A 144179-nucleotide genomic window follows, 5' to 3' on the forward strand; every position below is an offset into this window, starting at 1 on the left:
TGCACGGCGACCTAGAAAGATTTTGTTTTCCAATGCTGTTCACGGAGCAAAAAGTCAATGATGCATTTTGGACATACAGTGCACCTCAATCAGCAACAAGGTAGCTTCTAGTGGCCCAAAGAATGAGAAAAGAAGGTGTGGAAAATTCATAGCGGGGTGCACCAAAGAAATTCTCACATCTTCCTTTGAAGGCTACCGCAAGCATCCATATGACAAATGATATGGTGTTTCATGATTGTGTGATTCTTGCTAGAGCTGTTGGGTTTTTGGGGCGGGGTGGCAGAAGGGGGGGGGGGGGGGGTTGTAACATAGGGGCAATAAGCAAGATTGTAAAGCCAATGGGAAATGTGGCAACACACCTTTAACCAAAATGTGGACCCCCACAACGGGAGAGGGAAGCAACGTGTGTTTGCAATGGCATTCAAGTGAATTATCACTCATCAATCTCTAAGGAGGTTGCGGATAAAGGCGCGTCAAATAAAAGTAAGAATCACGAAGGAGGTGGTGTCAAAAGTGGAGAATTTCATGTGGTTTTCAAACAATATTTAAACAATGATAGACAAAAAAGCCACGTACAATGTAGGGATGAAATGAAAAGATATCCTTCTTGCATTTTCCTTGACTTTGTAAAGAGTAATGAGCAAGAAAAGACTTATCTTGCTTGTAAACACTTGTATTTTGTATTTTTTTTTAATGTGCTAGGCTTGACCAGAATGAGCACATGTTCATTCACCAACCCATTTGACGAGCTAAGGAGATTCACTATGCCCTCGACCGATTAAGGATCTTCCCTAGTAATGTAGGCTTGTTGCATACAATTATGTAATATTTGTATTGTTGGCTAGCGAATGACATTGACTTGGGCGAAAAGCTTTATTTCTTTTCTGAAATTAAAACCTACAAAGAGGGCTCTTTGAATTGATAGTATCTTGCATTGTGCACTTTTTGCCACTTCTAAAGTAGTCTTAAATGTTAAAAATAAAAATATTTTGTCTTGATTTATTTTTTTTGAAAACACGCTTGCTCGAAAATGCTCAGCTAATCACAATCTCCCTAAGAGATCAAGTGTCACATGCATGCCTCGTTTAGCTAACTGTGAGGTGCACTTCATAGTCCTCTCTATTTCCCTCTCACATGACCAGCCTCACAGTTAACATATGCCTCAAGATGCCATAGGCTGAGAGTTTTTTACATGGCTATGGCTCTCTAGCTTGTTAAACTGTTTTCAACATCGTCCTCATCACATTTTTCTTAAATGGGATGGAAAGGTCATCGTCATGGACGTTGATCGGCTCATTCTGCAACCAATCAACATAATTTTTTCCGCATGTTGACGTGTAAGGAGGGTAGAAGATTAACATTCTGGATGTTGAGTTGTCAACTTCCCATTGCCCAACGACCATGACGGTCCGAAATGGCCACTAGTCGACCCATTCTACAGGCTCTGGACTGCCGTCGATCGCTTGACCGACGGCCTCATAATGCCCATTCCCTACACCATCCCTACATTGCTACTACTCCTTGGGATGTAGTGTTGGCATCAACGACAACCTATTGATTAATGAGTTTGACTTGTAAGAATTGGAAGCTATGATTTTTGCACATGTTTCAGGGGCGTTTACAGACTGCCGCCATGCCTGCCCGTCATTTTTGGGGGTGGGCAGACACGTGTTACACACTGAGTGCTCTTCATTTCAAAAACGCGATGTCGGTGTCAGCTCCACCCCTTACGCTATTGGGCCTCGCTGAGTTGGCAACAGTTCGATGCCCGCCCATCCTTGGACAGGGGGTCGAGGATGTCTCAAACTTTGTCCTGCGTCACTTTTTCGGAACCAATAGTTTTCTGCCAGTTGGGCTCCACATTTGCGTGCCCAATTTTGGGCAGCCAGTGTGTAAACAGCCTCAGAATGCAAAAGGGGCTCTAAGTTTCAACCTAAAGACAAGTTCTAAGTCCTAAGGGAATGTTCTCATATGTGCGCGCGTGCGCGCGCGTGTGTGTGTGTAATGGGATGCCTCTCTCCGTACCCGTGAGGCCGTCGTACATAGGGTGTGTGCATGTGTTTCAAAGTTTTTGTACTCTCTAAAAAAAAAATAAAAAATGTGATGCTCATTTTGAAGGGACTGTTTGGTGCAGCACAAGTAGCCCTAATTTCCATGGCATGGGAAGGAAGAGGGGTAGGCCCTTGTGAAATCCTCACAAGTTGCTCGCAAAAAGCATGAGACTCGGTTCTCCTGAAAAGCACCCTAGCTAGCGACAACGTTTTCCTTTATACAACACCATCACCCACCCCTCTACCCTCTACACACTGCTCAGCCTGGTGTTATCACGTGGGTTTGTGGGGTGCTTGTAGTTTTCAGCTCTTGCTCGATTCTCCGGCATTCATGTATATATATGTATGTAGATGTCTATGTATGTGCATGTAGAGATGTGTATGTATATGGATGGGTCTTGTGTATGCAGGGTACCTCTAGATGTGTGTGTATATCAGCTTTGCAGAGGCACCCCCTGCGGCCTGCCACGCCACACGAGGGATCATCGACAGCCTGCATTTATTGGACAATGTGTGTTGTGCAAGCTTTTGGTACGCTTCTATCCACTCACAAGAAGATTTAAACATTTTCTCATGTAGGAAAACTGAGTCTTTTTCATTGTTTTTCATACAATACATAACATCATGAGCTTCTGCCCAAGAGGCACCTATCCACTCACAAGAAGATTTAAACATATTCTCATGTAGTTAAACTGAGTCTTTTTCATTGTTTTTCATACAATACATAACATCATGAGCTTCTGCCCTAGAGGCACCGCATACCTAGCTAGGTACGATTGGGGTCAAGGGACCACCGGGCCGGGGATCCCCTGCCCCCAATCGTATCTAGCTAGGTATCCAGTGAAGCTAATGATGTTGAGGTAAGTCACAATGTGGGAATTATTGTGAGAATTTGTCCAAAACTTCTTGTGACGTACTGTGTGTGTGTGCCATTTTTCAATCAACATCTCTAGGAAACATAGTAGTTTTGCTCGGTGGATGGATGCCTAATGTGTGAGGGTTTTCTCATATCCCACCACCTTTGGCCCTAAACACATAAAATGGAATCATGAATGCATAGCTGTATTATTCCTGTGTTTCTCTGTTTGTCTATGTGTATATGTCATTAGATGTATCCATGTGTGTGAATCGGCGGCCGGAGAACGCATGAACCAGCTGGCCGGGTGACAACGGCCAAAAGGCGAGAACAACCATCTAATCTGAATGCATCCAAAAAGCAGGGGTGTGTGTGTGTGTGTGTGATTCCATTATCAAATCTGCACCATTTATTTATTCTTTATAAGAACAAGAGGGTACTGTCCTGGAAAAGCAGGCCATTTCAAGGCAAAATGTGAGGAAAATGTGCTCATTTTTCTACATTTTCTTGTCTGTTATCAATACAAGGTTGTGTACTATGTGTTCAATTGATTATTCTTGTGAAATCAAACAGCATCAAGTCATGTGTAACTCCCATATCCCATAAATTTGGGTCATTGTATGCCACTCTGCAACCCCACTTTAGTTTAAATAGTTTCTCAACCTCTGCAATTTTGCAGCTCATTAATGACAACCTCAGTAATCAGCTACTCTCTCATCATGGCCTGCCATCAATGAGAGATTTTAAAAACTACATTTCCAAATGGGCTCGCAACTCTGCAGGCGAGCTGTTAACTGCAGGGTGCCAATGGAGACCTCAGTTCAATTCCCAGCATCGACGGATCACTTGCATCGCTTGCGATGAGCATTTATGTATGCACGGATGATGATTTCAACAGAGAACAGAAGAGCTTAATTTCTGTAAGAATGCCAAGGAGATAGTGGTGAAGAATTAGATTGTTTGTATTTCAGTAGTTTCGCGGCCAGCGCGCACACATACGTGCAACATCCCATGTACATTTAACCATACATGATGAGGTGGGCACTAGCTTTATATTCAGTTATGGTAGTTATGGTGGGCAATGCAGAAATGGAGCAAGTGCTGGGAGAGGAGTATACAGTAGGTGGGGCTGCTGGCATGTGGGATATCCCATCCCTCTCCAATATCAACTATTCCATGTGGGCTCTCTGGAACACGTTCTTCGTTGGCGATTCGCTCTGTAAGACTCTCTCTCTCTCTCTCTCTCTCTCTTTTGCACACATACACACACACACACACACTTATTACACATACGTCTCTAGAATCCTTGGAGAACACACACACACACACACACACACACACACACACACACACACACAGGCTTTTTCCATATCATCATAAGACAGCTTCCCATCCTCAGCTAATGGTGCAAGATCACATGGATCAACCAGGCTTCTAGTGGAAGCCTCTAGACGATCTTCTTGAAGAAAAGCAAGAATGGTTAGAGTGGAGTGACAAGGGCAGCTAAAGAGGTAGATGATGGCACTGCCTTTCAGCTGGAGAGAGAGTTTTTTTTTTTGTGTGTGTGTGTGTGTGTGTGTGTGTGTGTGTGTGAGAGAGAGAGAGAGAGAGAGAGAGAGAGAGAGAGAGAAAAGCACATGCCTTGCTATTTTTTAAGTCCATTGTACACGGGCTCAAAAAACCTCAGCATAATCCTTACCTTTCTCTTAAAAGGCAGTGCCAGTACTCTGTTGATAGTGTCTTATCTCTGCAAATGCTTCGGTAAAGCAATGCCTAGGAGGCACAAGAAGTTTTGGACAAATTCTCACAATATTTCCCACATTGTGACTTACCTCAACATCATGAGCTTCTGTGAGGGAGGCGCCACATACCTAGCTAGGTATGCGGTGCCTCTCGAGCAGAAGCTCATGATGTTATGCATTGTATGAAAAACAATGAGAAAGACTCCGTTTTCCTACATGAGAGAATTTCTAAATCTTCTTGTGAGGGGTTGCAGCACTTTGTGCCCCCTTTGGTACTAATGAAACTGATTGAGATACTCTTGAGATATCAACTTGTTGACTATTTAACAGTGTTCCGGTACCAAGACGGCGAGCATTCGGTGCTGGAGGTGATGTTTAAGGACTATGAGAGCTGCAGGAATGCAAGGCCCATTGCAATGTATGAAGGGGGCAACACACGCGTGTTATTGGACAAGTATGGACCCTATTATTTCATATGTGGCACACCAGAGCATTGCTATCTAGGCCAAAAATTCAAGATAGATGTATCTGATTATGAAAGAGCCTACCCTCCCCCTTCACCAAGCCCCTCCTCTCACCCCATCGCAATGGCCCCCTCCCGCGCCCCCGCCCCTCAATATGGTCCCTCTTTTGATCCTCATTCCTTGTTGTCGTCGTCAACAAGCGTACCTTCATATTCCTACACTCTCTTGGTTCTTCTCTTTACCCTTCCTGTTTGGACACCATTCTAAGCCTCACAACAAGCATTTCAAACTTGTCCTTCCCCTATCCACCCATCAACATTATCCCTATCCCTATCCTCTATTATGTTTGAAGATAGTGTTGATGTACAACAAACAGGTCAGTGAGTTGGTTAGTTGTAGGATGAGTGATGGATTCCAATTTTGTCTTAAGTTATATCTGTCCAATGTTTGAAACATATTCGAGTCATAGGTCCCAACTAACGAGGAAGGAAGAAGAGGAAGAGAGTTTTAACGACGTAGGAAACTATCCCTTAAAGATCCATCCGACGAGGACAGGTGTTGAACTATCTGGAGCAATTGTGGACCCTAGGATAAGGCTTGTTAGATCTTCCTTTTGAGGAGGGGCAATAACGAGGCATGATCACTTGCAGGCCATTGCAACCAAGCAATTGATGCTCATTTCTCGCAAACATGTGCGCGATATTTTGGTCTCCTAGACTCACATTGTCGACGAAGGCATTTTGGTATTTACAAATTCTAGTTTGAATTAATCCAAACCTGTGTGTGTGTAGCATCCTCCTAAGACCAATACACAAGAAGATTTAAACATTTTCTCATGTAGCAAAACTGAGTCTTTTTCATTGTTTTTCATACAATACATAACATCATGAGCTTCTGCTCGAGAGGCACCGCATACCTAGCTAGGTACGATTGGGGTCGGGGGACCGGCGGCCCCCCCATTGGGCGGGCCGTCCCCTACCCCTAATCGTAACTAGCTAGGTATGCAGTGCCTCCCTCACAGAAGCTAATGATGTTGAGGTAAGTGACAATGTGGGAATTATTGTGAATATTTGTACAAAACTTCTTGTGATAAGTGTCCGAGTTTTGTTTTACTTTAGCTACAAACAATCGTATCAGTTTCACTATGCTTGTAACTAGGCCTTCTGAAGACGTTAATAGCCCATTTGATCTCTCTCTCTCTCTCTCTCTCTCTCTCTCTCTCTCTCTCTCTCACACACACACACACACACACGTTACTTGATCAACTTAATAAACTGTCCACAAGAAAACTGCAAAGGCTTGCCAAGAGGAAAATAGAAAAAACAAGCAACTCAATGGGACAAACCTCTGAAAGATTGTGTCATCAAAACCCTTCAAGAAAAGAGACTCAGAATTGCAAGCTACGATGTCTTATCGCATCTTGATCGATCGTGCGTTGGTAACTCTCTTACATCTACATGATAGTCAACACCTCATGCATACAAATTTGTTGAGGCATTGTTGTGATAGACTTCCATTAGGAAGCTCAATCAGATAAAGCCCAAGATTAGCCTATATTTGTGTTTCCATTTAGTGCATAACGTACATCTTTCGATATGCTATTATGGACATTGTAGCAGGCTTAGGGTAAAGGGGCCAGTCATGGAATGGGTTTCACTTAAAAAGTTATCACACCCCAATTCTAGCACCAGTGGGTGTGGCTTTGATGGTTAAGCCAACTGATGTGGAGTCACGCCATTCGTCGGGTTCAAATCTGGTCTACGACCAAGTTTAAATTGGCCCTTGGTTGTACTAAATCGTTTTTTACACCTTTTTCTCGTCGGCATCAACGAGCACCTATCGCGTTTTCTGTACGCAGCACTGCAACTACTGAGATTTGTTTTCCAACTTCCGCCCATTGCCAGGTATCTGTGGCGCTTTTCAGAACTGAATTGGCTGCTCGCACACTAAAGATTGGCGAGCGCGAGCTTAAAGGTTCTAATACTGGCCCCTTTACCCTACACAAAGAAGAAACCTAGCGAAATTCATGAGAAACAAAAGATCGAGAGAGAGAGAGAGAGAGAGAGAGAGAGAGAGAGAGAGAGAGAGAGAGAGAGAGAGAGAGAGAGAGAGAGAGAGAGAGAGGAGGGGGGGGGGGGGGGGGGGGGGGGATTCACCATCGTAGGAACTACAAATTATGTATGGATGTTCATATATGTGTGCTTTTTGAACGTGGAGCAAAAAACAGTTGTAGGACTCCCTCGTTTATACATGACACGAGGTGAGAGACAAGGGGCGACACAAATGATTTGGACCGTTGGATCCACACAGCAAGAGGGACAGGGTTTTATACACCTAGGCTCACCATATGAGCAACGACGCTCGTTAGCGCAGGTGAATAGGGCACAGGCCTATGGAGTGGGGATCGCGGGTTCGAGGGCCTGAGGCCCCTTTTTTTTTTTCCATTGAAATGGATCAACGGCCGACTAGACCCGAGCCAATGATCCCTTCTCCCCCCGTGACACTTACAGACGAGGATAGGACTCCAACAAAATTTCAATGATTAAGAAAGAAGGTGAAAGTTCACTATGGCCTACATAAGGCTATTGAGAGGAATTTAATGGTAAGAGACTTCTTGGTGAGAGAAAACAAGAAAGTGACGCTAATATTTTATAACATTTGTTATCCCAAAAGATATTATGTTTTTTGAAAATAAATGTGACAATGGACTATTTACATTACAATATATCCCAAAAGCATAGAACATAATGACTAGAAAAACACTTGGAAGTATCATAACAAATTGAGTAGAAAAGAAGGTGAAGTCAAGAAGGCCTACTAAAGATAAGACCCATCATCAAGGGGGATGAGAGTTATAGGGAGCGGGTATGAATGAGTGCTTACAATCACGTCTTTTTTTTAATACCATTATACACACATAAACACAAATGGCTTATATGTTACGGAGGCTCCACTTAACAAGAAGTTGAAAGGCTCACATTGGCATTTTGAACTAGTCTTGCTTAATGGCTGTTGCTATAGAACCTAGCAAGACATACGTAGCTCGACATCAAGCATCTAGCATTGAAGTAAACGAAGTACAAAGCACATTAACAAATTTTCAAAAAAGAATTACGTATATGATGACTAATTACCTCTACAGTTGTCTGTAAAATGGACCAATTTCACCGCATTGACGAACTTTTAAAAAGGAAATACATGTGTATTTATTTGCCAACTGAAGCATAGACAATTCTCTTATTTCTCACAGAATATGAGAGAGAGAGAGAGAGAGAGAGAGAGAGAGGGAGAGAGAGAGAGTTATGTGATGTCGCAATCAGAGGGAGCAAGGAATTTTGGGTGTCAAACACACAAATTAGTGGAAAACATATTTGAGGAGGAAAATGCTAGGACAAAGTGTTATCCTCGTACTACAAAACCGGAGAACATTGGGATGCAATATAGAAGATGTATTGCCAAAGGACGTATGCAATTTCACATCAACCACCTAGGAGTAAAGTAATGTACAGTATGCATTGAGTACTGTGATACATAACTTTAATTATCAAACTGTGAGAAAAGAAGTGCCTATCTATTTGATATATAGATTCAATGATCGAAATTGAGCATGCATTAGTGAGGAAAACATGTGGCTAGACTAAAGTTAAGGAAGCATTAACAAACTCAAAAAATAAAAAAAGCATCAACATACTACAAGTTGAAATGCACTATCGACCTGGTAATCGTGTACGGCACAAAAAGCATGGGGCATGGCACCAGGATTAGTGGGGAGGGTTTGGGAAGAAACGCGTTTAAGAGGAGGATGCAAGAGGGTAATCTAAGTGGAGGTTCATGATCAGTATCCTCATTCTCATCCTCATCCCGATCATCATTATCGCCATCATTAGCAATAGCAGTAGTGCCTCCTCCTATGTGGAAGATGGGAGTTGCCACAAGTACAATTACAATGAAAGGGGACCCAGCACTTGGACAGAGAATAGTTGGTACTTGGACAGAGAATAGTTGGTTGTGAAGAGGAGTGGATAGAGACATGGCTAGCAATAGATATGGCCGCACGTCGAGAGGATGACGGGAGTTGAAGCTTGTGGCTTGCTGTAGCACTGACATGAGAAGTTGGGTGAAAGCGATGCTATTGCTTCAAGCTTCGTGGCTGACATCAATGCCTCGAGACGCCACACAGAACAAGGGGAAGCAAATGATCCGCTCGGCAGCAAACAACTGGCCAGAGCTTCTTGGCCCTATCCCTATTCGTCATATCCCACAATAAATGCACTCCAAGGGACAACGCTCTGGATAGGAATCTCCTGAAGGAAGCTTTGTGCTTTCTTAAATACACCACATTTGGCACACATGTCAACCAAGGAAGTGTCAAGCAACATTTTCAAACAACCCATGACTAGCAATATCATGAATATTTGGTCCACATTAGAGTCTTGCATAGTGTGACATGCCTTCGAAGCACACAATATTTGGCATACATTTCGAATGAGCCAATGCCAAGCACTATTTTCTTTTTTCACTAGCCCTTCTTGACCAACAATATCATCGTGAATTTTGTTGCTTACATCAACGTCGAAAACTAGGGGCGAGCAAGTAAGAAGGATATAGAAGCACTTGCAACCAGGAAAACACCTTGCTGCTTAAATTTAGTTTGCAAGTTTGAGCTTTCACGAAAGTCGGGGCTAGTGCCATATGTTTTCTGCGTGATATCAATTACCTTGCCGACATATCCTGCAAATAGTGCGTTCTCTCTCTCTCTCTCTCTCTCTCTCTCTCTCTCAATGTAGATCCCGCACCTCATACAATTCTCCTTAAGCTCAACCTTTGAGACATCGGCACGTCTTCGAGGAAGCACATCTACGACAAATTGTATGCGAGCAAGCAAGCGATTGGTCATAAACTTGTGTGTGCGGACATTACAGTTCTTGAGGTCTGTCATGGCGAGCTTGATCATTGGATTCTCTCTCTCTCTCTCTCTCTCTCTCTCTGGAAGAGACAAACCTGTAGAGAAAATTGTCAACTTGCTTCTAGAACCGGCAAACTGCCTCTGCAAAGCCGCGATCTGGATCTACAAACCTGGTTTTTTTTTTTCATTACATGCTGAGCTTTTCACGGCGGCGTGGGCTTTTCACAAGGACGTTTTTTTTTAAATTGCTTTTCACATCCACACGTTTGCTTGTGCATCGAGATAGTGCAAAAAGAGCAATAAACAAATAAAATGAAAAGAAAGTAAAAATAAATAAAGGGATACATTGCTAAACTAAAAAAAAAACTGTTTTCATAGGAAAAAGTAGATCTAATAGACATAAGATATAATTGAATTTGAAAATTTTGGTAATTCTCACATTTTGAAAAAAAAAGTAATAAAAACAATAAAATAAAAAGACAAGTTAAACACTTTAACAAAAGAAATGAAAATTTTGAAGTCCTTAAATAAAATGACCTTTTATCAATTCTTCACATCATGGGATCAAACTCTTGCGAATGTATTGTTTAATCCTTTGTTCTCTAAAGCCTTCTTCAAGCATGCCCAAAAAGTGAATGTAGGCATTAAAAAATAGCATTTAAAAGGTTATGACTTATTTCTATTCGCAAGATTTTTAAGGGTCCCTTAGCGACACTTGTCTAACAAAGAAAATTGAGCGACCTTCACGCTCCGGATACTAAGGCCTTTGCAGGCCAAAAAGGGTGAAAGAAGATAAGCAAGATAGTGTGTGATCCAATACTCAATGCTCCTCTTTAAAGAAAGAGGTACACAAATGTCAACACCCTACAAGAAATAGCAAAAAGAAAGTTTGTTGCTATGTGGCACCAAAACTGCAACCTTGTACTAAGGCAAGCAAACCTTTTTCATGTTATACAATCTAGCTATCACCTATATCTTGTCTCAACTCCAAATCAGTTTCCGATTCATTTCCTGGGTGTTTTAGTGCAGTTCTTCGTAATTTCCGTACTTAGACCTGATATCAAATTCCCCACTGGCAATTTTTTGGTCTCATAGGTCATTTTGGCCTTTCAAAGACGCTAATATAACATTTCATTTCATTTCTCTCTCTCTCTCTCTCTCTCTCTCTCTCTCTCTCTCTCTCTCTCTCAGGCAGATCACAGATTTCTTCGGATCGAGAGAAGTAGGAGTGGACGGAGAAACAAGAGGCCAACAGCCAGCACAAAGGAGTACCAACATTCATACCAAAGGCACCCTAATTGACAGAGCGATTGAGCTTAGGAAATCGAGACGACCACAACCAAGATGCAGAAGCACACTCCATCGGAGGAGACTACAACAAAGGATTAGAAGCATTCTAGCCAAACACCTAGAATGCTCCTAAGAAGTCTATTTACTACTTTGTATTTAGTTTTTCACATTTATTTTCACTCTTTCACACTTTTCACACTTAGTACTTTAGTACTAAGGTACCCAGACATTGTAACAGATTCACCACTTTTGTATCAGTTTGGTCTCATAGGTCATTCTGGCCTTTTGAAGACGTTTAATATAACATTTCATTTGTTTTAGATTGTAGTAGTAGTAGTAGTATTTTGTTCCACTTCTAGTTCTTTTCTAGTTCTTTTGTACCCAGACATGGTATTAGATTCACTATTTTGTAACTGATTGGTCTCATAGGTCATTTTGGCCTTTTGAAGACGTTAATATAACATTTCATTTCATTTCATTTCTCTCTCTCTCTCTCTCTCTCTCTCTCTCTCTCTCTCTCTCTAATGGAGCTATAAACTATGTACAAGAGACCTCTGGGAAAGCTCAAGGGGCCTATCTCCCAAAGGAAGTACAAACTGGATGAGTGCAACATGAGTCCTAGCTATACATCACGGTGGCATACAGGAAGAAAGCAATATGAATTACCAACGAGGTGCGTAATGCCATGTAATGTGGATCCTTAATCCAGACTGAAAAATACGGAAGCCCACGCCCATACCTGAAAAAAAGAGTATCTACACCGCTCCGCTGATGTACCCCACTGGCTGGAAAGAGTATGCAACAACTTTGACCAGGTAGATGTTGGGGAAAGCTGTGAGCCCAAGATGTGCGCACAATGAGTCTTCCACATAATCCATAATGTAATGCAGCAAATTGTGGTAATAACTATATCCCACACATGGAGTCAAACTCATGCACGGTGGGTGGAAGCAAATCAAGAGTGTCTCATCTACAGCTCAAAGATGTGAACAAGAAGACTGGATCTGTAGGAGAACCTTCAAACAGAGTGTGTGACCCCGGAAGCCATGAACCCACCAACATACCGCCCGCCAAACCGGCTCTGCATTAGGCGTTCCAAAAGCAATGGCAGAGGGACGACTCCTACTGTGTAGCTGACATGTCCGATTGTGCCAATACATGCAGCCCAACTGCCAACAAGGAATCCTGCACGGGCAATCATCCACATGAAGTAACATATTCGGTGGCTGACTCTCAAGGCTCCAAATGCATGAGCAAAATTGTGACTGAAAAGCAAAAGAGATAGTTGCCAAGACCAGTGCCCTGACTGGCACGGACAGCGCGGAGGTGCTGCTTCCTTATAAGAATCCGCAGCCCAATGCGAACAGTGTACTCAAAGAAGGAGACTGGCTTCCCATCAGTCTACTCCAAAGGCCTCACCAAGATCCTAGACCAACTCCATCAAGGGGACTCAATCCTAAATCCATACTCTCCAACAAGTGCACACGCGCGTGCACACACACACACACACAATGCACATGCATGTTATATACATTGGCATGTACACACCTGCCTTGCACAAGCGTGAGCTTAAAGGACACATTAGCTTACACGTGTATATGCATGTGCACACACATTATATTCTACATAGATTAGAGTCCACGCACAGAATCAACAACAAAGTACAAACTTATATTTCTATGCCAATGTAAATTTTTACAAAAAGGGGCCCTGATGAAATTGATCATACAAGGGCTCATCCAAAATTGCCTAGAAGCTGGTAGCAAACTAGAATTACTGTACAAATGTAACAGCTTCAGCATAGCTGTTCATCCTTGTGAAGTGCACCTTGCTGTTTTGCAGAGGTACAATTGGATGTGCTAAACGTGTCGAACTTCCAAGATGCCTCTCGTCAATCAGTTAAAAGCTCTGCCTCCTAAACCCTACAAGAGCCAGCTGTGAGATTAGTGCATTAAATTGCTCAAGTTTAATGAGAAAGGAATGCTTATGCACACACAATGCAGACAAGCACACGCATGCGCATACACACACACACACACACACACACACACACACACACACACACACAGTTTGAAACATACCAATTCCAAGCTCTTTTGGCGATCTCAGCAAAGCCGCCTGTGAAATATGTACTCAAAACAAAATGGACTGTCGATATTTTGTACAAAACACAATATATTCATTTGTTAATCTCATTTGTGAGCCCCAATTTAGCTATCTTCCTTGGTACTGGATGACTTCAAAGCCTCGCAATCGGCTTCACCGCAATTTACAAGGTTCCTGATGGTAGACATTTTGAAGCCTGCACTATTCCAATATAATAGCACCCACTTCCCTCTGCTGACAATTCCAACTTCCCGTCTTGGGCATGGAAGGATATAACCTAAAAAAATGTCCATGTTCATACAACACAAATTTACATCAACAATCATGTCGAAATCCCTGCCACTCGTTGCCTCATCATCTCCATCACAGCCTTCCGGCGCCGCAACTCTTGCTGCTGCTGAAGTCGTCGCAGATGCTCTTTCAAATCTCTGCCATGTATGTCAACATTTCGAAGATGTTAACCACATTAACCTTCGTAACTATTTCATGCAAAGATGCACTTGATAAAAAAATCGTAAGGAGTGTTTTGGTCAACTGGCTGCTGTTCTTTTCACAAAGGTGCTAACCTGTAAAAGAGAAACAACCAAGTCTACCAGAAGTTCCTTGTGATGCAAAGGATGCTTACTTGCACCGTGGCACTCGACATTCGGCCTCCTTGCATGCACGTGCGTGTAGCTGTAGTAAATACCACATTCTTTTGCATAACTGACAACCTCCAGATGCTCTGGTCCTACACGCAAGGCCATGCCGGAAAAGAGCCTTGACTCGCAGACAGTTAGGGTACTGACACTGTGTCGTATATCCACATTGAGAAGCATGCACAAGTAACTCCAGCATTTTGCGAAGCTGTTCAAATGAGCAGTCAATATCCCTCCCTCCATGCAGTCTCTCTCTCACACTTTAAGATTAACGGAAAACAGGTATGCTTTAGGTGAGGCGATTAGACGTTTTCAATTGTGTGAATTCATGAAGTCCATGTTGTTAATTAAAGAAATCCAACATTGTCATTTCAGTTCTTCATTCTTCTTTATGCATCCTCAGTTGGTGCTCCTCCCCCCCCCCCCCCCGGGCCTAGGTGTATATATAGACACACACACATATATATACATATATAACATTGACCAGAACAAAGCCACTAAGCAAAGCAGAATATGCCATCTCACTAACCTGCACAACTCTAAGTTGACGAGCCTCTTTGCTTTGAGTTTCACGATCCGCAGCAGATGGATGAGGTACAAGCTTGTGTGGATGCTTAATTGAATCGTCTTTGGTGTAACATTGATGGCAAATATCAAAATCAGGACATGACTCACAACGCCACCCTTGACCTGTCTCAATGTCGCGGTGACATGCATTGCAGGTGGTTACATAGGCAGGAGCTGTGGGGTTATGCAGATGATAAAGAACCATCATGGAGGAGTTTTTGGCTCTCCGCAGGGTATCGTATTGATAGTGATTCCCTTGACAAAGGCTTAAAAAGGCCTGTCGAGTATCAAAAAACTCACTTTCCATCACCTCATCCTTGTCTTTAGTGTCAGCTAGAGTCTCAACAGGTTTCTGCCACAAACCGAGACAAAAAATAAAGTCAAAAGCAAAACTTAATAATATGTTCCTAGCATACTCTCAAACAACTGGCCACAGCCTCTTACAGGGGCCAACTGATGTGCCTCTTTACTGTTCATAGGATGCATAGCCCATTCATCAAGATTCTGCTCTGCAGCATAGCACCTGGAATCAAGAAACTTACATGATTGAAGTCCCGTAGATGAGATTATAATCAAATCATGCCCTTGCATATTCCAACAACATCTCAAGACCATCCCAAAACCTATAAACCCTTTGCAATGACCTTGATTCAAATTATCAGTACAAAGTTCCATTAACCTTAAAAGGACCACCTTCATCCAGGATAAGTGCAGACATTTTGGCATGCTGCATTTATAATGTCAGGTACCATACACAAGAAGGTCACTTCTTGCATAAAAAGAATCACCCATCTGTTTTCATGGCTGATCTATGATTTAGACTTATTCCACACCCCCACATTGTCCTCCTTTCATTCTTAAAGAGGTTTATGCCAGGTTACATGTTCATCCTCTTTGAGGGTCTACCTTGCTGCTTTTACAGGTCCAACCAATAACTCCCTCCTTTATCACGCTTTTGTTTTTTCAGATGGACTGACAAAAGGTTCCTATCTCCCTACTTCCCACACATGTGCCGTTTTATTTATGTTAAAAATAAAATTTATGCCAGCCAGGTTGGGAGGTATCAGTTCCTCCTCTTAACTGTGTCAATTCCTCCTATAAACAACCATCAAAGAGGCAAGATTCCTAAAAGCTCTATTAGTGTCGCTTCCTGTTCCCCCAGTACATGAGAACACCTTCAAAAGCTTTGAGATGGTTACCGCTCACAAAGTTGGAAGTTCTTGCATTGTCTGCATGTCCATCGACAACCTGATAGAATGAAGCTGCAGCAATGGGTGCATGCATGCTGCAAGTGAACCATGATAAAGTCCTCTTTCATTGGATGAATCGATTCTCCTAGCTGAAAAATCAGCACAACATTATGCTTGCATCATACAGGCATAGCCCTTTAAAAAAGATCTAATGTGCTCTACCTTATGCATAAGCTGCAAGTCTTTTGATGAGTTGCTTGCAAGCTCAGCCTGGGCAGAAGCCTTTGTGGCTCTTTTAACTGCACCTTTGGCCTTGCCTTTCTTACTTTGTCTGGGTCCGCCTTCCCCTTTCTGTAAGAGCATAATCATATCCTCAGCCGCTCCAGGCCAGTAATCACCATCAAAATAAGGCAATCGTGCAGCAGTGACTTTCGCCTTTGCCTCACCAGTGCAAACGAAAAAATGGTCATACATATTGGCAACCTCTGCAACAATACCCTCATTCGCTGCTTTAGAAAGCATAGAAAGATACCTGCAAAATAATAAAGCATATGATACTCTCTACACTAACTCAATGTCTTTTGCTCGAAGACATTTCAAAGCTGGGTTTTTTTTTATAAAAATAACTTTTTTGCAAAAGACTTACTTTAACTAAAACTACCCCTGAGGATGCTAACAATGAGCCTGTCCCCACGGCAGAACAATGTTTTGATACAATGGGCCCGTAGCCCAGGAGCTTGCCTGCAGGCTAAAACCAATATACTGTATAAACTGATACACTGAAGCCATAAGGGCTGAAAAAGGCCCCGGGGAAAAAACCCTTGCACACAGTAAAATGCTACAGCTACAAGAAAAAGTTTTCAATTATGCAGCGTCAAAGAATGTAAGAGCTACTTGAAAGATGCATCGTTAATATGAGACTAAAGTGCAAGAGATATAGATCGAACCAAAAGCAAGGGAAGGCATTATACCACTAGCAGATTAGGCTGGACAAGACAACAACGAAGTAAGCACATCACTCAGCAAATTTTCTTACAGAAGTTTTGACAGATTTTCATGAAAAGTGAAGGCCAAGAATGTAGAGAAAGACATTTGCATAGGAGGTCTCCGCAAAAGTTGGAGGAAACCTGGACAGGATGAAGAAACTGATGAGTACATTGTAGCTACAGATGCAATGAAGAACAGATTTTCCAGTCGTCCCCTATGTGGACCTCAGGGATTGGAATTTTTTTATTTATTCCCCCCCCCCCCCCCCCCGAGAAAAAGATCCTTCTACTAGTTAATGAAACTGCCCATAGGGCTACAACCTCCTCTACAAGAGAGGACTACAACAATCATGATGGGAAGACTCCCAATGAAAAAACAACATATGTACAATGAGGCTATATCAGGGGATGGGAGGAGGGAAGAGCCACACAAGTGGACGGTAGTGCCATCTAAGCACACCCTGATCCATGGTGAAAAATGGCCCAGGACGCCAAAGTCGAAGGAAAGCCTCTCTGCGCTCCCTCATGCGGTCGGAACTGCCCTGGAGTCTCTCGAACTGTCCTCTGAGAGTATGGACCAGCTCGAGCCAAAGGTCCCGAACAGTCTCTGCTGGTGGTACAGGGCGAGCCTCGAAGATGCGGAAGCAACGGGCCCGCCAAATGAACCAGAGTGTCACGCCACTGATGAGCTCCTAACACACCTCTCTCTTACTGCATCACTCCTGTGGAGTAAGCTCTGTGGCAGGCTGGAGTGTAGGTCGCCCCCCTTGCATCACTATCATCCTGCTGGTGGATGATAGCTCAAACTAAAGTGCCGGGCCCGTGAGAGTGGACCAAGCAGCTGCCCCCCAAGTGTACTACCGAGCCGTGGAAAGAGCGGGCATCAGCCGAAGAACACGCAGCCACACCTGCTGTGCCAAGGAACACTCCCAAAGACAGTGACGCTGACTCTCCACAAGATGGTCACAAGTTGTGCATGCGGACGAGAGACCACTATGCACAAGCGAGTTCCCAACTGCTGTAGCTCTGTGTGCGACCAGCCACTGAAACAAAGTGACTCGCCTCGGCAGTCCGGAGTCCCACAACCTCTCCCAAAACGCTACCAAGAACTCAGCTGTGAGACCCTCCTCCTGCCAATGAGGTGCTGCAGCAGGGCGAGCCTCTCTCTGTGCTGCTAGTATGTGACATCCCAGTCGAACAGTGTACTGAAAGAAAGGGACACCTGGGTGGCCTGCAAAAGAGACGGGGTCCCTCCAAAGCCACTCTCCAGGATCCCACTGTACTCGTGCCAGTGGACAACACTCCCAAGCCCACAATCTCCAATGTCCAGTCTCAAGAGCAGCTGGTCGAGATCGATGACACAAGTCTTCCCACAGATGCCCACCTTGTGTTGGGTCTATGATCCCTAGCCCTCCCTCTGAACAAGGAAGAGTGATGACTTGCCAAGCCACTTTGGCCCGGGCTGTCAGTGTGTCTCGCCCTGACCAAAGGAAATTCCTGATCAGCCCGTGCGGAGCTCCAATGTAGCAACTTCCTCCTGCTAGACAAGAGGAGGGGACCAATCTGCTGCTCGGGAGACAAGTCCAAACCAACCTGACAACCACTGTCTTTCTCCACCTGAAACCCTCACCTGGCATCCAATCGGGCATAGGAGCACTACCAACCAAGAAAGCCACTGTCTTTCTCCAGTTGATCATTGCCCCAGATGCACAACAGAAGGTCTCAAGAGCCTGCTCACACCTGTAAAGGTTGGCCTCTTGGCCATCCAAGTACAAGGCTGAGTCGTCAGCAAACTCAACGTCCAGTAGCTCATCCCCCCGAATAGGGAGTGCTAAGCCTTGTAAACCAACCTACTGCGACACCAAAAACTTGCTCATCGCCTCAACATAGAATAGAAAGAGGAAGAGGGCAAGAGGGCAGCCCTGTCTGACCAAACGTGTGAGCATGAAACGATCACCTCTACCTCCTGACTAAAGTACCTGACTGTGTGCCCGTCTGTACAAAGCTTACACCACTCTAATCCAAGCATCTGAGAAGCCCAACCTGCGTAGAGTGCCCTCCAGAAAGTCCAAGTCAACTCTGTCGTAGGCCTTCTCAAAATCGAGAAGAAGAATCACCAGATCCTCACCACGGAGCCGCGCTAAGGCAGAAGCCTCCCAAAAAGTAAAGACGTTGTCAAGGATATTGCGCTCCTTGACAAAACCTATCTGAGTCCCATGTATAAGGCTCTCTAGAAGTGGCTGGATCCTCAAAATCAAAGCCTTGGCAAGAATTTTGTAGGTTGAGTTGAGGATGGTGATGGGGCGCCACTGTCGAATCTCATCCAAGGAGCCATCCTCCTTGGGAATGAGGTAGATCAGACCCTCACTCAAGCTGTCAGGATCTCTCCTGTGTGCAAGATGTACTGGAAAGCACTACAAGATATGGGCCAAGCAAGTCCCATTACTCCAAGAAAAAACTGGGAGTCAAGCCATCCTCACCTCGACAACTACCACGGGGGAGTGCACTAAGAGCCGTGTGTAACTCCTCAAGCTGAAGTGGCAGCTCAAGCCTCTAACGCATCTCCTCAGTCACAAGGCAAGGCATCTGTGCCCACACCTGCTCCCTGCATGCATCCTGACGCTTTGACTGAGGCTCTGCTGACAGTAACTCACGGTAAAAGTTTGTAGCAACTACATGCATGTCCTCTGGCTCAAAAGCAACTGACCCATCGGGCCTCCTCAACTGACTGACCTTGGCATGTGCATGCCGAGGTCTCACTGCCTCAAAGAAAGCACCAGTCACTCTGTCACCCACCTGAGTCCACTGAGATGCCTGTCGATGGAAGGCAAACTCATATCGCCGCTCCTCTGTGCTAACAAGCTCCTAGCGAGCCTGCTGTAGCTGCTCCTCCAACCAAGGATTGTCTGGATGCTACTCCTGCATCCTCTGCAACGAAGCAATGCCCTGTCTGAGGCGCTCCTCCTCCTCTCTTGCTGCAGCCAGGCGAGCCAAAGACTCCTGGAGAAAGAACAGACTAATCTGAGCTAGTCCTCAGGCCACTCTGTCAGCAGGAGAATCCTACATGTCCAAGCTCTCTGTCCATAGAGCCTCAACTCTCTCTCTCAATGCAGAGTCCAACAAGACCCTCTCTGGGATGCGAAGCAACGTGCTCCCCCTCCTCTGCCTGTCTGCCACTGTGAGGATCACTGGTGCATGGTCCGAGAAGGAAGTCCCTGCCAGAATGCCAACTGTCCCACCCTAGTCACTGAAATGGTCACTAGTGTAGAAGTGATCTATCCGCGATAGATTCACTCCTCCCACTCTACGGTCCGAACGAGAGAAGGCTAGGCTGTATGGGGCCTCACAAAACTAGAGTGTTGCCACGCATCCGAGACCCTCAGAGTCATACAAAACCTCTCCCAAGCTGCCAGCTCAAATCCATGCACAGTAGCATGGCTACCACCAATCCTGTCAGAAGGGTCCTCCAACATGTTGAAGTCCCCCCCATGCACAAATGTTCTGCATGTGGCAGAGACTCAACTATCTGTGACCAAAACTCTGCTCGTGCACTCGCCACATTGGGGGCATAGATGTTCAGGAAGCCCACAAGGCAACCTTGAATCTGCATAGTGATCCACTGAGCCATGCCTGGCACAATAACCCCTCTGCCCAGAATGGCCTGCTGCAAAGAATCCGCAATAGTCATACATACCCCACCCTGGATGCCTCCAGGTCCAAAAGCAGCTGACCAAAAGGTATCATAACGTCCACGCAAGAGCTGACCACAACGTCTAATGCGGCTCTCACACAAATGGTGCTCCTGTAGCATATGGACGCCATCTCGGAGGTCTCAAACTCGATCTGATAGTAACCTCGTCTGAGTATTTGTACGTCCAAGATCTTGCTCACCTCTGCGAGAAGGCGGGCCCGGAGAAGGTCACGCAGCTCTTCTCTGCTGGGTCGGGTACCGAGAATCTTGCAGATGACAGAAGTCGCCTGCAAGCGCTCTACCTCTGCGTCTAGGCTTGCTTGCTCTGTCGGTGAAAGAGCAAGTCGAATGGTGGGCTAAGTGGGGTCGGGCGAGGGGGCTTCGGACAAGCCTCTCTGTGGCGGAGCTAGAGCCTCCATTTGTGTCTAATGCTGTGGTGGAGAAGCAGTTTCCCTGCAACAAAACGCGCCGACCACTGTCCCAAAAATTAGCATTGCCAGAGCCAGTTGCAGGGAACCTTCGGAAAAAAAGGCGGAAAGCGAAGAGAGCAGCGGGGGGAGGGGGACAGCAATGGCGACAGAGGGTGGGGGTGCTAGCAGCAGTAACGAGCGCGCGGATTGCGAATGGAAAGATTTCTCTTCTCAAATATTGTTCAAGAAAAATTACCAAAATACCCCTATAATTTGTGAAAATGTTCAAAATACCCTTCAAATTTCAAAAAAAATCAATATGCCCCTCATATTTGTCCAAGAATTCCCAAAATACCCTTCAAGTTTGCCAAAATTCCCAAAATAGCCCTAATTAACATCACAAACATCTCTAAAAATATGTTTTTTGCAACTCTCTATAGGAAGATTGGTTCTCCTCAATAGAAGAATGATACCACTAGGATTTTAGATGGTATCGACGCCTCTCCAAACGCACATGCCTCTATTTGTGAGCTCATTGGTAAATAATCTATTGATCCTATAATGGAGATCCATTTTTAGGCTCTCCATGTGGCTAAAAGCAAGAGACGGAAGTGGTGAGGAAAAGCGAGAGCAAGAGTGGTCAGTCAGGCAACCAAGAAGTTGATGTGCTTGAGTCGATTGGTAAGAGCGAGCGAGACCCGCCGAAGGCAGGTCGTGGGAGATCGTAACCATGAACATTAATCCAGAACCATAGCCAACAAATCCCGTCATTCCCGGAAGGATATGAAGAAGGTCTCTAGACCTAGGAACACTCCAATCAAGTTTGATACTTTTGACGGAAGAGAAGATGCCCCGAAAGCTACCACTTTAATTCGACAGTTCGAAGTTGCCTTTGCAAACGGCGATTTCTGAGAAGCATCGAAGGTGCGGTATGTGACCAAACACCTCAAGGGGATTGATTCCAAGTAGTTGGTGGTATACCAAAGCTCTGCAAGGAACTTATAACAAGGCTTGGATTTAATTCAAGGCTGAATGTTTCCGACAAATTATTTTTTTCCTCTACGCTTTGAGGAAGGCATCCAAGAAGATTGGGATCAGTACGCCCAATAGGAACACGAGCGAGTCAAAGCTAGTGGTGATTCACTCTTGCCAAGGTCCCTCTTGATTTTCTCTGAGGAAGAAAAGATGAAGAAATTCATTGAAGGACTTTTGCTCAAATTTTGTAGACGCATCCGCAAGATACTTTGCAGCGGATGGTGAAGTCAGCAATACAAACTGAAAGTGTACACCTCCATGTACATAGAATCTAATCCCCGCAGTGGGACAGGAACCATGGAACACAGAAACAACGAATTTTTGTTACCTGTCCTCGAAGGATACATTGCTATCTGGAGAAATTTTGGAGTAAGGGAATTCAATCCAACTCCTGAGTTTTTGAATAGAAGGCCCTCAAACTTTAAGTGAGAGGGCAGGTCTTTGATCAAAATCAAATCTTTGAGGAACTCATAAACTGCATACTGCTTTTATGCACGAGATATGCAAGTGTCTAACCAAGACAATCACTCTCGAGTATAGAGTAGGATCAAGTAGGAACATTGTTCTATGAGATGAACCGGTTTGCTAACCATCCAGAAGGTCAATAATTGATCTCGTATCCTGTAGTTCTCCAACAAATTACCTGCTATTGCGGGTAGGACAACAAAAAGGAAGGAACCATTCCGAGGTTTCAAGCAGAGTAAAAGCTTTCACTAAGCTTGAAGCCTAAATCAATTAATAAAAGATATGGTAGTGCTTTTCGCATAAGTGAATGAACACTCTCTTTACGAGGGAAGGAATAAGCGACGGCTACGGCCTATGCTCGAGGAATCCAAGGATTGAAATCCTACATTATTTAATGAGCGGGTTTTGCTCTAAGATCGAGCCAAGGGATCGTTGGGTAGAGCGTCTTCACTCTGAGGATCTTACGAAGGGAAGATAATTTCCCAAGTTCACCGAAACTCTAACACGGTTTAAGAATTATGTACACCTTTGGGTACATGGATAACACACGAAGATGTACACCTATGCCAAGATGGGTCATCTGCCAGTCGAATTTTTTTCTGTTGAACGGAATGGGATGAACCAACTTCCTTTTTTGGAACTGGAAGGGAGTTCGTTATACTCTCTTGAGCGCCTTTTTGCACGCAAAGATATTCCGACATGAGAATCTCTATTTGAGATGTGTTCGGTAGAAGGAATTTAACTTTCTCTACGGAGAAGAGATTTTCTGATGGTCGTTGATCATTGAGTACACTATGTGCTTTTACCATTACAGTAACAACTTTTGGTTGTGGTAGATGTTTCTCCATGAGCTGGTCAAGTAGCATTTATACGCTACTGGTATAAATTTGAACTATTATGTTTGTAAGAGTATAACTCGCCAAGCGCTTTAAAATGGTAAGAATTACCTTAACCACACATGGGAGAACATCATTGAGATCTACAGCACGTTCACCCTTCAAGTCGGCCGAGTTTGAACTCATGTTCACAGAGTGGTCTGGCTAGAATTTTATCTGCCTAAGATTTTGCGAGCACTCCTAAATGCTTGCTAAGTAAAACTTCTTGATGATTTCCGCAAGAAATAGACGCAAGTAGGCGTAACGAAATCATTGCACGTGGTAACAACCCGCTCGAGGGAAAAAACGAGGAAAGACGTGCGGCAATGCACGACGGATCTTCGGATCAAAACAATTGGCCTACCCAAAGCAAAGGCCCAGAACAAGAACCTTCTTTAATGTGATCGCAGAAACTCTGTTTGTGAAAGAAAGACATCGAGATTAATGCTCTATGATTTGGGCATTCCCTATGTGGGAGGACACAAGAGGTTAAATACCCTCTAGACTAACAGCACAGGATCACGCGCAAAGACAGATACCTAGATTGATTTCTAGGAGGATTATTCTTCTCGGGATTGAAATAGTGGAATTGAGTTAACACATTCTCGGATGAGGTAACTTTCGATCTGTTGAAAAGACACGAATGACGAGTTCTTACATGGCTCGTGAGTTTGATGATTGGTGAAGGATATCCTCGAGGTACTAGAGGAACGACATGAATCGGTAAGGTAAGTATTGAATTTTTGAATTTCTGTTTAATTTAATTTTTAAGTTCTCTTTTGAGAAACGACTAGCTCAACTCACCATTGAGCAAGATTTGGAATCTTTTGGGTGTTTCTCCCCGGGAGTTCAGTTGGACCTCTAGCAGTTGAGGACAACTGTAGAGGACAACTGTTTATAAGTGAGAGGGATGTTGCTAAATTGGCTTTATCTGACAAACAAATAATTTTAAATGAATTATTGGATTTATAAGTGAGATGGTTTTTCTCACTGGAGACATCCGAGTACAGAGTATTCCTAGTGCGTCATTCAGAGTAATGCCAAGGGCACTGTGAAAAGGAGTAGCTGTAAGGCCACCAGGAACGGGTACTTCTGATGTGTCACATCGGATGGGTGACAAGGAGCATCGGGAAGAAGTATCCGACCATCCGGGAACGGACATCTCTTATGCGTCATAGGATAGGTGACATAGAGCATCGTGAAGGAGATTGTACCGTAAGTTCGCTAGGAAAGGACTAGCTGATGGGTATTCCTGATGCGACACAAGGTGGGTGACGGGTGCATCGGAAAGGGAATATCCATAGTTAGGAGGAAATTCCCAGCTATGTTAGAATTGTGCACAAGGAAAAGCAAGCACTCGAATGAAGATGGGTTCAGAGGAAACTTTGAGGAAATACAGTTGCTTCTGAGAAAGTAGGTTGTTTTTCAGGAAAGCAGATGCTTTCCCGCGAGGAATTCTATGTTTGCATTGCAATTGTGCATGTGATTGCATCCAGCGACGCCTGGGAAGTGCTGTGTAAGCATTGTTTTTAACTTATAAGGTTTTAGTGAGTTTTTGGGCAGATTCAGACCATTTTTAATGATAGCCCACTGAATACGTGGGCAGCCACCTGGAAAATGAAGCAGCCAAAACCAGCCACCGTTTTCTCTCTCTCTCTCTCTCTCTCTCTCTCTCTCTCTCTCTCTCTCTCTCTCTCTCTCTCTCTCCCTCTCTCTCTCTCTCTCTCTTTCGGCAGAAGAGCAAAACAAAAAAAAAAAATCCACCGCGATATCTACGCGGGCAGGCAGCACTCAGCTATTCTTGCCGTGGTCCGGGAGATATAAAAGCATCACACACCCTCTCTCAGAGGAGGAGTTTCTAGCTGAGCAAGAGGAGACTCTGTCACCGCAAGAAGACGCAAGTGATCACGAGACTACGAAGCACGGAGGTCGCTTTTCCTGCGCCAAGAGCGGGAGGTATCAATTGTGGATTTGCCATACGAATTGATGTCCCATGTTTGTGTGTGTTTGCAGGTGTGCTTCCTCTTCACGAGGAGTAGGAGCAGAGGAAGGCATGAGCCTCTGCAGGAGAAAAGCGCTCTGAGGAATTAGAGCCAGATCAGCCCAAGGGTTTCATACCCGAAGTTGGGAAGTAGATCCGCAGATTCAAGAGTGGTAGTCTCTCGAGTTGTGATCCGGAAGTGGGGATTCCCAAGTAAGGACTCCGTGTCCGGGAAAGCAGAGTTGTTCTGCAAGAAGAGGACTCTGGGAACAGAGTCAGAAGAGAGTTGCAAGGATGCCATGCCCTGAGTCTGGAAGGTGAGATCCAAAGGCGAGAACCTTGGTTCCCGAGGATTTGGAATAAGGAACGGAAGTTCCTTAGAATAGGGTTTTCACCCTAGGAATAGGAAGTCGAGGCTTCCAAGAAATATCAAGTCGTATTCTAGAACAAACGTGGTAATACGTTCGGTTCAAGTGCTTGTATCGACTTCTCCTCAGTAATAAAGATACTATTTAGGGGGGGGGGGGGGGGGGGGGGGGGGGGGGGGGGGGGCATCTTCTGGTCCCCAGGACTGTGTCTCTCTCTCTCTCTCTCTCTCTCTCTCTCTCTCTCTCTCTCTCTCTCTCTCTCTCTCTCTCTCTCTCTCTCAGCCTGCTGCACCCCCCCTCACGCTGCGCATACACACTCCTCCCCGCCTGCTGTTGTGATTCACGCACACAATTCCCTCACGCTGCGCATCCTCCCCCTCCGCCTGCTGCTGTGACAGCGCGCACAAATTTCCCCCACCCACCCCCCGCCCACATGCTGCTATGATAGCGCGCACAAATTCCCCCAACCCCCCGCCCCACCTGCTGCTTTGACAGCATGCAGAAATTCCCCCAACCCCCCCGCCCACCTGCTGCTGTGACAGCGCGCCCGCAAATACATACATTCCCCCCCCCCCCCCCCCCCCCCCCCTTTTCTTTTTCAGCCCGCAGGTACATACACCCGGCAAAATTCAAAATCCAGGAGGAATTCCCACAGGAATTTTCAGTCTCGGCTTTTCCGAATTTTCACATTCTCAAAATCCTGTATTTTCAGACCTGCATGCAAGGAATTTGGAAACTGCAGAACTCACAGATATTGCAAGTTGACACGTACAGAAAGCAAATATATGCCATGTAGGCTAAATGTAGAAACACATGTATGCATAATGCGGTGCGTATAGGTTGCTCTCTCCTCTCTCTTAGAAAGTGAAACAAATAAGGCAAGACAGATGGCGGCGCACTACATGGTCACAAGCAAGAGGATGACAGCCATTGAAAAGGAGTTGAAAGAATGCAAAGCCCACATGGATGAGTGGAAGAAAGAGAAGAATTTAATTCTTGAATGGAAAAAGAGGGAAGAACAGGTGAGGGAACTAGAACGCAAGTAGTTCCGGGATGAAATTCAAGCTTTAAAAAGTAGCATCTCAGCCCTTCGGAAGGAACTCGACGAAACCAAAGAGGGAAGACACCTTGAAGATGGAGAAATTCAGCCATCAATGATTGACGAGCTGAATAGTATACGAGCACAAGTCAAAGAAATAAAGGAGGAAGGAGAAATGAAGACCTCGTCGATGGAGGTTCTCTCCAAAACACAAAAGAAAATGGATGAGGCTAAAAAATGGATTGAAGTTGTCAAGAAGGGAAAGGGCAAGGAAATTCCGACTACACCCGACATCATCAACAAAACACTAGAAGAGGAACAACGAAGAAGGGTACACGCTCTACACGTGAGAGTGACCAGCCTAAAAGATTCAGATAAGGTGGACCAAGAGGTGAAGAGCCTCATGTCCATGATGGGGATGGAGAAACCCTGCACACACAAGCTTGGAGAGTGGGCAAGAAGAGTGAAGGTAATGGGGAGAGTTCAAAAGAACGGGCTCTCATTTTGCGCTTTCCCTCCATGGAAGAAAAGAAAGACTTTTTAAAGAAGAGGCCAACCCTCAAGAAAACAGGTATCTTTTTAGGAGATGATCTTACGCTCTCACAGCTTGCACATATGAGAGAGGTCATGCAAGAGATTATAGCAGCAAGGGAGAAGGGAAAGTTAGCTTTCTACAGAAATGGACGAGTAGTGATTACAGAGCACCGCTCTACATGACGGTGCGAGACCTCTGGGACCACTCTCAGGATGGCGGTTTGGGACTATAATGGTTCGTATAGACTTGATGTGGGGGCCTTTGAGGACAGCTTCAGAGACAAAGACATTGTTTTCTACTCAGAGACTCATCAGGCTCCAGGACAGTTGATGCCGCATATATCAGGATACAGATGGGAGACAGCTTGCAGGACATGCACCAGAACTGCGCATGGGACTAGAGGATCAGGAGGTGTAGCAGTTCTTTTCAGAGAGGAGCTCCAACCACTACTGCACATAGTTCGGAGAGATGATCAGGCCAGATACTTGTGGGTGAGGCTGAGGGCAGAGACTGGACGTTTCTTGTACATCGCCATATGCTATTTTCCTCCCAGCACTTCAGTATATGCTTCACCCAGAGGACAGTCTCCTTACTCTGTACTTGATGATGATATGTGGGAGTTCTCCAGAGATGGAGACATCATACTCCAGGGGGATTTCAATGCCCGTACAAGCAACTCACAGACAGTCTTCTATGACACATCAGAGGAGATGCTTAGAGAGCTAGAGCCAGAGGAGATGGGAGTTGAGAGATGCTCACACGACAGAGAGCATACACAGTATGGGAGATACCTGAGAGAGATGACGACTACTCACAGTTTAGCCATACTGAATGGCTTAACGACTTTCCCATTGTCTACCGGTTTTACTTGTTTTCAACACAGACATGGGTCCAGCACTGTAGACTATGTTCTGACACATCCGAGCTTTATCTCTCACATTCAGGATTTCACATTGGGGCCCAGGCCTGTTGGGATAGCAGTAGATCATGCACTATTAACATTATCAGTCTCCTTTGAGTACAATACATCTCAGGCCTCACGGGGTGATAGACATCCACGCTATACTTTTACACCAGAGACTGACTCAGTCTATGTAGAGGAGATACATAGGCTTTTATGCACATCAGAGCCAGTATACACAGTGGAGGAGATCACATCTATGCTGACAGTGACATTACATGGGGCAACGACAGAGGCATACCCACACACTCAGCCTGGGCAAAGACGTCGTTCTGGGCACATGCCTCAGAACAGCTGGTATGATGAGGAGTGTTGACAGAGGAGAGCTTAGATACAGCGAGAGCTTACATTGGGAGTGATCACCTATAGACAGTCTCGCATTGCTACACGACGACTAGTGCGACGGAAGAAGCGAGCTTTCTTGGTCCAGATGGAGCAAGATTTATATCAGCTCTTCCTTAGTAGAGATTCAGGAGAGGCTTGGCGTCTATTCCATGAGAAGTCTCCCCCACCAGTGATTACTTCTACAGAGATATGGGGGCAGTATGCCGCATCTTTATACATTGTACCTGGACAACCACCACTACCAGACCCACCACAACCATGTCCGGCTACGAGCACCTTCTTTACCACTGAGATGGTAAAGGAGGCCATTGACAGGATGAAGACCAGACGGGCACAGGATCATGAGGGTTTGGTAGCAGAGCACATTATACATGCTGGGGATTTGTTGGCAGAGATGCTTGCACGGCTATTCAACCGTGTCATGTGTGAGGGCTTCCCTGAGTCTTGGAGATTATCTACTATTGTACCTATCTTCAAGATAGGAGACCCCACAGTGCCGGGGAATTACCGTACTATCATGGTAGGACACACATTGGCACGGTTATATGCATCCATCCTCGGGCATAGGCTGAGCAGTTGGGCAGAGATTATGGGCATACGGGCACCTGGGCAGGCTGGTTTCAGAAGGGGTTTCTCCACACTAGATCACGTCTTTACACTCAGAGCTATCATTGAGGAGGGTCGAGCACATGGTAGACGGATATACTGCAGCTTTGTGGATTTCCGCAAAGCTTTTGACACAGTACCGAGGGCCAGATTGATGCACCGACTTATGGAATTGGGGGTACCCACAGAGCTGATGTGGGGGATTATGGCATTGTACAGTTCAGTGATGGGTCATGTACGCACATCAGAGGGGATATCTGACATAGTTCACTCCACTATCGGAGTGAAACAGGGATGCCCACTGTCCTCTACTTTATTTGGTATGTATGTTGATGGGGTCTTTGATTATATTGACAGAGGAGGAGATAGAGGTGCTCAGCTTGCAGGGACATGGATCCCTCTTTTATTGTATGCTGACGATATCGTGTTGATATCAGACTCGCCAGAGGGTATGAAGAGACATTTGGACGCATTGCATAGTTTTGCAGAGGATAGTGGATTGTCTGTCAACCTTGGTAAAACCAAGGTCATGGTATTTAATCATAGTCACAAGGGACGCATTCCGGGACGGGAAACGGGGGACGGGGGACGGGACTCAAATGGATTTTTAGTGTAAAAAAGAGGGCGGGACGGCAAGTGGGGCCGGAAAAGTGGGGACGGGAAGCCCGAAAAAGAACGTCCCCTGTTACTATGTATTTAATACCACGCCACAGTGGGTTAGGAGATCAGCACCTACTTTCACATATGGGCAGGACAGTATGGAGTACACTGATGCATACACATATCTTGGGGTGGTCTTTAGTGGACCGAGGTTCACACTGAAAGTGGCAGCAGACACTAGATTGACTCGTGCCTATGCAGCCCTAGGTGGTTTAGAGAGGATTTGTTCGCAGGTTCAGTTCCAGGAACCTCGAACAAAGCTCTAGCTTTTCAATACTTTGGTCTCTTGAGTTATGCACTACGGGATTCAGGTTTGGGGACCGTCTATTGACATTGCTAGATGGAGTAATATGGAGAGACCCCTGATATCTATGATTTCTAGGCTGATTAGAGCCAAGGCCTCAGTCCCACATGACATCATACGAGCGGAGCTGGCTGCCCCACCTATGGAGGTTGAGGCACTCACCAGATCAGTATCATTTGTACACAGCTTATGGGACACCACAAGGGAAAGGTATGCCAGGCTTGCTCTTGAGTCATCCAGACAGCTGGCATTACAGGGAGATACATCATGTTGGTATGCACAGATGAGCTCATGGTTTCAGAGGCATGGTTTCAGCATGGACAGGCTGCCCCCTTTTCAGTATTCTCTTGATGCACCATCCTTGGCTCTTACACGGATGGAGACTACTAGACTCATTCGGCAGGATCTTATCCAGCTTGATAGCAAGAGGACATGGATAGAGCCATCACGGGAGTTGGGTACAAAGAGGGTTTTCTATAGAGAGCATCTTCTTCAACTCACGACAGACGGATTTGTCACACGGCCCAATTACATGGACACACATCTATCTCATGGGTTACGATGTGCTATAGGCCAGATTCGCACATCTTCACACCAGCTTGGGATTGAGACAGGTAGATTCAGAGGCATACCAGCAGACAATAGGATATGTCAGTTATGCCATGCAGAGCCAGAGACAGAGTTTCACTACATATGTCGCTGCACAGTCTACTATGAGATACGGGGACGCTTTCATTGTCTATTCAGAGATGGTTTTGACTCATTAGATAGAGTCATGAGATATCAGGATCAAAGATGTCTCGGATTATTCCTACTTGAGATTCAGAGACATAGAGACGCTCTATTGAATGGGCAAAGACAAAGACAGTCCCAGAGACGCATCTCAGATTTCTTCTGTCTGAGTACCACAGAGGCAGAGGGGACACCACCACCACCACCACCACAGAGCTCGGTTCCCACCCATACACACACCAGCGGTACTCTCATTGATCGAGGTATAGAGTTAGGGAGATCGCGACGACCGCGACTGAGGAGGGCAGCCACGCAGCACCGGCGGAGATTGCGGCAAAGGATCCACAGGATTCTAGCACGACACCCGGAGTGTCGATCAGGATAGGCTTCATGCTACTGCTATATTGTATCATGGTGACACTTATCCCCACTTTGTACCCTTATGGCATGATACCATTGCTCAGCCTACCAGCCACCCATAGGAGTCGGTAGCACTCCTATCAGTTCTTTGTTTGTACCCAGACTTGGTACTAGACTCATCATTGTAATCAGTTGGTCTCATAGGTCATTTTGGCCTTTTGTAGACGTTAATATATCATTTCATTTCATTTTCTCTCTCTCTCTCTCTCTCTCTCTCTCTCTCTCTCTCTCTCTCTCTCTCTCTCTCTCTCTCTCTCTCTCTCTCTCTCTCTCTCTCTCTCTCTCTCTCTCTCTCTCTCTCTCTCTCTCTCTCTCTCTCTCTCTCTCTCTCTCTCTATATATATATATATATATATATATATATATATATATACACACACACACACACACACACACACACACACTCTGGCTTCAGTATTAGTGATAAATTCTATTTATCCGAGTATATTTTATATTGCTATGCGAGAGGCGGCCTAGGGGAGAGGCGGCCTAGGGGGTTGGGTTGGGACGAGAGAGAGAGAGAGAGAGAGAGAGAGAGAGAGAGAGAGAGAGGGGGGGGGGGGTAAGGGACTAGGAGGGAGGTCTAGGGGGTGGGTAGGGGCAAGGAGGGGATGGGGGGTGGGTAGGGGCGAGTTGGGGGGTAAGGGGTGGGTAGGGGAGAGGGTAGAGGGGCTAGGGGGGTGGGTAGGGATGAGGAGGGGGTGGGGGATGGGTAGGGGCGAGAGGGGGTAAGGGTAGAGGGGCTAGGAGGGTGGGTAAGGGTGAGAGGAGGGTAGGGGCGAGGGGGGTTGGGAGATGGGTGGGGACGAGGGGAGAGGGGCTAGGGGGTGGGTAGATGTGAGAGAGGGTGGGGGGTGGGTAGGCACTAGAATCGGTATGGTTTGCATGGGGAACTTCACCTAAATCTCATGTGCTGAAAGATTTGGAAACACATGCCCACATCCATCAATCATGTGACATACTGAAGCAACCCAAAATTGCTACTGGAATCTTGCAATCCACCAACCGATTACCATAATGTGAACCATCCTGTAATACGAGGAGACCCTTCCAGCAAGGGACGTTTGCTTTCGTAATGCCCAATTTCCCTACATCTATAGCACAAAATGGGCACATTGGATAGGCGAGTCAGGGGACAAGGTGGTCTCTGCTCCTGCTGCATGGAGGTGGAGGCTGAGGTGTAGAAGCTCTGAGGGGTTGAGGGAGCATTAGCATGAAAAAAGCTCTGAGATGGAAAATTGCTTTACATACCTTGCATAGGGGGTATGTTCAGCAAGGGTGAAATGTAGTTTGGATGGCCATATGGGGAAACCATGTTAGACGCAGGTGCTAACCCTTGTGGAAGAATAGGAACAAGGCTCTGCAGACTGCTATATTATCACAATCCCTTTAGGTAGTAACAATCCTTGTCTTCATGTCTAGATTTTTCACATAGGTGGCAATAATATACCTAGAGGGGGATTAGTGTGGAGGATGCCCTAGAGAGCGACATGAACTACACCAGACCACAGCCTTAATCTCCTATGAACCTTGAGCTTTTCTAGCTCCCGCTTGATCTGGTCCAAAGCCCCTCTCTTGATGTGGAAGCTTCTCCTGTTGGAGAGAGAAGGATCTCTCCTCTTGAAGAGCTCATTGTAACTTCAGTGCTTCTAGTTCCTTGCATAAAGAATTCAAGGGGTCAGATGGACTTTCCAAGAGTACTGAGGTAGTAGCTACCTCAGGAGGGTCGTTGAATAGCTTCTTTGCCCCTTCTACCCAAGTAGCAACAACGACAAACTCCTCCAAAGTGGCTTCAGGTCGGAGACTCTCTCAGAGTTTTTGCTGAGAAGTCTTAGGGAGAGCCCTCAGCCTTCTCCACCCACTTCTTGACCATGAATTCTCTTGGTTGTTAGGAAAACTTGGAGACCAAATACTTTGTTCTTGTCATGAGTTCTGCAAAAGTCTCATTTGGCTGGAGCACTAGGTTCGCCAACTCATCCAAAACCTTCTCTTGGTAGTCACCTGGTCTGAAAACTTCATAGAACTGTTGCCTTAGTGTTGCCCAAGTAGTAAAGTGGTTCTCAACAAACTGACTGTACAATTTATTCGCTAAACCATCCAAGGTTAATGGGAAGAGCACAAGGTAGGCGTCTGCTTTGTTGAGGCCACGGCCCCTGCACAGGGAAACAAATCTCCTAGCATGGTCGTCTGCATCCTCTATGGAGAGTCTTTTGAAAGTTGGAAACTTTATGTTCACCTTAGCCAAAACGCTTGTCAGCTCCTCCATGGCTGCCTTCTCAGGAGCTTGTTGCTCGAGCTTGTTGGAGCACAATTGGTGAGAAGTGTACTAGGAAAGGTGACATGGGAGGTGAAGAATTGGTGGAGGGAGTGGAGATAGATGCATGGGAGTGTAGGGGTAGCGAGGCTGGTGGACTTCTACTCGGCACGAAAGGTTGGCGCTTCTTGTGGTAGTACTTCAGAGGGCTCAGTAGTCGGCTTTGTCGATCTTTAGACCGCCTTGTATGTGTCATGCAATAGCAACAACCCCATCCAAGCTCTGGACGTGGAGATCCTTGAACTTGCTGGATGGTCTAGACCCGACTAGACCACTCCTACTAGATAGGGGCGAGAGAGACTAGACCAACTAGACCAAGTTGGACGAGGCGAAGATGGACTAGACTAAGTTCGACGAGGGCAAAGCTGGTCTAGACCAAGTTGGACCACACAAGCAGACTAGACCAGGCAAGGGGCTGAACCAGCTAGCTCCTCAACCTTGTATGCGTAGAGGAGTGGAGTGAGACTTCAGTTGAAGTCCCACCGGGCATGCCCAAAATGAGAGCACATGTAGCAAGAAAATGTGTCATGCTCTCTATTGTGGATGCTCCTCAGTGCAATATGTGTGAAACCTCACTCCAACAAAAAAAAAACACACAACACAGCAATGGAACCACCAACCAAAAAGACACAACAATAGACTCAAAACACCATGGAACTCAACTAACTCATGGAACCAATACAGACTCTGGCTAGCAGAACACTCAGCTCCAAGCCCGGGACTCACAAGTACAATGGGGGTATCGAAGCTCCAATGTGCAGGGAAAGTGCAGATGTGTGGTATTGGATACAAGACAGAAGACTCAAGACGCTAGACCATAGAAAGTAGATGAAGCATACGACGACTAGAACCAACTATGCATGTATACAATCATAAAGAGCCTAGTCCAGCTACGGCTATCTCCAAATTGTGGTGGTGGTGATCTGGCAACGGTATCCACTAGACCACAACCCGTATCACTGCCACGTGTCAGTGCCTAGGCGAGAGTCCGTTTAGTGTGAACTCCAGACCAACTGTAACTTGCTGCCTATCTTGTGCAAGAGACATTGAAGCCTTGCTACAGTATGCCATGGCATTTTCGGATTTACCAAATCCCTGATTATGTTGAGAAGTCCCTCACTTTAGACATTGAGGGCAAGAAGATCAAAATTTTAGCTGATGCTTGGGATTGCCTATTCCCTATTGTAAGCCACATTTCTTTTAAGAAGGAAATAAAGAAGTGTGCTTTTGCTTACCTAATTTTTGCACGAGAGAGGGATAAGTCTAAATAGAGTTCACTCTCGAGTCTTGATAAAAATCGTTTTCAATTTATTTATAGGTACATAGACTATTTTATAGAGTCACTTCCAGATAAGCATCTCCAGAACGTCCGGAAGATCATCCTATTGATCTCATACCAAGTAGCTCTGCTCCTAATCTATCCCCGTATAGGGTGAGTCTTAACTATCAATGCAAAGAAGAGTGAATTCTTGTCACAAACTAGTGACATGGCATGGCATGGCCCTGGACACAAACACAATGGGGCAGCAGAGCAACACACACCCCCTCCCCGGCTAGTAGTAATTCCCAGAAAATCCGTTGTATTGCTGATGTGGCATACGTACGGCAAATCCCGTGATTTGCGGCGCTGAGTTGCTGACGTGGCATACCTTACGGAAAAGCAAAAAAAAAGCTCTGCTGAAATTCTACGCTGATGCTTTTTGAAAGCTTTTTGGGATCAGTTGCTTTTTGAACAATTGCTTTTAAATCGAGAAGCTTTTCCGTTTGAACTGCTTTTGATTTTGGGACTCTGCTTTTGGCATCCCTTGTAAGAATAAAAGAGCCCTCAAGGCCTCACTCTTCAAAGCATCTCGACGCAGAGTCTAAGAGCAGAGGACCCTGTGGGAGTTGTACTTTGCTCAAAGATTAATATAAAAGAAATACCGAAAGGGGCGCCAGTCTTGGGGCCAATCTCTCTGGGCACAGAACTACACCGGGCCGTGTTGACCAAATTGGACTGTGAATTTAAAGTTGTGAAGTATTTTACTCGTGTCGCGACAGAATCTAGACTTGGGGTGCCCAAGTTGGTTACAGTGGTATCAGAGTGCAGCCGATTTCTGCTACCGGGAAATCCGATCCTTTTCTCGCGACACTTATGGATTCTAACAGAGATCGGTCGACTTTTTCTGCATTTGGGAATGCGGGAGGAGATTGCAGAGACGATTCTCATGGGCAATCAAAGGAAGAGTACTGCCACCTCGGCCTACTCAAGCGGAGATTGAAGTGATGGAATGTCGACAATTGGTTTACAATGCGACAAAGATGATGATCAATCTTGCGAAGGATCCGAAATTTGCAAAATTTTTGACTCAGCAATCCTTCAATGAAGTGCACACCTAGTGGCAGAAAGCCACAGAGCCACCAATCCAACCGGCACTCAAAAACCTCTTGATCCAAGGATGTTTACAGACCAAGAATTGGAAGAGGTGGTTGATACACGGATCAATCAGCTTTTGGACGCGAAGAATAAAGCCAAAAAGAATGACAAAATCCAGAAGAAAGGAATTGATTTCCCGGGTTATTTGGGTCGTCAATCTACTTTTACATCGGCGAAGAAGTAGAAGAAGCGTGTACGATTTGAAGGACTACCGAGTTCTTCTTCTTCTTCTTCTGACAGTTCTTCTAGCTCTTCTCATTCAAGCGAAGAAGACGAAAAAGGGAAAAAGCGAAGCAAAAAGCAAAGCTTCGGAAAGGGCAAGAAAAAGGCAAAGAAGACTAAATCTTGCCCTGTTTTTGACAATTCTACCAAGGACTCATCCTCCGACAGTTCGGACTCTGACGATCACCGGTTTTATGCCAAAAGAAAGCATTTTTACAGAAGCACTTTTCAGGGTTTCGAGATGCTCCCAAGACTTTAGCCTTTATCCAACAGTTTGACATAGCAATATCTGGAGGAATAGCTCTCCTCATCTGAATTGCTAGATGGCCTCCATGCCTTCTAGACTTTTTCCGAAATCTTCTTTTCTTGCTTTTCTGGCTTTTTCTCCGCTTCTTCCGCCTTTTCTCGTCCTCTCTGGAACTAGAAGACGATGAACTGTCGGAACTCCCTCAAGACGAAGAAAAATCTGGGTCATCCTAGAAACAAATACACTTCTTGGACCTGCTCACCACCTCGAAAGTCAACTTTCGGCCCAAATGACCGGGGAAATCCGTTGATTTCCTCATCTTCCAAGAGTGCTTTAAGCCTTTCCTTAACTGGTTCATCTTCTTTTCAAGAGCTCTGTCCAACTCTTTCTATGAGTTCACTTTCCGCTTTTCTACACTCGACTTGGCTCTGTGTCTGATTCTCTGCGAAAATCCATGTGTGCTACAAAAGGAATCGGATCCTCCGTAGAAGAAGAATCGTTCTCAGCTCAAATACCATTGTTACAAGCTTCGACATTCCAAGCGAGAAATCAATATACCTTCATAAGTTCAGAATAGTCTGAACTCACGAATTATAAGAGGAACTAAAGCACTCATAAAACTATAAAAGCAAGGAACACAAGAAAAGAAAAGAAAAAACAAAAACAAACAAACTAAATCACTTTGTTTACTACGAAACAAAACTAGATAAAACAAAACATTATTAACTTAAAAAGTTTTTAGAAAAGACAAGCGAGAAATCAATAGCAACACACGAACAGAAACTACAAGATCATTGAACTTTGAGAGAGGAGAAGAAGAAGAAGAAGAAGAGAGAGAGAGAGAGAGAGAGAGAGAGAGAGAGAGAGAGAGAGAGAGAGAGAGAGAGAGAGAGAGAGAGTCGACACGGCACGGCAAAGTTCCACGCCTAGATGCACTGGCCCCAAAGATTGGCGCCCCTTTTGGTATTTCTTTGTTATGTCTCTTCGCAATGTACAACCCCCGAGGGTCCGACTCTCTCCGAGACTCTACGTCCAGATGCTCTATGAGAGAGTGGCCCTCTAAGCTCTTTTAAATTTACAAGGGATGCCCAAAAGCAGAGCTCCAAACGCATCAGGTTCAAAAGCACAAACCCCCAAAAGCATCTGCTACCAAAAGCTCATGCAAAAAGCTGCCCAAAACAGCCAATGCAAATCGCGGAAATCCGTACAACCTGCCACGTCACCAATCCACGCAATTTACAAAAATCATCCCTTATAACACTACACAATTAATGAGTCGACATGGCCTAGCGTAGTTCCGTGACAAGAGAAATTGGCCCCAAAGACTGGCGCCCCTTTCGGTATTTCTTTTTGTATTAATCTTTGAGCAAAGTACAACTCCCACGGGTCCTCAGCTCTCAGACTCTACGTCCAGATGCCCCTGAGAAGTGAGGCTCTTGGGCTCCTTATAAACTTACAAGGGATGCCAAAGAGAATTAACGAGCTGATGACATGGCACTGTACCAAAAGCAGGTAAACTCCAAAAGCACCTGCTCTCAAACGCTAACGCCAGAAATTGCCAAAAGCAACCAGCGCAAATTGCGGAGATCCGTATGGCCTGCCACGTTAGCATGTCAGCGTGTTTTACGACCGTCTGTACAGCTGTCACCGCAATTTGCCGTCGTCCGTACAATGCCACGTCATCAGCTCGTTAATTTTCTTTGTGTCCTCTTGGGCCCCCTCGACAAGGGTACCATAAGTTGGTACAACTTGCAAGCTTTAAAATCTTTTAAAACTAGGCCTTTCGGACTCCTCTCTGGTGGTCATGCCACGTCATCACTTTGTGACATACCCCCTTCTTGAAAGAATTGTAATCGCCCTCAATTACGCCTACAAAATAGACAGAGGCCATAAACCATTTTAGCAGACACTGACTCTAAGTCCCGATGCACTAGACACGACACATCTAGCACTTGTACAGAGACGATAGTCACATCACTGCACATGACATCACATAAAAATTCATTCCAAATCTCAGACCACGACTGCCAACAACGTATTTAGTAACCGCAACTAGATCCATCTCGAACCTCACTAATGTTGGATTAACTAATCCTTATTGTGATCATGTCTATTGAGATTTTTAAGACCGAAATGTTGCAGTCATTTCGTCTTTCAATTCCTGCACTCAAACAAGTCAGATGAGAGAGTACAAATCATTCATGTTCAATTTCGGGAATTCCATTTCATAAAGTCATACAATAGAATACTGTCAGCACAGTAGCATCCTTGAAACCCAAAGGGATATAAGTGACTCTATTCAATCCAGGTAATCTATGACAAAGGAGCGGAGTGACTCCCTTCTTGTGCAATCCCTTTGCACCAGATTCAACCCTGCTGATCTGCGGGATCTCTAGGAGTAGACGCAGCTTAACCGAATGCTTCAAGGTGAAGTTCCAAAATCTGAGGAGTATCTACTAGGTCCTCCCTCTCCATCCACTTCGCACCTAATGCCGGATAGTCCTTGAATTTAACTATGAACTGCCGAATCACTTTACCTTTGACTTTTCTTTCCTTGTGTGAGCAAGTATCTCCTCGCTCTCTTCCAGTTCAGGTTGCTCATCTGGCTCCCCTTCAACTTGCACCTCACCTTTAAAGGTTTCAAGAGACTCACATGAAATGCATTGTGAATCTTCCAAGTATCTGGCAGCTTGAGTCGAAAGGAGACGTCATTAATCTCGAAAGGGCCATAAAACCTCATGCTAAGCTTTGGAAACAGTCGTTGCTTTCCCTTCCTTTTTCTCAGGCGTGCCTTTTCAAAACGTAAGAGCACCCATTCATCTTCCTTTAATTTCAAGTCGCGTCGATGTCGATTTGCTGCCTTCTTATGTCGTACTTGAGACTTCTCTAAAGCCTCGCGGACCTTGGCAAAAGCAGTGTCCAAGTCCCTCGTATACTGGTCGGCTTCAAAAATCTTGTCTTTAGTGCTGAGAAAGGGAGGAACCTTTTGAGCACCTTCAATTATTTCAAATGGCGCTTTCACCGTCGAAGAGTGAACCGTGCTATTGTAGGCAAATTCCACCAAAGGCAAAAAAATTCCCATTGAGTCTTCTGATCAAAGATGCAAGACTTCAACAAATCCAAAACAACTGAATTTGCAATCTCAATTTGCCCATCTGTCTGCGGGTGGAAAGATGACGAGAACTGCAACCGTGTGCCAATGTTCTCCCAAATAGCCTTCCACAACAAACTCGTGAATCAGGGATCTTTGTCGGAAACTATTGTCTCAGGCATGCCATGTAACCGAAATATCTGTGCAATGAACAGTCTAGCTAAATGGTCCGACTTGACTGTTTTTTTCACTCGAATAAAGTGAGCTTGCTTGCTAAATCTATAAATGACAGTCTAAATGCCATCGTGCCCACTTTGTGTCTTCGGGAGATCAAAGATGAAATCCATTGCAATACTTTCCCAGGGGCGGGTGAGAATGGGTAAAGGCTGTAGTAATCCTTGTGCCTTATGCCTGTCAAACTTGACCTTTTGGCATACTAAACAATTGCAAACAAAGTCGTCCAAATCCTTCTTGAGTCTCGGCCAAAAGAAATAACGTTCTACCCCCTTCAAGGTGATATCAATGCCGCGGTGACCCGTAAACGGTGGACAGTGGCACTCTGTCAAGACTTTTTCCCTCAAAGGTTGTGTGACACACAACATCATTTTCTTCATCACGTAGCCATCCCGTATGGAATATCCTCGAGCTGTCTCCCCATTCTGTAGCCCAGTGAAAACATTCGTAAAGTCCGGATTTGTGACGTACTAGTCAACCTATCCTCAAAGCTTCTATGATGGATCGCCGAAATAGCCAAATGCAACTGCCACTAAATTTTTTATGTCCCTGAACATGGACAATCTGGAAGTGAAACTATGACAAGATGTTAGCCCACCGCATCTGCTTTTCCGAAAGCTGCTTCTGTGACAAGAAGTGGCGCAGACTCTGATGATCTGCAAAAATTGTGAAGTCGCCTCCGAGTAGATAATGTTGCCACTGTGTAAGAGCATGGATCACTGCTAATAGCTCTCTCATAAATCTCGGCTACCAATTCTAGCCTTGAAATCATTCTTCTTTCATAAGTAATCACGTGGCCTTCTCCCAGACTACAACCACAAGCATCACAATAAACTTCAAATGACTTTTGCAAGTCTGGCAAAGCCAATATTGGTCCAGTTGTCAATTTTTCCTTAAGTGTCTAAAAAGCAGTCACCTCTGTCGATCCCCACGAGAAAGGGACTCCTTTCTGAGTCAATAAGTGTAAAGGCGAGGCTATCTTTGCAAACTTCCGAATGAACCGTCGGTGGTAAGAACACAAGCCCAAAAAGCTTCTAACTTCATGAACATTCTTCAAGTCAAGCCAATCGCGGATAGTCTCAATTTTGGACGGGTCCATATGTACTCCTGCTCTGCTGAGACAATGTGTCCCAAGAAATGTATCTCCGACAAGAAAAACTCACTCTTTTTGCCATTAATAACCAATCTATGATTGCGCAATGCCCAAAAGACCTGTGGAAGATGGTGTCGGTGCTCTGCTTCATTCTCGGAGAAAACTATAATATCATCAAAGAAAGTGCCCACAAAAGATCAATGCTCTCGGAAAATCCTATCCATCATTCGGTTGAAAGTTGTTGGAGCATTGGTAAGTCCAAAAGGCATCACCAAAAATTCATATAAACCAAAGCTTGTCCGAAAGGCTGTCTTGTAGACATCTCCTGGAGCGATTCTGATGATGATATCCGCTTTTAAAATCCATCTTGCTGAAATAAGAGGATCTCTTAAGTCTGTCAAGAATATCATCGATCCTTGGAATTGGGAATCGTTCTTGATGGTGATTTTATTGAGAGCTCTATAGTCCCCTGCTGGACGTGGTTGATTGAACTGACGAACGCTGCTGACGTGGCAATTTTTTCAAAAATTGCACTCACTATATGTATCACAAACTGATGACGTGGCATACTATCAAGTTGTTCCAACTTATGGACAACTACCGAGGGCCAAAAGGGACACTAGGCTATCAAAAGGAGCGTAAGAATCTGCTGACGTGGTTACTGTACAGACGGCCACGATTAAAGCTGACAACTGTACGGATTGCCGCAAAACACACTGGCTGCTGACGCGGCCTGACTGTCTGCGATTTCCGCTAACTGTTTTTGGCTAGCAGCTTTTGGGACTCTACTTTTAGCATCCTTTGAAATCTTTATAAGTGACCCAAGGGGGCTCCCTTCTCAGAGCATCTGGACACGGAGTCTGAGAGCGAGCACCTGCAGGCAGTTGTACTTTTGCTCAAAGATTAGTATAAAAGAAATACCGAAAGGGGCACCAGTCTTTGGGGCCAATCTCTCTTGGCACGGAACTACGCCGGGCCGTGTCAACTCTAAAATTTGTGAAATGTTTTGAAGTGAATCTTTGAAGTGTCGCAATTGAATCTTGACTTGGGGTGTCCAAGTTTGTTATAGTACGGACGCTGCTAATGTGGCAGAATGTACGAACTTGCGAATGGTCATTCATTGCTTGACAGTGTCCACTTTTCCGCTTGGACTCAATACCATTCCTTGAAATATCTATATAACCAACCACAACATCCGCGACATGCAAGAGTTCGAATATGAAATTTGTTGTCAAAACAGAGCAACCAATCAAGTTGCATATGCTCTATTAGAATTGATGAGGTCGAGACTCTCTTGTTTAAAGAGATCTCAACTGACTTGTATCTTCTCTTCATGGGCACTACGAACATGACCCTCACTTTCATGGGATTTGGCAGAAAGTCCAAGGGAGATTAAGTAGCAAGGAAAGCTATGCTAGTCCAGACACCTAAAAGATAGTCAAAAAACATTCCATTAAAGAAGGTCTACTTTTCATACAAGGCAGCGTTTGTGTGCCCAATGATCAAGATATCCATTGTCATATCTTATAAAAATGTCACGATGCAATTAGTGCAGGGAACCCTGCATACACAAAACTTTGGCCTTTGTGAGACAGTAATTTTTTTTGGTCACACATGAAAGGTTTTGTCGTGAGCTATGTGCAAGAGTGCGCACAATGACAGCAGGAAAGTGCAGGACCCTCACATCCCAAATTCCTAAATAAAAATGAAGCAGCATTTCCATTGATTGTTCAATGGATTACCTTGTACGAGTAGAGTTCATGATGCTATTTGGGTGGTGGTTAATCGTCTCACTAAGATAAATTGATTCATACCTACTTGAACCAAAGAGAAGACCTTCGTGGTACAGTTATTTAACTTTATGCTTTGCTTGAGGAGCTGGCACTCGTCATGATACCAAGCACTGCACATTTTTGGCAACCAACTTTCTAGAAATTGGAAAAAGTGAATTGTGCAAATCAAACGATGGAAAACATGTCGTGTGGGCATGTCTAGCTATGTCTCTCATCAAGTGATATTGAGAAAAGCATCTCCCATAGATTGAACTCTCTTATGACAGCTCCATGCATGTGGCCATGGGTTAGTCTTTTCGTGCTTATGTACGGTTATAAGCCAAAAACAACCTGTTGCGACTGGACACAAGGGTCAAGCTGCAAATCATAGCTTATTTTTTGCAAGATATTTTAAAAATACTCACAACTGCAAAGGAAAGCATAAAGGTTACACAAGACCGTGCCACCTTTTATGCTAAGCAGCATAGGCCGGCCCCAAGAACTCGAAGAGAGAATTTTAGAGGATGCTACTAGCTATGTTCGACTTGAACCCGTGTTGGTCCTTCACCAAAGGGTAAATTGAGCTCTTACTTGGAGTGTTTGATCAAGTGGAAACATTGACCTGAATCAGATGCAGCTTGGGAGTCGGTGGGGTTGGTGACAAGTTGGTACCCCGGTTTCATCATCGAGAAATTGTTGAAGCCAACACCTATATATATACTTTTGTAACTTCAAAATATATATACCCTACACCCATAGACATCCGGATGTGCACCTGAGCAACGTTTGGCCAGTGTGAACCAAGCCCTTAGGTTGGGGCAGTTATGAAGTCCTATAAATAGGCCCCTAAGCTCATTCATCATCTATCTTGTGTGATCACCACACTTGTACTATAGACCCTTCATAGCGCTTTCTCCCAGGCTCAACAGTGAGCCGATCAGGCTCTATGGCTGGAAGTCCATGTCTACCCCTTATGTTGTTTACACGTGTGTTTTTGGCTTGTGTTATGTCATGTGTGCAGGATGGATCCTTGGGAAGCACTATCATTATTGCAAATGAAAACATAATTCATATGTGAAGACTGTCTCCATATCGTACAAGTATTATCACCCCATCAAAGACCCTGATCCTCCAAATCAGTCCATAGGTTAAATTGACTGTTTGGACACACACATGGAAAAAAAGACAAGCAAACAGAGCTGAAACTTCCAACACCTACTCTTCGGGGGCAATAACCTTGAAATTGATTTGATCAGACCAAAGAAACTAGTACCAAAGAAACTAGTCGGTGTTTATTCCTGATTGGTACCTCATTATAAATGGATCTTCTTTCTTTTTCTGATGACTTGAAAATCACTGTCCTCTAGGCATTAGGCGCTTACGCATGAACAAGGGCCTAAGGAGGCTTACAGAAGTTTCTTTTACTTTCTTTAATGTTTACTCCTCTTGCATGATCGGCTTGAATTCAATGCTTTTGTAAAGGACGAAGGACTACGTTCAGATACATTAAGGACTTCGTCTTTGACAAGGGAGGCACAAGAACGCCACTAGAGAGGAAGCTCATCCTTGGTCGTATATTCTTTATCTTGTGACCTTACCACCAGTGAGAGCTTATAACCAAACTCTAACCTGCTTGCAAATAAAGAATTTCCAGCTTTTTATACTCATCTTTGACCATAATGTCAGCCATGTCATGAGGATAAAGCCAAGGCCCAGGGTGCTAGATAGAAGGGTCAACAAAGGTATTACAGCTCTTTAAAGCTAACGCAAAACATTTTTATGTGCCAATATGTTTCAATTGTGTCAATGACTGTCAGCAAACCGCCTACAAAGACCAATACGATTACGAAAACAGTAACCTCCGTACAGACGTGTGCATGTTAGATCGATTATGTATACATAGATTGCATTTAGACTTAATTCCCTTTAGCCAAATACAGGAAGGTATTAAGCTGGCAAAACACAAACATAATTGGGTAAAGGAAAGGACGTACCAGTCTCGTAATTTATCAGACTTTGGTGTTTTCTGAATTTCAGGGTGACAATATAGAATATAGTCCTCTCCTTTCAGAGGAGGACAAGCCCAGATATAGCAGCTGGTAAAACCCCTCTTCTTACAGTAATCCAAATACCCTATCTGTTAAAAGGCAGGGAGAATGATCTTAACCAGATAGCCAAGAGTGCCATCAATGACTCCCCAAAAATCAGCTTCCTTACCAAGATCTCATGATATACAAAGGTACGAAGTGCCTCTCCATTACTTGTCCTAACGTCAGGTCTAAAATACTTTACAGAGTCCAAATATGACAGATAAACACGGCGTTGATTTGGCTGTGCTGCTTCTGAACCAAACTCCTGTACATACATGCCAAATAGACAAACCTCTACCCCTTCTATTTTCTGAAATAATAAGAGCACCTGGAAGTTCATCAACCCACATTATAATCAGGAATATATTGACACAAAAAGCACACCAACTACATTCAAAACTTCCACGTGTGAGTTAGGGGCTTTGAAAGTTCAAAGCCAAGCTTCTCAATGAAGAGAATCTTGCAACGCTACTCAAAACATATACTATGATCAAGCCCAAAGCTGAAACAAATTCAAGGAAGTGCAGTTTCCAGATTAAAACATAGTAAGCAGAAACCCTTTGAAAAACCCTAGCAAATGTGAAGCTCAAGTCTCAAACATTCCATCCTTCTTCAAGTTATTTTAACAATTTGTAATTGAGTAGGATAAAGGGACTCCAGGCCAAAAGCTTTTCCTAGCGGAAAAACAGGGGACAGCTCAGCCAGCAAAAACCTCCCCCGTACAAGCATCAAGTAATACAAACAGCATGGCATGAACAGAAAATACCTTGACTTGTGTTTTGAAAATTAGCAAGGTATGCAATGGACAAAGTTATGAACAGATGGCTGAAATAGTAAACACAGACATCGAGGCCTCTCGTCCATTAGTTTGCCTATTGTATTTGAAAGATGCCTGAGGATTTACTCAATCGAAGAAATCCGTGCAAACATGCAAAAGTCACTTACTTACTTTCGATTTGTAAGGAAATTCTGTAGGATAATCTTCCTCCTGAAACATCTCCAGAAACTGTGGCTTCACCTCCAGCTTCTTGTCAACGCACGAGACCACTCTCACCACCAGAGAATCTGCTCCTGGTACCTAGAGAAGAAAAAGTAACAAGTTAAGAACAGATTTGGCACATCTTGAACAGGACACTGTCCAAAAGATAAATACCTCGTTATAGGCCTTTCCCTGAGCCCGGGCCCGCTCATGCCTCTCCTGCTTGAGCCTCCTGGCTAACCTCTGTTCGATGTAATCACTCAGAAATGTCTTCGGAAGATCCTTGGCCCCAAGAACAGCGCTTTGTGGCAATGGCTTTCTTTCACCCTTCCCCATCTCAACCAGTAAACAACTCGGACATGTATACTCAGCTTGACCTCCATCATTTCTACGCATGTTGAAGAGGGAACAGATTTGATGTTGCCACTTCTCACATTTATCACATTGCACCCACTGCAGAGAACAAGCACAATAAAATTGGTGAAAATAGGGCAATTACAATCACATGTAAGTACAAGCATCTGAGCAATGCATACAGGCTCCTCCGTTTCATCATCATTCCGCCGCTTTTCCAGCCTTGATTTGAGATAAGCCTGCCCATCTACCATCATGCTATCACTTCGAGTGTCATTACAACATGGCATGCAAAAGTAGTGCCGAGTTTCACCACACTGCATTGTGAAGTATAATGCATTCCGCTTAATGCGAGCCCCACATAAGGTGCAATAGATTGGAGGTGGCTCAAAAGCAAGCGTCTCAATGCCGCATAGCTGGCAGCAATTCTCATTCATACAATCTCCCGAGGCTTGATTTTTCTCAACTTTTGACTTGCTCTGCCAGAAAGAAGACCTGATATTAGCTCCTGAAAGACCAGTAGCTGATGTATGTCAAGCAAGAGAAACCAAAGAGGGGAGAAATCCAGTGATACTCATAACAATAGCAACTAACTGGAAGGGCCATGCAAAAGGGGTAATGGGGAATCTACACTGATAGACAGCTTGAACTAGAGCTCCTACAAGCAAGATTCCTTGTTACTAGAAAGGTAGCCAGTGTCATTTTTGTCAAGTGGTAGCATCCACATACCTGGCCCACCCACTGTCGCAGAGCATCAATGTGCTCTAAAATCTGCTCGGGTGTAAAAAGCTCAATAAGGGAAACGCCCTTATTCTTGGACTTGCCAACTTTGATATTGCCTGTAGTATCAGGGCCAGCAGAACTTGAATTTACATCTACCTCCTCTTTAAAGTCATGCGTTGCTTGCTCAAAGGCTTTGCTAGAAGTTTCACCACTGTGAAAGGTCATTGATGGCCCATCTTCCACTTTAACCTTGTGATCCTCACACTTACTTGACAACTCTACATTCACTTGACTTTTAGATTCATCCACTAAACAAGCCCGTACGTCGGATTTCACTTGTCTGAATGACCCACACTCTTCTAAAGCTGAGTCTCCTTCAGTGTTAAAATTCGGGGTTTCCGTCTGAACCTCCGTAGAATTTTGTTCCCATGATTCAACTTTGACACGCTTAGCAGGGCGCTCTTGTGCATCCGAAGGCGTTGTAATAAAGGCTTGGCTTCCAGTTACTTCCACCTGTTCATGGATTGCCCCAGGAAACTTGTCAAGTGCAGTGGCCTCTCCAGTTGAAGTGTGACCAGCTGCATGCCCAATCGACTTCATTCGCATACTATTTCGTACTGGCACACACACAGGACAATTTGATAGCTTGCAGTTTTTGTGATGCCTTATCAGGTTGCGCGTTGGAGTGCAGCGTGGGAATTGGCAACCCCGAACACGGCAATTGGCCAAGTGTGCTAGTAACTGTTTGGCAGAGGCACACTGAAGAGACATTGGGCACTGACCCTCTGGAGCATTACAATTGTTAGCGTGGCGTAAAAAAATAATCCAACGCTGTTGTTTAGCATACAGTGCCCTTTGTTGTTCAGGAGTGAGAATGACTGGCGCACTTAAGGCATTGGGCCTACATGCACTTCCTGCATGTGAACCACAATTTGAAGCCGCTTCTTTAACCCCCTCAAGGTTAGAAGCATGCTCCAACGAAGATGCTTGCAGCAAACTATGCACATTATGCTGAAGTGCTGCCTCTTGCTGCTGGTCGCAATGAGCCTGAGCTCGAACAGCAGTGTGTTGAACCTTGTGGAGTCCCTCAGAAGATAAGGGACGCTGGGAATGCACCCCCTTCAGCAAAGATTGATTAGGTGAAGAAAGTAACTGGCCTCCTTCCTCCTGCAAAAGCATACTGCTATCAGACTCAAAGGAAGCTTGAAGTGGTGCTTTTCCATTAAAGAGCTGTGGTTGCTCGTGCAGATTTTTTGAGGTGGAAACAACCTTGGCTTGTGCTTGAAGCTGATAGCTGTTGGCTTGTTGAACCGGCATTCCAGGAACAGGTATCATGTTGGAGGATCCATGGCAGTGCATGCCCAGCCCATTCGAAGGAAAACCTGAGGACACATAAGCATTGGATAGGTACAATTTCCAGAAACATCAGATGCAAGCCTGTCTCCTGGGTTTTCTAGCTAGTGTGCAATTGTGGATATTGACAGTATTTCAAACACCATATTTACTTTGCAGTTTGTTTCAGATTAGTACATCTTAACAAAGGAAGCAGATGGGCCAAATTGACTAAAATTAGAAAAATTGAACGACTTAAAACTAATGTACTAGCGCATGCACGTCCATAAATTCAAAAAATACATTCTAGTGTACTGAGTGTCTAAATAGACACGAGAGTGTGTGTGTGGTACATGTGCAGCTGTGTGTCTATCATAACCATGAACACATTGTACCCTGCCCTTTACAATATTCAGATACATAATGTATGGAAGCTTGCAAAAATGTGCTCAACACTTCATGCATAGAGAGCGACATGTATGTTGGACAAAACATTGAAAGATGTAGTGAAACATATAAATGTAACAATACATGTATAAATACCATGTACTGCAAAAATCTTGTTGAATAACAGACAAAACCACTGAATCACCTCTCAACTTGAGGTCATCACAATCAGTACGGATCAATAAGTGAGCATTTGACATTATCATATAATAAGCATCGGCATGTAATGGGACCTATTCAATTCCCAGCATTGACTTTTCCTTCGCTGTTGAAAGATTACATGCATGACCACAAAAAACATGGTCAGGCATTCACGTCTGTATCTGAACAAATCTGAATGTCTCCTTACGAGGTCCTTGCGTGCAAATTGCTATGCTTTTTAGAACGTTATTCTCCCTGATGGATGGTGCATGTGTGTGTGTGTGTGTGTGTGTGTGTGTGTGTGTGTGTGTGTGTGTGTGTGTGTGTGTGTAAAATGTGTGTGTGGAGATTGGGGTTCGCGCAGGCTGGACAGCAGCTGTTTAGGGTTCGCGCAGGTTTTTTAGGGCACGCGCAGGCAACAGCAGGTCGCTCTCTCGTGCCTCCTCCATTCCCTGGCTGCGCACGCTCCTCTGGCTGCTCGGCGTCACCTCCCTGGGCAGCAGGCTGTGTGTGTGTGCGCGCGCGTGTGACCCTGCTCCCTGCAGTCCCTGCGTGCTGCTCAGTTCTGCACGCAGTTGACAGCTAGCCCTCTCTACCTGTTTTCAGCTGCTGCTTAGCTTTGTGTGTGTGTGTGTGCACGCGCGCACGCGGGCGCGTGCGCGTGTGTGTGTAATCAACCTGCAAAGACTGTTCAGCCTTGCACAGAAGATCTCAGCGTGGCCAATTGCCCCTGCGCAGTCAATCAGCAGAGATTTCTTTCAGCAGAGGATTTTCCCGCTAGTACCCAATTGCTCGATGTATGCCCTCTGTGGTTGAATGTACATAGTCTGTGCGTTTCTGTACAGAGTTTAAAGCAATCAAAAATCCAAAAATCCAAAAAAGAGAGAGAGTGTGTGTGTATGTCAGATTTTGGAGTGCCATTTATTGCTGCATATAAACGAAGAAAACAGATGGCACCTGAGTCTTCGGAAATGGGTGAAATCCGAGCCTGTCTACTAGAGGATTTTGAAGGTGCACAGAATGCTTGGGAGGGGCACAAACCTGCTACTGAAGTGCTCATTCCTATTCACGCACTGATGGACCCAGTGGCGCAATATGCTTTGAATGCAGTTATTCTGTTTTTCCTAGGCAAGATGCCCACTGCGCAAGACATGGGTCAGTGGGTGGACTTCTTGCTTAAACACCAGGCAGTTCGAGGCGTTTACTTTGGTGCCAGAGGATTCTATGAAGTTTTGCTAGCAGATACTAAGATACTGATGCCCGTAACATGTTGCTTGAGTTGTCTCCCCTGTTTTTTTTGGTACGCAAATGACACATGTATTGCCGTGGGCACTTACCAAGGCCTATTAAAGCCTAATCCGTCATAATTGCCCTATATGGGTGGAAATCCTTGATTTTCCACGCACTTGGCGCCACTTCCTTCCTATGCTCGCCTCTCATTTAGGAAAAGCGATTTGTCCTCCCAAACTCAATGCTAATACAAATCGCTTCCGTGTGCTTTGGGACACGGATGTTCCCACCTCTCAGGGTATTACTGTCAATTCGGGGGACCCACTCATTGGGAAACGCCCTTTCAAGCTTAGATGGGAAAAATTTGCAAATTCATGCTTTCGTTGTGGGAAATTTGGACATATGCAATCCGAATGTTCTTAGCCTGTTTTGCAACCCCTCTTTCGGCTATCCCTTAGCTCGCGGTCTCTAATGAGAGAGAAGTCCCTAATCCCATATCTGCCGCTGTTGCAGCTTTTACACTGCCTAATGTCGTACCTTTGGAGAGAGGCAAGGTTAAATCTGTTCCTTCCACAAATCCTCTGGGTAAAGGAAAGTCGCTTTCTTCTTCGGAAATCAAAAACAAGGGGAAAAACGTGGACTCAGCGGAAGGATCTCCTTGAGTGACCCCCAAAAAGACTGTTAAGATGCGCTCGCAGCTTTCTTCTCGTAATTATGTACCTCTTGAGGTTAAATTTGTAGGACAAAAACCCCTTCCTTGTAATGATAATCGCACTCTTGCGGATGCATGGGATAAGGTGGTGCACTCTTACAGAGACAGGGATGCAGTGGTTCATGGGACTTTTCAAGAATCTGAAAGTTTAGTTGCCCCTCGGACAGGCATGCAGAATAATGTGGTTGAGTCGCAGGCTGTTGATGTTGATGTACTTATGGGCACGTCAACTTAGTCCCATCCTTATTTGCCTCTATACATATCTCTTAAATGCATAGTTGTGTAAAATGCATTTCATATAATGTGCATGGGTTATGTAACCCTGATAAGTGGAGACTAACCTGGCACTATGTACATACATGTAAGGCTGACATTGTGGTTTTGCAAGAGCATAATCAACATGATTATGTTGGGCAATGCTCGTATTTTGTGGGATACTGATAGCATATGCTGGTTCGTTGGGCTTTTCGGGTGTTCTCATTATGGTTAGGCATGAGTTGCAACCGGTTCTAGCGTATAATGATTCGGCAGGTCGTTGGATGGTGGTCCAATGCACGATCAATGGTCAGATTTATGAATTTGGTGGTGCTTATGCGCACACGACCTCGGGACAACGAGCTATTTTGTGGCGTGAGATATCTTCTTATCCATGGCTTTCCAATGCGTTGCTTTGTGGTGATTTCAACAATGCGCCGACTTCATCTAATGACACCACAGGACATTCTCACATGTTAAGCATAGAATTGCAAGCTTGGATAGATCTTGTGGCATGTACACGGATGTTTGACCTGTGGACCCTCTTGCATCCTGATGTTTCGGAGTATACATTTCAACATAATGCCTTTTCTGCATATCGTGCAAGATTAGATCGATGGTATATCCTTGGCAGGCAACGATTTGACGTGTTAGTGTGCGAAGTGAGCATCGACCATTCTTTGCTATTATCTGATCATGCTCCTGTTGTGATGCTGTTGCGCTTTGGGCAACTACATTATGATCAGCCTCTTTCCAAGAAGCGTTTGTTGCATATCAACAATGCATATCTTTCTTACGAGGTATTTCGTGAGATGATCTATGAGGTTATTCCCCCTTTGGTTGCTCAAATGCATCTTGATCCTGATGTTGCCTGGGTTCACTTTGTTGGGCGTGTGCAGAGTGTAATTCACGACTATGGCAAGTATTACATGTTTCAATTACGTGGTGATGTTGAGGATGCCAAGCATATGTATCAACAGCTCCAACTCTTAGCTGAGGCACGTCTGTTGTCCGAAACTGAATCCACGGCCCTTTGTCAGGCCAGGGTGTGTTTGCTCCATAATGACAAACGAAAATTGGATAAATGGAAAACTCGTGCTCGTCATTGAGCGTTTGTGGCCAAGGGATGTGCCTCACTCAAAGTAGTTTTTTAAGCACTTGCATCATTCGAGGGCCTCCCAAACTATTAAGCAGGTTATGTTTCGATGAGGAGCTTGGACAGCGTTGAAGAGTGAGCTTACAGATTCCATGGTGTCCCATTTTAGGATTTTTTTTGTCGCTCCCTCCGTGGCATCCACCGCAGTTATTCGTGCAAGACAACTTTTGTTATCTACGGTGCATTCAATTGTCTTGCCTCAGGATGCTTTGGCCATGGAGGCGGCTTTTACAGAGAATGAATTGCACTCAGCTTTACTTGCTCTCGGAAGATGGCGTTTGCCTGGTTGGGATGGGCTCACTGTGGAGTTTTTTCTCTCTTTTTGGGAGCCTTTGAAAGAACCTTTACTTTATATGATGAACCCTGCGTGGGTGAAATAGGATTTGCCATTGTCTTGGAAAGAGGGTTTATTGATGTTGCTGCCTAAATAAGCGCTTTGTATGCAGTTCTCGCATTGGCAGCAAATTTCTCTTATGCCGGTGATCTATAAAATCTTTGCTAGGATCACTGTGAATCGTATAAAGGAACCTCTTATGGCTGGTATCCATTCCGCGCAATATGGCTTTATTCCTCGTCGCCAAATTTTGGATAATCTGGCTAATGTATTAATTGGAATGGAATATACCAAATATACCCAGCAGGATGTTCTTGTAATGCAGGTAGACATTGAAAAGACTTTCGATACGGTTCAATGGGATTTTATTGTTGCTACCATGCGGGCCCTTGGCTTTGGCCCAAAGATGGTCAATGTCGTTTACTTCTTGTATGCCCGCAGTACATGTTCAGGCCTCCTTGATGGAAAGCTGACAGAACCTTGGCCTCTTGGATGCTTTGTCAGACAACAGGGTTGCCCGCTAAACGCCTTGTTGTATGTCATTGTCACTCACCCTGTCTTATTGTATTTGGATCACTTAACTTCGCTCGGTCGTCTTCATGGACTGAAGTTACCAAATGGGAAAGACTTTGCAAGTCAGGCCCATGCTGATGATTCGTTGTTCATGCCTCGTAATAACCAGGATGATGTGCGTGAAATTATGTAGGCCTTGGATACATTTGGCTTGGCAGCAGGCCTTAGGGTTAACTTTCATAAATCTAAACTCTTGCCTCTTGCTGTTTGTGACTGGTATCATCTTTTGTGGCCTTGCGAGATTCTCGATCCACATGTGGTGGTCAGGCATTTAGGATATCCTATCGATTGGCATGTTACTAATATGCAACAAATTGACCGGGTCATGCAACGATTGAATGTCAAATTGCACTATTGGAAATTGTCTAGATGGCCGTTGCATGTTCGACTTCGTATAGTGCAAAGTATCATTATGGCTTATGTTCAGTTTTACTTGCCATTACTGCACTGGCCTCACTCCTGCCTCTCATGGCTTATGTCTACTATTGTATCTCACTTGTGGCGAACCACTTGTCATAAGAAAGGCCTCCATTTGTTAGCAATGGAGAAGCTTTGCACTCCAAAGCGTCTTGGCGGGTTGAATATTTTGGACCTTCGCCGCCATGCATTGGCAAGGATGGCTACGTTATTGCCCACTCTTGCATTGCAATCTCAGCCATGGACACTTATGGTTGCTGACATATGTCGACATGTTGTCACTCCTGCCTTTGGTCATTGGCAGACTTCCCTTTGGGAGACTGTGTTTGGCAAGATGGTCGGTTATATTCCTAGCTGCTTGATCACCTCTAGCTTGCTCTCCGCTTAGAAAGTTGTTACGGATCATCTCTGTTGGCATGGCAGGCAGCAAGCACATATGAATTCCTTGCGTTTGGAAAGCATTCATTGGAGCAGGGCGTTCTCTTTGACCCTGGTTGATCAGTTGCCTCGTCAAGCCCATAGTTACCAGGAACGACAATCGGAACGGGGAACGAGGAACAAGAACGGGGCATAAATTACCATTCCCTGTTACAGACACTCACATCTGTAACACAGAAAGGGATGCGGAACGGGAAAGTGAAACGTGGAACGGGGAACGAAGTCCTCAAAATTGCCATTCCCTGTGACTATGGTCAAGCCTACTTCCTCTCTGGTTGTGGCATCCGCACGGTGGATGATGTGGTGGATTCATCTGGGAATTTGCTTACCTTTTCTCAAGCGGTAGCATGTTTTGGGTTGGGCCTACATTATCGTCAGATTTGGAGCTTGCTTCGGCATATGCTCGATGTTTTTCTCCCTATTCCGCCGCTGGCCGGTGGATGCTGTATGCAGGATTGGAAATTGTGGGACTCTTCTTTGGATGCGATTTCTGCTCGCCATACCTATGCTTCTCTCATGCAGGACTCTTGGCTGGCTAATCATTGTAATGTGCTCTGGTATTTACACAAATCCGATCAATGGTGAAAGCAGGCTCTTACTGCAATTTGAAAGTCTTGCTTGCCTCTTAAGGAGCATTTGTTTCTTTGGCGTTGTTTGTTGGGTGTTCTTCCAGTTGAAACACTCCTTGCGGCGCGTCGTATTAGCTCCTCTCGTTGCGTCGGTTGCTCCGCTGCTGATGAGACTGTCCGCCATCTGCTTTGGGAGTGTCATTGCACCAGGGCTTTCCTTCGCCGTGTTTCTGCTTGTATGCACCTTCGATTTCCCTCAGCAGTCTTCCACAAACGATTTTGGCTTTTTGGCATTCTCCCGAATTCCCTCCAGCAATTTGCAATTTTCTTCACATGGGTCAGATTTTGGTCGCCGTGGTCCTTGTGGCACCGCCGCAATCTCCACATGTTTCACCAGCATGATGCAGATCCTTTTCCATCGTTCAAGTTTTCGCTGAGCAATTGTTACAATTTGCCTTTGACATTGGGGACATATCCCTGGAAATCTTGCAGCTCTTCTATGTTTGGTTTTAGTGCTTTTGTATGGCAGAGCACTTCAGTGTTCTTCCTTTTGTATATGATCTTTTTGGTGCGTTTTCCTCGCCTTGAGGTTTCCACAGGTAAATTAATCAAATCAGATTTTCAAAAAAAAAAAGTGTGTGTGTGTGTGTGTGTGTGTGTGTGGCCGGGCATTCTCTCTTACTTTGGTTGATCGCTCGCCTCGCCAGGCATACTTCCTCTCTTGTCATGGCATTCGTGTGGTTGAGGATGTGGTGGATGCGGCCGGATACGCTTTTGAGTTTTCTCTTGCCGCTTGCCGTTTTGGATTGGGCATGCATTATCCTCAGTTTTGGAGAGAGCTTCAGCACATGCTGATTGATTTTTCGCCCGTTTCACCTTTGCCTGATGGTGATCGCATGTATGATTGGAATCTTCGGGAAACGCCTTTTCAAGATACTTATGCCAGTCAAGTTTATGCTCTTCTATACCGCAACCTGAGCTTGCTGACCATTGTAATGCCCTTTGGCACATCCACAAATCTGATATCTGGTGGAGGAAGCTTCTCTCTACCTTGTGAAAAATCCATTTGCCTTTGAAGGAGCAATTGTTTCTATGGCGCTGTTTGCTTGGAGTGCTCTCTGTGGGCACTTTTCTTAGGGCACGTCATATCCGCTCTTCTTCTTGTATCCATTGCTCGATTGTGGGAGGGAACTTGCCAAAGCAACCTTCTTACTTTCAATGAGATCGGTGTTTGCGAAATAAACATCCATCTTGAAAAGCCAATGGTCCAGCACGGCGACCGTTGTATGGCACAAGCAACTTTGCATCAATTTTCTTTTTCTGTGCTGTGTTTATTATTTTAAGAAGGTACTTTAATTCTGGATTAAAGTACCTTTTTACTCAGGAACTGACTCTGCTATACAGAGAAAACCGAATGTGTAGCTGGCTGCGTCCTCGAAGAAGAAAATGCATGTAAGACATCCAAACGGGATGCCATCGATGCAAGATCGGTGGAAAGGGCCTCCTGGAGGACGGACACCTGCTCTCTGAGGATGGCTATCGGATCGTCGAGTGGAACAGGAGCACTGCCTGCCTGACATTCTGACAGCTCAGAGGGAATATCTCGGAAATATCTCGGAGAGGCTGGAGAGGTGTGGTTGCTGTAAAAAGGCGAAGCTGCTGCTGATGCTGCGTCAAACTCCTCCAAGAAATCTGCTCCAAGGTCCGAATCCTCTATATCTTCCACCTCATTGATAGGAGGTGTGTCGTCTGGGGTCAAAGGTGTATAATTCGGAAGCTGCACCTCGCTGTGAACCCGAAATAGAGGCCGCTGTGAGATGATATCGTTCACTGTATCCACTCAGCACTCCGTCAGAGAATAGGCCAAGTGAGGGTACCGTCCTAGAATGTGCTCGAAATGTGGCAAATAAAGAGGTTCGCACGTAACAAATATGTGCCACACTACCAAGACTTGTAATCGAGAGGCGTGGCGATGGGTAACATACACCAAATAATTCTGCGGCAAAACTGTTGGCTGTAGTGCAGGAACAGAAGCAGGTGCGGGCGTCGGAACAGATTCGAGAACCGGCATCTCTTCTGGAACAGGTGCGGGTTCTCGAGATGGGGAATCCGGAATGATAATCACTTCCGGTTCGTGTGCAAGTTCCAGTTTCGGGGTATCTGGAATGACGATCACTTCATGAACAAGACGAGGACTTTTCCAGCAAGATTTCTTCAGGGACCTCGTCTATGTATGAAATATAGAGAGGAAGTGCAGGCAATCCGTCGTCAGCCATCGTGCGCGCACCAAGTGACGGCCAGAATTTGTAGCGCTGGAAGTTTGTAGAAGAGCATTCGGCAGCAATTTTTCACGCTGGTTCCTCATTTTGCTGGCTTGTGTGGAGTTTTTAATTTTTTGTACCAAAAGGGTGCCTACTTGTAATTATTGGGCGGCCGGCCAAACCCTTTAAAAACTTAATGGGTGGCCACTTAAAAACTCCAACGCTGGCTGATTTTAATAAAAACACTACGCTGCTATGTTGCCTTGCGTAGAAAAAATTGCTGAAACGATGCCAGCGTGAGCTGCAGCGCGAGGAGTTTCCGGGTGAAGCAACATGCCAGGTGCACATGACAGGGCCAGATATCGCAAGGGGAGTGCGACTCTTCATGGTAAAAGGCGCAACCCGTCCACGCGAAGAGGCACGAGAGGCATACTCCGGAATTGCAGCCGGTATGCCTCAACACACATCTCCTACTCTTGCTTTACTTATTTATTTAGAAGAGAAGGTTTCCGGTTACATCATGCTGGGCTGTGTGTATTCCATCGTTCTTCTGCTTCCATGCAACTTCGGGAAGGGGGGGAGAGGGTAGCAGCGAGGGTGAGAGGCTCACAACCTTCGAGTCCCGGGAAAAAAATTTGCTCTGATACCACTGTAAGGATTCTAGGTACTAATCCTTAATTAAGTACTTAAACTCATGATTAAGACTTACGAAACTTGAACTGAACTTAAGGGTTCCTTATATAGGAGACGAATAGGTACATATGAAAAGGTATGACCCTTCACGAAGAGACACATCCTTTAGGCGAATAGACATGTCTTTAGGCGAATGGACACATCCATTCGATGAAGAGCCGCAACCATTAGTCAAAGAGACATGACTGATCGTCGAAGGAGTGTGGCTGTTGGTGAAGAGGTATGACTTTTGGGCGAAGGGTTGTGACCATTCGAGAACAAGAGTCCTCCAGGGTTGGTCACACTTCGCATCTGCATCTGTAATGAATCAAGAAGAGTGTAGCAAGTTACAATCGTGACACAGCCTCAACGGGGCAAGAGTCTTCCAAAGGAAAGTAGAATCAGAAGAAGAAATCCATAGGGCCCAAATTGACAGAAGAGAAACGTGCTGAGTACTTCAAAGAGGACAAGTGTTATGGATGTGGTGAACAGACGCACGTCTTCGCGGAGTGTCCAAAGAATGAACCAAGGGAACTAGCTGATAGTTCATCCGAGAGTTTCGACGACTCCCAATGATGTGCAAGTGGACAGCGAGTCAGAGCAATAACCTACAAGTCCCAAGACACAAGAAAAGAAACAAAAGGGTAAGCTAGGTCCACTGAGAATTTGATCAAGAGCACGTTTTTCTTGGCTTTCGATGCAAACTTCACAGATTCTCTTCAAGTTTGAGTTGTACCTTAAGGCTTTTGAGTTTTTAGCACTGTCTATTCCTTAAGTGCACGTCGAATCAACAAGTTGAATTTGGTGCATTACGTGCTGCACAAGAATAAAGTCACTAGTTTCTCTTTGAGAATTTAGGGATACTAATGGTCTAATAATATTCTGCGGAATGACTTTATAAAAATATGTACATCCTATTGGAAATTCCCTTGATTAAATTGCTTACATGTGCTCTTTCATGTGTGTGTTGTTAGAGTATATGTAGAGGAAGATGAAATGTCTCCAACATTTTGTTTGATGAATGATCTGATGAATTTAGTGCATCTAGACATCTGCTAGAGATCAGCGAGATCTGGATGTGATGGCTAAGTGGATGTGATTCTAGTGCATCAAGATTTCTATTTGGGTGAGATGATTGGATAATGTTGTGAGTGCATCAATAGTTCCGGAAGGATGAGATAGCTACATAGAGAACTAGGTGCATCACGAGTTCTAGACTAGATGAGATGACTAGATTGAATGTTTGCACTTCAGTATTTTTAATGCCTTTAGGTCCCCTGGTCCCCATCAGACGGGGTCCCATAAGTTGGTAGGACTTCTTCTGCTGCTTCTGCTTCTTCACTTAGGGTTTAAGCCCCTCGGCCGGGATATGAAGGTTGGCTTCGTCCTTCAGTGACTTGACATGTCAGCAATTTGTGACAAATCGCCCTCGATTACACCTGCAAAACAGACAAAGGACGAAAACTAGCTCGATAGAAAGTGACTCTTAAGTACTCATGCACCAGACTGCAGACATCCAACACGTGCACAAAGACATCAGTCATTGGACAATCACAGTTCTCAGATACAAATTATGATCATTGTAACATGTTTAAGAATCACATCCAGACCGTGCTGATCTTTTCATGGATGTCTTGATCCACTAAATCTCGTCACTATCAAATTCATATCCTTTCACATTTCAAGCAAACCATGCCAATGACCATCCCCACAAGACAACACATTCACAAAGCACAAGGTCAACACACACAAAGTGTAGAAGATGACGACGTAGCGGCTATACGGACCACCCGCAGAACGTGCTGACATGCTGACGTGGCACCTCTACGAATTTCCCCGTTTTACATTGATGATGTGGCAATTGTACGGATTTCCATAAATTACGTTGGGTTGCTTTTGGGACCAGATGCTTTTGAATTTGAAGATTTTCATGTAACTGCTTTTCATGGCCAAGGGCCTTTAAATACGTGTAATGGGTTCAATCTCTGGCACGCTCCCACCTGCAGGTGCAGAGTCTGAAGTACCGGCGTTGTACTCAGTTCCAACAATATAAAGAAATACCGGAAGGGGCGCCAAGGTTTGGGGCCAATGCTCTCTCGGAGTGGAATTCCGCCAATCCCCGTCTCGTGTTGTCTCTCTCTTTCAATTCAGTTGTTATTTGAAGTGCTAAAAGTTTGTTCAATCTGTTCTTTTCCGTTGGCACGTGGTGTCTATCTGGTGACACGATTACAATTCTTTCAAGAGGGAAGTATGTCACAAGTTTGTGACGTCAACTTAAAGGGATTGGTTGAGAGGACCAGAGGGTTAGAGCTTAAAACTCTAACCCACACCAACTTAGGAAGCACCAGCCGAGGGACCTAAAACCCTAAAGAATTAAAGATCTCCAAAAATTGTGTAAGATGCTGATAGAGCCTGCAATGAAATTGCACAACACTGATGACGTGGCATGTGGGTCAAAAAAACACAGGATCTACTGACGTGGCAACTCAGAGCATGCAGGGCTAGCTTTTAGAGATGAAGCTTTTGGGGCTTTTCTTCTCGCAACCCCTGTATTGTTTATAAGAGTCCCTTGGGCCACCCTTTCAAAGAGCACCTAGACGGAGAGTCTATAACAAACTTGGACACTCCAAGTCAAGAATCAACCACGACAGCACCAAATAACCACTTCAAAACAGGTCACAGATCACAATAGATGTACACTGGCCCGGCAGAGTTCCGTGCCTAGAGATATTGGCCCCAAAGACTGGCACCCCTTTCGGTATTTCTTTTTATATTAATCGGATCAAAGTACAAGAGAGTGGCTAGGGTTTCTCTCTCAGACTCTACGTCTAGATGCCCTTTGAAGTCAAGCCCTCACCACGTATATAAAAGTACAAGGGATGCCCAAAAGCAGAGCCCCAAAAGCTAAAAGCTTCTCTCTCTCACACAAGAGAGCTTGCATAAAATAAAGCAGATGATCTTTCTCTCTCTATATATCTCATGCTCAAATTGCGTAGCCAAAACTAAAGCAAAGCTGCCGCAAATTCAGCCGAAAATCACGCCGCTTTTTACGAAAATACAGCCAGCGCTTTATTTCTCTGCTGTTGCCACGTGGCACCCCCGGCAGGAATTAGGGTTTGCTGAATTAGGGTTTCAGCCAGAAATTAGGGTTTCCTGCAAATTAGGGTTTCTGGCAGATTTTAGGGTTTGCAGGAATTTTAGGGTTTTAGTCAGAAATTAGGGTCCTGCAAATTAGGGTTTTTGGCAGATTTTAGGGTTTGCAGGAATTTTAGGGTTTCAGCCAGAAATTAGGGTTTCTGCTGTCCGCCACGTCATCACTTTGTGACATACCCCCCTCTTGAAAGCATTGTAATCGACCGCGATTACGCCTGCAAAACCGACAAAAGCCATAAACCGTCTTAGCAGACACTGACGGTTAGTACCTACGTACTAGGAACACACATCTAACACATGTACCAAAGCGACAGTCACATCACACGACATCACAGGACATCACCAAACATCACATGACATTCAACATTCATTCAGATCTTAGACCATGATTTATCGGCAATGTAGCTAGCAATCACATCTAGGTCCAATCGGGACCTCATCGATGTCCGATTGACTAACCCCTATTGCAACCATGTCTATTCGAGATCAAATAGACCAAAATGTTGCAGTCCTTTCGTCTATCAGTTGTTGCACTCAAAAGAAGTCAAGAACAAATCAGTATCATTATCACGAATTCCATTTCATAAAGTCATACAGCAGAATACTGTCAGCTCTCAGTATCCCTGAAGCTCAAAGAGACATCAGTGACTCTAGTATCGAAATCCAGGCATCTGTTGACAAAGGAGTGGAGTGACTCCCCTCTTGTCCATCCCACTGCACCAGATCTCAGGCCAAGCTGAATTCTGGGTTCCATTTCGAGTAGACTATGCTAAACCAAAAGCATCGCGGTAAAGTTTCACAATCTGAGGAGTATCTGCTAGGTCCTCCTCCTCCATCCACTTCACAGCAAGTGCAGGATAATTCTTGAACTTAACCAAGAACCGCCTTCGGACTTTACCGTTATTCTTCGTATCCTTATGTGCCAAAATCTGTTCAGGAACAAGGATCTCCTCGTTTTCTTCCACTTCAGGTTGCTCATCAGGCTCCCCATCGCCAGGCACATCACCTTTAAAAGGTTTTAAGAGACTCACATGGAAAGCATTGTGAATCCTCCAAGTATCTGGCAGTTTCAATCGGAAGGAAACATCGTTTATCTTTTCAGTAATCTGGAAAGGGCCGTAGTATCGCATACTAAGCTTTGGAAAAAGCCTCTCCTTTCCCTTTTTCTTTCGTAGGCGTGCCTTCTCAAAACGTAAGAGCACCCAATCATCCTCCTTCAATTTCATGTCGCGACGATGGCGATCCGCTGCCTTTTTCCGTCGTTCTTCAGACTTCTGCAAAGTCTCGCGAACCTTGGCAAAAGCCGTATCCAGATCTCGCGTATATTCATCCGCTTCAAAGATCTTATCTTTCGTGCTCAGGAAGGGTGGAACCTTCGCATCACCTTCAACAATCTCAAATGGCGCCTTCCCCGTCGAAGAGTGTATCGTGTTATTGTAGGCAAATTCCACCAAAGGTAAATATCTTTCCCATTGATTCTTCTGATCTGAGATATAAGACTTCAATAAATCTAGAACCACTAAATTGGCAATCTCAAATTGCCCATCAGTCGGCGAGTGGAACGATGACGAGAACTGCAACCGCGTGCCAATGTTCTCCCAAATTGCCTTCCAAAACAAACTCATAAATTTGGGGTCTCTGTCGGAGACAATCGTCTCAGACGTGCCATGTAATCGGAAAATCATCGTGATCATTCTGTGTTCTCGGGAGATCAAAAATGAAATCCATTTCAATATTTTCCCAGGGGTGGGTGGGTATGGGTAAAGGCTGTAACAATTCTTGTGCCTTATGCCTGTCAAACTTGACCTCCTGGCATACTGCACACAAACTCTTTCACATCCTTTTTGAGTCTCGGCCAAAAGAAGCATCTCTCTACTCCTTCATGGTGGTAGCAATGCCGCGGTGACCCGTAAAAGGTGGATAGTGGCATTCAGTCATAACATTTTCCCGCAACGGCTGTGTAATGCACAACATAGTCTTTCTCATCAAGTAGTCTTCCCGAAGGGAGTATCCAACTATTGTCTCCCCATCCCGTATCCGTGTGAAAATATCTGCAAAATCTGTGTCTGTGGCATACTGATCGACCATATCCTCGAAGCTCCTATGATGTATCGCGGAAATAGCAAGAACCAACGGCTTCCGAGACAAAGCATCTGCCACCATATTCTTATGTCCCTGCACGTGGACAATCTAGAAGTGAAACTGTGACAAGATGTTCGCCCACCGCATCTGCTTTTCCAAAAGCTGCTTCTGTGACAAGAAGTAGTGCAAACTCTGATGGTCTGTAAAGACAGTAAAATCCGCTCCGAGTAGGTAATGCCGCCACTAAGTAAGAGCATGGATAATCGCCAAAACCTCTTTCTCATAAATCTGTGCTGTCATCTCCGGCCTAGAGAACAAACGGCTCTCGTAAGCTATGACATGGCCTTCTTGCATCAAGACCGCACCCAGACTACGACCACAAGCATCACAATATACTTCAAATGACTTCTGCAAGTCCGGCAAAGTCAAAATAGGTCCTGTAGTCAATTTCTCTTTCAATGTCTGAAAGGCAGTCACCTCTGTGCGTCCCCACGAGAAAGGTACTCCTTTCTATGTCAAGATATGCAAAGGGGAAGCAACCTCTGCAAACTTTCGTATGAACAGCATGTAGTACGAACACAGTCCCAAGAAGCTTCGAACTTCATGGACATTCCTCAAGTCGGGCAAATCACGGATAGTCTCTATCTTGGCCCGATCCATTTGCACTCCTGCTGCTGACACAATGTGTCCCAAAAAGTGTATCTCTGGTAGGAAAAATTCACTTTTCTTTGCATTAATCACTAACTTGTGATCTCGTAATGCCTGAAAGACTAGAAGTAGATGATCTCTGTGTTCTGCCTCATTCTTGGAGAAAACAATGATGTCGTCAAAGAAAGTGCCAACAAATAGCCTGTACTCTCGAAAAGATCCTGTCCATCATCCGGTTAAATGTCGCAGGAGCATTTGTTAAGCCAAAAGGCATCACCAAAAACTCAAATAACCCAAAAGTCGTCCGAAAAGCTGTCTTGTAGACATCTCCTGGCGCTATCCTGATCTGATGATATCCACTCTTCAAGTCAATCCTGCTAAAGCACGAGGATCCCTGTGACCTGTCGAGTATATCATCGATCCTAGGAAGCGAAAATCTGTTCTTGATGATGATTTCGTTGAGAGTGCTATAATCAATGCACATTCTCCAACTCCAAGATCCGTCTTTGTTCAAAACCAACAACACTAGAGAGCAATAGGGTGAAGTACTAGTCTAGACAAGACCCTTTTCCAAGAGGTCTTTCACTGGGTTCATAATCTTTTCATTCTGTACTCGGCTCACACGGTAAGGTGGCCGGCGTGCTTCCAGGTATTAGATCAATGGTTTGATCTTCAGGCCCTCTGAAAAGCAATCGGCATGAGTGTGGAGAAAAATCTTGGCGTTCTTTAGATCAGGTCAAAACATATTCAACCTTTATCCATCGTTCAGTTCTCTCCCAAAAGAATGAGTAAGAAACTGAAGTTCATCAAGTACAATCTCTAAGCACTTCATTTATCAAAGTCGCTTTCTCGGCCCGGCAGTCAACCACGGTGTAGTTCTTGTGGTACCAAGGGATCCTGAGTAGAACGTCACTCGCGTGCCCTGAACACCCCTGTCATTGCAAACGAAGTTTGCCAATGCTCGGTGTAATGGCAACATCCCATCCGGGTGCCAGTCGAACTACCTTCGCCTATGGCGTCAGTCTGTCGGGCGTAATTTCCAAATTGAGCGGCCAATTCCAAGTGAAAAGTTGGCCTTGGCTCCTTCAAAAGAGCTTCCTGATCCTTCACTTTGCCCCAAAAGCGGCAAAGTTTGTACTTTCATTCATAAGATTCGGGGCAGGTTCCACGCCATGTGGTACCAGTTGTCACCAACGTGTGACTACTATCTATCCTTTTTGTTGATTTCTTTCTTATTATTTATTTACTTTCACTTTTTGGAAACACCCCTCAGGAAATCTAACTGCCCTGCATTGCATAGCTAGTCTGGAACTGTCCAGAGGGAGTCCAGGCCTGAGGGCAAGAGAGCACTAAGGTTGGACAAAGACTATGGTTAGCCAAAGTGGGGTCATTGACTAGCCAAAGTGGAATCCTTTGCTACAGAGGCTACATTTCAATTCTGGATGTGGCCGCAGTGTACAAAGAGGGTCGGATGACCTAGAAAGATACAATGGCAGCATCTCCTAAAATTAAAGGAACTGCTATTTTGGGACCTGAAAATGTGTTGACGTCATTACCTCCGGAATGACAAGGGGAACATTTTCTTGCTCTGCCGTGAAGTCAACTCGGCAACCGGTTGGGAGATTTTTAGGCGGCAACCCCGAAACGGGAAAATGCTTATAAATGTGCCAAGTGGCACATTCTGGTGCAGTTTCTAATGCAAGAGAGAGTTGGCGCTGAATTTTAAGCTGGGAGAGGCTCATTTGCAGCTTTTGTCACAGGTTAAGAGCTATGGAGTCCTTGCTTTCCCTCCTATGTACAGTGCGGTGCCAGGAGTGATGCCCTGCACGCTACGCACTGCCCTCTCTCTCCCCTTTGGCAGTATGTTATGCCCCTCTAGTGGGCTCTTCATTTGACCAATGTACAGTTGTGTGGATTCATGCGCGATTGCCGAGGCAAGAGTCTCTTGCACAGGTACTGGATTAGCTAGCGGCTAATCCCCCCGCAGGTACAGGTGAATTCGGAGAGGTTTCACACCAGAAATCTCGTCCGATTCAAAGGGCAAGTAGCCCTACAGGTGCGGGAGCTCGAGGACTTGCTAAGGATGCGACCGGCACGCGAAACGGAGCCCGAAACAGTAAATTACAGCCTGCTGTGTATTTTTGCAGGTTTAGGGTTTTGGCCCTAAACGGACCCTAATACCCCCAGGAGGTTCGGGGACGCAAGGGGACCGCTGTACAAGTGATCTGGCGCATTTTCAGGGCTGAAAACAGAGAATTCAGCGTGCTGCAGATTCTCGCCAGGTTTTGCAAAGTGCCCGTATGCGTCGGGAAAGTCAGTCAATGCGTGGGAATACTGACTGTGAAGGGTTCTAGTACAGTTATGCTGCCGAAATCGGGCTGGAACAACGGAAATTCAGCCGAGTTTGTGCGGGGCAGCTTGTAGGGAACCACAGCGTTTATTCCCTCTTTTGAACAATAAAGAAATACCGAAAGGGGCGCCTAAGTTAGGGGCCAATCTGGTGTCCGTCTACTCATACAGGTGCAATCTAGCAGCCTGTATCCCTCTCCCCTTTGTGGTGGCTTGAAAGTACAAGTAAAATAGACGACTAATAATGGGTGAAAGCTAAATCAAGGTTTGAAGTAAAGTCTACCGCCCTTTTTGGATTGAACAGGCCGGTTACATGGTTCCATCGACGAGATTAAATCACTTTTTCCCATAGAAGTGAGCCTTGGTCAGTTTTGGGCTTGAAGACACAGGGGATCATAGACCAGACACAGGGAATTGCAATTATGGCTGACAGACCCGATGATGTGACTGAAGAGGTTTCCTCTTCACAGGGTCAACAGACACATGAAGTGGGTGAGTCCTCAAGACCACCACAGACAGATGACGATATATTCAAGACCCAGTTGGCTACTGCTGTGGCTATGTTCACACAAGTAATGCAGAATCCGAGGTTTTTAGCCTTTCTGCAACCTCCTGTTCCGTCTCAGTAAGTTGGGTCACTGGATCATATTCAAAAGCCTGTTAAGGCTCGAGCACAGGTGATTCATACCGCACAGTCAATGGAAACACCTGTACACTTGACGGAGAACATGCAGTCTCCACAACCTATGCCTAAGGTGCAAGAACAGGTGGCTGAGATGCCAATCTTTCAAGCTGTACCAGTTCAGCCCGCCACCTTTCAACAGCCTATAGCTGGTTCTAATGGGTAGGGAAGCAACCTACAGGCTATGCAACAGGTCTTCCCACCACCTTCAGTACACCCTGGCTATTTTGGAGTTGGATCCGTATTCCAGAGCATGGCTGGTCATGCACCTGGAAATCAGTTTTATACGCCAGGAACAGTGTTCGGGAGTGCTCAAACGATGATGCCTAACCCCATGTATGGTGTCATGGGCATGCTACCAGGGTTTCAGAGCACTCAGGGCCAATTTGGGATGCCACAGGCAAATTTTGGTATGGCTGGAATTACAAATCAGCAGCCAAATATGGCATTTCCAGGTCAAGTTAATAGCGGCCAAAGAACACAGATGAACCCTAATAGTGTTCCCATGTTTCAGTCACTTCCATATGACAATTTAACGCCGCTGGAGAGGCCAACTCCGTACAAAGAAGGTGGCAAAGGTGTGTCATTCACGACCTTTACAGGGTTTGATGACAGGAAGAAGGCTCTCTCATTCCTCCAACAGTTTGACAAGGCCTATGCAGGGGGAAACTTTACAGAGGCTTCAAAGGTCCGCAAGGCAGCCACTTTCTTGACAGGGAATGCGGGACAATGGTGGACAACTTTATTGCTTCAAGGGCAAGCTCCGTCCACATGGATTTATTTCAAGCAGATTTTTGCAGCAGCATGGTTATCTGATGACTTTGAAGCAGATGTCATGACAGAATGGCACCAGCTAAATGCTGCCACTTGCAGAAATCTGGATGATTACAATCGGAAGTTTTGGAAAGCTGTACTTCCAGTAACTTCCTATAGGTTTGTGCCATTGACAGAACAGATTGAAAAATACTGTTGTGGCCTACCTAAAGGATTGAGAAAGTACTGCACGAAGACAAAAGTCACTACTTTGACGCAGCTCATCGAGGTAGCAAACACTGGCAATGGTTTGCTCAAGGGAGAAGATTGTGAATTTAACACTGGCGTCAAGGCAGGATCAGGCAAGAAAAATTCAGCTAAGAAGCACGTTCCCAATGAGGCTCCTAAAAGGACTCAGGAGTCAGCCAACGCAGGGAAAGATAAAGCTACGGCTGAATCAGAAAAAGGACCAGCAAAGAAATGGAAAAGACGTTTTCCTCCCAAGTCAGAAGAGCAAAAGAAGGTCCTGAGGACAGAGAATAAATGCTTTATATGTGGCAGCCTGGCCACATTGCTTACAATTGTCCTACAAAGAAAAGGCCAGCTGATTCTGAAGACAAGGAGGACAGGAAAGGAAAGAAGCCCATGGCCGGTCTAGTGCCAGATATGGTGGGCGACAAGCCAAATTCAGATGCAAGTGAGCTTTGCAGAGCATGGGGAAAGGTCAGGGATCAAACAGTGCTTATCTTCTTTGATCCAGGTGCCAAAGCCAACTTCATTTCCCCAGAATTGGCTTCAAAGTTGGGAATCAGACCTGAAGAGATGGGGTATACAGCAGAGGCAGGTTTGGCATGTCCTGGCCATACAGAGGCTGTGACACCCATCATCGGAAGGTTGCGTCTACATATCCAGTCCTATGTAGATGCTGAAGAATTTTACATCATGCCACTGGACGGATGTGATGTGTTGTTAGGTATTCCTTGGTTGTTTCGTATACAGGGAATCATGGATGCCTACAACAAAAAGATCACTATACAGAGCAGGGGAAAGACTCACATTCTGAATGTAAAGCTTAAAGGGGAATCTATTCCCACTGTATCAGCTTTTGCTATTACTTCTGTAATGAAAAAGCATCTTTCTGCGTACTTGGTTTTTGCACGTGAAGTGTCAGATTGTGATGAATCAAATTTATCTGTGCTAGATAAAGAAAGGTCAATGTTTTTACAACAGTATAGTGACTGTTTTTCCGATTCATTACCGTCTCAATTACCGCCAGAGAGACCCGAGGACCATGCGATAGATTTGGTGCCAGGCAGTAGCCCACCAAATAAGCCTCCGTACAGGGTTAGTGCGGCTCAGCAGAAAGAGATAATGGGCCAAGTACAGGAGTTGTTAGAAAAGGGGCTGATTCAGCCCAGTTCATCTCCATTCTGCTCTCCAGTGTTGTTGGTGCAGAAAAAGGATGGCTCATGGCGTATGTGCATCGACTACCGTGCACTGAACAAGAATACCATCAAGAATAGGTTTCTTATACCTAGAATTGATGATATTATGGACAAATTAGAAGGAGCAGCTATGTTTAGCAGGATAGATCTAAAGAGTGGGTACCATCAGATCCGCATTAGATCAGAGGATGTGCACAAGACTGCTTTTAGAACGACGTTTGGCCTTTACGAATTTTTAGTGATGCCCTTTGGTCTCACAAATGCTCCTGCTACGTTCAATAGGATGATGGACAGAATTTTCCGTCCACACCAGCAGTTTGTTGGTACATTCTTTGATGACATGATAGTCTATTCAAAGAATGAAGAGGAGCATAGGCATCACTTGGCCATTGTGTTCAAAGAGCTACGCAGTCATAGGTTGCTCATCAATGAAAAGAAAAGTGAGTTTTTTCTGGAAGAGATTCATTTTCTGGGACACATTGTCTCAAAGGATGGTGTCAGAATGGATCCTGCAAAAGTTGAAGCGATCAAGTCATGGCCAAATTTGAAGACGGTGCATGATGTCCGAAGCTTTTTGGGACTATGCTCCTATTACAGAAGGTTTATCCGAAATTTCGCTGAGATTGCTTCACCTTTACATGCTCTTCAAAAGAAGGCAGTCACCTTTAGATGGACACAATAAGAGATTTCAGCTTTTAATCTCTTAAAGGAAAAGATGACTTCAGATCCAGTCATTGTGTTGCCAGATCTTAGGAAGTCATTTGTGGTCCAGTGTGATGCCTGCGGTAGTAGCATTGGTGCAGTGCTAATGCAAGATGGCAGGGTAGTAGCCTATGAGAGCAGAATTTTGCAAGGGCCAGAGATGACCATGCAGGTCTATGAGAAAGAGTTACTGGCTGTGATTCATGCGCTCTTAAGTTGGAAACACTACCTGCTAGGTGCAGACTTTGTTGTCCAAACGGACCATCAGACCTTGCGATACTTCTTGACACAAACAAAGTTATCTGAGAAGCATATGCGATGGGCAAATATCTTGTCCATGTTCCATTTTCAGATTGTGCATGTGGAAGGCAAGAAGAACGTTGTGGCTGATGCCTTGTCAAGGAAGCCACAAATTTCAGCTGTGTCAATTCCTTATCATCATGAACTTGATGATATGAGAGAACAGTATGCAAATGATGAAGATTTTGCAAGGGTCTTCGAACAACTAATGGATGGACAACGTCATGAACACTATCTTCTTAAAGACGGGTTCATGATGATGCATGGCAGATTGTGTGTCACAAAGCCATTGCGACGCAAAGTTATGGAAGAGAGTCATGTCCCACCGTATGCAGGGCATCGAGGTATTGATGCTACACTTAAAGCGGTTGAGACATTCTTCTACTGGCCTACATTGAGAAGAGATGTGGATGCCTTTGTGCGAGAATGCCTAATATGCCAAAAGGTCAAGTTTGACAGGCAAAAGGCACCAAGGCTATTGCAACCACTACCTATTCCAGATAAACCATGGGAAAGTATTGCTATGGATTTTATCTTTGATCTTCCGAGAAAGCAGACAGGAAACGATGGTATTTGGACCATTATTTGCAAATTCAGCAAACAGGCTCATTTTATTCCTGTCAAGAAGAAGATAAAGCCAGATCAGATGGCACGCTTGTTTATGAGCAATATTTTCAAGTATCATGGCATACCACAGTCGATTGTTAGCGACCGTGATCCATGCATGACAAGTTTGTTCTGGAGAGGCTTGTTTGAGAATATGGGCACCACGCTCAAATTCTCTTCATCATTTCATCCTCAAACAGATGGGCAGTCAGAAGAGGCAAATTCTACTGTCCTAGATCTGCTGAAGTGCTATGTGTCAGAGCATAAAGGAAAGTGGGAGCAATATTTGCCATTGGTGGAGTATGCATACAATAATACAGTGCATTCATCAACTGGCAAGGCACCTTTTGAGATAGTTGAAGCTGGCAAGAAAGTTCCTCCCATACTGCATACAAAGGACAAGATATTTGAAGCAGATAAGTATGTTCAGGACATGGATGAAATGTACAAGAAGGTCAAAGTGGCCTTAGAAAAGACTCAGGCAAAGGAAAAGAAAGCAGCTGATCGTCACCGTCGTGAAGTGGTATATTCACTTGGTGATTGGGTGCTTTTACGCTTCGAAAAGGCAAGGTTAAAGAAGATGAAGGGCAAGGAAAGACTCTTTCCAAAGCTCAGCATGCGTTACTATGGGCCTTTTCAACTATGCGACATAATCAGTGATGTTGCATATAGGCTGAAATTGCCTGACAGTTGGAAGATTCACAATGCGTTTCATGTGAGTCTTCTCAGACCCTATGTGGGTGATGTGCCAAAAGATATGCCAGCTGAAGATCAGCCGGAAGTCGAGGAACTTGACGAGATCTTGGTCCCTGAACAGATTTTGGCACACAAAGAAAGGAAAGTGGAAGGCAAGGTTGCTAGGCGTTACTTGGTAAAGTTCAGAAACTATCCACCAATGGATGCTAAGTGGATGGAAGAAGGTGAACTTGCAGAGTCACCAACTGTGTTATCACTTTACCTCGAAGCCTTCGATTTGCAACCTACCTTAACCCCTTGAGTTTCAGAGCTAAATGGATTGTCCGTGTGACAATGGCTTCTGAAACAAATGATGTACATGGTATTTAAAGTGAGCTCAAATCAAATACCTATTACATGAATGTTAGAGCTGTACAGATTGTCAGTTTGGCAATTGCTCTTACGGAATGTCCAAAAGTTTGATTAGTGCTATAGAAGTGAGTATTTCTTGTCAGTTTGTCAAGGATACAGTGATTGCTTCTATTGAAGAGTACATGTGTAACTGCATTCTTAAACTGTCGGTTTGGGTATGCTCGAAAGTGTTACAGGATCCAACGTGTACTATAAGACAGTGGCAAAATGTGCAGCTACCATTTTGTCATTGTAAAGTTAGTGACTCAAAGCAATGGCAGAGTGCGCAGCTACCACTATGTCATTGGGACAGGATTCACACGCAGGCAATACATGAGTCGACGAGGTGTTGAATACACCAAGGTTGACAATGAGCAAGTATGTGTCGACAGGTGTTGAATACATCAGTGTTGACAGTAAGCATGTACGACATAGATGCAAACGAGGACGTTTGAGATTTCAAGAGGGGGGTATGTCACCAACGTGTGACTACTATCTATCCTTTTTGTTGATTTCTTTCTTATTATCTATTTACTTTCACTTTTTGGAAACACCCCTCGGAAAATCTAACTACCCTGCATTGCATAGCTAGTGTGGAACTGTCCAAAGGGAGTCCAGGCCTGAGGGCAAGAGAGCACTAAGGTTGGACAAAGACTATGGTTAGCCAAAGTGGGGTCATTGACTAGCCAAAGTGGAATCCTTTGCTACAGAGGCTACATTTCAGTTCTGGATGTGGCCGCAGTGTACAAAGAGGGTCGGATGACCTAGAAAGATACAATGGCAGCATCTCCTAAAATTTAGGGAACTGCTATTTTGGGACCTAAAAATGTGTTGACGTCATTACCTTCGGAATGACAAGGGGAATGTAACAGACTTGGACACTCCAAGTCAAGAATCAACCGCGACAGCAACAAATAACCACTTCAAAACAATTCACAGATCACAATAGATTTGCACTGGCCCGGCGGAGTTCCGTGCCTAGAGATATTGGCCCCAAAGACTGGCGCCCCTTTCAGTATTTCTTTCTGTATTAATCAATCATCAAAGTACAATAGAGCGGTTAGGGTTTCACTCTAAGACTCTGCGTCCAGATGCTCTGAGAAGTGAGGCCCTCACCACTAATTTAAAGGTTACAAGGGATGCCCAAAAGCAGAGCCCCAAAAGCTTTTAAAATCAAAAACATCAATAAAAAAAAAGCAAAAGCAAAATTCGCGTTGCTCATCATTTTCCAAATAAAAAATAAAAATAATAATCCGCCAACGTGATTTCCGGAAATTAGGGTTTTTGGCAGAAATTAGGGTTTGCAAGAATTTTAGGGTTTCTGGTAGAAATTAGGGTTTCTGCTGTCCGCCACGTCATCACTTTGTGACAAGGAACATTTTCTTACTCTGCCGTGAAGTCAACTGGGCAACCGATTGGGAGATTTTTAGGCGGCAACCCCGAAACGGGAAAATGCTTATAAATGTGCCAAGTGGCAAATTCTGGTGCAGTTTCTAATGCAAGAGAGAGTTGGCGCTGAATTTTAAGCTGGGAGAGGCTCATTTGCAGCTTTTGTCACAGGTTAAGAGCTATGGAGTCCTTGCTTTCCCTCCTATGTACAGTGCGGTGCCAGGAGTGATGCCCTGCACGCTACGCAGTACCCTCTCTCTCCCCTTTGGCAGTATGTTATGCCCCTCTAGTGGGCTCTTCATTTGACCAATGTACAGTTGTGTGGGTTCATGCGCGATTGCCGAGGCAAGAGCCTCTTGCACAGGTTCTAGATTAGCTAGCGGCTAATCCCCCCGCAGGTACAAGTGAATTCGGAGAAGTTTCACACCAGAAATCTCATCCGATTCAAAGGGCAAGTAGCCCTACAAGTGCGGGAGCTCGACGACTTGCTAAGAATGCGACCGGCATGCGAAACGGAGCCCGAAACAGTAAATTACAGCCTGCTGTGTATTTTTGCAGGTTTAGGGTTTTGGCCCTAAACGGACCCTAATACCCCCAGGAGGTTCGGGGACGCAAGGGGACCGCTGTACAGGTGATCTAGCGCATTTTCAGGGCTGAAAACAGAGAATTCAGCGTGCTGCAGATTCTCGCCAGGTTTTGCAAAGTGCCCGTATGCGTCGGGAAAGTCAGTCAATGCGTGGGAATACTGACTGTGAAGGGTTCTAGTACAGTTATGCTGCCGAAATCGGGCTGGAACAATGGAAATTCAGCCGAGTTTGTGCGGGGCAGCTTGTAGGGAACCACAGCGTTTATTCCCTCTTTTGAACAATAAAGAAATACCGAAAGGGGCGCCTAAGTTAGGGGCCAATCTGGTGTCCGTCTACTCATACAGGTGCAATCTAGCAGCCTGTATCCCTCTCCCCTTTGTGGTGTCTTGAAAGTACAGGTAAAATAGACGACTAATAATGGGTGAAAGCTAAATCAAGGTTTGAAGTAAAGTCTACCGCCCTTTTTGGATTGAACAGGCCGGTTACACGAGTTCTGTTTTTCTATCTGCCTTTTCTGCCACGTTCCTCAACTGCTCTCGAACTCTCAGGCCTGTCGTCGTCTTTATCATTTTGTTCTTTCTGTGCCTTTTTAGGGCACTTCGCGGAGATATGTCCATGTTCCCCGCATCCAAAGCACTTCCCCTCTCTGATGAAGCGAGCTCTCTCCTCAGGAGTAAGCTTGGGTCGTGCATCCTTTTTCTCTTGGTTGCTCTATTTTCTTTCTACTTTCATTCCCACAAGTCTATTCGGCTCGTTGTGTCATGGCCTCATCTGTGGGGTAGGTCAGACTGCCAGAGTGAATGGCAAAGCCCCGCTTCGCATGACTCATCAACTCCTGAATAGAAGCTGACTTTTGTTCCAAGCAGTGATCTCGGATCTCTGTAGGTAGACCCAACATAAACCGCTCAATCTGTTCTCTGAATGAGATCTTCTTGAATGAAGAGGAGGGTAGAAAAGAGCTCCAAAATCTTTCACCATAAGCATTGATTGTATCTTTCTTGGTCATCCGAAGATGGTTCCAAGCAACTCGTATATCTCATTCATATTCTTGCGTCAACCAAGAAGAAATAAAAAGCTTCTTAAATTTCAACCATTTAACTGGCGTAGTCTTGTTTAAAAGAAGCGTGGACCACCAAGTACGAGCATTCCTCTTAAAGTAAGAGGCAGCTCTCCAAATCTTGGAGTGCTTTGAATAGCGTCCTCCCACGAAAGCGATGTCAAACTGCTCTATAAAAGACAAAGCCTTCGAAGCATCTGAGTATCCTGAAAAAGTATCAAACTTGATCGAGTGGCCACCTTCCTTAAACTCTCGGACTTTCTTGCTTTTATCTTCGAGAAAATCATACTGGTTAGCTTTGTAAAAAAAATTCTTCTTGTTCACATAAAAGTTTCGGTCATCGGAATCTGAGCTCTCTGTAGACCAGTCCTCAGTAGAACTGTCAGTCTCTGGGCGAAATGTAGCCTTCTTTGCCTTTTTCTTGCCCTTTCCGAAGCTTTGTTTCTTGCTTCGCTTTTTTGCTTTTTTCTGTCTTCTTCGCTGGAGTCTGAAGAGCTAGAAGAACTGTCAGAAGAAGAAGAAGAACTAGGTAAGCCTTCAAACTTGACACGCTTCTTCTGTTTCTTTGCCTTGTCGAATGTCGACCGATGACCCAAATATCTCGGGAAGTCAGTGCCTTTCTTCTGCTTTTTGCCGTGCTTTTTGTCTTTCTTTTGCACGTCGAAAAGCTAAGCAATCCGTGCATCAACCACGTTCTCCAGTTCCTTCTCTGTATATTTCTTGGAGGCAGAAGGTTTCTTGAGAGCGGACTTCGGGACTGTTTCTCTCCCACTCCGTCTGTACCTCTTCCAAAGAGGTCTAGTTCATATATTTTGCCATCTTCGGGTCCTTGGCAAAATTGAGCATCATCTTTGTTGCATCGCCAATCAATTGGCAACGCTCCATCTCTTGCTGCTCCGCCTGAGTAGGCCTAGGCGGGCCATACTTCGTGCCGGAATCTTCGTTGTGATCCCTGCCCGCATCTCCAGATGCAGAGGGAGTCAACTGATCATTGCCTCAAGCCATAGGTGCCGCGGAAAAAAAAAATCGGGGATCGGATTTCTCGTAGAAAAGAAATCAGCCGTGCTCTGATACCACTGGAACAAACTTGGGACACTCCAAGTCAAGAATCAACCGCGACAGTACCAAATAACCACTTCAAAACAAGTCACAGATCACAATAAATGTACACTAGCCCGGCGGAGTTCCGTGCCTAGAGATATTGGCTCCAAACACTGGCGCCCTTTCAGTATTTCTTTTTATATTAATCGGATCAAAGTACAAGAGAGTGGCTAGGGTTTCACTCTCAGACTCTGCGTCTAGATGCCCTTTGAAGTGAAGCCCTCACCACGTATTTAAAAGTACAAGGGATGCCCAAAAGCAAAGCCCCAAAAGCTAAAAGCTTCTCTCTCTCACACACAAGAGAGCTTGCATAAAATAAAGCAGATGATCTTTCTCTCTCTATATATATATCTCATGCTCAAATTGCATAGCCAGAACTAAAGCAAAGCTGCCGAAAATCACGCCGCTTTTTACGGAAATCCAGCCAGCGCTTTATTTCTCTACTACTGCCACATGGCACCCCCGGCAGGAATTAGGGTTTTCTGAATTAGGGTTTCAGCCAGAAATTAGGGTTTCCTGCAAATTAGGGTTTCTTGCAGATTTTAGGGTTTGCAGGAATTTTAGGGTTTCAGCCAGAAATTAGGTTTTCCTGCAAATTAGGGTTTCTGGAAGATTTTAGGGTTTGCAGGAATTTTAGGGTTTTGGCCAGAAATTAGGGTTTCTGCTGTCCGCCACGTCATCACTTTGTGACAGAGTCTCAAAGTTGGACCCTCGAAAGTTGTATCTTTGTGATCGGCAATCAATAAAGAAATACCAAAAGGGGCACAAATCTTTGAAGCCAGTGCATCTGGGAACAGAACTCTGCCGTTCCGTGTCAACTCTCCTCTTCTCTCTCTGTATATTCAAGTTCAGTTAAGTTGTTTACACTTTCTGTTCGTGTTGCTATTGATTTCTCGCTTGGAGTGTCCAAGCCTGTAACAGTGTCATTCTTCTCAATCCATAAAGGGTTCTCAGCAATCAAGATATAAACATTATGCGATGGTGTCAACCACGGTGAAGCAAACAGTCCCACCCAAGTCTTAGCTGCCTATCCATGAAGCAATGGGGTCAACCACCATAATAAAGCATTCCTTAAAGTTTTCTGACCTACAGGTGAACACAATTTGCGGTGCATTTTGTGGGGAAATTGTATGGAGCCAGGCTCTCGCTTCTGCTCAAATCGACTCTGCTTTGCTCCGATCAAGTACGGTTATCCCATGTCATCATTTTGTGACATGGACCTATTTCAAACAATTTATAAAAAAGTCCAAAATAATTTCTCGATTGAGAAGTTAAATGTGTGCATTAATTGTATCTTTGTTTAGCTAATTTATCCAATACATCTACTCGATGAGTTTGATGTGAAATGTCAAAGCAGGATGTGAAACGGACTAGCACTTTGAAGATAAATCGTACATAATTGTACAGACTTCAAACAATACTTAACCTACAAAACACCTCACACAAGAGAACACCTGCAAGAGACGAGAGGCGTAATTTCTCTCTGAGTTTCTCTTTGAGCTAGGTAGGCATCTAAGGTAGGTGCCCCTCATGTAATAATTTACATATTGATTGATGCTCAAGCAAGGCACTTCAACTGCTCTCTGCTCAAAGAAACCACTTTGAGAAATCTCAATACAGTTCGCATGCTAGCCCTGTTGCTAAAAGCAACTCCTAAAAGCAATTGCTTTAAAAAAAATGACCTAAATTCTCGGGGGTCACTTACAAGAAATCACCTTTATCACGTGCGTTCAAAGGGTATAAAAGAAAACCTCTATACTTACATGCTCTAAGGTAATAAAACAACCCCTTTTTCTTAAGAAACTTATTGATTTTTTTTCCAAAATGAGACAAAAACCCCCTTCTGTAAATTTAATTCTGCTAATTTTGCTTAATAAAACGACCCTTATGTTAAACTCACGTGCTATATTAACATACATATGGGTGAGCCCCCCTCCCTTCCCCCAAGTCCAAATTAAAGCAATTTCTACACCATTCGTGCACCCTTCTGGGTTACCATGTCATAATTTAGTGACAAATGTGATGCCTAGTTGCGACTTCTAGACGAGTCGAATGTCAAGCGTTGGACCAAGCCACAATCATCTCTACATAGAGTCAATGTTTATTGAATTGTCTTGTTAAGTTTGATTTTGAGAGGTAATCCAGAACGATTACTTTTCAGTTATATGGGCATGCTGGCATAGCATTGTTGCGGACAGCCATATGCACTCAAGGCCAATGTGGCATCTATTGTCACGTGCACATCTAGCCCTATGTGCATGTGAACAAGCTATCCCAGGTCTAGGGTTCAGATCAGCTTAGGAAGTGTTCTGGCACCTTTGTGAGCCTATGAGCAGGCCATGTATGTCCAGGCACTTAAGAGTAGTTGCATATCCTTTGGTTGCACACAGCATGGCAGTCAATACCCATCATGAGCATTTTAGAGAGTATAGAACCCTTTTTCCCAAAATACACATTCTTAAGGGGGGAAGTATGTTATGTCCCGCTCACAGGAGAGGGGATCCCAGATGCCGTCGGGATGGGCGTCCAGAGTCCAGGCGGACGTAGTGTGAACACGGCCAGTGTGGCCGGCCATTATTATAAAAGGGAGGCCAAGGCCTCATTTGCAATTATCGACCCCCACTAGCAGAGTGCCAGTGGTTAGCCCGAGAGGCTAGGAGTGCGCGAGGTCACCTCGAGGAGGTGAGGCCGGATGGTATGGGACGCTGTCACGAGGACGTGGCAGTTATTAACCATGTCACAGAGATGTGGCAACTGCTAACCTTGGTTGTTGGTTTCTTTCCAATGGGGTTTATTTTATTTGTTTAAGACCCTCTTTTTGAAGTAGCAAACGGTCGGACATTGTATGGCCAATGTGAACGGTAGATTCACCCGCAGACGGGAAGTGGTCGGCACTGGAATTCGTATGGTAAGAGGATGTCTAGGCTCAGAGCAAGATCATATAGGTCCCCCCGTCGCACTTAGCAAGTTGGTGGATACTAGGAAGTGAACTCAATTAAGGCGTAAAGTCAAGGTGGGACTTCCAACAAAAAGTATCCGACAGTTGGGCCACATTGCACTTTTGGATGCGGTCCCAATGAGGATAGATGGTCAGAAGACCACTGGGAGCCCAACGGAAGCATCTCCTAAAATTTAGGGAACTGCTATTTTGGGCCGTGAAATGTGTTCGCGTCATTACCTCCGGTATGACTAGGGGAACACTTTATAACTCTGCCGCGAAGTCAACTGACGCGTCAGTTGGGATATTTTTAAGCGGCGAACCCGAAACGGGAAAATGCTTGAAAATGCGCCAAGTGTCACTTTTTGGTGAACTTTCCTCTTGCAGAAAAATGGACGCTGATTTTTATGCTGGGAGAGGCTTCATTTGCAAAACTGTCACAGGTTAAGAGCTATGGAGTGCTTTCTTTCCCTCTATGCACAGTATGGTGACGGGAGTGATGCCCCGCACGCTACATACTGCTCTCTTTCTCCCCTACGTGTAGTTATGTGATGCCCCACAAGAGGGCTACTCATTTGACTGATGTACAGTTGTGTGGGTTCATGCTTTTGTGCTGAGGCAAGAGCCTCCTTGAGCAGGAACAGGGGTAGCTAACTGCTGCTCCAAAGCAGGCACTGGTGAGGGTCATAACCTCACCGTACAGGTGCAAAATCAGCGCTGTGTATGCGCTGTAAATTCACTGTTTTTCAGCCGTACGGACGCCAAAATCATTGGGAATCGTGCCCCACTGGCAAAGGACAGTTACGGGACTGTTTGGGGCTGAAAACAGGGCAAAAACCAGTAAATACAGCGTGCTGAATTTACTGTTTTTGGACAGGAATCAGAGGGTATACGTCAGTGCAAGCGAGTTCCAGCAGGGGAATGGGTTTCGCGCAAGTTTTGGGGCTGTTATGCTGCCGAAATTTGGCCAAATCAAATGGTATCTAGGTGGATACACGTGAAGGATTCCGAGGACCTTACCTTGTAATTTACCCTCCTAAAGAATAAAGAAATACCGAAAGGGGCGCCAATTTTGGGGCCTACAGGTTGTCGGCGTCTGCTCGGAGCATTCTAGCTTCCGAGCCGTGTGTGTGTTTAAGTGTTAACTCCCGTCGCAGGTTCTCTTTGCAAAGTGCTCTGTGTGTGTGTATAAAGTAAAGAATTTCGGGTGAAAGCCAACGCCTACCGCCCTACGGGCCAGTTTCATGGTTCCATTGCCGGGACATCAATCACTTTTTCCTCAAAGAGTGAGCCTGGATTGTTCAGGGTAAAGACGCACAGTGCAAGAACGCGGGGATTACACTATGGCCGACAAGGGGAAGGGAATTATGGAAGAGGGTTCCTCTCCAAAGGACAGGCAGGAGATTCCTATGGTTTTTGAGATTGGCGAGAGCTCACGGCCACGTCAGTCTGTACCTCCTGTCAACGTGAATGTCCCTCCAGTAGTACAGGGCTTTATGACAGGGCAACTTGAGGATGATGCGTTTAAGACTCAGTTAGTTGCCGCGGTGAATGTCTTTTCGCAACTGGTACAGAATCCGAGGTTTATGGAATTCTTACAAGCGCCACCAGTGCAACAGCAAAATAGGCAACCGACGCCGCGTACAGAGCTTGTTGAAGCTCAAGCCCAGGTACTTCATGAGGCGCAGGAGGAAAGGGAACACTCGCATCTTGCGGAGTCGGGGGCTCCAAAGCAGGTTCCTCCCGTGCTTGAACAGGTGGCTAGAACGCCTATTCCACAGGTTATGCCAGTTCAGCCCGCCACCTTTCAGAGCCCGCTAGAACTTATGCGGGAGGGAATTTTACAGAGGCCTCGAAGGTCAGGAAAGCTGCCACTTTCTTAAAGGACAATGCGCTTACATGGTGGACGACATTGTTAATGCAAGGACAGGCACCCGCCACTTGGGTTTACTTCAAGCAAATGTTTGCATCTGCTTGGCTATCAAATGAATTTGAAGCCGATGTCTTGACAGATTGGCACCAGCTTACAGCAGCTTCGTGCAAGAGCTTGCTGGAGTACAATAGGAGGTTTTGTACAGCATTACTCTCAGTGACCTCCTACAGATTTGTGCCACTGACAGAGCAGATAGAGAAGTATTGTTGTGGGCTGCCTAAAGGGCTTCGCGATTACTGTACAAAGAATAGAGTGGCTACCCTTACTCAGCTTATGGAAGTTGCGAACACTGGTCTTGCCTTGTTGAAAGGAGAGGACAGTGGATTTCCGAGCAGTGATAAAGGAGGGCAGCAAAAGAAAAATTCAGCGAAGAAGCCCTTTGTGAAAACGGCTCCTGATGCGTCACAGGGGTCAGAACAGGCCACCAAAGACAAGGATTTAGCCGGGACTTCTGGAGCGCAGGCAAAGAAACAGAAAAGGAAGCCTTTTGTCCGCAAGTCGCTCGAGGAAAAGAAGGTCCTAATGGCTGAGAACAAATGCTTTATATGCGAGCAGCCTGGTCATATTTCTATAAATTGTCCACAAAGAAAAAGGCCAGCTGACTCAGAGGATAAAGATGACCAGAAAGGCAAGAAGCCTAAACCCATGGCAGGTTTAGTGCGAGACATGGTGGGTGACAGGCCCAGCACATATGCCAGTGAGTTATGCAGGGCATGGGGTAAAGTTAGAGATCAGACGGCACTCATCTTCTTTGATCCACGTGCCAAAGCCAACTTTATCTCACCAGAGTTAGCTATGAAGCTCGGCATCAAAGCTGAAGAAATGGGGTACACAGCAGAGGCAGGGTTGGCATGTCCTGGCCACTCAGAGTGTGTTACTCCCATCATTGGAAAACTGCGTCTGCATATTCAATCGTATGTGGACACTAAAGAGTTTTACATCATGCCGCTGGAAGGTTGTGACGCCTTGTTGGGGATCCCGTGGATGTTCCGAGTGCATGGAGTCTTGGATGCCTACAACAAAAAGATCACTGTACAGCATAGGGGCAAAACTCACATCTTGGATGTAAAGCTTAAAGGAGAGTCAGTCCCTATTGTATCTGCTTCTGCTATCACTTCTGTAATAAAGAATCATCTTTCTGTGTACTTGATTTTTGCACGTGATGTCTCATATAGGGATCAGTCAAATTTATCTGTGTTAGATAAAGAAAGGTCAGCATTTTTGCAAAAGTTTAGTGACTGTTTTTCTGATTCATTACCGTCGCAATTACCGCCAGAGAGACCTGAGGACCATCGGATAGATTTGGTGCCAGGGTGTAGCCCACCAAATAGACCTCCCTACAGGGTTAGTGCGGCGCAGCAGAAAGAGATTATGGGCCAGGTTGAGGAGTTATTAGAGAAGGGGCTGATTCAGCCTAGTTCTTCACCCTTTTGCTCCCCAGTGCTCCTAGTGCAGAAGAAGGATGGCTCATGGCGCATGTGTATTGATTACCGTGCGTTGAATAAGAATACCATCAAGAATAGGTTTCCTATTCCTCGCATTGATGATATTCTCGATCGTTTAGAGGGTGCTACAATTTTCAGCAGGATAGACCTGAAGAGTGGGTACCATCAGATTCGTATAAGCCCAGAGGATGTGCACAAGACTGCGTTTAGAACGACATTTGGTCTTTATGAGTTTCTAGTGATGCCGTTTGGGCTAACAAATGCTCCTGCCACGTTCAACAGAATGATGGACCGGATTTTCCGCTCGCATCAACAGTTTGTTGGAACATTCTTCGATGACATGATTGTGTATTCGAAGAATGAAGAGGAGCATAGGCGTCACTTGACCATTGTGTTCGAAGAGCTGCGCAGTCACAGGTTACTTGTCAATCCTAAGAAAAGTGAATTCTTCCTCGAAGAGATCCACTTTCTGGGCCACATAGTCTCAAAGGATGGTGTTAGAATGGATCCCGCAAAGGTCGAAGCTATCAAGACATGGCCAGACTTGAAGACTGTGCACGATGTCAGAAGCTTCTTGGGATTGTGTTCCTACTATGGAAGGTTTATCAGAAATTTTGCAGAGATAGCATCGCCTCTTCACGCATTGCAAAAGAAAGAGGTCACTTTCAGATGGACCCAAAAAGAGATTTCAGCTTTTAGTCTCTTAAAGGAAAAGTTGACTTCAGATCCAGTTATTGTTTTGCCAGATCTTAGGAAGTCATTTGTGGTCCAGTGTGACGCGTGTGGCAGTAGCATCGGAGCAGTGCTAATGCAAGATGGACGGGTAGTAGCATATGAAAGCCGAATTTTGCAAGGGCCAGAGAGGACTATGCAAGTCTATGAGAAAGAACTCTTGGCCGTTATTCATGCGCTTTCTAGCTGGAAGCACTACCTCTTAGGTGCTGATTTTGTTGTCCAAACAGATCATCAGGCCTTGCGATACTTCTTGACACAGTCAAAGTTATCCGAAAAGCATATGCGATGGGCAAACATTCTTTCCATGTTCCACTTCCAGATTATGCATGTGGAAGGCAAGAAGAATGTTGTGGCTGATGCGTTATCAAGAAAGCCACAAATTTCAGCTGTGTCAATTCCTTATCATCATGAGTTAGATGACATGAAGGAACAGTATACTGCTGATGAAGATTTTGCAAGGATCTTTGAACAGTTACAAGAGGGGCAACATCACGAGCACTACCTCCTCAGAGATGGTTTTATGATGATGCATGGCAGACTTTGTGTCACGAGGCCACTGCGACATAAGGTCATGGAAGAGAGTCATGTCCCACCGTATGCAGGGCATCGTGGCATTGATGCGACAGTTAAGTAGAGACATTCTTCTAATGGCCTACCTTGAGGAGAGATGTGGATGCCTTTGTGCGAGCATGCATAGTTTGCCAACAGGTCAAGTTTGACAGGCAAAAGGCACCAGGGTTGTTACAACCACTGCCGATTCCGGATAAGCCATGGGAAAGCATTGCTATGGACTTTATCTTTGATCTTCCAAGGACGCCAACAGGGAATGATGGTATATGGACCATTATCTGCAGGTTCAGCAAGCAGGCCCATTTTATCCCTGTCAGGAAGAAGATAAAATCTGATCAGATGGCACGCTTGTTCATGTACAATGTGTTTAAGTACCATGGTATGCCACAATCGATTATCAGTGATCGTGATCCTCGCATGACCAGTTTGTTCTGGAGAGGATTGTTTGAGAACATGGGTACTACGCTCAAGTTCTCGTCTTCGTTTCATCCACAAACTGATGGACAGTCAGAAGAGGCCAATTCTACTGTCTTAGATCTGCTGAAATGCTATGTGTCAGATAATAAGGGCAAGTGGGAACAGTATTTGCCTATGCTTGAGTATGCGTACAATAATACGGTGCATTCGTCTACTGGCAAAGCACCTTTTGAAATTGTTGAAGGCGGCAAAAAGGTTCCTCCCATTTTGCACACCAAGGACAGGATCTTTGAGGCAGATCGATATGTTGAGAACATGGATGAGATGTATAAGAAGATTAAAGTTGCCTTGGAGAAGACTCAGGCAAAACAAAAAAAGGCTGCTGATCGTCACCGTCGTGAATTGCTACTATCACCTGGTGATTGGGTTCTCTTAAGGTTCGAAAAGGCAAGGTTAAAGAAGATGAAGGGCAAGCAACGGCTGTTTCCTAAGCTCAGCATGCGTTACTATGGGCCTTTTCAAGTGCTTGACAAGATCAGCGATGTGGCTTACAGACTGAAATTGCCTGATGCGTGGAAGATTCATAATGCGTTTCACGTGAGTCTTCTAAGACCCTTCGTGGGTGATGTGCCAGAAGATATGCCAGTTGAGGATCAGCCAGAAGTTGAGGAACTTGATGAGATCCTGGTACCTGAGCAAGTTTTGGCACATAAGGACAGAAAAGTTAAAGGACAAGTTGCAAGACGCTATTTGGTGAAGTTCAAGAACTATCCACCTATGGATGCAAAGTGGATGGAAGAGCATGAACTGTCAGAGTCACCAAATGTATTGCAGCTTTACCTTGAAGCCTTTGGGTTACAGCCTACTTATGCCCCAACCCAACGTGTGCAAAGGAGGGGTAATGATAGAGCTAGTACATCGAATGTACATATGAATTCAGTGCCATAGATAGAAATGGCAAAAGCATGAAGGCCTCATTAAGTCATTTGTATCTATGTATGTTACGACCTTTCTTGCGGATACATGCGATGATAAAAGAGTGTTGATAGCACAAGATCATCAGTGGCGTGTATTTATGGTATGCAATCGAGGACGTTTGCGATTTCAAGAGGGGGGTATGTCACGAGGACGTGGCAGTTATTAACCATGTCACAGAGATGTGGCAACTGCTAACCTTGGTTGTTGGTTTCTTTCCAATGGGGTTTATTTTATTTGTTTAAGACCCTCTTTTTGAAGTAGCAAACGGTCGGACATTGTATGGCCAATGTGAACGGTAGATTCACCCGCAGACGGGAAGTGGTCGGCACTGGAATTCGTATGGTAAGAGGATGTCTAGGCTCAGAGCAAGATCATATAGGTCCCCCCGTCGCACTTAGCAAGTTGGTGGATACTAGGAAGTGAACTCAATTAAGGCGTAAAGTCAAGGTGGGACTTCCAACAAAAAGTATCCGACAGTTGGGCCACATTGCACTTTTGGATGCGGTCCCAATGAGGATAGATGGTCAGAAGACCACTGGGAGCCCAACGGAAGCATCTCCTAAAATTTAGGGAACTGCTATTTTGGGCCGTGAAATGTGTTCGCGTCATTACCTCCGGTATGACTAGGGGAACACTTTATAACTCTGCCGCGAAGTCAACTGACGCGTCAGTTAGGATATTTTTAAGCGGCGAACCCGAAACGGGAAAATGCTTGAAAATGCGCCAAGTGTCACTTTTTGGTGAACTTTCCTCTTGCAGAAAAATGGGCGCTGATTTTTATGCTGGGAGAGGCTTCATTTGCAAAACTGTCACAGGTTAAGAGCTATGGAGTGCTTTCTTTCCCTCTATGCACAGTATGGTGACGGGAGTGATGCCCCGCACGCTACATACTGCTCTCTTTCTCCCCTACGTGCAGTTATGTGATGCCCCACAAGAGGGCTACTCATTTGACTGATGTACAGTTGTGTGGGTTCATGCTTTTGTGCTGAGGCAAGAGCCTCCTTGAGCAGGAACAGGGGTAGCTAACTGCTGCTCCAAAGCAGGCACTGGTGAGGGTCATAACCTCACCGTACAGGTGCAAAATCAGCGCTGTGTATGCGCTGTAAATTCACTGTTTTTCAGCCGTACGGACGCCAAAATCATTGGGAATCGTGCCCCACTGGCAAAGGACAGTTACGGGACTGTTTGGGGCTGAAAACAGGGCAAAAACCAGTAAATACAGCGTGCTGAATTTACTGTTTTTGGACAGGAATCAGAGGGTATACGTCAGTGCAAGCGAGTTCCAGCAGGGGAATGGGTTTCGCGCAAGTTTTGGGGCTGTTATGCTGCCGAAATTTGGCCAAATCAAATGGTATCTAGGTGGATACACGTGAAGGATTCCGAGGACCTTACCTTGTAATTTACCCTCCTAAAGAATAAAGAAATACCGAAAGGGGCGCCAATTTTGGGGCCTACAGGTTGTCGACGTCTGCTCGGAGCATTCTAGCTTCCGAGCCGTGTGTGTGTTTAAGTGTTAACTCCCGTCGCAGGTTCTCTTTGCAAAGTGCTCTGTGTGTGTGTATAAAGTAAAGAATTTCGGGTGAAAGCCAACGCCTACCGCCCTACGGGCCGGTTTCAGACGCTCGGTCTTACAAGTGCACGCCTACGTTCTCGGACGCTGGCCCCAGCACGGGGGAGCTGCCGGATGGTGGCTATGGTCGGGTGGTTTGTCCAGCACGTATCTGTAGGCAGTCTGTGTAGCCGGGAGATCCTTTCTCCTTGTTCGTTTCAAGTGGGTAGGGCAAATTTGCTAAGTTCTATAATAGAAACCTAGTGCTAGCACTTTCTGGCAGAAGAGGCAACAAAAGTCCACCAACTTACAGTGCACCTTCTCAGCAAGACCGACAGGTGACCTAGAGTTTCCAACCAGCAGCAGATCAAGACCAATGTTTTGGCAACAGTCCAGCCTAGCGTTTTCAGATTTACCAGATCAGCCCTGGCGTTTTGCAGATCCCAGATTCAGCCTGGCGTTTTTGCAGATAGCATCGGCGTTTTGCAGATTCCCTGTGACAGATCAAGCCCTTTAGCATCAGCATTTTCAGTTTTCAGCACTTGGACACAGCAGATCCCGCTCCTAGTCTCGCAGATCTCACCTACCCGCAGCAGATCCTCGCCGCACGGTCAAATCAACCAGCGTTTTCAGTTTTAGCATGCTGTCCGCAGATTTCAGCATCTGCGTTTTCAGCGCATCATCGTCGCATCGTCGCCATCGCTGTCCTCGCCGACACAGTGTCAAAATTCAGCAGTTAGCAGATTTGCAGATTTCAACCCCTAGCGTTTTTAGTTTTCAGCCCGTCTCGTTGTCGTCATCATTGTCATCGACATCGTCGGCAAGTCCATTGCATCTAGACCATTGTACCAGATTTGTGCAATCAATAGCATAGACCTCTCTCGTTTTAGAGAGGGGGGCCCTTGGAGGAGGTTTTGACAACCGTCTGGTGTCGTATTCTTCTCTCTCTCTCTCAGTCTCAGCACCTTCATTCACAGTGTCATTCACTTTGTTTGTGATCATTTGCACTCTCGCACTAAAGGAACGGAAGGCTCTTCCTTCCGTAAGTAAAAGGAACCCTTGAGCACAGTTCGGAGCACTCGTCTCGAGCAAAGTTCGGCATTCACTTCCGTTGCACCTTACATCTATCTTCACAAAGAAGCCCTCACTCCCTACAAAGAACCTGCCTAATATTTAATGGTTTCACCTTGGACTCTGTAACAGCATTAAAGCTTTCTTTCTTTTTTGGTACAATAAATGACTATATTTTGTGTACAAAGAGACAATTGGGGATGCTAAAAACCTATCACCCAGAGGATGTACAGGATGGGAAGTACAAAGTGAGTGCTATGTGTACATTAGGGTGGCATGTGTGGAGGCAAAATGAAGTGCATAATGCCACGTGATGAGTCCATGGTGCATGGTATCCGATCGCTAATCTAATGCTCCAAATACATGACCAAAACTGTTGTTGAAAGGCTGGAAAAATGTGCCAATCTTTCCATCCTCTGATTGCCGTGGATGGTGAGCCGGGTGTCCTGTCCTCCGAAGGGCTACAGTGTACTCAAAAAAAGAAAAGAGGGGCCCCATCACCTCTAAAGAAGCCCACCTCAACCAGTGGCCCACCCTACAAAATCCACAACCTCCAAAACGGTGTCTGCACTGCAGTGAAAGCCAGGTCAACACGAGCCACAGTAACAGGGAACGGGCGGAACGGCAGCATCAAGTACCGAAAGAGAATTCCAGCCGGCAAAATTTGACGAAACGGGTTGGGGAACGTTCTGGCGTTCCGAATGCATTACCTAACAGCGGAACGGCCGAAACGACAAACCAGATGTCACGAGAACGTGAAAATTACTAACTTGAGTTGTTGGTTTCTTTCCGATGATTTTTGTTTAATTTTTGGGACCCTCTTTTTGAAGTTGGAAATGACCAGACATTGCGTGGCCAGTGTGAAACAGCCGATGGCCGAGAGTTTCACCCCCGGTCGGGAAGGGCAGGTCACCACGAGATGGTTGGGCTAATCCACACTTGAATCCGAGCAGTAAAAGGGTGTCTAGGCTCAGTTTAAAGTCATTTAGGCCCCTCGCGGCCTATAAGTTGGTGGGTACTAGAGAATTAAGGCAAACTGGACACATGGCGGCTCCAGGCTGATCTGCCAGATCTGCATGAAGAGGGGCCGCCCATTTCAAGAGAGGGGGCTCATTTCAGCCCATAAGTGTGTGCTACAGTGAATGTGAGTAGTGGGTGCAGGTGATCACAGCTTTAATGGAAAGCTTGCCTTCTCCCTTGCTCTATGTAGTGCGACGATTTGCTCTCGCGCATCTCTCTCCCCTCTGCACATATGGTAATGCCCCACGAGTTGGGCTTTTCAGATGACCATGTACAGTTCTAAGGGTTTATGCGCGTTTGCCAAGGCAAGAGCCTTCTGTACAAGAACCGGATTAGCTAATTGCTAATCGCCTTAAGGTACCCACAGTTCCATCGCGAAGGAATACGAAAACGGAGAGTTTTCTCACGTGAAAACTCGTCCGATTTACAGGGGAATTGTTTCATTGCGTGCGGAGCACCTGAGACACGCGTAGGCGTGCTCGCTCCGCCCGAAACGGTCCAAAAAAGAGAATTACAGCCTGCTGTGTTTTTCTGCAGGTTTAGGGTTTTGCACCTAAACTGCATGGAATCACCAGCGGAGCCTCCGAATGGCCTTGGGATGCGTGTACAGGGCAACAAGCACCTAAAAGGAGCAAAACAGAAAATTACAGCATGCTGAAATTGACCTGCAGCTCACTGGAAAGCTTCTATACTGCAAGGGAAAGTGTCCTTGACGTGTACTTTTGACCTACAAGAATATTTGCGCCATATTGCTGGCGAAATTGGGTCATAAACCTGCAATTACAGCCATGGACATGTTTCGATAGCTTGGTGAGGGCTAGGTGCAAGGGTTCGGATCGTTTATTTGCCAGAGGAGCCTTGCGAAAGCATTGGGTGCTTGTACAGGACAACTTAGAGAGATTTCCCACGAGGAATCTCGTCTAATTCAAGGGGCAAGTGACCCTATAGGTGCGAGAGCTCGAGGGCTACCAAGGAAAGTGATCTGCACGCAGATCGGAGCGCAAAACAGAGAATTCAACGAGCTGCGATTTCTCGCCAGGTTTTACAAAGAGCTCTAAAGTGTGTAGAAAGTCTATGTTTGCTTGGGATTTTGTCCGTGGAGACTTCTACTGTGGTTATGTTGCCGAAATCGGGTTGGAGTAGAGGAATTTCAGCCCAATAAAAGTGGGGCATCTTGTGGAAGTTTATAGGTTTTTCTCGAGTATAATAAGAATAAAGAAATACAAAAAGGGGCGCCAGTCTTTGGGGCCAACACGGTGTCGTTGTCTGCTTGGTAGCGCTCTAGCTGCCAGGCCGTGGTTTGTCTTTAAGTGTTGAATTCCAGTCACAGGCCTATTCGTGAAGTTCCTTTGTGTCGTAAAGTTAAAGTAAAGAATTGGATGAAAGCCAAAGCCTACCGCCATACGGGCCGGTTTCAAAATTCCGTTGTCGGGACATCAATCATTTTTTCTTCAAGAAGTGAGCCTCGGTTGTTTTGGGTAAAGACACAGAGTACACGAACTTGGAATTACACTATGTTTGATAAGATAGATGACACCAGGGAAGAGGGTTCCTCTTCAAAAAACAGACATGAAATTCCGCACGTTCTCCGTGCCTAAAAGTGGTCAAATTAGGGCTGATTTTCTGCTGCGTTTTTAGGGTTTGCAAGTATGAACCAAGATGAGATAGGGAGAGGTCTCACGGTGGTAGATTGGCCACTAGATCTCCTGCGGGAGTGATGTGGGTCTGCCAGGTGACACGCTGCTTGCCGATTCTCTGAGGCGATTGCTTGGATTCTTTAACGCATCGGTAAATCGTCTTGAGCTTACTTGGTCGTGGGTGGTACGTCACAGTATTGTGGAATTATGTTCGTTTGCAGAGGCAAGAGCCTTTTGCACACGTAAAAGCTAAGGGACAGGTTGCAAGATGCTATGTGGTGAAGTTCAAGAACTATCCGCCTATGGATGCAAAGTGGATGGAAGAGCATGAACTGTCAGAGTCACCAAATGTATTGCAGCTTTACCTTGAGGCCTTTGGGTTACAGCCTACATATGCCCCAACCCAACGTCTGTAAAAGGAGGGGTAATGATAGAGCTAGCACATCAAATGTACTCATCGATTCAGTGCAATAGCAGTGTACAGTTTGACAAAAGTATGAAGGTCTCATTAAGTCATTTGTACACATGTTTTGATAGTCTTTCTTTTTTTTTTTCCGAGAAAAAGATCCTTCTATTAGTTAATGAAAGCTGCCCGTAGGGCTACAACCGCCTCTGCAAGAGAGGGCTACAACAAACATGATGGGGAGACTCTCCCAATGAAAGAACAACATATATACAATGAGCCTAAATCAAGGGATGGGAGGAGGGAAGAGCCACACAGGTGGTCGGTAGTGCCATCTGAGCACACCCTGGACAATGGTGTAGAAAGGCCCAGGGCGCCAGAGTCGAAGGAAAGCCTCGCGGCGCTCCCGCATGCGGTCGGAGCTACCCTGTAGTCCCTCAAGCTGTCCTCTGAGAGCATGGATCAGCTCTAGCCAAAAGTCACGAACAGTCTCTGCTAGCGGCACAGAGCGGGCCTCAAAAATGCGGAAACAGCGGGCCCGCCAGATGAACCAAAGTGTCAGGCCATGGATGAGCTCCCAACACTCCTCTCTCACTGCACCACTTCTATGGAGTAAGCTCTATAGCAGGCTGGAGTGTAGATCACCCCCCCTGTATCACTATCATCCTGCTGGTGGAAGATAGCTCAAACTGAAGTGTCGGGCCCGTGAGAGTAGACCAAGCCGCTGCCCCCCAAGTGTACTGTCTAGCCGTGGAGAGAGTAGGCATCAGCCGAAGAACTCGTAGCCACACCTGTTGGGCCGAGGGACAGTCCCAAAGACAATGACGTTGACTCTCCACCAACTGGTCACAGGCTGCACATGCTGCCGAGAGACCACTATGCACAAGCCAGCTCCCTACTGTTGTAGCTCTGTGTGCAACCAACCATTGAAACAAAGTGACGCGCCTCGGCTGTCTGGAGTCCCACAGCCTCTGCCAAAAGGCTGCCAAGAACTTGACTGTGAGGCCCTCCTCCTGTCAATGACGTGCTGCAGCGGGGCGGGCCTCTCTCTGTGCTGCAAGTATATGACGACCAAGCCGAACAGTGTACTGAAAGAAGGGGACTCCTGGGTGGTCTGTAGAAGAGAAGGGGTCCCTCCATAGCCACTCACCAGAATCCCACTGTACTCGTGCCAGTGGACAACACTCCCAAGCCCATAGCCTCCAGTGTCGAGTCTCAAGAGCTGCTGGGTCAAGGTCTATGACGCAAGTCCTCCCACAGATGCCCACAACTCGGATCCTCTGGAAACAACACTCTGCTAGCTGCGGGGCCTCTACTGCAACTCGCTGTAATCGTCCCCCACCCTGAAGCTCGAAGAACGGGGCTGGGACAGTCTCTGAGCAGGCCCTGACTGAAATGAGAACCTCCAGTCATGTGAAGGCTCCCATCCACCGGGGTGCTACTGGCTCGAGAGGCGTGAGCCACTCAGCTGGAACTGACTCTGAGATGTCCTGACACATGCTCTGCACCCCTCATGCCCTGCAGCTGGAAACCCTGCACCTCCTCTGACAAACCTGTGAACTCTAGCCAGTCACCTAGAGAGCGCGCTGGACCTGCTGCCATGGGACCCTAGGAAACATGAGGCCGACTACCAACCAAGTGGCCTCTCTGAGTGCTAACCATGGGGTTCCAGACGAGGCGCTGCCGTAGGCGCTCCTCCGTGCATATCGGCTGTCACTGCTCGAGGCCATGCCGTAAGAGCTCCCAAGAACGAACCAAACTCACAACGAAGCGGTCCTCCAGTCTCCTGCTCAAACCAACTCGGAGCATCTCTGTAAAGATCCATCTGGTCGAAGGTTGCCAAGGGCCTCCTGACTGAGGCACCCTGGCACGAAGCCTCTGCAACAAGAACTCCTTCCAGGGCTCCTCACGTGGAAGAAGTCCTCTGACTATGAACTTCCCAAGAAGGGCTCTGCTCTGCTGTGCTGGATCAATGATCCCAAGCCCTCCCTGAGAACAAGGAAGCGTGATGACCGACCAAGCCACCTTGGCTCGGGCCATCTGAGTGTCACGTCCTTACCAAAGGAAGTTCCTGATCAGCCTCTCTACCTGGGTGATACAAGAACTCGAGAAGATCCAGCAGAAAGTGATGTACCACATAGTCGCCAACAGCACTTGGTTGGCAACTACTACTCGACCAACCAACGAAAGTCGTGCTGAGCTCCAATGTAACAGCTTTCTCCTAATGGATAGGAGAAGAGGAGCAATCTGCTGCTCGGGAGACAAGTCCAAACAACCCTGACAACCCAAGTACCGAACTACAATCCCTGGGGGAATCCACCTGAAACCCTCTCCTGGCATCCAATCTGGCACAGGAGCACTACCAACCGAGAAAGCCACTGTCTTTCTCCAGTTGATCAGTGCGCCTGATGCACAACAGAAGGTCTCCAAAGCCTGCTCACATCTGTGAAGATTGGCCTCCTGGCTATCTAAGTATAAGGCTGAGTCATCGGCAAACTCAACGTCCAGTAGCTCATCTCCCCAAATAGGAAGTGCTAAGCCCCGAAGACCAACCTGCTGTGACACCAAAAATCTGCTCATCGCCTCCGCATAGAACAAAAAGAGAAAGGAGGCAAGAGGACAACCATGTCTGACCGAGCGTGTGAGCATGAAGCGTTCACCTCTCCCTCCTGCCAAAAGCACCTGACTTTGAGCCTGTCTGTACAAAGCTGACACCCCTCTGATCCAAGCATCTGAGAAGCCCATCCTGCCGAGAGTGCCCTCTAGAAAGTCCCAGTCAACTCTGTCGTATGCCTTCTCAAAATCGAGAAGAAGAATCACAAGGTCCTCACCACGGAGCCGTGCCAGGGCAGAAGCCTCCCAGAAAGTAAAGATGTTGTCAAGGATACTGCGTTCCTTGACAAAACCTGTCTGAGTCCCATGTATAAGGCTCTCTAAAAGTGGCTGAATCCTCAAACTCAGAGCCTTGGCAAGAATTTTGTAGGCTGAGTTGAGGATGGTGATGGGGCGCCACTGTCAAATCACATCCAAGGAGCCACCCTCCTTGGGAATGAGGTAGATCAGGCCCTCACTCATGCTGTCAGGCATCACTCCTGTGAGCAAAATGTACTGAAAAGCACTACAAAGACCTGGGCCAAGCAGGTCCCAGTACTCCAAGAAAAAGCTGGGAGTCAACCCATCCTCTCCTGGACAGCTACCACGAGGGAGGGCCCTAAGAGCCGTGTGCAGCTCCTCAAGCTGAAGTGGCATCTCTAGCCTCTCGCGCATCTCCTCTGTCACAAGACATGGCATCTGTGCCCAAACCTGCTCCCTGCATGCATCCTGCTGCTCTGACTGAGGCTCAGCCAACAGTAACTCACGTTAAAAGTCAGTAGCAACTGCACGCATATCCTCGGGCTCACAAGCAACTGACCCATCGGGCCTCCTCAACTGAATGACCTTGGCATGCGAGTGCCGAGGTCCCACTGTCTCAAAAAAATCACCAGTCACTCTATCACCCACCTGAGTCCACTGAGATGCCTGTCGATGAAACGCAAACTCATGACACCTCTCCTCTGTGCTAGCAAGCTCCTGTCGAGCCTGCTGTAACTGCTCCTCCAACCATGGACTGTCTGGATGCTAACCATGGACTGTCTCGATGTTGCTCCTGCATCCTCTGTAGTGAAGCAATGCCTCGTCTGAGACGCTGCTCCGCCTCTCTCACTGCAGCCCGGCGAGCCAGAGACTCCTGAAGAAAAAAGTGGCTAAGCTGAGCTAGGCCTGAGGCCACTCTGTCTGCAGGTGAAACCTGGCTGTCCATGCCCTCTGTCCAGAGAGCCTCTACCCTCTCTCTGAGTGCTGAGTCCAACAAGACCCTCTCTGGGATGCGAAGCATCGTGCTCCCACTCCTCTGCCTGTCTGCCACCGTGAGGATCACTGGTGCATGGTCCGAGAAGGATGTCCCTCACTGATCCCCCCAAGTCACTGAAGTGGTCGCTAGTGTAGAAGCGATCTATCCGCGATAGATTCACTCCTCCCACTCTGCGGTCCGATCTAGAGAAGGCAAGACTGTCTCGGGGCCTCACAAAACCAAAGTGCTGCCATGTATCCGAGACCCTCAAAGTCATACACAACCTCTCCCAAGCTGCCAACTCGACTCCATGCACAGTAGCATGGCTGCCACCAATCCTATCAGAAGGGTCCTCCAACATGTTAAAGTCCCCTCCTATACACCAATGATCGGCCTGCGGGGCAAAGACTCAGCAATCTATGACCAAAACTCTGCACGAGCACTTGCCACATTGGGCGCATAGATGTTCAGGAAGCCCATAAGGCCACCTTGAACCTGCATAGTAATCCACTGAGCCCTGCCTGGCACAATAATCCCTCTGCCCACAATGGCCTGCTGCAATGAGTCCGCAATAGTCATACATACCCCACCCTGGATGCCTCCATGTCCAAAAGCAGCTGACCAAAAGGTATCATATCGTCCACGCAAAATCTGACCACATCGCCGAATGCGGCTCTCACACAGATGGTGCTCCTGAAGCATAAGGAGATCAATCTCTCCTCCCACAAGGCAACGCTGAAGCTCCTGACACAATCGGCCCCGCTGTCGCTGAAACTGGGGCCCACCTAGTCCCTGCACATTCCATGAGACAATCCTCATGGGGAGCGAGAGAGAACAGATGTTGCCGCGGCAACAAGACGGGCTATGTCACAAAACGGGAGCGTACACGAGCACTTAGAAAATCTGAAAATTATAATTCTTTGAAAACATGAGAGAAGGGAGAAGATCGACACAGTATTGGGGACTAGAAGATGGGCTGGTCCCCCCCCGTTAAGAGTATTCTTTTATTCAGGGAGAATTCTTATACAAGCACGAGAACCCGAGGAAACCCCTCCGTTCTGTATTCTTAGACCCAAAGGTCGTGCTTCCCCGTAAAGGGCTTGGGCACAAGGCCGTTCCTTCCCGTAAGGGACTTAGGCGCGAAGTCGTACTTTCCCGTAAGGGACTTAGGCGTGAAGCCGTACTTTCCCGTAAGGGACTTAGGCGTGAAGCCGTACTTCCCGTGAAGGGCCTTCCCGTAAGACGGGAGATTCCTCCAAAACAAACCACACAAACACGCTACAACAATTCGTATGGCGAATCCACAATAGATACCTGTCGCTCTTGCGCGGGAAAAACCGACTTCCGTGCTTCGTAGTCTCGCGATCTCTTGCGGCGGCAAAGTCTTCTCTTGCTGACGTTGGTACCCCCTTTGAGTGAGGGCATGTGGTGCTTTTATAGCTCCCTGGCCACGGCACGAATATGCTCACGTAGAGATCGCGGCCGGGGTTTGTTTTTTTTTTTTTTTTTAAATGTTTTGCGTTGTTCTACACGAAATAGGGAATGAGAATTCGCTGGCTGGTTTTGTTGCTTTATCTTCTAAGTGGCTGCCCACTTATTAAGTGGACGGCCGGCATATTTTAAAATTGGTCTGGACCTGCCCAAAAACTCAATAAAACCTTATAAGTTAAAACCAATGCATTTCACAACACTTCCTAGGCGTCCCTGGATGCAACCACATGCACGAATGCAATGCAAACATGGATTCCTCGCAGGAAAGCGTCTGCCTTCCCGCGATTGTTCCTGCTTTTCGTAAAAAGCTTCATTGAAACCATCTTTATTCTTGTGCTTGCGTTCTTACGCGTATTTTCTTACTCAGTTCGGATTTCCTCCTTAGCCTACGGGATGCCCCCTTACTGATGCACCCGTCACCCATCATGTGACGCATCAGGGGCACTCGTAACCCGGCACTTTCCACCGAACGTACGGAAACTCCTTCGCGATGTTTACCGTCACCCATCAAATGACACATCAGAGTTGTCCGTTCCTGATGGCAGTTCCTGTAGCTACATTCTTTTAACAGTTCTTAGTGCACATAATAAAATATCCTAAAAAAGAAATTAATCATTAAAAATAAGAAAATAGTCCAATTAGCAACATCCCTCTGGCTTCTAAACAGTTGACCTCAACTGTAGTGCTTGGACATATACCCCCAGTATCTCGGGATAAGCTGCTAATTCCTCCTACGTCATCCACTGAGCATCTAGATTCGAGTAGTTCTTAAACTTAACAAAATACTTCCGTGTTATCTTTCCGGATTTGAGAGACCGCTCCTGATAACTTACTATTTGCTCCGGTTGGAGTATTTCTTCTGTTTCCTCAACCTTAGGAGGTTCCTCAGCGCTAGGCTGGCTCGGAGGCGGTCCCACATACGGCCAGAGTAAACTGACATGGAAAGCATTATGGATCTTCCAATTAAGCGGTAGCTCTATTCGGAAGGTGACATCATTCACTCGCGCAATGATCTTAAACGGCCCATAGTAACGGGTAGAAAGTTTTACCACCTTCCCCTTATGAGACGGTTGTTTCTTAAGTCTTGCCTTCTCAAACTTGAGTAAGACTAACTGTCCGACTGTTAAGTCTAGTCTGCAGCTTTCTTATGCTTTTCCTGAGAGCGTAGAATAGCTCTCCTAACCTGCCCATAGGCGGTGTCCAAATCCCGGACAAATTCATCTGCTGCAAAGATCTTATCCTTAGTTAAAAGGATGGGTGGAAGCAAAGGCTTACCATAGAGAATCTCAAAAGGTGCTTTCCCCGTCGATGAGTGTATGGTATTGTTATACACATACTCGACAAGAGGCAAATATTTCTCCCAATCAGATTGCCGGTCTGAGACATAAGCTTTTAACATATCCAATACTCTAGAATTGGCTATCTCACTTTACCCGTCCATTTGAGGATGGTAGGCAGATGAAAAATTCAGCTTTGTACCAAGATTATCCATCAAGGCACGCCAAAAATTTCCTGTCATGCGAGGATCTCGATCACTCACAATTGACTTAGGCATTCCATGATGCTTAAAGATCTGTGCCAAGAAGACCCTAGCCATATGATCTGCTTTGATCGTTTTCTTGACTGGTATAAAGTGCGCTTGCTTGCTAAACCTGTCCACAATGGTCTAGATCGCGTCATTTCCAGTCTGAGTTCTAGGGAGGTCCATGATGAAGTCCATGGCAATACTCTCCCAAGGTTCATTATGCATAGGCAAAGGTTGCAGCAACCCAGGCGTCTTATGCCGATCATACTTCACTTTTTGGCAAACCAAACATTCCCTGACATACTTATCAATGTCTGCTTTAAGGCTAGGCCAAAAGAAATATCTTTCCATTCCTAAGGTTGTAGGGAGAATACCCCGATGACCCGCATAAGGCGGAGCGTGTCGTTCATCCATGATCTTCTTTCTTAATGGTTCCGCCACACATATGGCCTGATGGTGGTAGAGATAACCGCCCCGAATGGAATAGGGAAACTCATTCTCTCCACGATGTAGCTTTTCCCAAATGGTGGAGAAGTCTGGATCATTCGGATACAAATCCGGTAGTGCTTCTAATTCTTGGTGATACACCGAAGTGATAGCGTTCACCCTTGGCCGCCTAGACAATGCGTCTGCGACCACATTCTTACTCCCAACCGTGTGAAGGATCTGGAGGTGAAACATAGACAAAAAGTTTGCCCATCTCATCTACTTCTCAGATAGTTTCCTTTGCGTAAGAAAATACCGCAAACTCTGGTGATCAGTCTTGATCACAAGATCCGCTCCTAGAAGATAGTGCTTCCAGTTGGATAAGGCGTGAATCACAGCCGTGAGTTCCTTTTCGTAGATTGATGCATGCAACTCAGCATCCTTAATTCGTCTGCTTTCGTAGGCCACTGCATGGCCTTCTTGGTTTAACACTGCTCCGATGCAATCGCCTGAAGCATCGCAGTGAACCTCAAATGGTTTCCTTAAGTCGGGCACTATCAAAACAGGTCCATGGCTTAGCAAGTACTTGAGCCAATCAAAAGCTCCTTGTTGTTTCGATCCCCATCTGAAAGGAATCTTCTTCTTTGTCAAGTCATGAAGTGGTCCTGCTACCTGAGCAAATCCTCGGATAAACCTTCGATAATATGAACATAATCCCAGAAAGCTACGTACATCATGTACCGTAGTGGGAATAGGCCAATCTTCTAACACTCGAATCTTGGCAGGATCCATACTCACTTGATTGTGAGAGACTATATGGCCGAGATAGTGTATCTCTGAGAGAAAGAACTCGCTCTTCTTTGCATTCACATGCAACTCATGCTTTCGCAATTCTTGAAACACTAAGTCCAAGTGCTTCCGATGTTCCTCTTCTGACTTAGAGAAGATGAGTATGTCGTCAAAGAATACTCCCGTAAAAGCTCGATACGGGCTGAAAATGCGGTCCTCATGCGAGTGAATGTCGCAGGAGCATTGGTCAAGCCGAAAGGCATTACCAAAAATTCATATAGTCCAAACGTTGTGCAGAAAGCAGTCTTATGGACATCCTCACGGGCGATCCGTATCTGATGATACCCACTCTTTAAGTCTATGCGACTAAAGACACTTGCACCCTGCAACTTATCAAGTATATCATCAATCCGAGGGATCGGAAAGCGATTCTTGATTGTGATCTTGTTTAAAGACCTATAGTCTATGCACGTGCCATCTTTCTTCTGCACCAGTAGAATTGGAGAGCAGTAGGGTGAAGCAATTGGCCGTACTAACCCTTTCTCTAGAAGCTCGTTGACTTGCTTCAAAATTTCCTCTTGCTGAGCAAGACTTACCCGATAAGGGGGTTGATTGGGAGGCGAGCTACCCGGTATGAGATCTATGCGGTGATCTTCCGGGCGTACCGGAGGGAGTTCATCAGGAAGTGTTTCCGTGAAACAATCCTTGTACTTTTCAATAAATTGAACACGCTTGATTTCCAGACTAGAGAGAGAGTCTCTACTAGTTTTATCGCTTGCAAAAATCAAGTAAGCAGAAACACACTTCTTCATTTCTTTCTTAATGGAGATATGGCTTACAATTGGGAGCTGCCAATCTCCTGCATCAGCTTGAATCTTTATTTTCTTACACCCATGATCAAAAGTGTGGGTCTTTTCCACATAATCGGGAATAGGTGTCATGTGAAAGTGCCATGGCATACCCAAGATGATATCACATCCCTCGATGGGTGCCATCAAAAATGATTCGCGGTCCTTGTACTCGCCAATCCGAAGATTGAGTTGTCCTTGCACGGGAGTTGCATTGGTTGTCAACCCCTCGAATGCCGATCCGGATGTAACCGGTGTGCCAAGCTGAGACGGTGTGAGGCACAAACGTTCCGCAGTATCCAGGGAGATGAAGTTATCCGTGGATCCTGGATCATAAAGAATCAGTACTCGCTGGTTGTTCAAAGACCCCCAGCCCTTCAGAGGTTGACGCTTTCCTTTCTCCGTTTTAGTGTTTCCTTGAACATCTGGAATTGAGTTCGAGCTTGGCGGTGCGGGTTCCTTCCTTGCTTTTTCTTGCCTCGCAGAAGCTTGTTCTTGCCGTTGCTGCTTTAGAGGGCAGTCCGGTTTCATATGTCCTTTCTCGCCACAGTAGAAGCATCTTCCTTCCTCTCTGAAAGTTTGGAGTTGAGTAGGAGAAACGTACTTAGTTCCCTTGCCAGTGCCCTCTGGCTTCTTAGAATGATCATCGTCTCTAGATGGAGGACGTTTTCTTCCTTGGCCCCCTTGGTCATCGTAGACCCCTCTTTGTCTTGCACGGTAAGTGCTATGCTCCATCTTTCTGGGCGTCCCAGTTGAGTGCAAATCCTCAGCAATGATTGCTGGCTTCATCATCCTTTGAAGAGTATCATGCGGATACACCTTCATACTCTTTCGAAGCTGCGGTTGGAGACCCGCTTCGAACTTTCTTTTCTTTTCCTCGTCGGCAATCTTCATGAAGGGAGTGACCTTCAGAAGAACCGACCAATACTTGTCCACATAGGTTGTTACTTTTTCATGTTCCTTCTGGGCAAGCCAGTCCCATTCCTTCCGTATGTCCTGCTCGAAGTCAGGTGGAAGAAATTGTTCATAAACTTCAGATTTGAAGCTCTCCCAAGTTCTGGCCTGAGAACCTTCAAGAATCTTGGCTAGCCACCAATTACTTGCCGTTTCCTTGAGGTGCATCCCCACATGGCGTAATTTGGATCTTTCTGTGAAGTGCCCATTGGTAAAGGCGACTTCAAACTGTCTGATGAAGGACAGTACTTTGGAGATGTCTCTCCGTCCGTTGTAGGTTTCAAACTTGATGTCCTTGTCGCCCGATTTGAAGACTCTCATGCGATGTTGAGACTTGCGACCATGCTTCTTGAATCGAGGCTTATCTTTAGGTTGATGAAGAGTAGTAGTAGTAGCGGCTTCCTCCTCCTGACGAGATGATCAAGAAGTAGAAGTATAATCTGGAGAGTAAGATGGAGATGAGATAGAGATGTCCTTGCTCTTGTCTAGCAAAGAGAGCGCTTTTTCCTGGCCTTTCCTTGGAGGAGGCCGTTCATTATGATCCGAAGATCCTTTGTGCACCTCGGCACGTTCTTCTTCTCTTGCCTCCTGTGGTCTCAAGCCAACAGTGTTGTCTGGATGCTTGACTGCATCAGTTCCATTCGTTTTCTTCATTCCGCCCAAAAGCTTTTGGACGTCTGGCAACAATTAAATTTGTTGCAACTCCACAAGCTGAGCTTGCACTTGTTGAAGCTCCTCTTCAACGCTTCTCCCTTGGCTCGACATGGTTCTTCCCGTTCTTCCCGGAATCGTCCTTCTTTGCAGAGAAAGAGAGGAGTCCAAGCTCTGATACCACTGTCACAAAACGGGAGCGTACACGAGCACTTAGAAAATCTGAAAATTATAATTCTTTGAAAACATGAGAGAAGGGAGAAGATCGACACAGTATTGGGGACCAGAAGATGGGCTGGTCCCCCCCCGTTAAGAGTATTCTTTTATTCAGGGAGAATTCTTATACAAGCACGAGAACCCGAGGAAACCCCTCCGTTCTGTAATCTTAGACCCGAAGGTCGTGCTTCCCCGTAAAGGGCTTGGGCTGCGGGCACAAGGCCGTTCCTTCCCGTAAGGGACTTAGGCGCGAAGCCGTGCTTTCCCGTAAGGGACTTAGGCGTGAAGCCATACTTTCTCGTAAGTGACTTAGGCGTGAAGCCGTACTTCCCGTGAAGGGCCTTCCCGTAAGACGGGAGATTCTTGCAAAACAAACCACACAAACACGCGACAACAATTCGTATGGCGAATCCACAATAGATACCTGTCGCTCTTGCGCGGGAAAAACCGACTTCCGTGCTTCGTAGTCTCTCGATCTCTTGCGGCGGCAGAGTCTTCTCTTGCTGACGTTGGTACCCCCTTTGAGTGAGGGCATGTGGTGCTTTTATAGCTCCCTAGCCACGGCAAGAATAGCTACTCGCGTAGCGATCGCGGCCGGGTTTTTTTTTTTTTTTTTTTTAATGTTTTGCGCTGTTCTACCCGAAATAGGGAGAGAGAATTCGCTGGCTGGTTTTGTTGCTTTATCTTCTAAGTGGATGCCCACTTATAAAGTGGGCAACCGTCATATTTTTAAATTGGTCTGAACCTGCCCAAAAACTCAATAAAACCTTATAAGTTAAAACCAATGCATTTCACAACACTTCCCAGGCGTTCCTGGATGCAACCACATGCACAAATGCAATACAAACATAGATTCCTCGCGGGAAAGCGTCTGCCTTCCCGCGATTGTTCCTGCTTTTCGTAAAAAGCTTCATTGAACCCATCTTTATTCTTGTGCTTGCGTTCTTATGCGTATTTTCTTACTCAGATCGGATTTCCTCCTTAGCCTACGGGATGCCCCCTTACTGATGCACCCGTCACCCATCATGTGACGCATCAGGGGCACTCGTAACCCGGCCCTTTCCACTGAACGTACGGTCACCCATCAAATGACACATCAGAGTTGTCAGTTCCTGATGGCAGTTCCTATAGCTACAATCTTTTAACAGTTCTTAGTGCACATAATAAAATATCCTAAAAAAGAAATTAATCATTAAAAATAAGAAAATAGTCCAATTAGCAACACGCTATCTTCGAGGTAGGCTTGGATGGGGAGTAATCCGCATCCGAGCGTCCTCTAGATAGGCGTGACTCCAGTGAGTGCCTAGCCCAAGCCCAAGCACAGCGAGCCGTGCATAAAGCAACCTCCTCTGTCCTCATGAATGTATACATAGCAAGGCAAACACTGCGTATCAGCAAAGAAGTATACCACAATGTGCCTACATCCTGTTGAGTCTGGGGGTGTCACCGCAAACTTGGCGAATGGCCACAAAGTCTGCAACATATCTGTAACTCCAAGTTCTCCCATGTGGTGAGAGAACTCTAAGACCTGTGTATGCAACCATCCCACCACTCAGTCGAGGGACCACTCTGTCTCGGCCCTACCACAGAGGGGGAAGGAGAAACCAACTGCTGAGTCCAAGGCCTCTGTCCCCCTAGCGGCGAGGAACAAAACATGGACCCTGAAGCAGGCTGCCTCATGGTCTGCTGCGGAATCGCCGAGAAAACGAGTGAACCCGTAGTCGAAGAAGTCCCAGCGGCGTCGGATGTCAATGCTCGTCAGTCCATGAGGGATAGCTGCAAGGGAGGATGTCTAAATCTGCAAAGGGGGCCGCAAGAAGGGCTGACCCTCTCTCGCTAGGCGACTCGAGGCAAAGGCGCTACCAATCCTAAAAAGAAGTGGTAAGTACTCTCTCCGTAAACCCAGAAAGCAGACTGAGATAGGGATGTCTGCCTCCTCTACTAGAACATCCGAAGCCGGGTCAAAACCATGTCGCCACTGTCGAAAGTGCGCGCGTGATGCTCGGATCGCCAGTGGACTCATAGCTATGACCTTGGACGCCATCTCGGAGGCCTCAAACTCGATCTGATAGTAACCCTGTCCGAGAATCTGGACATCCAAGATCTTGCCCACCTCAGCGAGAAGGGGGGCATGGAGAAGGCCTCGCAGCTCTCCTCTGCTAGGTCGGGTGCTGAGAATCTTGCAGATGACCGAAGTCGCCTGCAATCGCTCTACCTCTGCGGCAAGGCTCGCTTGCTCTCTCAGCGAGAGAGCAAGTCGAATGGTGGGCTCAGCGGGGTCGGCCGACGGGGCTTCTGACGAGTCCCTCTGTGGCGAAGCTAGAGCCTCCATCTGTGTCTGCTGCTGTGGCGTGAGAAGAAGGCGACGGGAAGATGTTGCAATGAGGCGCACAAAACACTGCCCCAATGACTGACGCGGTGCTGGAGGGCCAAATTGCAAATAGCTTACTGGGCGAAGAAAAAACCACAGCGGGCAACGGGCGGGGGCGGGGGCGGGGGCGGAAGGGGGCAACGCGGGGCAGAAGGCAGGGCAGCGGGAGGGTGGACAGCGAGCAGCGCTGGGGCGGGGGGAGCGATGGCGCAGCGAGGGGGGCAACAGCAACGAGCGCCACTAATGAATATACTTTATCTTCTTTTGATAGTCTTTCTTGCGGATACATGCGATGATAAAAGGGTGTTGCTTACCACACAAGATCATCTATGGCATGTATATGGCACGCAATCGAGGACGTTTGCGATTTTAAGAGGGTGGTATGTAACGAGAACGTGGCAATTGCTAACTTGAGTTGTTGGTTTCTTTCTGATGATTTTTGTTAAATTTTTGGGACTCTTTTTGAAGTTGCAAATGACAGGACATTGCGTGACCAGTGTGAGACGGCCGACGGCCGAGAGTTTCACCCGCAGTAGGGAAGTGCAGGTCACCATGAGTTGGTTGGGCTAATCGGCACTGGAATCCGAGTAGTAAAAGGGTGTCCAGGCTCAGTTTAAAGTCGTTTAGGCCCCTCGCGAGACTTATAAGTTGGTGGGTACTAGGGAATTAACTCAACAGAGGCAAACTGGACACATTGCGGCTCCAGGCTGATCTACCATATCTGCATGAAGAGGGGGCGCCCATTTCAACAGAGGGGGCTGATTTCAGCCCATAAGTGTGTGCTACAGTGTGTGAGTAGTCTCCCTTTCTCTATGTAGCGCGACGATTTGCTCTCGTGCATCTCTCTCCCACCTTTGCACATATGGTAATGCCCCACTAGTTGGACTTCTCAGATCACCATGTACAGTTCTAGGGATTTATGCGCGTTTGCCAAGGAAAGAGCCTTCTGTACAAGAACCGGATTAGCTAATTGCTAATCCCCTTCAGGTACGCACAGTTCCATCGCGAAGGAATACGAAAACGGACAGTTTTCTCGCGTGAAAACTCGTCCGATTTATAGGGGAACTGTCCCATTGCATGCGGGAGCACCTGAGACACGCGTAGGCGTGCTCGCTCCGCTCGAAACGGTCCAAAAAAGAGAATTACAGCCTGCTGTGTTTTTCTACAGGTTTAGGGTTTTGCACCTAAACTGCATGGAATCGACGGGGGAGCCTCGGAAAGGCCTTGGGATGCGTGTAGAGGGCAGTAGGCACCTAAAAGGAGCAAAACAAAAAATTACAGCATGCTAAAATTGACCTGCGGCTCACAGGAAAGCTTCCATACCGCAAGGGAAAGTGTCCTTGACGTGTACTTTTGACCTACAGGAATATTTGCGCCATTATGCTGGCGAAATTGGGTCATAAACCTGCAATTACAGCCATGGACAGGTTTGGACAGCTTGGTGAGGGCTAGGTACAAGGGTTTGGATCATTTATTTGCCAGGGGAGCTTCGGGAAAGCATTGGGTGCTTGTACAGGACAACTTAGAGAGATTTCCCACGAGGAATCTCGTCTAATTCAAGGGGCAAGTGACCCTACAGGTGTGAGAGCTCGAGGGCTACCAAGAAAAGTGATCTGCACGTGGATCGGAGTGCAAAACAAAGAATTCAACGAGCTGCGATTTCTCGCCAGGCTTTGCAAAGAGCTCTAAAGTGCGTGGAAAGTCTATGTTTGCTTGGGATTTTGTCCGTGGAGACTTCTACTGTGGCGGGTTGGAGTAGAGGAATTTCGGCCCGATAAAAGTGGGGCATCTTGTGGAAGTTTATAGGTTTTTCTCAAGTATAATAAGAATAAAGAAATACCGAAAGGGGCGCCAGTCTTTGGGGCCAACAGGGTGTTGTTGTCTGCTTGGTAGCTCTCTAGCTGCCAGGCCGTGGTTTGTCTTTAAGTGTTAAATTCCAGCCACAGGCTTATTTGTGAAGTTCCTTTGTGTCGTAAAGTTAAAGTAAAGAATTTCGGGTGAAAGCCAAAGCCTATCGCCCTACGAGCCGGTTTCAAAATTCCGTTGCCGGGACATCAATCACTTTTTCCTCAAGAAGTGAGCCTCGATTGTTTTGGGTAAAGACACAAAGTACAGGAACTTGGAATTACACTGTTTGACAGGATAGATCACACCAGGGAAGAGGGTTCCTCTTCACAGGACAGACATGAAATTCCGCATGTTCACCGTGCCAAAAAGTGGTCAAATTAGGGCTGATTTTCTGTTGCGTTTTTAGGGTTTGCAAGTATGAACCAAGATAAGATACGGAGTGTCACAAACCGGAGCGCATAACAATATAAAATACATTCGGATAAATAGGATTTATCACTTATTACTGAAGCCAGAGGATATAGAGAGAAATAAATAGAGAGAGAGAGATAGAGAGTGAGAAGATCGACACAGTACTGGGGACCAGAAGATGGTCTCGTCCCCCCCCATAATAGTATCTTTATTACTCAGGAGAAGTCTATACAAGCACTTGAACCGAACATATTACAACGTTTGTTCTAGAAAAGACTTGATGGTTCCCAGAAGCCTCAGCTTCCGATTCCTAGGGCAAAACCCTATTCCAAGGAACTTCCGTTCCTTATTCCAATTCCTCGAGAATCAAGGTTCTCGCCTCTGGCGCTCACCTTCCATACTCAGGGCATGGCATCCCTGCAACTCTTTTCCAACTCTCTTTCCAGAGTCCTCTTCCCCCAGAACAACTCTGATTTCCCGGACACGAAGTCCTTACTTGGGAATCCCAACTTCCGGATCACAACTTGAGAGACTACCTCTCTCCGATCCGTGGATCTACTTCCCAAACTCGGCTACGAAACCCTTGGGCTGATCTAGCTCTAGTTCCTCAGAGCGCTTTTCTCCTGCAGAAGCTCATGCCTTCCTCTGCTCCTACTCCCTCACGAAGAGGAAGTACACCTGCAATCAAATACTCAAAGATCAGAACATGAAAATCGTTACCTTCAAAGTCTGGACGCTCGAAACGCAACTCCGTTCTCGAAAAAGCAATTCCCCGGAAGAGATCTCTCCATAGAAAATCCTCTCTTCCAATCCTACACACATAAGAGGTGTGCTCTCGGGTTCCTTCTCGTAAATCAGCCCCGTCTACGACGTTTATGGGCTGAAAACAGAGAAAAACAGCAACTTGTCGCGATGGAAACACGCTTCGTAGGCACTTCTTCGCGAGGGAACTCGCGCACTGGGTCTTGGCGACATCTGGTACACTTGGGGCAACCATGGGCATCACCGGCAACGTCTTCTCTACGGCTGAAATCTACAGCAATATCTCCTCCTTGCAAAGATTGGTCCTCCCCTCTGAGTGAGGGCATGTGATGCTTTTATAGGCACGAATAGCTGCTCGCGTAGAGATCGTGGTCGTTTTTTTTTTTTTTTTTTTTCAAAATTTCTTTTTTTCATTTTTTTTTCCGTTCACCCAGAAAAAGAGAGAGAGAAAACGCTGGCTGATCTGTTGCCTTATTTATCAGATGGCTGCCCACTTATTAAATGGGCGGCCGGCGTATTTTAAAAAATAGTCTGAACCTGCCCAAAAACTCAATAAAACCTTATAAGTTAAAAACAATGCTTTCACAGCACTTCCTAGGCGTCCCTGGATGCAATCACACGCACAATTGCAATGCAAACATAAACTTCCTCGCGAGAAAGCATCTGCTTTCAAGAAAAGCAATCCCGCTTTCTCAGAAAGCATCTGTTTTTCCTCAAAGTTTCCTCTGAACCCATCTTCATTCAAGTGCTTGCTTTTCCTTGTGCACAATTCTAACACAGTTCGGAATTTCCTCCCGACTATGGATATTCCCTTTCTGATGCACCCGTCACCCACCTTGTGACGCATCAGGAATACCCATCACCTAGTCCTTTCCTACCGAACTTACGGTACAATCTCCTTCACGATGTTCTATGTCACCCATCCTATGACGCATCAGAGATGTCCGTTCCCGGATGGTCGTATACTTCTTTCCGATGCTCCCTGTCACCCATCCGATGTGACGCATCAGAAGTACCCGTTCCTGGTGGCCTTACAGATATTCCCGTTCTCAGAGCTCCCGTCATTACTTTGAACGATGCACTATGAATACTCTGTACTCGGATGTCTCCAGTGAGAAAAGCCCTCTCACTTAAAATTCCAATAATTCATTTAGAATTATTTTTCCTTGGTGTTCCAAGCGAGAAAACCCTCACTTATAAATCCAATAGTTCATTTAGAATTATTTTTCTATAAGATAAAGCCAATTTAGCAACAGGGAGAGGTCTCACGGTGGTAGCTTGGCCACTAGATCCCCTACGGGAGTGATGTGGGTCTGCCAGGTGACACGCTGCTTGCCGATTCTCTGAGGCGATTGCTTGGATTCTTTGACGCATCGGTAAATCGTCTTGAGCTTACTTGGTCGAGGGTGGTACGTCACATTATGTTCATTTGCAGAGGCAAGAGCCTTTTGCACACGTAAAAGTTAAGGGACAAGTTGCAAGATGCTATGTGGTGAAGTTCAGGAACTATCCGCCTATGGATGCAAAGTGGATGGAAGAGCATGAATTGTCAGAGTCACCAAATGTATTGCAGCTTTACCTTGAGGCCTTTGGGTTATAGCCTACATATGCCCCAACCCAACCTCTGTAAAGGAGGGGTAATGATAGAGCTAGCACATCAAATGTACTCATCGATTCAGTGCAATAGCAGTGTACAGCTTGACAAAAGTATGAAGGTCTCATGAAGTCATTTGTACACATGTTTTGATAGTCTTTCTTGGGGATACATGCCATGATAAAAGGGTGCTGCTTACCACACAAGATCATCTATGGCATGTATATGGCACGCAATTGAGGACGTTTGCGATTTTAAGAGGGTGGTATGTCACGAGACGTGCAATTGCTAACTTGAGTTGTCGGTTTCTCTCCGATGATTTTTGTTTAATTTTTGGGACCCTCTTTTTGAAGTTGCAAATGACCGGACATTGCGTGGCCAGTGTGAAACGGCCGACGGTCGAGAGTTTCACCCTCAGTCGGGAAGGGCAGGTTACCACGAGTTGGTTGGGCTAATCGGCACTGGAATCCAAGCAGTAAAAGGGTGTCTAGGCTCAATTTAAAGTCGTTTAGGCCCCTCGCGACACTTATAAGGTGGTGGGTACTAGGGAATTAACTCAAAAGAGGCAAATTGGACACATGGCGGCTCCAGGCTGATCTGCCAAATCTGCATGTAGAGGGGGCGCCCATTTCAAGAGAGGGGGCTGATTTCAGCCCATAAGTGTGTGCTACAGAGTGTGTGAGTAGTGGGTGCAGGTGATCACAGCTTTAATGGAAAGCTTGCCTTCTCCCTTGCTCTATGTAGCGCGACCATTTGCTCTCGCGCATCTCTCTCTCCCCTTTGCACATATGGTAATGCCCCACTAGTTCGGCTTCTCAGATGACCATGTACAGTTCTAGGGGTTTATGCGCGTTTGCCAAGGCAAGAGCCTTCTGTACAAGAACCGGATTAGCTAATTGCTAATCCCCTTCAGGTACGCACAGTTCCATCGCGAAGGAATGCAAAAACGGAGAGTTTTCTCGCATGAAAACTCGTCCAATTTACAGGGGAACTATCCCATTGCATGCAGGAGCACCTGAGACACACGTAGGCGTGCTCCCTCCGCTCGAAACGGTCCAAAGAAGAGAGTTACAGCCTGCTGTATTTTTCTGCAGGTTTAGGGTTTTGCACCTAAACTGCAGGGAATCACAAGGGGGGCCTCGGAAAGGCCTTGGGATGCATGTACAGGGCAGTAGGCAGCTAATAGTTGCAAAACAGAAAATTACAGCATGCTGAAATTGGCCTGCGGCTCACTGGAAAGCTTCCATACCGCAAGGGAAAGTGTCCTTGACGCGTACTTTTGACCTGCAGGGATTTTTGCGCCATTATGCTGGCGAAATTGGGTCATAAACCTGCAATTACAACCATGGACAGGTTTGGACAGATTGGTGACGGCTAGGTGCAAGGGTTAGGATCGTTTATTTGCCAGGAGAGCCTCGGGAAAGCATTGGGTGCTTGTACAGGACAATTTAGAGAGATTTCCCGCGAGGAATCTCGTCTAATTCAAGGGGCAAGTGACCCTACAGTTGCAAGAGCTCGAGGGCTACCAAGAAAAGTGATCTGCACGCGGATCGGAGCGCAAAACAGAGATTTCAGCAAGCTGCGATTTCTCGCCAGGTTTTGCAAAGAGCTGTGGAAAGTCTATGTTTGCTTGGGATTTTGTCCGTTGAGACTTCTACTGTGGTTATGTTGCCAAAATCAGGTTGGAGTAGAGGAATTTCAGTCCGATAAAAGGGGGGCATCTTGTAGAAGTTTATAGGTTTTTCTCAAGTATAATAAGAATAAAGAAATACCGAAAGGGGCACCAATCTTTGGGGCCAACAATGTGTCGTTGTCTGCTCGGTAGCTCTCTAGTTGCCAAGCCGTGGTATGTCTTTAAGTGTTGAATTCCAGTCACACGCTTATTCGTGAAGTTCCTTTGTGTCGTAAAGTTAAAGTAAAGAATTTCGGGTGAAAGCCAAAGCCTACCACCCTACGGGCCACTTTCACCGGAACGGGGGGAACACTGGCGGCATATTTGAATTTTAAAAGGCAGCGGCAATTTTCAAAATTTGAAAACGGGCGGGCGCCAAGCCGTTTGGGAGCAGCTCATACTTGAGCTTGCAAGCTCCTTGGGGGGGGGGGGGGGGGGGGGGGGGGGTCTTTTCTATAAAAGCTCACCCTCACCCCTCACACTTTCAAACACTCTCACTTGAACTTTGAAGCCACTCTCTTGAGTCTCACCTTCCTCTCAAGCTTGAAGCGCCTAGCGGCAACTTGCAAGCCACTCTCACTCTCACCCTCTCTCTCAAGCTTAAAGCTTCAAGGCTCATTGTTCAAGCCACTCTCACCCTCTCTCTCAAGCTTGAAGCCACAAGCTCTCAAGACTCACGCTCCATCCCTCTCGCAAGGTCTCAAGCTTCATCCCTCTCACAACCTCGCAAGCTCCATTCCTCCATCGCATCCCTCTCTCAAGCTCCATCCCTCTCTCTCAAGTTTCAAGTCTCAAGGCTCAAGCCTCAAGCAACATCGATATGGCATAAGCTTCCGCATCACATGAAGGTCCCTCGGTTGTTAAGAGAGGAAAGAAGGATGAGCCTTCATGGTGGGATGAGGTGCACTCCGAAGTCTTGGGCAAAGACGGCGGTGCAAGATCATGGACGTGCAAACTATGTGGCTTCCATCGCAAATCCGGGACAAGCAAGGTTCGCGCACACCTCCTTCATGTAGTGGGGGAGAAAGTGAAGCATTGCAAGAATGTGATGGCCGAGGAGGAGGAGCTTGAGATCAAGGATGCCATCATGAGAGCCAAAGCAAATGATCGACCCAAGTGGCAAGCCATTGACCCCAATCACTTGGTTTTTCCTTCTTCTACCACTCATTCGCAAGCTTCCGTTGGAGGTAGTGGTGCGGCGGCTCAAACATCATTTCAAACGATTACTCCCTCCCTTCTTACCCATCGTCAACGAACTCTAGATGCGTCATGGGATCCAAAAAAGGAGGATGTGGATGCTGCCGTTGCCCACTTTTTTTATCACGACCGTATCTCTTTCTTAAAGGCTCGGTAAGTTCCAAGTTCTGAATCCTCATACATATTATGACCATAACTAGTATGTTCATTTCCCATTCAACATTGTCTTGACTTTTGACCTTTGTGACATGTACATTGTATAGGTTGGACTACTTCAAGGCAATGTGCACAAGGATTGGGGATTACGGGCCACGCTACATGCCACCCACTTCAGAGGCCCTCCATACTACTATTCTTGATAGAGAAAAGGCCGTTGTGGAGATGCCAGCCGTAAACATGAAGCGACAATGGACCAAGTATGGAGTGACACTCATTGCAGATGGATGGAGCGACACCAAGAGGAGATCCATTCATGGGCTTTTGGATTATTGCAAGGGAGAGATGTACTTTGCCCACTCACATGATGCCACGGGAACAGGGAAATCCGCCGATGTGCTTGCAGGAGAGTGGGCGTCTGCCATAGAGATCATTGGCCCAGAGGTGATGTTGCAGCTTGTCACGGATGGGGAGGCATCAAACAGGCCAACCGGCAGCATTTTGGAGGGCATGTATCCCCGCATCAAAGTGTCATTTTGTATGGCACATTGCCTTACCAACCTTTTTAAGGATATAGGGCGCCTACCTTGGATTGATGTAAGGTGCAGCGGAATGAATGTTGTATTTTCTCAAGATTAGTGATCTTTATTGCTCAAGGTTCCTTTTAGTTCTTAGGAAAGAAGAGAGCCTTCCGTCTTGAAGAGTGCTGTGATCACGAACAAAGTGAGTGGATATTGTGCGTGCAAGTGAACGAGGCTGAGAGAAGGAGAGAGAAAGATACGACACCGAGAGGTTGTAAAACCCTCCTCCGAAGGCCCCACTCTCGTCGGCGAGAGTGGTCTACTTTGATTGCACAAAGGTGTACAATGCGTATGCAATGGACTGATGCAATGGGACTATGCCGATGACGACGACGGTGATGACGACGACGACTCGATGGCTGAAATCTGTAGGCTTCTAATCGCTGAATTCGGGGACTGTTTCGGTGGCTGAAAAATGACTGTTTTGGCTGCGTTTTCTTGGGCTAAACTTGGGGGATCATCTGCAACTGAATGGGGCTGATCTGCTACTGTTCTAACTGCTGAAAACCTGCGTTTTCCAATGGCTGAAATCTGCGTTTTTGTTCATGCTGAAAAACGCTGGGAAAGCTGAGATCATGCTGGCGTTAGTGATGTCAAAAACGCTGATGGTAGTGCTGAGGAGTATGCTAGCGATGGCAGGAATCTGCAACCGCTATGGTGCTGGTGATCGATGGCGAAGGCCTGCTGCTGTAGGAAACGCAAGGGATGAGGGGGAGAAGCAAAACGCTAGAGGGTCATGAGGGGGGAGGGAGGTACTGTTGAGAAGTTGCCTGTTGAGCGGGAAGCTCTTGCTGCCTCTTCTGCCAGAAAGTGTCAACTTTGGTTTGCTTATATATTAACTTAGCCAAATTGCCCTACCTACTTTTGTTGGAAAGTCACTTAAAAATAATAAGTGAAAATCCCAATAATAGGAAAATAGGCTAAATGCACTGGAAAATTCCCCTTGCTGATGCGAATGGATTCTGATGGAATTCCGATGATCATGCTGTGTGCAACCGAACGATATGCATCTATGCTAAGTGATTGGGCATGCACGGTCTACGAATAGACTCACAAAAGTACCAGATCACTGCTAATCTAACTTGATCGGACTGACTGAACCCTGCTATGGTGTAGCTTGTCCACGGACACATAGGGTTGGGATGTGTCACATGACAATTGAGCCACTCATTACAAGTGCGTCCAAGCTAGTGTCCTTCATCAACAATCACAATCTCCTTCATTCTTGAAGCAGTCAGGGGGCAAGATTTTCTTGAAGTATTGTGAGACCCGCTTTGCCTACAACTACCTAATGGTTCATCGCCTATGCGAATGTCAGAGTGCAGTGTGGCAGACCCTCATCAGTACGAAGTACACTTCCTTATCCTACGTAGGTTCAGTCGCAGGGATCTTATGTGCAGGCAAGTCAGAGGATCCTACAACAAACTGCTGACGTGTCAAAGCCTAAAGAATGGAGTCAAATTACAGATGTGGCCGAGGGGCCTAAACCCTAATTTCTGCCAGAAACCCTAACTGCTGAAACCCTAACCCTAAAACCTGCAAACCCTAATTTTGGAAAACCCTAACCCTAAAACCTGCAAACACTAATTCTGGAAACCCTAACCCTAAAACTGCAAAAACCCTAACCCTAACCCTAAGGGCAGCAGACAGATTTCCGCGTTTTGCGCTGGCTGATGACGTGGCAAGCTGTACGGATTTCCGTGATTTACGCTAGCAGCTTTTTGGCTTTGCTTTTGAACCAGAAGCTTTTGAGTTTTAAAGGCTTTTTACTATAACTGCTTTTCAGGCCAAGGGTCTCAAATATGAGGCTAGGGCTCATTCTCTAGCATGCTTCCTGGAGAAGGTGCAGAGTCTGGAGTATTGGCTTGTACTGTGTTGATGCAATATAAAGAAATACCGAAAGGGGCGCCAAGGTTTGGGGCCAATACTCTCTGGGGTGGAATTCCACCACTCCGTGTCACATGTCGTCTCTCTCTTTAAGTTCAGTTGTTATTGAAGTGCCAAAAGTCTGTTCAGTCTGTTCTTTTCTATTGGCGCGTGGTGCACGGCTTGTGACAGATCCCCAGTTTTGGGAGTCATTGAAGACTATAGACCAAATGTTGGAGCCTGTACTCCACTTGGTTCGAGTAGTTGATGGCATGCAACCTTGCATTGGCAAGGTTTATGAGGCCATGGGTCGCATGGTGGAGGCCCTCCAAACACTTGAGCCAGATGCACACTGGTTTGAGGAGATTAGCCAGCTTTGTCAGAGCAGATGGGACTCCTATGCTTCCCCTTTCTATGGTGCGGCTTTTGTGCTAGATCCAGAGTTTCAAGGTGCAAGACAGGAGCATGATGGGGAGGGGACCAAGCAATGGAACGAGATCTTGAGCAAGTTTCACCCTGATCGAGAAGAACGCTGCAAAATCAAGGATCAGCTTGCTATGTACAGGGATATGCAAGGATCATTTGGGCTTGCCGATGCCCAAGTTGATCACACCAAGATCTCCTCAGTTTTGTGGTGGCGGGACTATGGCTCAGATGGGCTTCAGCGACTCGCTATCCGCATCCTCAGCCGAGCGGTTAGCTCCTCTTGCTTGGAGCAATTGTGGAGTGTTTCCAGTCACGTTGCATCCAGGAAGAGAAACCGACTTGCCGTGGAGAAAGCAAATGATCTTGTATTTGTGAGTGCAAACTTGCGTATGCTTTGCAAGTCCGCATCCAAAGTATCAGATCCCTTTCTACAGTGGGAGATGGAGGCAGAGGCGGAGATACTTTGGGGAAGGTGGATCTACAGAAGTTTTACATGAAGTGGATGCTGTGGACGAGCCTGTTGGGGATGAGGATTAGGATGACATCCATGATCTCCATGCCACCACTACAGACTGGCAGGCTAGTGGCTCTTCTAGTCCTTGAGCTTTGGCCCTTGACATGTTTCCATTTTGGCATTTTGGCATCTATGTATCGAGTTCTTGAGTCCCTAGTGGTTAGTGTTGACTCTTGAGCCTCGATTCTTATCTTTTCTTTGAGTTCTCGCTGCTTACCTTTTGTAGCGCCTTGGCTGGCCTTATAAGCCACACTTGAACTTATAGTCATGGTCCTTTTACTCCATCTTTCTGTCTATTGAGCTCTTAAATCTTTGCACTTCCTGGATAATGTTATTTGTGATGCGCTTATTATGTTATGGGGTGTCTACAACCCGGTAAATTGAATTTACGTCCGCGACCACTAACGTGCACAAGCGACATGTTGAAACATGCCTGGGCCCTGAACATGATTCTAATTGTCCAACTAGATGTTAGAAGCTTGGCTTATAGTTGTTTACTAACTTATAGGGTGTTTTGAGGCTAATCTCAGCGTTTTTTTGTGGACCGTTCCGGCGTTCCCGATCCGGACCCCGCCTCTACGTTCCAGTACCGTTCCGGAGTCCCCCCGTTCCCGTTCCCGTTCCCGTTCCAAGTAACTTTGACACGAGCGCCACCCCAAAGAGCCCACCACTCGAACAAGCAAACTTTCTCTACGGAAAACGCTCCATCCTCCCAATGATTCTTTGTCTTTCTCTTCTTTGTGGGTTTTTCCTTATCTTAAGGTGTCCCACAAGTAATAGAAGCCTGTGTGTGTGTGTGTGTGTGTGTGTGTGTGTGTGTTGGGGGGGGGGGGGGGGGGGGGGGGGGGGGGGGGGGGGTATGCGTGTGTGTGTGTGGATATGCCCTCACACAGGAAAGTATAGCAAAAGATATGTTGTGGAAACAATAATGTAATCGCGTTAGATAACAATAGAGTTACATACACAACTTTCAAACCTTCGTTCCACACCTTCGGTTTAACGTTTTAAAGCTTTCCTTTCTACAAACTTATGCAATCAAGAGAAGGATAAACATAATCCTTTAAAGACGAATCTGGCAGCAGTTTCAGCATTGTAAAAGCATATTTCACACATCTCACCTTTTTGCAGAGGCATGTGTTGCTGATGATATTGAGAATGTGCAGACATGTTGCCTGAATTCATGTATAGAGAAGCATTGGGATACCCAACGCTCACACTTGATGCATTGTGTGGCCCATTGTTCAAATGCTGTAGCCCAAGCCTTTGACTTCCATTTCCACATACAGTAGTATTTTGCAAAGCACCATTCTGCATTTGTCCATTCAACCTACAACTGACTGATTCTTGTGGGTGAGCCTGTGGTATTGCCCGCTTTTCAACATCTGTACTAGTCAACATGGAATTCCCTGGTGAAGGTGTAGTAAGCCCCGGAGTTGGAATCATGTTACCTATGTTACTCCGTGATACTGCCATCATATTATCTGCACCACAAAAATTGAAACTCGACAAACTAGAGCTTGTAGTGATTTCATGCCCTGGTGTGGGTATCATGGTCGGCATTCCCGGAGTAGGAATCATGGGGGAAGCTGCCACATTCATTCCACGTGGTACTGCATTGGCATTTGGCCTGAGTGGGCTAATTCGTTTTGCCACTAGATGTAACCTTTGTTCCAGAGTGGAAAAGTCACAGTACTCCTCCTGCACAATTGAGAAGCTTTAAACATTGATGGGCATTGGAAGAGATTGTTTGAAAGCAGTTAAAAGGAAGGCCTAGGATTGAGCACATAGACAAGGACTTGATCAAAAAACAGAGATAACACCTGATCCCCATGACAATCCCAAATTAGAAGGTCTATGGTTCGAAAAGTGAAAGTGGAAACTTTACCTTGGAACATGCATCACGATACAGAGCATCCTCTAGGCGCTTCACAAAATCAGAAACCTTGTGATGCATACTTGGCCCTGTAACATTTCTTTTCCTCTGAAATATTTGGAGACTGGAAAGACAGAAACATTAGCTTGCAGCAAACGGTTCAGGCTCTAAACAACGCGTATAATTGCCACAAAAATCAGAAGTTTGCCCCAAAGTGTACATGTATACATAAATAAACACACATGCACACACACCAACATATAGACTTAAATTCATAGAAGTATTCAGGGATTCAAAATTTGCTTTGAATCACTACCAATCTTCACATATATAACAAACTTACATCTTCTAAAATAGATAAACTCTTGACGCTTTACACTGTAGTGTAGGTAATGCTGCACACAGACACGCAACTACACAAACACTTATACACATATATACTGTGGCATGTTTGGAAATGAAAATGTCATTCATATGCATGTTCATGTGTCTATACATCTAGTGGGTGTACACGCAAACATATGGATGTTTGTACATACACAGATTTGTATGTTATACACCAATCCACCTATGCACATGCCTAAAGAAGCACACGCTTAGTGGACATACATATGTGAATGCATTGGCATCCACACAAAAAAAAAACAAGTGAAACAGCCAACATCTGTCATTTAAACGAAAAAATCAAGGAGAACAAAAATGCGGGTTAGTGAATGGCTCCCAAAGAGACATCACTATGACAGTTTATTCAAAGAAACACTTATTCATATAAATAGCCTACATTTTCTCCATAATCGTCCGTCTTATACCAAAATCTGCATCTGTTTGCCACGTCCTTCGCCTCACAACACCTTGCGATGGCAAGGTGGCCATTGTTTGTTGAGGAGCTCCTCCTAATTGAGCACCTGATACTTGGTGGGGAAGCTGTGTATGTGCTTGCATGGTTCCTACTGGCTGAAAATCTTTCAATGAACCTTTAGTTATGCACAGTCTTCAGTTATTTTTGATACTCATGAGCATCCTTCAAATTTGAAATATCCAAAGCAATGCTAGATGATCAGGAAAATGCCTGTCAAATAAGACAAATTGTTGGGATGTTAATAATAAGAATGTTGTTCAATCGCTTGTTGCAGGGAAACCATGCATGTTTATGTGCACGGTAGATAAAAGCATGGACACTTCAAGCCAAATGTAGCAGCTTGTTAATTTTCTCAGCTGGAGACACTTATAGCATTATACAAATGCAAAGTAAGATGCCCACCACATAACAATCAGCTTCTAGAAATACGCATGTGATCGTACCATGTTCAATTCAAGACAAGAATACGTTGTCCGTTACTGAATCAAAGCTTGTTTACACTCGCAAACAATGAGACGTGCTTACCTGAAATCATCAAAAGTAGATGGTGTGCTTGATTTCAAAATCATAAACGCCATTGCCATATCTGTCGAGTGATGCACATTCTAGGCAGCAGAGCTCTGTGATCTTGGCACTCTTACCCTGATTAGAGAAACATGAGTTGTTGGGTCTTCATCTGTTTGGAATCAAATGTCCCAAAGAGCTGCTGCCCGTCCGTGTCAGAGAAATCAGATAAGATGGGCTGGGTAAGTGCAGTGAAGGCTATGTCCCGTCTCTCTCTCTCTCTCTCTCTCTCTCTCTCTCTCTCTCTCTCTCTCTCTCTCTCGTACGAGTGCGCTCTCTCTCTTTCTCTCTCCTTCTCTGAATTCCCTGCTATCTGAACCCTGCTTCTTTCGGCGAAATTGACGCTGTCTTCATGTGCAGCAATTCGCGCGAGTGATGATGAGAGCACAGGCATTCGGGGAGTTCGTCGCTGGCTCGCTGAGATGGGGTGGAGATGGTGATCGCTAATTTAATTTTACCCAGATATGCGTTTCAAAAATTTTGACAGGAAATCAATCCATGGCTGAGAAGATTGTAAATTGAATTGGATCAAGTACATTAAGATGGCAGTCGCTAATTGAATTATACAAATTTGTGACAAGTATACTTTTTTATTGTTGGGGTATAAAGCCCAATGTGGTCGCCGAGGTAAGTGGGCGGGCCGTCGGTATGTACACATATTCTTTTGTAAAAACCTAATAAGAACTCACTATGCTCTACACATTATAGTAAAGCGAGTTCACCATATCGTCGTGCTCTTCTTCTCGCACTCTCTCTCGCGTCGCACTTCCGCTCGTACTCCTTCAACTGGTATCAGAGCTCAGATCGAGGCTCGGGGAAGCATTGCAGGAGGCTAGAGTCACCAGCTCAAATTGGAGTGAAATTCGACAGGCAAAGACACGGCCCCAAATCTCGTGGGTGCACCCGTAGGGCTTGGTGTTGTCAGAATTTCATTATGAGGTCATCTCGGCCACCGTTCGGCTTCGACAAAGGTCCGCGCAGGCCATTTTCGACTACGTGGTCTCGACGGGTGCAGATCCGACTCTGCAAATTTGGGGTTTTTCAGCCTACGACTGCAAGTGCTGAGGATATCGACACTCCCAGAGTGTTGATTTGTGGCTGTCTACACATCGAAGGACGGCTCACAGTTCTTGGAGGCGTGTCACATACGACACGGACCCATCTACACACAGACTGTAGGCAACATCCACTAGTTCATCAGGTAGCTTGTGTTTGTTGCTTGATATTCCAGATTTCATCCTGACATTGTAGGTACTTCCACATGGGATGTATTGTCAGAGATGATGTATGTCTATTGAGTGTTTGCTGGCTGTGAGTCACGCAGCAAACAACCGCCGCAGCGGTTACAGCATACAGTGGGAAATTTGTCGATGTATGACTTTGTGGGAAGTCTATGTACTATCAGATTTACTGCAGCCTTTGTTGAGGGTCGAGTGAGGTTTTATTGAGCTGGGGGATTCTCGAATGTTGAGATCCTTTCGGTGATACAGGTCTTGGAGCGATCCCTCGAGCACCCTTAGATAGGCAGCTAGGATGTATTGACTGTGATTTAGACAGTTGGGATTGCATCTTTGCTTTACAGGACAGGTGGGATTGCAGTCTATGCTTACAGGACAGTGACAGGACAGTCAAAGACAGTACAGGTGCAGGACAAGTTTACCCACAGCTTACAGTGTTAGAGAGACAATGGTTTTTTGAGCTATTTTTTGGTCTGTTTTGAGTACACCAGAGCCATTTTACAAAGGAGACTCTGCCAAAATTTATGCAGAATCTGAAGCTTTCTTGGTTCATTTGACAGGTTGATATTGGTTCAGAGGTCAGTTTACAGGGGAAACTCTGCCGAATTTTTCCCAGAAAAGTAAACTACTGTGAAGCGTAGCTATGGCTGGATCACATGACACTGCTCTTTACAATATCAAGAAGCTGGATGGAACCAATTTCCCATTGTGGAAGAAGCAGATTTGGCACGTGTTGGTACAAAAGAAGCAGATAAAACCTATAAAGCTCAAGGGGATAAAACCAGAAGATATGCACGAAGATGAATGGAGCGAAATGGATGAATTGGCACTTTCTACCATTATGCTGACTTTGGCAGAAAGCGTTCACTTCAATGTAGCAGACGAGATGTCGGCTTATCAAGCATGGTTAAAGCTGAGTGATCTTTATGAGAAGCAGAGTGCAGCTTCACAGGTATACTGGCTTAAGAAGCTTGTTGACTTGAAGATGAAAGAAGGGACACCTATGTCCAATCATCTGAATGAATTCAACACAATCTATAGTCAGTTGTCAGCTCAAGGTGTCAAGTTTGATGAACCTGTTAGAGCTATGTTCCTGTTGATCACATTGCCGGAAAGTTGGGACACTTTTCGCACAGCTTTGAGTAATTCTGCACCTCCAGATGGTTTGAACATAGCAGGTGTAGACGGAAGTCTGCTTACTGAAGAAACCAATAGAAAGACAATGGACAAAGGCAAAGGAACAGCCTTAGTTGTCAGGGGAAGGACCAAAGAAAAGTACAAAGGTGGAAAGAGGAATCAGTTTCGTAGCAAGTCCCGCAGTGCTAAAGGCAAGAGTGACATAGAATGCTACCATTGTGGCAAGAAGGGTCACATGAAAAGAGACTGCAGAGAATGGAAAGCAGAAAAAGGCAAAGAGAAAGCTGAAGACCATGGTGAGAAGAACAAGTCCTCAGTGAAGATTCAAGAAATAAATGTGACAAACACTGTTGCAGAGGATGACAGTCTAGTGTCAGGAGACATCTACTTCTTGAAGAATACAATGGACTCAGCTCTTCTTACAGCATCTGATGGAAATGCACTGAGTGACTGGATTATAGACTCAGGGGCATCACTTCATGTGTCTCCAAACAAGGAGTGGTTTACTTCTTATGTGACCACTAAAGATCATGTTCGGCTAGGCAATGGGCAGACATGTGAGATCTTAGGTGTTGGAGATGTTCAATTGAAGTTTCAGAATGGCTCTTCTTTCACACTGAAGAATGTGAGACATGTTCCCCCAATTACAAAGAGCTTGATCAGCACAGGTTTACTTGATGATGCTGGCTACGTCACCACTTTTGGACAGAACATGTGGAAGATATCCAAGGGTTCTATGACAGTAGCACATGGAGTAAAGTCTGGAGGACTTTACATGATTTATGTATCAAATGTCTCTAAAAATGTAATCAATGTAACCGAGCAGCCGAACGTTTCTTTGTGGCATAGCCGGTTAGGACATATGTCCAAGAAGGGAATGGAAATCTTGTCTCGTTCTGGTTATTTGCCTGGCTTTTCATTTAATGATTTTTAATTCTGTGAACATTGTCAGTATGGTAAGCAAACACAGTAGCCACATAAGCATAGAAGCAGTAGAAGAGATACACAGTTGGCACTTGTTCATAGTGATTTGTGTGGACCTATGCCTAACCTATCTCTAGGGGGAGCTTCTTACTTTATGACATTTATAGATGATTACTCGAGGAAAGTATGGGTTTACTTTCTCGAGCACAAGGATGAAGCGTTTAGTGTTTTCAAAACGTTTGTGACACTTGTGGAGAATCAGAGTGGCAAGAAGCTTAAATGCTTACGCACTGACAATGGTGGAGAGTATGTTTCAAAGGCCTTTCAGGACTTTTGTGAGTCAAAAGGTATAAAACGTGAACTTACTGCTCCTTACAATCCTCCTCAAAATGGTGTTGCTAAGAGGATGAATAGGACCATACAAGAGAAGGTTAGAAGTATGTTGTCTAATGCACAGCTACCAAATGGGTTTTGGGCTGAAGTTGTATCAATAGCTGTTCATCTTGTAAATAGATCTCCTAGCAAGGTTTTGCAGAAGGATTCAGTGCCAGAGATGGTATGGTCAGGCAAAATGTCCTCATACAAGCATCTCAGAGTCTTTGGCTGTGAGGCATATACTCATGTTCCAAAGGAATTTAGGAACAAACTTGAGCCAAAGAGTAGAAAGTGCATCTTTCTAGGCTATGGTAATTTTGGTGAGATGGGGTACAGACTTTGGGATCCCGAATCCAGAAAGGTTGTCCGCAGCAATGATGTTCACTTTAATGAATCCAAATATCATTCTAAACCAGAGAGGGTTGAGGAGATTAGAAGAGTTGTCTTCCAAGAAGATGGACCTGCACGTGCAACACAAAATGTCAGGGCTCAAGAGGAGCAAGGACAGGATAGAGTGGAACCAGAGGTTGTGGCTGAGCCTAAGCCACCTATTGTGCGTAGATCTAGACGTGTCACGCGACCTCCTGATAGGTTTGTTCCATCTATGAATTATGTCATGTTGACTGATTGCAATGAGTCTTCATGTTACAAGGAAGCAGTGCAAATGAAGGACTCCGGGAATTGGCAATTGGCCATGCAGTCAGAGATGACAGCTCTGCATAAAAACCAGGCATGGAAGCTAGTTAAATTACCACGGGGCAAAAAGGCTCTACCCTGTAAATGGGTTTACAGGTATAAGATCACCGCTCATGATAGTCAGCCAAAGTACAAAGCAAGGCTTGTTGCCAAGGGCTTTAAGCAAGAACAAGGCATTGACTTTGATGAAGTCTTCTCTCCGGTGGTCAAGATGACTACATTGAGATGCTTTCTTGCATTGGTTGCCATATTAGATTTGGTGTTGCACCAAATGGATGTCAAGACAACGTTTTTGCATGGTGATTTAGATGTGGAAATTTACATGCAGCAGCCAGAAGGGTTTGTTGAGAAAGGCAAGGAAGATTGGGTATGTCAGTTGTTAAAGAGTCTTTATGGCTTAAAACAATCACCGAGGGCATGGTACCATAAATTCCACAAGTTTATGCTTTCTCAAGGCTACAAACGTAGTGAGTTCGATCACTGTCTATATACAAAGAAGGCTAAGGATGGCAGTTGGCTGATCCTTATTTTGTATGTGGATGACATGTTGATTGCTGGCAAGCACTTGGAAGAAATTTCAGCTTTGAAGTCAAAGATGGCAAAATCGTTTGACATGAAAGACATGGGTGAGGCAAGTCATATACTTGGTATGCGCATTGAGAGAGACAGATCAAAGAAGTTGATTTGGTTATCTCAAACAGAGTATATTGACAAGGTTTTGCAACGTTTCAATATGGAGAAGGGAAAGGCATTGAGTGTTCCATTGCCACCATATGTGAAACTTAGCAAACAAGATTGTCCTGTGTCTGAGGAAGAACAGGCTGAAATGGATAAGATTCCATATGCGTCTGCAGTGGGTAGTTTGATGTATGCAATGATTGCTACTCGTGCAGACATTGCATTTGCAGTGGGAGTAGTAAGTCGATACATGTCAAACCCAGGCAAGAAACATTGGGAGGCAGTGAAAGGAATATTGAGATACCTGAAAGCTACAAAGAGTATGTGTATATGCTATGGGAGTCAGGAGCTAAGTGTAAAGGGTTTTACAGACTCAGATTATGCAGGTGACTTAGACAACCGAAGGTCTACGTCAGGGTATGTCTTTACATTGGCTGGTGGAGCAGTATCATGGCGTTCTAGATTACAAGATTGTGTTACTCAGTCTACTACAGAGGCTGAATATGTTGCAACATCAGAGGCATGCAAAGAATCAATTTGGCTTAATCGAATAGTAACAGATTTGGGAATCAAAGAAGAGATGCCTGTGTTATATTGTGATAGTCAAAGTGCTATACAATTGGCTTGCAATCCAGTTTATCACTCAAAGACAAAGCATGTGGATGTGAAGTATCATTTCATCAGGGAAATGCTCGAGGATAAGCAACTTCAGCTTGTCAAAGTTCACACCACAAAAAATCCTGCTGATCTACTTACAAAAGGACTTCCCTCAGAGAGCTTTGCGCATTTTCGCAAGCAGTTAGGTGTAGGGTAGTACATCACTTCTCTACATCTCTTGTATATTAGCTTGTATAGTAGCTTCTCTCACACTTAAAGTACCACATTGGACTTTAAGTGGGAGGTTGTTGGGGTATAAAGCCCAATGTGGTCGCCCAGTTAAGTGGGCGGGCCGCCAGGTATGTACACATATTCTTTTGTAAAAACCTAATAAGAACTCACTATGCTCTACACATTACAGTAGAGCGAGTTCACCATATCGTCGTGCTCTTCTTCTCGCACTCTCTCTCGCGTCGCACTTCCGCTCGTACTCCTTCATTTATCGATCATGGCAATGAGATATTGAGTTGTTCAAGCGAGACATCTTGATTGCCATTATAATTTCACTCAAAGAGCTTTCGTAACTTGACATGTTACCCAGTGATTTGTGGCATTTAGATGTGAGTGATTTATGGTGGTTGTGATTGAGCCTACATGGCATGCATATGCAAAAAGCAATTCTTATGTGGGTTCCGAGTCGGATGTCTAGGTGTAAAGGTTTGATTCCACTTTGCAATGTGCACATGGCTATTGTAGCATGCATAGATTGCCTAAAGCAATACATTGCCAGGTGCCCTGCCAATCAAGAGGGGTTGAAAATTTGATGGAGTTTCATGCCTACTTACATGTAAAGAACTACACACCTTGATGTTTGCTACCAAGATGCCATCAAGTATGACGACAATCATTCATCGAGTCTAGATAATCTAGTGCCTTCAAGGATGCCTAAGGAGACTTTAGCTAGCCTATACGCAGAAAGGATTGCAAATCTTGCAAAATGTAGCACAGATAGTGCGTCATGCGCTCTACAGTGGGTGCTCCTCAGTGCAATGTGCGTGACACAACAGCAACAGTAGACCACAACAAATGACTCGACTATCTCAAAGAACTGATACAGACTCTGGCGTGGCAACACACTCAGCTCTAGCCCAAGACTCTCGGGTACAATGGGGTGTCGAGGCTCAGATGTGCAGGATGGTGAAGACGTGCTCTGTGTATAGACTCACTCTAAACGACTACGTGAAAGACAATACTAATAGCCCAAAACGACTACTCATATGTACAACCATAAAGAGCCACCAACGGCTCATAAATGACAGCACCTAAGTCTATCTCCACTGAGTGGTGGTGGTGACCTGGCCACGATGTCCACTAGACCACCGTATCCCTGCCACGTATCCCTGTCCAGCGAGTCCGTCTAGTGTGAACGAACCAACCAAAGACCAACTGTAAAGTCCAAACTATACTAACTGTCCTGTGAAAGTGACACTATAGCCTGCTTACTACAGGTTGCCCGCCACAAGACCGCTCACCGTCTCGGTGAGAGGAAGATTGAAAAACTGTGAACGAAAACTACTAGCTACTGAAAACTACTAGCTACTTCATATGTACAATGGTGAGCTCCTGAATCTGTCATCCAAGTCATCCAAGAGATAGAGTGGTGGCCACTGCTGCACCCGAAGTTGTGGAGCCCTGCTGTATGTGAGCTCTCCTATCTGTAACTGGGCTCCCTGGGAAGAAGGGACCAGCCACCTGCTGCTACTGGGCAGATGGTAGTACCTGTCCTGTAGTGTACTGAGGACGTCGAGTAACACAGCCATGGCGATGTACTCTAGCAATTCCGTCTCGCAGCAAGTCACATTCTGCATCTGCGGCAATGGTAATGACTGAAACCCCTGAGGAGGATGCTGTTGTTGTTGATTGTAGTACTGAACTGGAGTCTGTGAGTAAAGTCCCATAAATTGTTGAGAAGGACCCGTTGCTGCATGCTGCACTAGTGTACCTACTCCAATCCACCCATACCCCATACCCATCATCGTAGGCTGGGTTGCCCTATTTTCATGTAAAAGCAATTCTCTAAATCCTTGTACTTGATTTTGAAGGTCACTAATCACTTGAGACTTTAACTTCAAGGCCTGTTGGAGTGCGAAAATAGTGGCATCCCTATCGGCGATGGCGCTCTCAGCAACTCGCAGATATCCCTCCATAGCTACGTAAGTAGCTGAGTGACGTTGGTGTGTGGCTGCTAACCGCTCTGCTCCAAGCTCAATGGTGGCAATGGCTTGCCTAGACTCTTGCAATATATCCTCAAATAGCCGAAAAAATGATGTAGAGTCCGACCTTGTGGAAGGTCTTGTAATAGTGTCAGGGTGAAGAGAGCTGGCAAGTGTTACAGCTGGTGGGACTGGTGTGGCAAGTGGCACTGCTCGTGGTGGACTGGGAGCAATGCCTCTCTGTCGAAGTAGAGATGGTGGGAGTGGTTGCAGCAAGACTAGGCATAGGAGAAGAAGCAACTCCCATTGGGACGTGGGAGCTAGTCACTGTGGTAGGGGTAAAAATAGCAACAGTGGAGAGAGGAACACACACTGTAGAAGCCACAGCTATGACATGCATAGTCTGATCTGCAGCACCTGAACTTACCATCGAATCAGTAGCGGCAGTATGCAAGGAACGTCGAACAAGTTGCTTCACTCAAAGCTGTTGGCTTTCCGAAACTGGCAGTGATACTAAAGATTCTATTGTGTCCTTCACTACCTTTGCCCTCTTTTTCTTTGGCTTCCCAGAGAGATCCATTGTCTATTCAATATCTTTCCCTTTTGCCCTAGAGCTTTTACGCCGCATATACGCATCCACATCCATAGGACTAACAAGTATGTTAATGACCCAGACCAACATCGGAGCTGCAAAGCATTGAAAACTAGATTGCACTTGAGCTCTGAATCTTTTTGCCCGCAACTGTAAAGAGGTAAATAGAATTTGATGAAAGCCACACAGGATGGTGTGGATGAGGCAGGATAGGCCTTCGTAGTGCGAGAATATAGTAGGCATGTCACATCTGTCCTTGCCCTTGCCCTTGCTTACTTTAGTAGCTTTGGCCAAAAAGTAGTACTTGAAAATGGCCTAGAGCTTTTTATTCCTTGCACAGTCAGCTTGACTCATACTAAGTAGCTCTTTGCATGCCTCGATGGTCGCATCTTTCGAAAGTTGTGAATAGGTTCTCGTAGCCGGTTTTACTACAGGAAAGGTTGTCATCCCCAAAGTGTGACCAATGCGTGTAGCAGTCAGTGGGTGTCCTCTAACTTTGGGAAAAATTTTGAGAACTTCATGCACCATATCCATGGGAATATCAGAAGGCAGATCGGCCTCTGCTAATGCTGACAAACCTAGCGTATGTAGCTGATCTTTTGATAAGACTTCTCGAAGAGACGGATGAGGCTGCTGCAGATGGAAGTTCAAAGTGAACTTGGTTTGGGTTTTGGAAGAAGGAGGCCGAGGAATTTGATGACTCAATACCTGCATGATGGCTTTCCTCTTCTTTTGGTTTTTCACAGCATCTTCGTGTTCATCGTCTTCCTCTTCCTCTTTGCTAGAAGACTCTACGTCAGAGTTAGAGTCAAAAGTAGAGCATGAGTCAGACGCTTTGTAATTCTCATCACTGTGATCAGTGGAGGACACATCGGTGAGGCCATGGCTGGAGGTATCCACATCCTCTTCCTCTGCAGAACTATGGGATGTTTCAGTTGTCCTCTGTCTAGACAAAGCTTTCTTCTTCCTAGCTTGTTTGCTTGTACCAGCCATCGTGCAGTGTGAGATGTAACGTTGTGAGATGTAACGCTCTCTAGCCAGTGTGCAGATGAACTCTACTCCCAGATCCCAAGATGTAGCGCTGCACTTGGAAAAAGCTTGATTACGCAGGGAAGAAGAGTCAGGCGGCAGATGCAGGAGGAGGACAAAGTTAAAATTAAACTAGGTAGGGGAGGCGAATATCCTGAGTAGGATACGTCGAGTAGGGGCGAGTTTTGCGACAGTGGCGGCTGTACAGTCGATGGTAGCCACCACTTCGGCCCATTTTGTTGCATAATCTGTTGCTACCAGGAGATACTTACGATTGTCGGGTTGAGCAGATGGAGTAATTGGACCAACAAAGTCCAAGCCCCATCTCTCAAAGGGCAACCATGCCATAGATACCTACAGAGGGCGATTTGATTGCTTGCTAGGCTTGGGCGCACATCATTGGCAGACATCACAAATCTTGACATGAGCAATAGCATCTCTAAATATATAGGACCACCATAAGCCTGTCTATAAGATTTTTTGCGCCGTGATGTGACCAGGGTAGTGGCCACCTGTAGGACCACGGTGTGCATCCTCCAGAATGTGGTCTACTTCATGAGGGGAGACGCACCTGCGCAACACACCATCTGGCCCAGATTTGTAGAGCTGTCCGCCAATCAAAGAGAACGGTCTAGACTTCAACAAGAGTCTTCTTTTTTGCAAGGGAGAAGCATTCTCAGGATATATGCCAGTAGAGAGCAGATGTAACACATCTCCATACCATTTTGGGGTTTTGTCCACCTTAAAAAGATGACTATCAGGAAAATCATCATCAACCCCAGTATTGGGCTCACCTATGTGTATGCGAGAGAGATGGTCAGCCATGACGTGCCGCTTGCCAGGACTAAGAACTACTTTGAAGTCGAACTCTTAGAATATGAGTAGCCATCTCCACACTCTTCCTGCAACTTGGGGTTTATTCAGAAGATAGCGTAGCGCATTATGATCTGTGATGATAGTGAAGTGAACCCCTAACAAGTAATGACGGAAATTTTGTAAAGAATATACCATAGCCAAACCTTCCCTTTCTGTGGTGCTGTAGTTGCGCTCTGCTTTGGTGAGCAGGCGACTTGCATAGTGAACAGGGCGATCCAGGTTATACTCTTTACTAGGCTGAGTCAGCACAGCCCCCACAGCCAGTTGACTGGCATCCGTATGTACATGAAAAGGGAGAGACCAATCTGGAGCCACTAAAATAGGTGCTTCAGTGAGGCGCTTTTTGAGGTATTCAAATGCTTTAGCCTCAGGTTTTGACCATTTAAAGGGCACTGTAGCACTAGTGAGTCGGGTCAATGGTTGAGCCACCTGTGCATACATTCGTATGAACTTACGATGATATCATTTGTGGCCTACAAAGCTTTGAACACCTTTCAGATTGATGGGAAGTGGTAACTTCAAGATTGCCACGATCTTCTCTGGGTCAGGTGCCACGATCTTCTCTGGGTCAGGTGTTGGCAGACACCACATGGCCTAGAAGTGTGTCCTCAGTGACCAAAAAGTGACATTTGTTAGGATTGAGTTTTAGCCGTGCCTCTCTGCACCTAAGGAAGACAGCAGAGAGCTGAGCGAGGTGTTCCTCTAGATTTTCCACTAGGGTTGAACATTGAGCACCTGAGAAGGTCAAAAAATCGTCCATGAAGATGCGAATATGATCCGTAAGCATAGGACAAAAGATGAGATATACCGCCCGATTGAAAGAAGGTGGAGCGTTTTTCAACCCAAAAGACATTCTAGTGTAGATAAAAATACCCCAGGGAGTCACAAAAGCCGTTTTCAGCTGATCACCTGGATGGATGCCCAACTGATTGTATCCACTGAACCCATCCATAAAACTGTACAATATATGCCCTGCTACATCTTCGAGCACACGCTCAGTGAAAGGTGTAGGGAAACCATCTAGGATAGCTACCTTGTTCTGAGCACGGTAATCTATGCACACACGAATTTTATTGGACTGCTTCTTGGACGCTATCACCATGGGTGATAACCACTCATAGTGCTCCCCAGGTACAATGATCCCTGCCTCTTGCATTTTTTCGAGCTCTGACTTGACAACCTCTGCATACTTTGGGTTGAGCTTGTAAGCTCGGCCTCTGACAGGCCTAGCCCCTTCAACCAGAGGGATAGTGTGGAGACACAATTCTGGTGGGATCCCTTCCAAATCCTTGTAGGACCAAGCAAAAACATCCTTAAAAGAGTGTATGAAAGAAACTACCTGATCAAGTAATGCGGGATGCTCCCATAACCAAGCTGCTAAGAGGACGTGCTGAGGGTTGCCCAGGTTGACTTTTTTGACCGAGTCAGGAGGTGTAAATGTGGAGGGTACTTCAAAAGTTGAGAAATGAGCTGCCTCTTGGAGCTTCGAGACATCATGTGATGGCGTTTGATCGATTGGAAACTCCGCATACTCTTCCTGTAACCATCTTGGTGGAAGCTCATCGAAGGGTAAATCTTGAGACACAGACATAACAAAGTGCTTTTGAGTGGGCGGGGCGTCCGACTTGGGAGATGTTAGAGGAAGGGGGGAATCATTGGCGAGTTCATGCAGAGGAGATTTTTTCCCCCTTCAGTGATGTGTTATAGGTTCCCCAAGGCCGAGGGCTTCCATAGGAGGATCTTTTGAATCATGAGAATTTGGGGTTGACCCACTTACTTCTTCGACTGGTCCACTGTCTGCTGAAGGACTACTGTCTAGTGTAGGACTTAGGACATTTGTGTCCGCCTAAGGAGTTGGGAGAGAGAGTGTTACCGGCACATGGGAGTTTTGAATAGAGACCACATAGCATGGCATCGAGGCGGTAGCTTCCAACCATTGCAGCAGGTCTTCGTCAGACCCGTCACGTGGGATGGGCTGCTCAGGGTCGGGGTTGGGGACTGCACTGACAATGAGTTGTGATGAACCACTGGATCCATACCTCCTTCGAGACGAATTGGTTGCATGGGGGAGCCAGGAGTATGTATCCACATGGCGTCGTTTCCCCAATCATGAAGTGCCTTAGTATGCCGCAACCATGGTCTACCAATCAGCAAGGGAAATCCTCCCTCCACCCGAGGACGACTGACCACCACAAAATCCAAGCTAAATGTGAAGTCTTGTACCATCATAGCCACCTTCTCTACTATGCCCACATGGTAGACTGTCCTCTGGTCTGCCAATGTAACAGTAAATGGAGTAGGGCGGGTAGGCTGCAGACCTAAGGCCAACATAGTAAATTCTGGCATCAGATTGATCCCAGATCCACCATCCACTATGACGCCTGAGAATTGATGCCCAAGAATAGACACAGTGAGACGAGAACTTTTGTAGTCGGTGAGGGGAGCAACTGGATATGAAATCATGTAGGACTCCAAGGGCTGCACAAGTAGGTGCCCGCCCACTAGGCCCTGCACCAGGGTACAGAGACTGGATGATGGAAAGGGTGTCACTTCTAAAATTTGCATCAAGTTGAAGCATGTCATACAGTGACACTTGCTGAAAAGTGTTTTTCAAGATAGACTCTATTGTGGGCTTGTTTCCTTTGATTAGATCTTGCTCCGGTATCTTAAGCTTCTGCAAGTCCTCTACTGCTTCGATGAAAGCACCATCAATATCTGATAGAAGCGAGGTAGGTTGGCTCTTGACACTACCTGCTGGTTTGTCAACTACTAAGGGAGTTTGACTCATTTGTGTGACAGGAGATGGAAAGATTGGACCGCCAGGGAGGCTGAGGGCAAGAGCAGCTCTCTGTGCCCGTATGAGCACACCAGCCGGCTCTTCCACTTGCTTCAACCCTGCTTGAAAGGCAACTACAAGAGTGGAAGGCGGTGCCTGTGGAATGGAGCTTACTGTGATGAGGTTAAGCTTTGGAAATGTAAACTCCTGCTGGTTCTGGCTTGTGCTTGCAGATGTGGACGCTCGTTGTTTTGGGCAATCCTTACTATAGTGATCCTTAGCTTTGGGGCAATGTCGGCAAGGAGGGGACCCTTCTGGTAAGGGACATTTGCTCTGATAGTGTCCATACTCCTTGCACCTGTATCACAAAATTGGCCTATTTGAGGGGCGAGGTGGTCTCGGCCCTTGCTGCATTGGACCAGATGCTGACGTGTAGAAGCTTTGGGGAACTGAAGGAGTACTAGCATGATAAAAACTAGGGGATGTAAAGTTGGTGTGCATACCTTGCATAGGAGGTGTTGTCAGCAGAGGTGGCATCGGGTTCTGATGGCTATATGGTGACACCATGTTTGATGTAGGTGCTAGCCCTTGTTGGAGAGAAGGACCTAGACTTTGTTGTATTTGCTGTAATCCCTTGATATAGTAGCAATCCTTGTCTTCATGCCGAGACTTCTCGCAGAAGTGGCAATAAGCCCGAAGGGGATAGTCCTGTGGAGGATGTCCCGGAGAGCGACACGAGCTGCACCATACCATAGCCTTAGTCTCCTGTTGAGACTGAAGCTCTTCTAGCTCTCTCTTGATTTGATCCAAAGCCTCAAGATGTGGGGGTTTCTTCTGGCGAAGAGAGATATTTTTCTCCTCTTGAAGAGCGCGTTGTAGTTTTAGGGATTCAAGTTCTCTACATAAAGAAGTCAATGGATCAGCGGGACTTTCCGAAAACACAGAGGGGGTCTCTATGTGAGGGGAATTGTTGAACAGTTTCCTAGCCCCCTCTATCCTAGTAGCAGCTGCGATGAACTCCTCCAAAGTGGCGTCGGGTCAGAGACTCTCTCGGAGTTTTTGTTGAGAAGTTTTGGGAAGCGCCTTCTCCACCCACTTCTTAACAATGAATTCACCGGGTTGCTGAGGAAGCTTGGCAACCAGAGACTTGGTCTTAGTCTAAGCTCTGCAAAAGTCTCCTCTGGCTGGAGCACCATGTTGGCTAACTCATCCAACACCTTCTCCTGGTAGTCACCGGGCCTGAAAGCTGCATAGAACTGTTGCCTTAAGGCTACCCAAATTGCAAAATGGTTCTCTGCAAACTGGCTGTACCATTTGTCTACTAAGCCATCCAAGGTGGATGAAAAGAGTACCAAATAAGCATCTTCCCTATTAAGACCCCGACCCCTACAGAGAGATACAAACCTCCTTGCATGGTCGTCAGCATCTTCTAAAGAGAGTCCTTTGAATGTAGGGAACTTGATGTTTACCTTACCCATAACGCTAGCCAACGGCTCCATGTCCCCTTGCTGATCCTGTTGCTCAGTAGCCTGCTGTAGCAAAATAGGAGAGAGCTTTACTGGAGAAGGTGATCTGGAAGATGTGGATCCGGATGAAGGAATGGGTGATGTATGTGGAGGTATCGGTGATGAGGTTGATGGACTTCTACTAGGTACCAAGGGTCATCTTCTATTATAGTACTTCAGAGGGCTCAGTAGTGCGCTTTGACGCTCGACTGACCGCCTTGTATGTGTCATGCAGTGACCACCAATCCAACCAACCTTTGGGCAAGAAAACTTTGAAGTGGCTGAAGATTGGTCTAGACTCTACTAGACCAGGCTAGTGACTAGACCAAAGACGAGAAGGACTAGACCAGGGTCGAGGAGGACTAGACCAAGACGACTATACTAGGACGAGGGCTGGCTAGACCAGGGTGAGAGATGACTAGGGCTGGTTGGACCAGGCGAGAGGAGAACAATGCAAGGCAAGGGAGGCGAAGCTAGGCAAGGTAGGCGAAGCTAGATAGAGCCAACTAGCTTCAAGATTTGTACCTCACAGAGTGAGATTTCAGTTGAGATCCCATAATGGTCGACAAAAATGAGAGCACTTGTAGCGCAGAAGTGTGTCATGCTTTTTATAGTGGGTGCTCCTCATTGCAATGTGCATGACAATCTCACTCAAAACAGACAAAAAACAGGAAACAATAGACAACGACTGACTCACATAGACACAACAGCAACAATAGACCACAACAAATGACTCGACTATCTCAAAGAACTGATACAGACTCTGGCGTGGCAGCACACTCAGCTCCAGCCCAGTACTCTCAGGTACAATGGGGTGTCGAGGCTCAGATGTGTAGGATGGTGAAGACGTGCTCTGTGTATAGACTCGCTCTAAACGACTACGTGAAAGATAATACTAATGGCCCAAAACAACTACTCATATGTACAACCATAAAGAGCCACCAACGGCTCATAAATGATAGCACCTAAGTCTATCTCCACTGAGTGGTGGTGGTGACCTAGCCACGATGTCCACTAGACCACCGTATCCCTGCCATGTATCCCTGTCCAGCGAGTCCGTCCAGTGTGAACCGACCAACCAAAGACCAATTGTAAAGTCCAAACTGTACTAACTGTCATGTGAAAGTGACACTGTAGCCTGCTACACAAAACAAGGGCTAATATTTATTGTAAAGGCCTCGCTTCTATGTGTCAACCGTGGAGCCATGACAACATTATTGTCAAAAAAATTATGGTGTTAACATCTCATTAAATTGTACCAAGGTCAATCTCACTAAGAACAATCCAATCAGCCAACCCTTTGGTGTGGTTTGTGTGTCAAGGCCACGATGATGGATTGCCACAATATGTGCAAGACAAATGTGTTCAATGCCAAATGCCACACCTATGATTGAGGCTTTTGGACCTATTCAATACCACCCACCCATAGAATTCCATAAAGAGGAAGAGCATAGCAATAGTGTTAACACATGCAATTATGTAGCTTGAGAGCTTAAGAACTGCAACCCCACAAAGTGGTCTAAGTACAAAGTGCTTGGCCCACATTGCAATTGCCCTTTAGACTTTAATATAGAGCAATAGGTGCAAAAGCTAGTTGGCTACAAGTTCATAACAATTCATCTTTGGTAGTGACCTTGTAAAAGCAACAAATTGCCTTGAAAGTCCAAGAAACAAACCAAAATGATGAGAGTAAGAAGAGGAGAAAGATATCAATGTACTGTCTTGAAGCAATTCCCTCTCTTAAATCATTTAAAGCTGAGTGTGAATTACTTAGGTGATAACAAGAACCCACACAAGAGATCTACAAGCCACTCTAATATTGATGCCCTTAGGAGAGAAACAGTGTTGTAAGAGCTCTCACCAAGTCTAAACAAATACAAAACACAGTAGTGCTACACAAGGGGTGCACAATCAAAGAAGAGAATTGGAAACACAGGAAAAAATGATGGAATTGACAATTTAGAGTCAACTTCCCACAAGTTTATAGAGCTAGAAGCCTAAGGAGGATAATCTAAGCAAATCCCAAGCTTGAAGTAAAACAATGGATCTTGGCACTTTAAATGATGAGCAAAACATGGTCAATTATGATAGTAGCAAGGTCTTCGTCAAGCTCAAAACATTTAATCATTGTCAATAAGGTAGACAATCCTTTAATGAAAAGCAAGATAATTGCTTACAAGAGAGACATGACAAAGATCTCAAAGCGAGAAAGGCCAAAGGAGACTAGTGCAAGCACCATCTGTGAACATGTGAGGACTCCCAAGCAATTTTCAAAAGAGGCTGAAAAGGAAGCAAAACATGTACTCCACGAAGGGAGTAGTGCATTGTGAAGCTTATGTGTGCTATTAAAGCTCAAAAGAGACTAACATGAGTGGATACATGCACATTGACACGAGTGGAAATACAACAATGGTACTGTGTGATTTTCATGTTAAAGCACCATTGTTTTCGATAGAAAATAAATTTCAACCTAGTTTCCATTAATGCACTTTCACCAAAGATAGGAATGAGTGGATGATAGGACCAGCCAGCATAACTAAGGACTACTCATATTAAATGCTAACATAAGGACTACTCATATTAAAGGCTAACAAAAAACATCAAAGGTCCTTGAAAATTAAGTGATTAGTGCACATAGGACACAAGTACTCAAAACCTTACTTTAGTGGTCCGCTCAATCATTGAAGGGAACATCCTAATCACTCTCGTTGATAAAACCCAACATGATATTAAAGCCATGATAGCACCTTGGGTCAACCAATAACCTTGGATTAGAGTTTAATTATTTTCAACCCTATTGCACTCTTATGGTTTGAATTGATTAAGTGAGCACTTGACTAGAAATTATATAACTTCGGCATTCCTTTAGCTCGTAGCAGACTTTGAGCTCTCTCGATTGTAGCACTCTTTCTGCAGCATACGTGCACATTCTTGATGTGCACTCAGCATCAAAATTTTCCATAAGCTCAGGGAAAAATCTTATGCAGGTCCAAGTGAACCAATTAACTCTTTGTTACCTCACTTTTGTTCAATTTACTAGCCTTAGCCTCTGTTAAAACTTGCAAGCAAGTTTGAGAACCATTTTCCGAGTGTCAACATCCTCAACCTAAACGATTTAGTATAGTCAAAGTGTACTAGTATCTCTTCAAAGAGTTCAAATCTCACATCATATGGTGAAAAGCTAGGCGTGCTACGATTTATCAGTTTTCTTTTACAAGTTAAAAGCAGACATCCATCAAGCTCTAGCTTGGTATTCTTTTCTCATTTTCATTTAGAGTCTTGACGCTACCCATTATTTACAATTCATTACATTATGTATGCTTTATTACTCAAGCATGGAGATGACATGCTAGTGCTTCTCTTATAAATGGACTAGATACTGCCCAATTTGAAGTTGATTATGGTAAGAACTTTCATTTATCATCACGGCCTTATCATCACGGCCACTAAGACAATTTCAGAAGAAGGTTTCCACACACGGAGAAAGGAAGTTCAACTCCACCTTATGAGAGAGAGGAGCTTTGGGAAAATAGCCAATGGATGAGAGGACCAAGGGGAATGGAGCTGAAGCACAGATTGGGATGAAAATGATACTAAAGCATTTGGTTTATAACTTTTACACCATGAGGATTACATCCACTATGTTTATGATTGTTGAAACTCTTCAAAAGCATAGACTACTATAGAAAAACCACTTAAATCAACATCCAAATTCTCTAAGATGGATCTTATTGACTTCTTTAAACTCAATTGCAAGGAGACAAGGAGATCAATGTTCACATATACTCATAAGCCGAATAGACTTGCAAGTTGATAAATATTATGATACAAATATTTTACTAGCTAGATTAAATGAAAATTTTGAAACCTTGTTGAGTTACAGTGGGTCCCAAAGTGTGTCATTCATGGTGCGTGTGCGCGTGCACGCACACACACACACACACAAATTGTTGACACAATCAAAGTGAGAGAAAAAAGAATGACTATAGATTAGTTACAAATGACTTGGAGGATGCTTCATATATTGGCTCAATGGAGACCGCTTGCATAAGCCAATACATCATGGTGTGTATTGTTGAGATTAGAGATAGTGCACACAGAATAACTTACCGTTGGCATAAGCCAATACATCACGGTGTGTATTGTTGAGATTAGCGATAGTGCACACATGGAATAACTTACTACCAATCCTTTCATTAACCTATTGGATGTGTGAATTAATACAAAGAGATTCACACAATGAAAAGTAGATTAAGTGATGATGCACCAAGTAGAAAAAGAGTCTTGTGATGTGTTTGCCCCCTAAAAAGAGAGCCGGATGACTCTAGGTAGAAGAGACTAGTGATGCTAGGTAAAAGAGCTTGACTTGGAATGTCAAGTAGGAGAGCATGATTGAAATTCTAGGTAACAGAGATTGGTGCTAGCGTAAAAGTCTTACTAAGAGAGCCTCCCCTTGAATGGAGCACATGTAATGTTTCTCCAATAAGGTAGATGTAGAGAGTGAGCTCAAGTGACAAGTTTATGTTGTGAATTGTGAGGCTTCAGGGCAACATCTAAATCCAATGAACAACGTGCTTGTTAAAGGTAAAAACGTTAGAACAAATTTTAGTTCTCTTAAGCTTTGTCAAGCAAGTTTTTGGCTTCCACATCTCTTGCATGCCCTTTCTTTAAGATTACATGCAGACAATGAATGTTTCATACATATCATAATCTTAGATCTTCTTATGTGCAAGAAATCTTGTGTCATGAGACACATAGGTTTTAAGGGTTTTGACCTTACATTTTTTCATGTTGGCCTCTATGTTAAGCATGCAACTATGTATTCACTTAGTAGTCAACCATTTGTATGGAAACAATCTTATGAGACATTCAAATGCACTAGCATGACCCATGTGAGAATAATGCTTAAGTGAGAGCCTCTCAAACCTTAGAAATAAACATGTGAAATGATAAAATGGACTCAATAAAGAGCAAACAACCACAACCATCAAAAGAGAGAAATCTTATGTGTGCATATTCTACGTAAACAGAGGCTAGAGTCTTACTCCTAATGTGAGTGGAGAAAATGTGTTGCCTCCAATTAACTTCTAAAAAAGCATATTGGTAGATCATGAGTGATTGATGTGAGCACTCAAGTTGATTCTAATTGCTTGGTTTTAGTTTGGTAGCATGTGTGACCATAGCTTGATGCGCAGAGGCTTGCAAGTGGAGAATTTCACCCCTAGAATTGTGTCACAACTTTGATCAAACCACGATTTAGTGCCAAATCCATTGCAACATTGTAAAGATTCGCTTTTGAATGTTGAGTGGGTAAATTGTTGAAGCCCTGAATTTTGACCTATTGAAAAAATGATCAACAGCCTCTTGAACTTGATAATTGGTGAATGCTTTTGTTTGTGTTAAATTTCTTCTTTGAAGGTCGATACCACACCATGTGTTGATGCAAATTTGATGTGTGTGCGTGTGTGTGTGTTTGGGAGAGAGAGAGAGAGAGAGAGAGAGAGAGAGAGAGAGAGAGAGAGAGAGAGAGATCAAAAAAATACTTTAGCTTGTGTGCTACCAAGAGTATCAAGTAAGAGAGATGAAAAAGAGGGGCCAACAAGAGTGAATTGAGAGAAGATTGAGAAGGGCTACCTTAGATGTAGAAGACTATTGTGCGAAAGTTGAGGGATGTCAAGAGATCATTAACAAGATAGTGCAATATAAGGCCAGGGGAGAAGATTGGGTGATGGTTGTCGAGAGTGGCAACTAAGAGAGAGATGATTGCTTGACACCTACGGAATAGCGGATGTAAGAGATATTGCCTCAAGATTGGGAGAGGGATGGGTCAACCACTGATGGTCTTGATGGAGGATGCACAAGGCTTTTTGTTTCCTCTCTGCAAGTAGTCGAAGGGATTCCAAATTCAACAAAATATAGAAGATCATGCTCATGAGTGACACACTACAATTCTTGTTGAGAACGAGAGCCTTGACTTTCATCTAAGGGTCTTTGAAGGATTTATTAGAAAAAATATTGAATACAATTTAAAAAAAAAGAATCACCTAACACATGCACAACCTAAACTTCTTCAAAAAATGCGTGCTGCTTTTGGTCATTTTCATAATATTGGCACTAACACCATTTTAACAGTCATCCTAGTGAGCTTTAAAGTATTCTAGGACTATTTGTAATAGTTTTGAACATGTTTTTTTGTCTGTAAAGGACAGGGGATGTTTTTATTTGAAGTTGTGGTCAATTTGTGAAAATATGCTAAAGTTGATTTATTAAAAAAATATTACACTTTCATGATTTTTTTCATCACATTTGATACAATCAAGATGCAAGTCTACTTTGTCATATGGATTTCATATCATATGATTATTTTTTCTTGAGTTTTACAGCACCTTGTGCCCTACAAAGCTAAATACACCATTGGGATTGTTTCTTTTAATAGAGAACTATTTTTTTGTAAAGAAAAAAAAAGGTGATAAAAGCCTAGGGTACTCTACTAAAAGGATCAAAAGGATGAATACTAATACTAGGCCTAGAATCTCAAATGAATGCTTGGTTACAAATGTCTTGGAGGATGCCTCATATTTAAACTTAATGGAAAGTGTTACATAAGCTAGTACATCATGGTGTGCATTATTGAGATTAGGGATGGTACACACATGTAATAGCTTACCAACAAACCTTGTAACTACTATCACCAATCTTGTTGATGTCACTCTCGAGAGTACCATCCAATCAATAATTGCAAAAGATATACTGCAAAAAGGTTGCATTTGCAACATTGGAGATGACGCCTACTACCCCAAGGACTAGAATTCATTCAAGAAAATTTCACCTGCCAAGAAATGTGCATTCAATGAATGCTAATAGTGCAAGAGCACCAGTTTTTCTAAGAAGGATTTCTACTTCAAGCTAAAGAACCACGTTAGGCTTTTTATAGCCTCCTAACAACCCTCACTAAATGATGTAAATATAAGTTGAAATCATGATCATATCCAATCCTACCCAATTTCCCAAAGGAACGTCCCTTGAAATGTCAAGTGACCGTAATAATAGATCCTAAAACCCCAAAATTTCAAGGGGCCCCATAACACTTGATCCTAATAACCCAAAATTTCTAGCCACCATAACACTCGATGCTTGAAGTTCAAAAGCGAATGCCAAATGTTGGCTCTCACTACATACAAAACCAACGCTTGTTTGCTTGAAGTAGCTATATGCGCATCTCGAAACAAGCTTCTACACTTAGACAACCAACTGCCATGTGGGCTCAATCACAACCACCGTTAGATAAACATATCTATCCATAAATAACTCACAACTAAAAGTAGCTCATCACTTCAAATTGCAACCACTTCTGGAAACTTGTAGTAGCCTATAAAAGACCCATCTAATTCCACAAAATTAAGGTTAATTTATGAATCGAATCCTATATTTTACTTTTTCCTAAACAATGTGTTTATCACTAAGTGGATGGTTACTCCCTAGTATGTCTCGTTAATAAAATCCAACAATGAAACCTCATTGTCTCATCCAGTGTCAATGTTATCTTTCGCACTAACCTTGGTATGAAATTCTATAAAGTGTTTGATTAAGGTCTCAAGCTTGTATGGTGCATTGCCTTGAGCATTTGAATCCAATGTAGGGCTTGCCTATCTAAGGTGAGACCAAATTCTTACAACATTGTTTGCACAGAGGATACACTTTTTGTAATAAGAACTTGTTGTTATTGGGCCATCTTATCACAAGGATCATGCATACCATCAAAACATCAAAAGTTTAAGACAATTTTCTATCTAGAAGGTTTAATTTTGATGTACCCATACCTCAATTTCGCTCACCACTTGTGTAGGCTCAAACAAATATGGCTATAGTTTTTTAACTCCCCCTAGAGGTTATCAAGCAATGGAATGTTGATAATGTGAGCACACTTTATGTCTCTTAGAGGAGCCAAAGCTCACCATTAGCCTCATTGTCATCGGTGGGAATAATTCTTCATTTCTCATTAAATTTTATCTTAGACTTGCATCATTTGATTTTCAAGATTTGGTTACCCATCCACGTATGACTAGAGATAATTTTATCTTCAAGTAAAGTATACAACTTACCCATTGAGCATAATATTGGAAATTAATACTTGACACACCCTTATAGAGTCATGAAGGATACCATTTGTCTTAACTTAAATCACATTCAATTTGATGAATGTTACTGGGAAGTATTCCACAGAGAAAATAACAATTTTTGCATCCACAAACTTTTTAGGACTCCAAAAGAACCTCAAAAAAAAATCCTAGAGTTCAAGCAAAAATTGTGCCTCTTGCCGTTGTGAGTGGAGTTTTGCAAAGTTGCAACTTTTTGTCAACAAGGTTGAGAAGACGCAAAGATGCATGTAGCCAAAAGGGTCGCTAGATCTACAAAACTAGTGTGTGACAAAATAGCTAGTAACACCAAGTAAGGGTTGTGTGATCCTCCTCTAGCCATAGAGGAGTTGCAGATGCAATTGATCTATTAGTCCAAGAATAAGAAGTTGTTAAATACTAAGCATACTAAAGACCTCAGGTATGTCATTTGTAACATGTGTTTAATCCATACCTCATCAAAGAGTGGAAGAGTATAGGTGCTCCCTAGTTCGATTTTGCTTAGTCTAATGAATCCTTGTTGTAAAAGCTGATGATCCTAGATAACCTAGATAACCAATCCATTCTGGAAATTGCATCATACATCCTATTTGTTTCCATGTGGTAGAGATGCGTGTGAACACACTTAGGACCGTCGAGGCACTTTTTTTCCTCACTATGATGTTTTTTTCACCCATGCTTTGCGTATATGCCCGCCACTGTAGGGCTATCTTATCTTGTATTCACACACTTAATAATACATTATCCATTGTGTGCCTTGAGCTTCTTCTTCATCTCGTAGCTATGTGTGCATTCTTCTTGCAACCCTAACTCCAATGCTTGGTATTAGAGCAAGTTGCACCCTCTCGTGCATAGTTGCTAGCATTGCTAGCACCCCCTTTATGAGCTTTGGTGAAGGTCAATAGGTCAATAAATATTTTTGGAAAGTTAGTAGAGCTAGGTGTGTTTTGATTCGAGCTCGTTTTGGCCTCCATTTCCACTACTACAAGTATTGTGCATTCAATTTCTTCCTTTTGTGCAATTTTGTCCATTGTAAATTTTTGCATAGCACGTCTTTGACAATCTACTATGGTTTGTGCTATATAGCATGTATAGTTTCCCTTCAATTTCTACTTAATTTGGGTATTTTCAACATTAGGTTCAATCTTTTACTATGGTTGAGAGCAATGATGCTTTCAAGATGTTGTTCGCTAATGACAAACTAGATGGAGACAACTATCCATTGTGGGCTTAAATGATGCATCATGTACTTATTTCAAAGGGTGTACGGACCATTTTCAAAGGTTTTGATGTACACCCATGTTCAGTGGATTAAGATTTTTGGAAGATGTTGCAAGTTCTGCTTCTACTACTAGGGCTACAATTGAAAAGGCTCATTGGGATAGTAGAGATGCAAAATCGCATACATTAACTATGCCATTTATCAGGTCACCATTACTCCTTATATTTGTTCAACTAAAACAATAAAACAGGCTAGGGACATTCTAGTTGGATTGCATGTAGGTCGCAACGAGGCAAAAATAGCGTATCTGTGTAAATAGCATTAATCAAAGACCATGCATGAGGAAGATGAAATGGCCATTTTTTGTGTTGAAATCAAACATATCAATGAGAAACCTATTGTTGCAGGTGAAGTCATTTTGGACCATTCACTTGTGTAGATTGTCTTGGATGCATTACTAGATATGTATAAGAGTTTTGCTTCCACATTTAGGCTTGTTGCATAAAGCAATGATAATGTTGTTAAGTTTGATGTGTTGGTCACTTTGTTGTTACAAGAGCAATGTGTTGTTGATCATGCTTAACACAAAGAAGAGGTAGCAATAACCATGCTGCCACTTCCAATGCTCGTTCTTCAAGTACCAAACCATTTGTGACAAATGCCTCACACGACAACAATGCATCTGGCAAATCTTCTCAGAGAGGAAGGAAAAAGTTGTGTTGTAGCTACTGCAGAACTGTTGACCATCCGATAAGGCAATGTCATAAGCTAAAAAGTCCAAAGAGGCACGTGACACAAAAAGTGAATCTTCTTCAAATGTAGCCATTGCATCATCTACAAATCCTATTGTTGATGTAAAATTGACTTTTAGGAATAGTGTCAATATGATCATTCTGTTCATGATGCATGCATGATGGAGGCTAAAAATTCATATGTGTGGTATTTTGGCAGTGGTGTTGTGAAACAGATTACATCTCATTGTGACTTGTTCACTTCTCTTGATGATGTCCCCAATGGGAATACTATCACTTGCACCAACAATGCCTTTGTTTTTGCATTAGCAAGATATACTCTTGTTGTAAAGTTTTTGAATGACATATGAACTGTTCATGATCTTACTTTAGGTGATATTATTGTGGCATAAGGTACCTTGTCTTGTGGGTTGTATAAGCTAAGTTTTTATGAAAAGCGTGTGGAAAATTTTGAAAATGTGGGTGGAGAAAACATTGTAATTTTGTAGCCTAGTTATAGATTCTAAAGTTTTTTCAGATGCTAAACTATGGCATGCACATTTTGGACAGTTGAATTTTTCTAGTTTGATGCGCTTGACAATGCCTTATACCAAATGGTTTTGCTGAAAGGAAAAGTAGGTGCCAAGCTTTGCCACATGGATTTTGGTAGAGGTTTTCATGTGTGCTCCTACATACTTAACAGGTGTCCCACAAAAGCTTTGTAGTCTATGACTCCTTATGAGGCATGGAATGATAAGAAACCATCGCTTGCATGTTTTTGCTTGCTTGGCTTATACTTCAGCTACACAACAACAACGCAAAAATTGGATGATAAGGTTCTCAAATGCATCTTTGTTGGTTATAGTGCTAAAAGCAAGGGTTATAGGTTCTATCATCCGCAGTCTAAACATATCTTGCCATATCGAGAATTTTTGTGTGGAAGATGCAGTTCAACCCTTGTTGTCATGTACTAAAGAGAGGTGGAAGCTCATTGGAAATTTTTGATACCTTGTCCCCTCTTTTCAATGGTGGGAATCAAAATGTAAGTTCAAGTGAGGCAAACAATAAGCTCACGTAGGTTTCAAGTGATGTCACTAATTTGCCTATTTTTTATGTAGTTATAAATGATGCACTTGATGAGGACAAACATGGTTGGTGCATACTTTGCATGATAGTAAATTGGATACACATTTGTCTTGTCATACTCATTCAGGTTCTCATTATGCTTCTTGTGTCTCAGATTGTTAAGATTTGGTTGTCTCAAGTATGTGTGATGAGGATGAACCTTTCATTTGGTTGTGTCAAGTATGTGTACTGAGGATAAACCTTTCACGTGTGATGAAGCATAAAATTTAAAGAATTGGTTGGTTGCTATGAAAGATGAATATGGAGCACTTGTGAAGAACAATACTTGGTCTGTATGTGACTTGCCTCTTGGAAAGAAGGCCATTGGGACAAAATGGGTTTATATGTTGAAGCACAAAGCAAATGGTAGTATTGATTGCTACAAGGCAAGGCTTGCTGCAAAAGGTTATGCTTAGCAAAAGGACATTGATTTATAAAAAGAATTTTTACTCTCACTTGTTGTATGAATACTATTCATTTCATTTGTGCATTTTTAGCTTATTTTCGATAAGATGTACATCCGGGCAGACATGAAAACTACTTTTTTGAATGGTAACTTGTATGAGTAAGTGTATGTAATGTAGACTTGTGTTTTTTCCTAAGATAGGAAAGAAAGTGTATATCATTGTATGGTTTAAAGCACTCTTGAGGAACGCTAAAGGTAAATGTGATATCACCATCACTGTCATATGAAACCACCGCTCTAGCATGTGTCATATGTGCATCACACATAGATCTCCACTGCTACCTCATATGTCTGAAACATCGGTGCCTAATGTGCTCTGTGTGACCACAATGCCAACAACGTAAGTGTCGACAACTATGAGACCGCCATCTCTCATGAGATCACTGTTGACTCTGAGCTGTCACACATATCTGCTATATGGATGCCAAGAAACTATGGCAAGAAATCCCGGGAGAAAATTGGCAGTCTCTCCCTTGTAAACTGAGCAAATAACTCAAGCAAATTTTCAAC

The 144179-nt window shown here is 45.2% G+C and overlaps 2 protein-coding genes across 4 annotated transcripts; one reads left to right on the top strand and one right to left on the bottom strand.

The window, feature by feature from the left end:
• The first annotated feature begins 2247 nt into the window (after positions 1-2247).
• LOC147436216 (uncharacterized) lies at positions 2248-5892 on the top strand. The gene is made up of 4 exons (XM_086488117.1): positions 2248-2582; positions 3587-3779; positions 3968-4126; positions 4980-5892. The coding sequence occupies exons 1-4, from the start codon at positions 2403-2405 to the stop codon at positions 5378-5380; spliced, it is 933 nt and encodes a 310-aa protein (XP_086344243.1). The 5' UTR covers positions 2248-2402; the 3' UTR covers positions 5381-5892.
• A 7067-nt stretch (positions 5893-12959) lies between these two features.
• On the bottom strand, positions 12960-117839 carry LOC147436217 (histone acetyltransferase HAC1-like). 3 transcript variants are annotated; one of them, XM_086489116.1, is made up of 19 exons: positions 117316-117839; positions 116713-117000; positions 115944-116055; positions 115177-115756; positions 48028-48140; positions 46765-47925; positions 46218-46514; positions 45856-46134; positions 45652-45780; positions 44830-45030; positions 44607-44749; positions 16033-16342; positions 15820-15959; positions 15065-15143; positions 14583-14972; positions 14041-14261; positions 13759-13843; positions 13391-13427; positions 12960-13231 (listed from the first exon to the last, which is right to left on the bottom strand). In XM_086489116.1, exons 2-19 carry the CDS (start codon positions 116871-116873, stop codon positions 13209-13211), a joined length of 4461 nt encoding a protein of 1486 aa, XP_086345242.1. In that variant the 5' UTR covers positions 116874-117000; positions 117316-117839; the 3' UTR covers positions 12960-13208. The 3 variants fall into 3 exon arrangements, 1 of the variants encoding a protein (XP_086345242.1); XR_015185165.1 differs by having other exon boundaries at positions 13391-13843; positions 46765-48140; positions 117316-117837; XR_015185166.1 differs by lacking the exon at positions 117316-117839 and adding an exon at positions 117234-117255 and having other exon boundaries at positions 13391-13843; positions 46765-48140.
• Between the last annotated feature and the right edge of the window lie 26340 nt (positions 117840-144179).

Source organism: Adiantum capillus-veneris, chromosome 18, assembly GCF_014529385.1.
Source record: "Adiantum capillus-veneris isolate H3 chromosome 18, ASM1452938v2, whole genome shotgun sequence".
Lineage (NCBI taxonomy): Eukaryota > Viridiplantae > Streptophyta > Polypodiopsida > Polypodiales > Pteridaceae > Adiantum > Adiantum capillus-veneris.

Bases quoted from the DNA above. Each gene is read 5' to 3' on its own strand.
- LOC147436216 (XM_086488117.1), top strand. From the start codon at position 2,403: ATGTCTATGTATGTGCATGTAGAGATGTGTATGTATATGGATGGGTCT. The intron at 3,780-3,967 runs GTATGCACGGAT...CTTTATATTCAG, and splicing joins CGCTTGCGATGAGCATTTAT to TTATGGTAGTTATGGTGGGC. The intron at 4,127-4,979 runs GTAAGACTCTCT...ACTATTTAACAG, and splicing joins CTTCGTTGGCGATTCGCTCT to TGTTCCGGTACCAAGACGGC.
- LOC147436217 (XM_086489116.1), bottom strand. From the start codon at position 116,873: ATGCAAGCACATACACAGCTTCCCCACCAAGTATCAGGTGCTCAATTA. The intron at 46,515-46,764 runs GTATGTGGATGC...TCTTTCTGGCAG, and splicing joins TGCGACAGTGGGTGGGCCAG to AGCAAGTCAAAAGTTGAGAA. The intron at 15,144-15,819 runs GTAACCATCTCA...TCTTGATTCCAG, and splicing joins AACTTCCAACTTTGTGAGCG to GTGCTATGCTGCAGAGCAGA.